At 40.7% G+C, this 144,179-nt stretch overlaps 4 protein-coding genes across 10 annotated transcripts in view; 2 read left to right on the top strand and 2 right to left on the bottom strand.

The window, feature by feature from the left end:
- The window catches only part of LOC137634433 (galactosylceramide sulfotransferase-like), a 208,745-nt gene extending 195,155 nt beyond the window's left edge, over nucleotides 1-13,590 (top strand). For all 3 annotated transcript variants that reach the window (XM_068366830.1, XM_068366829.1, XM_068366831.1), the window contains 3 exons: nucleotides 1-48; nucleotides 283-510; nucleotides 11,992-13,590. The exon at nucleotides 1-48 is cut by the window's left edge and continues 42 nt beyond it. In XM_068366830.1, the coding sequence (XP_068222931.1) occupies nucleotides 1-48; nucleotides 283-510; nucleotides 11,992-12,603 (888 nt within the window). In that variant the 3' untranslated portion in view covers nucleotides 12,604-13,590. The remainder of the gene's footprint in view (nucleotides 49-282; nucleotides 511-11,991) is intronic.
- An 8,799-nt stretch (nucleotides 13,591-22,389) lies between these two features.
- Nucleotides 22,390-52,303, bottom strand: Idi (Isopentenyl-diphosphate delta isomerase). 3 transcript variants are annotated; one of them, XM_068367043.1, is made up of 4 exons: nucleotides 52,160-52,303; nucleotides 36,464-36,561; nucleotides 28,102-28,314; nucleotides 22,390-23,655 (listed from the first exon to the last, which is right to left on the bottom strand). In XM_068367043.1, the coding sequence occupies exons 2-4, from the start codon at nucleotides 36,539-36,541 to the stop codon at nucleotides 23,188-23,190; spliced, it is 759 nt and encodes a 252-aa protein (XP_068223144.1). In that variant the 5' UTR covers nucleotides 36,542-36,561; nucleotides 52,160-52,303; the 3' UTR covers nucleotides 22,390-23,187. The 3 variants fall into 3 exon arrangements, with proteins under 3 accessions (XP_068223144.1, XP_068223146.1, XP_068223145.1); XM_068367045.1 differs by lacking the exon at nucleotides 52,160-52,303 and adding an exon at nucleotides 52,111-52,153; XM_068367044.1 differs by lacking the exon at nucleotides 52,160-52,303 and adding an exon at nucleotides 51,965-52,095.
- A 13,752-nt stretch (nucleotides 52,304-66,055) lies between these two features.
- Nucleotides 66,056-120,472, bottom strand: LOC137634567 (uncharacterized). Of its 3 annotated transcripts, none has more exons than XM_068367023.1 (13): nucleotides 120,305-120,472; nucleotides 118,898-118,987; nucleotides 115,958-116,091; nucleotides 108,229-108,442; nucleotides 106,088-106,240; nucleotides 104,434-104,624; nucleotides 92,161-93,344; nucleotides 91,754-92,031; nucleotides 89,496-89,588; nucleotides 88,493-88,647; nucleotides 72,510-72,680; nucleotides 69,793-70,018; nucleotides 66,056-66,191 (listed from the first exon to the last, which is right to left on the bottom strand). In XM_068367023.1, exons 3-13 carry the CDS (start codon nucleotides 116,050-116,052, stop codon nucleotides 66,069-66,071), a joined length of 2,883 nt encoding a protein of 960 aa, XP_068223124.1. In that variant the 5' UTR covers nucleotides 116,053-116,091; nucleotides 118,898-118,987; nucleotides 120,305-120,472; the 3' UTR covers nucleotides 66,056-66,068. The 3 variants fall into 3 exon arrangements, with proteins under 3 accessions (XP_068223124.1, XP_068223126.1, XP_068223125.1); XM_068367025.1 differs by having other exon boundaries at nucleotides 92,290-93,344; XM_068367024.1 differs by lacking the exon at nucleotides 118,898-118,987.
- A 4,374-nt stretch (nucleotides 120,473-124,846) lies between these two features.
- Nucleotides 124,847-126,306, top strand: LOC137634381 (uncharacterized). The gene is made up of 3 exons (XM_068366777.1): nucleotides 124,847-124,983; nucleotides 125,160-125,369; nucleotides 125,457-126,306. The coding sequence occupies exons 1-3, from the start codon at nucleotides 124,847-124,849 to the stop codon at nucleotides 126,304-126,306; spliced, it is 1,197 nt and encodes a 398-aa protein (XP_068222878.1).
- Nucleotides 126,307-144,179: the final 17,873 nt, after the last annotated feature.

Here is a 144,179-nt window from a genome sequence, read left to right as displayed (position 1 = left end):
GCTCTACCTGGGGGAGGGAACTATCTAGGCAATCCTGGAATGTTCAAGGTATGGATATGTTCCATCTTGCTTGCTTTCAGAAATAGTAATTTAGTGTTTCACATTTGTGTAATTTTTTCATTTCATAAATTTCAACATCACAATGTTATGTTTAACTTTAGTAATTCATGGAAACAATTTTATATATAAAAAAACCTATATCTTCAAAATTGTCTCATTTAACTCTAATGAAAATTTTACTCATGTTCTTTAATTAATGAGAATTTTATTCGTTTTCTTCAGGCTAGTATGATCCCAAGAAAACTTATGCCATTGGAGGGGAAGGTGGATATTTTTGCTGTTCACACACGCCTCAATGTCCTTCAACACAACCTGGTACTCCACAACGATACCCGATGGATAACTATTGTTAGGGATCCAGCAACCTTGTACGAGTCTCTCTTCAATTTTTTTCACATGAAGAATGCATATGGATTAGAGCTCTCTGAATATGTAACAGAACCTATGTCAGTAAGTGTTAACACAGTTCATGTTCATTTATAATTAATATATCTCACTATTTCATACTTTGGCCTAACACAGCTTTCATGTGACCTCATTTACATATCATATATACAAAATTACTGCTAACTGAGCTTCGTAATGCAAAGAACAAGATTTTAAGAAACTGTGATATACACTTTGTAGTAGGATTATTTTTTTTTTTTTTTTTGCACGAACTAAGATTTCATATAAAATTCTCTTGCCGTACGAAAAAACACAATTGCTCCTCAATGATAACTTAAGAAATATAGGGCAAAATAATGAAATGTTAATATTTTTTATTCTGTATTTAGAACTTTGCTAATTATAATTTTTAACAACCCTAGACCCCACATATCATAACATTGCTACCCAACATAGATTTTGTTTTAACAATAATTAGGCCCATTCATTAAATAGACATCCTAATCTCTGTAGTTTAATGAAGTCAAGTCTATACAGAGTGAATCAGAATTGCTTATAACTTAAAATAATGGTGGAAATGAGAGATTTACCTCTGCAAAGGAGAAGAACCTCTGGGATTTCTGGTCAAGAAGTACACTACTGAACCAAAACCATTCAAGAGAACGCTACAAAGGAAGCCTGAAATTTATTACTGTGGTAAACACATCTACTAAAGGGCTTTGAAAAAGAAGAACTTTCATGAATAAACCTGAAAATTTGTTGGATTCCAAGAGATAAACTGGTCGAATGATTGTGATCTTATATTTAGACAGGTGTCCATGATAACAACTGGCAAAGCTTCATAAACCATAACAATATTTTGAATAAAACACCTGCCACCACCAGTGTATCCTGTACCTCAGTGATAGGCAACTACTACATTTTTCCAACCATTTTGACCGTTAGAATTAAAGACAGCAACTCTTGAACAATTGTGAGAAAGTTGCTTTACTAACAACACTAAATATCTAAGGTTTAACTTGAGAATCTCTTGGTATGGAGAGACTTGCCATGGCTCTAACTCCTTAGAATGATAATTTCTCCTTAGGAAAAGCTATATCCAGGTAGCAACAGAGGTCTGAAGATTTATGTGGATAAGTGACAAAACATACCTGGAAATATATGGAGAACATGAATACAAAAATGGTTTAATTCCCAGAGAACCAAAAATTGTTCCTTATAAATGTATTTCCTCACCAAAGCTAAGGTAAACGTGGAAGTAAACTAGCAAAAACAAATAAAGTATTTTATAAATAGTGCTAAGGTCACTATACACCCATCGATAAAACTGGCTTTCACAATAAATATGTACCCTTTGAAAGGTCAGTGGGAGATGTCCTGCATCTCTAGAGAAGATCTAGGAGTAAACCTATATATCCTTCCAGAAACCGTAGTGGGGGGAAAACATGAATTTCTGTGGCTGAAGAGAGAAAATATACTTTCCATTACTCCTCAAAAGAATCGGTGGAAATCTGCAACCGTCTAGAATAGGACCAAGGGTGGAAAAGCTACATCCTCCAGAAATGGTAGCGAGGGAAAACGTGCATCTCTCCAGAAAAGGACCTGGTGGAGAAAACCTGCATTTCGTTCCTCTGGAAAATAACTGGCAGAGTTCACCTGCATTCCGTTCCTCAGGAAAATAACTGGCAGAGTTCACCTGCATTCCGTTCCTCAGGAAAATAACTGGCAGAGTTCACCTGCATTCCGTTCCTCAGGAAAATGACTGGCAGAGTTCACCTGCATTCTATTCATTCAGAAAAGAACTAGCAGAGAATACCTGCATTTCATTCCTTTGGAAAGTACCTAGTGGAGAATATATGCATTCCTCTTGAATAGGACTGGAAGAGATACATGCATTCCTATCCTTCAGAAAAGGACCATTTCTTTGTAAAATAACTGGCGGAGAACAGCTGCATTCCATTCCTCCGGAAAAACCAGTGGAGAGCAGAGCACCAGCATTCCATCCTTTATTCTTCAGGAAAAAGACTAACACCTGCAATCCAATCCTATTACATTCCTCCAAAAAAAAAGAAGACTGGTGGAGTACACTGAATCCTTCCAGAAAAAATACTGGGAGAAAACCTGCAATCCTCCAGTAAAGAATAGGTGCAGTTAACCTGCATGCCCCAAAGGACTAGAAAACCTGCATCACTCTATAAGAGAACTAGTAAAGACAGTGTGAATGCTTCGATAGCCACCGACTATCCATGACACAGGAGACGTTTGGACTGGGCACTACCCTGAAGGTGCAAAGTTACTTTACTTTCTGTATGACCCAATTGATGGTTGTAGGACCAAAAGTATGACCCAATTGATGGTTGTAGGACCAATTGATGGGTATTGGAAAAGTTCAGCCTCTTCTGATCCACAAAAAGTATTGTGTTCTTTTTCCGATAGATTTGTGGTGTTAACTGTCTACTACATTGTGATAAATTAATATGACCAGTCTCCAATTGACCTCTCCTCACCCAGCTCTTTCCTGTGTCACTGCCGCTTGGCCCAAAGTCCCGAGAGGCATCTTCCCCACTGATGGCAGCTGTAGGAGAGGGTAATGCAGACTTAAGTGACCCATTCCTGATGTGGGCAGGATGGCAGGCAAAGGGGAGAAACATGATCTATGCATTGTTTCCAGGAGGAATGACATGATAAACCTAGCCATAGAGGTTGTCAACTTAAAAGGTGCGACAGGGAATGATGTTCTTGTCATTAATACCTTGGAACGGCCAGGGCCTTAAAGGTAACAGACTGATGCATACAGGAGTCATAACTTCTCAATCGTAACATTCAATTTCTTCTGCAGGTAGAAGGCTGCAATCTCCCAACGCTATCATTCCTCATGCCCCACCTTCCTAGCAACTTGGGTAGTGACAGCATTCTTTCTATTCTTGATCCAGATGGTCCTTTGGTTTGCTGACCGTTCCTCTGAATTGGTCACAACCTTGCCGTCATGACAAAATAAAATTGGTATACTTGCTCTTTGCCACAACCCAGGATTCAACATCCAAAGATAAAGAGGAGTGAACATAAACAGTCTTCTATCAAGGAGGTTGCTTGAACTCTGGCCATGGATCAGCTCTTAAAGCACACTTGTGATAGTGTCTCTCTCCACTGTGGTTACTGCCCTCAACATGGTCACTATGTAGATAATATTCTAGTGTAGTTGCCGTTGTTGGTGCAGGAGGTAGGTTATTGCTCGATCTCTTGGGGCATAGTGAATTTTGACAACCAGAGAGATCTGGGAAATTTTCTATCCAAAAATGACACTGCAATCAATCTTCAACCTTGCAGAGTGCAGGCTTTGACCACCTTGGCCGTTTCCCCCAAGGTCACTAAAGTCGCAAGAGTTCAAGGACTTGGTCTCAGGACCCTCATCTTATGCTGAGTAGGAATTAGGTGCCGTTGAGTCGACAGTATGCTGGTGCTCATCCCCCCCCCCCCACAAGTGGGGAGATCTTTATGTGAATTTCAGGAAAATCCTCTTCCTCCTCAGAACTTGCATACCGGACCAAGCACGTGACCAGGGTGTGATACCTTAAGGACGAAGGGGTAACAGCTTGAAGATTGGACATTTGCTGACAAAGCAATCAGCGCTTTTGCATCCAAAAAGCGAGTGGGATTGTGGCCACAAAGCTATGCATGGATGCCTTTCACTGGATGGCAAGTATGTTTACCAACTGTCGTGCAGCATCACTGTGATTGTACTATTTGCCTCAAATTATCACTTCCCTCTATTTTGAATCATATGGATCTGTTGGAATGTCTCGGGGAGGGACTTGGAGAGTTGGAACTAAGTAGGTGCCAGGTGCTCTACGACTCAAACTTTGTCATCACCATAGGAATTAGCACATACCTAGTCCACAAGGTGTCCAAATACATGGAAACTGGGAGCGTAAAGGAAGAGATGGTCAATTGTAAAGGGGTGATCCAAAGCTCTACACCATTTGACCATCTTCAGGGCAGTCTTCTTAGATCCTTAAGTAGTTCTCTCCCCAACAGCAGGCAAGGACCCACCAATGGTTGTCACTTGCACTACCTCTGCAGGTGGATGAGTAGACTAGAGGTGCATTAATGGAATTCTAAAATGTCCTAGCATCAGTCAACACCTCTAGAAGCTTCTCTGTAGCAATGCTCAAAAAAAGGCCACAACTGCTTATGGTGTGCTTCCCGACGCAAGCCTCAAGCACCTCCTTCCTTCCAAATTTCTCCAAAGGACCCAACCATGGGGAATAAAAAAAGGCTCTGCAGGATGAGAGAATAAACACTTGAAGCAATGGCATAAAAGGATTTATGCTATACAAGAATTCACCTGTTATTGTCATCTTTATCATTGTTAGTACTTGAAATCACAAATTTTAGGTAATTTGTATTTTATCTAACAGTACTTACCTCGAACTACTTACTTAGGAGTATCTGGGATCTCCTCCCATCCGACCAGAGTTTTGTGTGGTTTACCCTAAACCCATTTTCTATGAGGGGTAACCTCAGGCGGAGTAATACGCGCCCTGAGGCTAACCCGGGTTAGAGAGCATGCCTGCTCAGGTCTCGACCTCCAGTAAGTTCTTGACAGCTAAGGTCTCTAAGGACACCAGGGGACACTCGGGGAAGGCAGGGTGGGTACCCGAAAGTAACTAGAGATAAAATACAAATTACCTAAAATTTGTGATTTGTTCCAACACGAAGTGCTTACCTCGAACTACTTTCTTAGGAGACTTATACTTTAGGAGGTGGGTGTGGTCCTACAAGTTCTTGAGACCGTGCTTTTGGAAAATCCAGAGACCTAGAAAGGAGGCTAGGTCGTGTTGACCCCATAGAAAATTGATCGAGAGGAAACTACACAAAAACCCATCTTAGACACTTAAGAATGTCTTCCTCTTGTTGAGGTACTCGTCTCTGGCTCAGGGCCCTCTCAGAGCCCACTTGAAGCGGAAAAAGGGAAAGAAGGTACAAGGGGGTTTAAGGAACGAACCTGTCTCTCTTGTGCTTGTTATCCACGGTTATCACTGAGGCTATGCCTTTAAACCGTTAGGAGCGCGGAAACGACGGTACCTATCGAGAACCCGTCCAGGGATCTTCTTGAATAGTCCTTCAAATAGTGAGCCGTGAAGGTAGATTGGTTGGCCCAGGTGCCTGCCTTTAGGATCTGGCCCACTGCCATATTCTTCTCGAAGGCCAATGTAGTACTCAGGCCCCTAATGTCATGCGGCTTGGGTTTCCTGCCTTACTGTAGGCCCTGATGATGACCTGCCGCAACCAGAAGGAGATGGTATTCTTCGAGACTGGCTTCTTCCCGAGGCCTGTGGAAACAAAAAGACTTTTGATCCCGGGCCGGAGTTTTGCTGTCCTTTCCAAGTGTTTCCTCACTGCCCTGACGGGGCACAGGCGCAAATCCTTCACGTCATCCGACCGGAGGATTGCCAGAATTGAGAAACCTTCAAATCTGGGGTCCCACATGGCAGGGTTCTGGGTCTTAGCTACGAAGGAAGGGACGAACTTGAACGTAACTTCTCGACAACCTTTCGAGTGAGCCACTTCGTGGGACAGACCATGAATCTCGCCTACCCGTTTAGCAGACGCTAACGCCAGCAAGAAAAGTGTCTTGAAAGTGAAATCCTTGTCCACGATATCTTTCAGGGGTTCGAGCAGAGGTTCGGATAACATTTTCAGGACCTTTGCCACGTCGCATTGTGGCACCTTCACAGCTTGCGGGGGGGGGGCATGATTGCTCAAAGCTCTTAATGAGCATTGAGTTACCCAGGTCTATGCCTTTCAGGAGAAAAACTTGGCCCAGAGCAGCGCGGACTCCCTTGATGGCTGGGATGGACATGTTGACCACGTCCCTGAGGTAAACTAGGAAGTCCGCTACTTGCGGGATGGAGGCCTTCAGTGGCCTGATGTCCTCAGCGGCGCACCATTTGGTAAAAGTGGCCCCGGGTATACAGCTGTCGATGACCGTCTCAGGTAGCCCGACATCCTCGTTGCTGTACTCGACGAATAGCCTTCCCTCCTCAGGAGGCGCTCGATAACCTCTACGCGTGAAGGCGGAGGGACCGAGGATTCTCGTGGAATCTTTGGAAGTGTGGTTGCAGGAGAAGGTCTGGCCTGTCCGGAACGGGCCGGGCCAGGCCAGCTGTTGTGCTAACTCCCTTAGGTCCACAAACCTTTCTCTCTCCGGCCACCAGGATGCTACCAAAGTCATCCACAGGTTGTCCTCCTTCTTACTCTGTTGAGGACCTGCCTAAGCATCCCGAAGGGGGGAAAAGCGTACATGTCGAGATTGTCCCAAGGATGTTGGAAGGCGTCCTCGAACGCCGCTTTTGGGTCTGGAACAGGAGAACAGAACACGGGGAGCTGCGTGTTCAGCCTTGTTGCGAAGAGGTCCATCACCGGAGAACCCCATTTCTGAATGACGGACCTGGCTACTTCCGGGTGCAAAGATCATTCGGACCCTACCACTTGCCCCATCCTGCTTAGGCCGTCGGCGAGGACATTCCTTTTCCCTGGAATGAACCTCGTTGAGATTCTTATCTGCTCCACTTTGGCCCTTTCTAGAAGTTGTAACGTGAGGACGCACAGCTCCTTCGACCTTAAGCCTCCCTGTTTCTTTATGTAAGCTACTACTGTGGCGTTGTCGCATATCAACGCCACGGTGTTTTCCCGGAGTAGGTGTACCTCCTGGCACGCTCTTTGTACTGCCCTCAGTGCTGGGTCTTCTCTAGGGCTGTCCAGTTCCCTCTTGCTGATTTCCCTATGAGATGGGCACCCCACCCCCCCTCCGATGCGTCTGTGAACAGAGGCATCTCCGGAGGGTTGGCTGCAAAGTGCATCCCTTTGAGGGTGTTCGTCCTGCAGCTCCACCATTCCAGGACCCGTTTCGTGTTCGGGAACACCGGGACCACTCTGTGGGGGGAATCTGTTTGGTTCCAGCTTTCCTTTAGGTTCCATTGGACCTCCCTGAGCATAGCCTGCCCTGGGGGACCAGTTTTTCAAATGACACAAGGTGGCCTATCAGTCTCTGCCAGTCCTTCGCTCTCCTGGGTTGGTCCGTCAGGAAGGGGCGGAGGACCTGGTCTAAGTTGTCCAGCCTGTCCGCGGAGGGGAAGGCTTTCACTAACCGGGAATCCAGAACCATTCCGAGGTAGGTCGTCCTGGTGGAGGGTATCAGTTGGAACTAATTTAGGTTGATGGTGATCCCCAGAAGGTTGCAGAACCGCAGCCACATTGCGCCTTGCTCCTTCAGTACTTCCTCTGAGGCTGAAAGTAACAACCAGTCCTTCCAGGTAACGAATCATGCGAATGCCCTGTTCGTGTGCCCAGACTGAGACCGTTGTGAAGACTTGGGAGGCAGTGGACAGCCCGAAGCAGAGGGTCTTGAACTGCAACGTTTGGTTCTCCCATTTTACCCGTAGGTACTTCCTGCTGGAGGGATGAACCGGGATTTGGAAGCATGCATCCTTGAGATCTACTGACATCATGAAGTCCCATTCTCTCAAGGACGCCAAGACTGATTTCGGAGTGTCCAATTTGAAGTCGGTCTTGCAGACAAACTTGTTGAGGGCTGAGAGGTCTATGACCAGTCTCCATCCTCCTGTCGCTTTCTCCACCAGGAACAGCCTGCTGTAGAACCCCGGACCTGGGTCCTGGACAGGTTCCATTGCCCTTTTTGCCAACATCGCTGAGACCTCTCCCTGCAAAGCTCACGGTTTCAAGGGATCCTTGGGGGCTAGCCACTCCGCCTGCTGGTCTGGCATCAGAGGTGGAGGGTCTACTAGGAAGGGCAACCTGTACCCTTCCCTCAGTACTGTCACAGTCCACGGGTCTGCTCCGTGTTCTTCCCATGCTTGCCAAGAACGTTTGAGGCATCCCTCCACCTGAGGCTTCGGCAGGAGTAGGGGGCCTCCCTCCCTATCTTCTCCTTGAGGAGCGACCTGAGCACCCTCTTCTGGACGCCGCGAACGACGGCCTATAGGCGGCTTGGGTCGAGGCTGATCCCCTACAGGAGGGCTGAGACGACTGGGACCGTGTTGTCGTCTAGTTATCTCGCATAGGCTGGTTAGGAGCGGGCCGAAGAGAGTGAGGCACATCTACGGAGGACCTTCTAACCGGGTGGGGCCTGGTCTCGAACGGTTCCTTCAGCCTCTGAACTCTCTCCATCGATTCCTCCTCTGCCTTCGGGGGAAAGTTCGCGTCGTCCCACAGGGTCAGGTTCCTCAGAGATCTGGCCTCTCTGTCCGGCATCCTCCTAGTCAGCTTGCTTAAGACGGTGTCCCTCCTACGTAGGACCCAGTTGGCGGACAGGGCTAGCGACTGGTAGGATAGGAATTTCAGGGCCTTACCTCCCAAACTGATAAATTCCTAGAGTAAGGCCTGGGTTTCCGGTACAGTCAGGTCGTAGGATGACTGCACATCCATCAATCCCACCAGGAGGAGACGTTGACTAGGTCCTTCGAGATCTCCTCCATCATGACCGCCTCCGAAGGAGAGAAGCAGATTAAAGCTGTGGACGCCCTCTCTTCCGAGGCTCCCTGTCCCTACACGGTGCTCACCGACACCCGCTCGCTGTCCCTCTGGGAGGTAGAACTTGCTCTGGGACTTCAGGCCCTAGAGCAGCTTGGAAGCGCTCTGGCTCTTGGGCGCCTCGGCGTGGTTGGCCACGATCCTGTCCACGTGGACTCTTCCCCAACTTAACGTCCGTCGCTGAAGGAAGAGCCAAGGCGAGGAGCTGCTGCACCGGGGCGTCCACTATCCTGTTGAGGCTGGAACGCCATGCATCTTCGGAGGAGGGTTCCGGCACGTCCAGCTTGTGGTGCCTTCTGATGAGGCCTATCACCCTCCGATAGCAATACCTCCGCTGCCGACACCTCTCCATGGTCATCGAGATCCTCCGACGGGCGCGCTGACACATGTGACGGGGGTACCCCGACGGAGGACCTCGCACATGGGGGAGTCCTGGACCAACGCTCTCGCGGGGGTTCACGTCGACGGACGGGCATCGCCGTCGGGACGGGGGCCTCCGTCCTGGGTCCAACATCTTTTCCGGAGGTTCTCGTATCTGCGGGCCTGCCCGTCGAGGAAAGCCGAGGGCTCCGCTCGTGACGAGCGAGGTGGCCTTTGGAGGTCAGGACTCGGCTGCCAGACCGAACGGGCGACTCTCTCCGCTGGGCGGATGGAGCCGGAACCTTCGCGGTCTTACGCCTGTCGACTGGAACCTGCCATGATGAGTCCCTCCGTCTGGTGCCACTGCTGCCGGAGGAGTATCTATCCGGGGAGCTCGTCCTCGGACGCCAACTTGAAGGGCCCGGTGCCGCAGCTAGCTCCAGCAGCCTGTCACGGTGAACCATCGCCCGCTCACTCACTGCTCTTGGGGGATCCTGGGCGCCGACTCAAGTGGCGCGACCTCGAGGGGGAGCGAGAGCGCGACAACTTCTTACGTGACTAATCCCTTCGTCTCCTGAGCTTCCTCAGCGCCTCGTCCTCCGAAGAGCAGGAAAGCTCCTCCTCTGCAGAGACCGACGACTTATAGGCCCTCTTCGAAGACCTCGGCTCCCTCGCTGGTGTAAGAGGATTCCTGCGATGCTCCGTGGAAGACGACGCCTGCAAAAACACCTCCGGGAAAACGGCAGACGGCGCTGGGTGGAAGCGAGGAGGCTCTCCCGTGGGAGACCAGGTCCCGAAGTCTTCCTCCATCCTCATCGGAGACCTGAAGGGCGTCTTAAGGGGAACCCACGCAGCGGGGTCCGACGGCGGGGAATGCTCCTTCTCGACGTCACCCTCGGCTGCTGAACCGCCTGAAAAACACGGCCAAGAGGCTGGAGAGGAATTAGTAACATTTTTCCCCCACATGGGGTCATCTGAGGAGATGTGACCTACAGGCACCAGGCCACCGTCTCCCGAAAACACTCCCGCCCCTCACTCACCTGGAATGACGCCACAACACCACTGTCTTGAAGATCAGACTCTTGGGGAAGGGCCGCGGGCCTCTTCCCTGCAACGGACTTACCTCGTCCCCTACTCTGGGTAGGGGAGGTTGGAAGAGAAGCTTGGACCGACGAGGCGCCGGCGAAGCAAGGGAGGAAGGGACGCTGGGCTTCTTAGGCGCCTTCTTCGTCGCCTTCTTTTTGGTGCCATACCGCACCCACTGCACCTCATTCCACGACTCGCACTCCGGACACGTGGCGGAAGGGGAACACACGCTGCCCCTGCACGAGGAACACAAAGAGTGTGGGTCAACTTCGGGTTTCGAGAGGAACGCTCCACACGATTTGCCGGCCGTAGGCCCACGTCAACGGCGAGGATGCTCCATGATGAAGGAGAAGCACTACGGGACAAGCGCGCACAGGGAAAGCACAAAGAGAAAGCACAATGGGACCACGTGGGTACCGTGTGGGACACAAAGGGTCGGGGACACACAAAGTCACACTGGGATTAAGGAGAGCGGCGAGATGATATCGCGACACGACCAGAGAACTTACTGGAAGTCGAGACCTGAGCAGGCATGCTCTCTGACCCGGGGTTAGCCTCAGGGCGCGTATCACTTCGCCTGAGGTTACCCCTCATAGAAAATGGGTTTAGGGTAAACTACACAAAACTCTGGTCGGATGGGAGGAGATCCCAGATACTCCTAAGAAAGTAGTTCGAGGTAAGTACTTCGTGTTGGAACAACTATAATTTATAATGGTTAAATTCCCTGCCCCCTATATCAATTTATGATTGCTTTTGATGTGTTTAATTTGAGGTTGTTATACTGACAATGTCTAATTGCTGAGAGTTTAAGTTAAAAATCTTTTAAAGGTATAATTACAGGTTACCATAAGGGGCAATGCTACAGTACAGTTTTAGAAAGGATTATCTATCTATTAACAAAGTTTAAGTGGTAATGAGAGTATGATCATTCTAAAATTACTATTAATTTCATAAACTAAAGTGCAGTAGCATTATCGTTCTTACCTTCTTTTTACTATTTCAACTTTTGTCAAATTGTGTCCACTAAAGCACATCGCACTGGCTTATGATGTTTCCTAAGAGAATCTTAAACCTTGCATGTCAGACTCTCTATCTTTAGACTCTGAAAAGATTCATACAAAACTTTATCAGGCAATTCAGTAAACATAAATGGATATAGTTTTTGAAGTGTAATAAAATGATACATTTCATAACTAAGAGAATTAAACTAATAATATTTTACTTTCATCTATCCATTTGCAATGGCTTACTCCCTAATCTGCAGAGGTTACAAATCGTTAAGGGAATTCATTTAATGAGAATCTGTATAGAGAGATGATTGCCAAAATAATTATAAAAAATTATATGCTAATAATGTTGGATATACAGTCCACAATAATATGCATCGAGGGCTTCTCATCTGATGCATTCATATTGTTGCACTGCTAACTATTATAATTTGTAAAACTGTGTCATTAAGAATGTCTAGTTTCTCACTTAATATTGCTGAAGATATATATAAATGACATGTGTGTTAATCTATAAAAATTTTTCTTTTATTTCCAGAAGTTGATGGCACTTCCAAGGTATGGAGGGAAATTTGGGAAGAACCAGATGCTCTTTGACTTTGGACATGAAGATAACATATCTGTAACAGAGTTACTAGGAGCAATTGATGAACTGGATAATCTTTTTGACTTGGTAATGATCACAGAACTTATGGATGAATCGCTGATTCTTCTAAGACATTTGTTGTGTTGGAGTTTGAATGATGTGGTAGTGTTTACAAAAAATGCAAGACGACAAGAGGTCAAACCAACTTTAGATCCCAAAACAGTACAAACACTAAGAGAACTAAATAGTGCCGATGCTTTGCTATATGACCATTTTTTAGCTCGACATCATAGGGCAGTTTTGGAATTTGGTATTAAAAGAATGGCAGATGAAGTATTAGCTTTGCGTAGTCTAAGAGATGAGTATTATGAAGACTGTGGAGCTCGTGAAGTGAAAGGGAGAGATTCTTCACTCCAGTTTAAGGAATATTCCGGGCTTGTTAGTGCATATGTTACAGCTAACAATTCAGATGAAAATTGTATAATATTGTCCTTGCCAGAGTTACAACTTATAGACACAATAAGAAATCATCAAATAGTTATGCTTCGTGACAAAACATCCTAGCACATTGTGAATCTTGAAAACTATAGTTGTTCATTCCATTATTGTAACTATGAAAATAAAAAATATGCAGCACATCATATTTGTGCTCATTCATAGTGTAAATATGTAAAGCTTTCATGATTCTTCATGCACATGGCTTCCATTATTAAATACATATCACGTTATCTATTTTTGTAATACTTTACGAATTATATAGTAATAATTATTGATGGATATGAAATAGCTTTTTTACGAAAATGAAAAACCCAAGTGCCTCTTGTTGCTATATACACACGATTGTTAAAATTTAATTATACTTGTTTTAGGTAACTTAACATGGTCTTCATTTAGTGTAAAAAACAGCATGCCTGCAATTAGTCAAGAAATTTCAATTGTAAACTATAACTATTCCATAATTTTGTTAACCAATGACAGCTGTATTCTATACATATGTATTGAAATAGTTGACAAATACATGTACTTAAAATCTATTACAAAGTACAAATAAATATGTATGATATAATATATGGAAACTTACATATATTTTAAGAAGCAACCATTTCTGCAGAATATGGGGAGAGGGGCAGGCTTTATTTTGACCAAGTAAAATAACCTATGTTACTGTTTTCCACTCCTGAGTTGTTTGACAAACTAGTGATGAAATAGATTAAACAAAGTACATTTTAATAAATGGCATCAACAAGTACTTATTCTTCAAGTTATTTGTTAAAATGTTATAACAGTACAAAGGGAGTGAAGACAAAATGTGATTTTCCTAATGAATATTTTTCAAAATATGGCAATATTTTACAATTTATAAAAATTTGGTTCGAGGGAATATTCCAACTTCACTGATATTAATTTAATGCAACCTCCCAATATCCATGACTTTAAAACCAAACTAAAATGTGTGCTAAAAGTTGTTTTATCACTACTGGCATTCAGATTGTAAAAGGTTGAAGGTAGCATCAGTCTTATAACTTGTGTAGCGTATGAAATATTGCTAATTTAGCTGTTGGATTTTTGAGACTTGTACACCAGTGTTCAGTTGTTGCAATATATTTAAAAAAAAATCCTGTCAAAATTTATTTTACCCCTAAACTTTTTTGCAATTTTAAAATTCTGCATCACAGAATTTTCTTTGAAATGTTGTACGTCTGATGAGCTTATATACAGAACTGCATATCAAAACAAACTTGTTCTTCCTTAATTAGTTTTCTCAACTTCCAATAATGAAACATCAGATAGAAAACAAGTAATGGATGGATTACAACAAAGTCGAAGGAATATAATACAATATTGGGATTACAACAAAGTCGAAGGAATATAATACAATATTGGGAATAAAATACTATAAGGAGTGGCCTTCTAAACCTAGATAGAAAGTTAGCTCACACCAAATATGGTGATTACTGAGAACCCTCCTCCCAGTACCCTAAAGTTTGAATAAACTTACAATTTTTTATTTCCATAAGTGAGGAGAGTTTGCATTCAAGGAGTAACAGATATCTGAAACCAAATTATGGCAGAACACTTATGTGTGCAAGCAAAAGTCATGAAAAACCATTAAAACATTTTAATTCATTTGTATATCTATACTCACCTGATGTTCATATTGCTTTTTCTCTGGTAGCTCCATTCAATACATTTACACCTCTAGTGAAGTAAAGAGACTATTAGAGGTTACCAATGCCAATAAACATTGCATTGGAAATGGCATACTGTCTTCTTTAATCATAAAATTGAAACAAAATGCCTATATTTAATCAGTGATGCTGCTAACATGTCTATGTTCGGTCACACACACCCCCCCCCCCCCAATTTTCAAATTTTAAGACTGATGTATGTAGAGACCATATGGTTGAAAGGCTCAAATTTCCTGCCTCAAAGATCTGCTACTGGGGAAAAAGGCTTATTCCTCTCAAATTTGTCCAATTCAGTAACTCCTCTATCACCAGAGGTTCCTGGTCCTGAAGACCCTTGAATTTTGCTAGAAGCTCCCAGCAAACAATAGGGAGAATTGACTCCATTTCCCTGACAGATGTAAAACCTCTGTCAAAGTTGTTGGGTTATTTCCAAAGAAACTCCCGGGAATAATTGCCTGTGATTGTCCCACCAATTAGGCATTTGAAGTAGGTTCATCAGTAATTCAAACTGTCTGTACCAACTACTGTCCCCATTTCGATCAAAACAATATTGAAAAACCTTCATTTTTAAGCACCTAATCGGAACTAATTTCTTCAAGGAAGCTGGGGACCCTGGAAGTCTAATACAAACTGACAGACTTTACCATTTTTAACTTTCCCAGTAATAGAGGAAAGGATTGAATCCTTTTCTGAAGAATAAAAAAGGGAACAGACTGAAAGGACAAAGGTTCTGTGGGGCTGTCCAAGCTTCGCTTCTTGCCATCAACCGTGAGAGTTTTTCAATATTTAACTTGTTCTCAATATTTTACTTGAGGCACAAGTAAGGAAAGAAAATTGGATTTTTTTTAGTTTTAGGGGTAAATGTCAAATAAAAGTTCCTAGGTAAGGAGCAACATGAACATCAGGCGAGGCTCGTAAAAATAATAGAAATTATTCACATGCAAAACAAATGTTATTAGACTGCTTTACCAGCAATCTCAATAAGACCTAAATCCCATAAATATTTATAAGCAAACTGGGATGATTCAAGATAATGTTTAGTGAATGGAGACTTTATATACCATTGAGTTGTTACCAAAACCCTTTCCAAATAAAATTTCTGTAAAAATTAAGAGCTGAAGCTACACCTCAAATAATATGAATCACCTACAAACCTTCAATTAGTCTTTGAATTAATTCTTTGAAGCTTCAGTAACGAAACTTTTACTAAGAAATGACTGCATTTTTAGAGGGGACTATTTTGAATTCTTATTCCACAAAACAAATTAGCAACAATACCTCTAATACCTGAAGTTTTGTTCCAAATTATACTGAACTATTCTTAAGGACAAAATTCTGTTTTCTGATGTAATGCTCACCTCCTTCGCCAAAGATTAAAGTTGAAAGAATTGCAGCAAACTCTTAACTCCGAAAGTAAGCTTTCCAAAACTTACCTTAAAAAGATAGTAACCTTAGCTGAAGCCAAAGCCAACAGGAAAATTGTTTTAGCTGCAAGATCTTTAATCAAAAGATTTTCCAAAGGTTCAAAATTCAAACCATTAAAATAATGTAGAACTACATCCAAATTCCTAAAAATAACCTGACTGCTGGATGTCTCTCAATACTAAAATCCTTAAATACATCCACTACAATACCCAAAACAGATTTAATCCCCAATGTTGAGTACAGAATTAAAAAAGGAAAGAAGGATTTAACAATATTATCAAAACTAGTTCTTATCACTAATACACTCCTAGATTTGCACTATTCAAATTAAACATTCCATTGGCTTAGATACAAATTATTAATAGACTTCTAGAACCTATGATAAGACACACTTGTTTCTTAGAATACAGTTGATAGCCCCCATATTATATGTACAGTGCAGTAACACCTACAGGTTTGGATGAATCACCTTCAAAATTGATTGTCTAAGGAGATTGGTTCTGTACAGTAACCTTCTCGGACATTCCGATACCAGAGGTCCTAAATCTGTGAACCATTTCATTTGTGGTAAAAATAAGGCCACTGCATCTACCTGCTGTTTGTGGAAATTCTGAACTTGTTTATCAACTGTCAAATCACAGAAAATGGCAGAAAAGCATTAATATCCATATTCAATAAGTCTTGTAATATGGTATCTACCTTCCATGGTAAGGGATCCTGAACAGTTGAACCAATCAACAATCTTTTTGGTCAAAGGTTTTACAAACATATCAACATTTGGTTGACCCACCACTTCCAAATTCTAGACGTCCTAACACATGCAGAGACCATTTGTTTATAAGAGTCAGACTTTTTCTGCTAAACTGATCTGCTGTTATATCTTTCCAGAATGAACTGAGGAAGACGGCCAATTCCTCTCAAACTTGTGCATAGCATTTCTACTATTTGGAACAGGGATTGTGACCTTGTGCCCCTTGAAGAGTACACTCTTGCAACGCTCATTTCCTCGACAGCTGAAAAAGATCTAGAGTTTCTAACCATCTTTTCTGTAAAGCATCACTATACAGAGAAAGGTTTGGCACTTTCATTCCCAAGTCATCTCCCTGGGCTAGCTACCTGCGACTGTCCCATCACTCAAAGTTGAAGTTGGTTCCTCATTGCATTGTGTCTGGATAGACTGCAAAGAAAAGTATTTCTTTGCAGTTAATTCTAGAATTTTAGAAAAACTTACTTAGCAGAGAAGGCTAGGTTCATTGAGTACAGAGGGAATGATGACACTAATTGTGGACAATGAAAAAGCCTTTGATAGTGTGCACCAGCCAATTTTGTGGAGTCTCCTGTATTATTATGGAGTTCCTCTTAAATATGTAAGTTTTATCAAGTCTGTTCATGAGCATAGCAGAGCTAAGTTCATGATAGTGAAGTCCTATCAAATGAATTTCCAGTGAACAGTAGAGTACTCCAAGGGAATGTGTTGTCACTTATGTTGTTTATCCTCCTCATAGATTTTGTAATGCTTAGAACAGTTGGGGATGGTGGAGAAGGATTAGACTGGATTGGTAACAGGAAATTAGTGGACCTAGAGTATGCTGATGACTGTCTTTATTAGCAGAACACCACAGGATTTGCAATGCTTACATACCAGAATGCATGAAATATCACATGAGGTTGGGCTCAAGATAAATAGAAGACAGAAAGGATGAGAATGGAAGATGAAATATAATTGGAAGGAAAAAGGGTAAATGAAGTGGAATCATTTAAATATTTAGGAACTATGATCTGTAATACAGGATCTTTAGAATTTGAGTTTAATGAAAGATTGAAAAAAGCAAATCGACAATGGCTAGGTTAATTAAAATTTGGAAATAAAATTACATATAAAAATCAGGCTATATAACAGTTTAGGAGATCTGTGTTATTTTATGAACATGAGTCGTGGTATGACAATGAAACAATATCCAAAAAATTTTGTAGATTTGAGAACAAAGGTTTCAGAAGAATATTAAGAGTTAAATGGTAGGACAGAATTAGAAATGTAACTATAAGAGATTACTTGAGTTCCCGATGTAGACGAGAGCATGGTGAGGGGCAGATGGAGATGGTTTGGGCATTATCTTGGCACTCCCAAGAAAGATAAGTTCACAGAAGACCCAAGGCCTACATGGCTGAGGACTATGAAGCGTGAAGTAGGAGATGATGAATGGAGAAATATTGATTTAAAAGCTCAAGATAGAGACGACTGACGAAATGTAACAGAGGCCCTTTGCGTCAATAGGCATAGAAAATGATGATGAATTCCACTTTAGGCTTTGTTTTTGCTACCGTAGTTAGTTTTTGTAATATTAGAGTTCAATATCAATAACTCCTTTTGTGGTAGCTCAGAAATTTATTTAATTCTCAGTTCAGAGTAATATTTCATGATTAATCTACCCTATTTCAAACCCTAACCTAACTCCTTTAGGGGTAAATAGTGGTTTTAATGCACTTTTCAGTAAAGTCTAGTGATACAGAGCCTTGAATTCTGCATTTACTTTCCCCTTCAACAGAAATAATATAAAGTCTCCCACAATTCTAGCCGCTATTTTAAAAAAACTAAAACTTGCAAGGCTTGAAATCGAGATGGTAGCCCGAATCCTTTCTCTCTCCTCCCGGTAATGCAAGTATGTATCTTGAATCCTCTACTTATACCTCATGTGCAGAGATGTTAGACTAGATATCTTGGTACTCCTCTCGTTAAATAAGCGCTATTTGCTTATCTTTCCCAACATTTGCCATGGTTCGACAGGTGTTTAAGTTCAGGATTTCTAATGACACTAATAACCCTTTTCTGGCCACAGAAGGAATGAATGGTTCACAGATCTCGGGCACCTGTTATTGGAGTATCAAAGAAGGTTGCCGTACAAAACCAATCTGGTTAAACCTTTCTCAAAGGTGATTCATCCGAACCCATTTGTGCTACATCTAACTGCATGGAGACAATAGTGTTCTAAGAAATAACAGATTTCTAAAACACTCATGATAGGTTCTAAGTCTACTAATTTTCCTTATTAGAGGAAATGAAATGTTTATTTTGATTGATGCAAAACTTAGTATATAGCAAGTGCCTGATACCAAGTCATGAGTCCAATTTAAGTAGTTGCTCTGTGAAGGATCTCATCCAACAGTTGACATTTAGTTTATGAGACCTCATGGAATTTGAAAGTAGTATACTGAAGTCAATTTTCAATGCTGAAAATCACTCTAACCCAAGATGAACAAATCAAGCAATTTATCTTCAGGCATGAACAAGTGATGAGAGTAAGAGGATGAAACTTGTGCACTAAATAACTATCAGTAAAAAGAAAAAATATAACTTTAAAATCCAAATCCTATTCTAACCCACAGCAAATATAGAATAAACAAATTACAAGAACATTACATACAGTACTTACTGTTTAGACTTGACAACATTCAACTGAAGAGCTCTTATCTAGTTATAGGAAAATTACCGGTACTTGTTTGAAGTTAAATTTCCTCTTGTAACAGGGATTTCTCATTACATCTTGTTAAGGTGGAAAGGCACTGTAAAAGAATTAATTCTTATGACTTATAATCATACCAATGAAGCTGTGAAAACATACAATTGGTAACAGCCTAGAGAAATTATTAATTATAAACATCACTGTAAAGAACTGTAATGTTTACCTCTCGAGTGGCAAGTAATAAAGACAAAGTTAATTTTTTAAAAATAATTATTTTTTCATTACCTCCGCATGTTAAAATCTTGAACAAATATCCAAAAATTATAACCTCTAAATCAAAAACTAGAAATAAACCCACATTAAAGCCTAAAAATCAAACATAACATTCCAGCATTTAAAGTACAGTATATATGAAAAACTACTTAAAAGTCTTTAATAAATCTAGTGTTATGTCCCTCTCTCATATGAAGCCAATAGACTTGCAACATACCAGTGTTTCCATATTACAGTAATGAATATTACTGTAAGTCATGTTCACTTGTAAAAACATTAAATAGGAAAACACAAATGCTACCAAGGCCACAATTTCAATTCTAGATTAATTCCTCATTAAAAACCATCTCACAATGCCCAAGGAGAAATATCTCATACGACTCATTTTGAAGGTCTTTAAGAAACACGTTGTTTTGATTGAGGAGATATCCAGGACACTTCACTTAAATTCATGTGCTCTTCATAGCTCATATCTACTTGAACAAATTTTGTATTAAATCTTGGCTTCAATAAAGAAACTACATTAATCTATCCCATATTATACATTATTTTCTTATGGACTAACTGAAAACTTCTCTGAGGCAACGTCCATTTTCAAGTATCTAATATGCTACAATGGCCTTCAAAGTAAGCACGGTTGCCCTATTCGATGTGCACTTTCTCACAGTACTTAGCTAAATCCCTTAGAAGACTAAACATATTAGAAATGGCAACTTATACCACTCGCTATTTGCATAAATTTTGGAGGTTATAAAAAAAGGAAGGCTCAATTACCTTCTCTAGAATTGGAAATTGTACTATCAAGGTCATTTATAAAATAGTCACATACCAATTTTTGATAATCACAGTATAGTAGTTTCATGTAAAACTAAAAATGACTCCTCTGTAAAGGGAGATTCTAAAAATACATCTTTTCTATGCTTAGTAACAAAAATATACTCACTTTCACAGAAATATTAGGCACATTACATACATACTGTACATAGAGTGGTACCTCGGTATTGTAGATGCAGATCCGCTCCAGATGGTAGGACTTACACCAAAAACAACAAATCCCAAATAAATGTTTCCCTAAAAAATAAAAGGGAAAGGAAATAATGTTCCAGAGTATAAGAAATAATAATCTATATGGGATATTCTGTACATATGAGGTTGCATAAAATAATTTAACTACTTAATACTAAATACATTATGAGATAAAAAAATGAAAGCATAAATAATGATGAATAGATAGAAACATGGAATTTAGCATCATTTTAATTTGCTGAGAAGAGTAGATAGCCTATGAGGCTGGTGGTAATGGGATTGGGCCATGTTTTTTTTTGAAAGGAGTCGCCTTTCATTGAAACTTTCAGAAAGCTAAAATTTTTAGTTTTTTTCTTTAAACCTGGCTGAGGCTCACTAGGTTTGAGTTTTACAAAATACTTTCCCATTCAAGTTTGTTTTTGCCTCCTGAGAACGTTCATGAAGTGTAACTGTCTTGTCATACTACACAACACTGTTATGGCATGTTGGACCTTTACTGGGGTAGTATTTTTCTGCAAAACTCTGAACTTCAATTCATAATGCCTAAGAGACTGCACCCACCTTCATCTGGTGTTCTTATCTTTCAAGCTGCATAAGCTCTTCAATGATTGGCTATTTTTTTAACCCATCCATATCATCATCATCGACCTCCAGGCCCATAGACCTGACAAGACAATATCCTCTACAAAAGGTACCGCTTTAAAGCCCTTCAAAGTTCGTTTTCTTCAATATTTTTGGCCACAAATTCCTCCAGGCAGAGTTTACGGTCCTATAAGAACCATCTTGCCGGGATTTGTGCGTAAGTTATGCAGTGTACAATATCACTTTAATCATTTTGAAGATTAATTCTGGGACAGAGGTCACTTCAAAGCACCTTTGTGTGGTTTTGTATAGTTTCTGAAAATTTGAAATGACCTGCTATTCCATGAGTTGAATGATTAGTCTTCATTGGGGGCAAAAACTACACATGTCAAAACTCCAACAACAGATCATCCAGCAAGCTTACGAGGTGTGCAGAAGAGCTGTCCATAAGGAGAGATTTTACAGGCTTTGTTTTCTCTTCTTAAACTTCTACACTTGGCCCAAGCAATACTAAACTACTCACTGAAGAATTGTCTTGTCACCAAATCCTTTAAATTTTACCTCCACATGTCTATCGACTGGATTTTTTCACTTAGCTTTTAAAAAAATCCTTTGGTTCTCAGTGGCAGATTGCCACAAAACAAGAGTAAGCCTGTCCTTAATTGACGGTACCAAAGTAATCCCTTCTCTTGTGTGCTAAAAGTTTTATCTAGCATTTTCTTCCAAAACAGAAGCCTCCCATCAAATATGAAAACTTGTAGGGTAACAAAATATGCAGCTTTAACAAACTGCTTTGGCAATAAATTTTTTGCAGCGTCTTTGTTTGCACTAGCTGTGTCCCCCCATACCTCGCAACGCTATGCATGCCAGTGCTATGCTTAAAATTACCAATCTAGCCATGGCTTCCTTTAATCATTAAACTAACATCTTCCCTAGTCCCTTAAATGCTTAAGATTAGTGTGCAAAATTTTTTCTTTCTTCCAAATTATAGCCTCTGAAATGTAATAGTTTTTAGTTTATCCATAGTAATGAAACATTTTCTACTTTAATGATCGGGGCCTTTGTTTGGATATAAATTTCATCATCTTTGCAATGTCAGCTAATTTAACGATACTTTTTTTATAATTGTCAAAATCGTTGTTTTCAGTAAGGAATACAGTACTGTATACCACGGCAACACCAACGAAGCATATGCTGCTCTATTCTATGATCTCTTTCCCATCTCAAATGTGATCTCAACCCTTTTCTTTTTAGGTTGGCTTTTCTCACTAACCTTCTTAGGACCCATCTTGAAAGAATCTGCGAAAAGAGATTACTGAAATGACAAAAAACATGAAAATTCACAGTTATACTGTACCAAAGGTTGTGCCACAAAACAAGGAATACAGACAGAATGAGTAGCAGCACTTTATTTCAGCTGTGAACAGAGGAAAATCGGTGACATCAATAACCATAAAATTCCATCAAGTGCTTTATATCACAAGATAAGTTTTCTTGTTATAACAAAATGTACACCAAAGTTGATGTATTCAAAATTGGTTGTACAGTATACAGAGATTCTAATTTACATTGCATTCAAGACCCCAATTACACACAGCCTCTATTCTTTTGACCTTGTTTTTCAGAAGGTATGGCAATATCTTCTTAGGACTTTACCAATTTGCGAAGTAATTGGCTGAGTTCAGTCCCTCACTTACTTGTCAAAGCAATTTTCAGACTCGTGCAATACAGTATTGCCACAATTATGTCATTTTCAGATAATGTTTTGGATGTTGGAGTGCTTTTGAATTCAAAAGTGACTTTCGTAAATCTTCAAATTATGTAAGAATCTAGACATTTAAAAAAAAGGATATTTACACAAATCTATTGGTTTCAGTTTCTTGTTTATAAAAATTAAAGACAAAGTGGATTATCTTTTCTGATAAGGGCCACATTCAATAAAAAACACTGAAAATAAAAATTCTATTTAACAAGCAATGCCAAGAGCTATCTAACAAGTACTTTTACCTTACCCTATTTAAAGAATAAATTACAAAAATGGTTATGAAAATTGGAATAAAAAAGTTATTACCATACTAATCATATCTAGTCAGGTTAAAACTGATGAAAGTACACAATACTGCATAGATAACTGTGAAAAAAGTAAATCTGTACTGTATTAAGGCATAAGGAATAGTACTCACCATGCACACTTACTTTATCATTCTATGGATATTCTTATGGTCTATAAATCTATCCAGGTTATCAAGATTCTCCCACCACAAGGGTAAAAACTTCTGGCAAATGAGATCGAACCAAGGAGTAATAGGAATACTGTTACTGTGGAGATTCGCAAGAAATTTTGAAAAATCTTCTCGTTTGATATACCTTACATCTTGAACTTCATTTTCATTTGGTTCCAAGGAAACATTTTTCATTAAAAATAAGATATAGTCCATTTCATGTTCTCCCCACATTCCGTCCGAAGGGCTGGCATAATGAATCCGAGTTAGAAAAGTAAAATCTTGGGGTAAGGCTTGTTCACGTGGAATTCCCAATTCAAATTCAAGACGCCTCTGTGCCGCTAATCTAACTCCAAGCGCCTTTTCCTCAATTATTTCGTCTGAAGTATGAAGTGGATGGGAGCAACAAGTATTTGTGTAATATCCAGGAAAGGTGATCTGAAACAAATTTAAACTTTTGAAGTAATTAAAATCCTTAAATATGTGTAACAATACCAAAATTACTCCTTCAGGGAGATTTTTTTTCATGATAAATAAACCAACTGAAAATTAGCTCCCTGTTTTATACCTGAATATATAACATTTAGTTGAAGCCAAATATTTATTTCAATATGACAATGATGTTCATATTGCTTCTCCAGAAGCTGTTTAACTGTCCTTCACCTTTAAAAGTTTCCCTATTTATTACTTTCAATAAACAACATGCACTTGGTACTGTAAAGGAAGGAGTATTCTAGCAGTAAGAGGCAAAAAATGCAAGATTCTCTGTCTCCTTTCAGTTTCATCTGACGTTAGGTATTAATCAGATCTGCTCCAGACTGTTTGCTCATTACAGCATATTAAGATTCTTCCCCTGGTTTCCTTAGCAATTACTGCATGTAGTGTGCAAGGGTACTGTTTGTGGAACTTCATTATCTACATTCCCTTGGTGTATTGTATCATGGATAATACCGGGATTGACAAATTTGTGAAAAATACGTTTCCCTCTCGGCACTTCCCAAGTATGTTGTAAAGGCCACCTACTAAGTTAACAGCACAGATGCTTAAGGAAACTTAGTTACTTTAGGGGAAAAGACAGTGAAGACTAGACTAATAGATTGTAGTGGGAATGACAATAATGGTCTCCACCTTTAAACAATTCACATTATCAACTAACTTTCAGTAGTAATCAAACTCATAAGCTCTTGCCATTGCTAGCTTTCTCTGTTAATGTCTAGAGTACCCGGCCCTTCCCAACCGAAATAAGCTTCCGAAGCGGAGTCTTAGTGTTCAGTGTATTTTTCTATTGAGGGTTCTGAAAGTTTGCTGCATATTAGAGATTCGAAAGCCTCTTACAGAACCTTATTTCTTTAATTATTTTAAACCCTTCTATGCCACAATTAGTCGTTCTATAAGAAAACTAGATAAAGATGCAGAAGACAGAGTAGGTAGTCTGGATCCTAATAACCCTCCGTTTCCTTAAGTAAGCACTCCTAAATTATATCTTCTAACACAGGTGAATGGTGTGGCATATCGTGGAATTACCTTAAACCTTCTTGGCGTGAATGAACTTTCAACTAAACTCAATCGTTTACGTATTATACTGTATTTTGACTGGTAATGAGTTCCGTTTGCTTGTAAGTTTGGCCATAACTCGCCACAAGTTAATTCAACCTGGGTTAGTATATAAAGTAAATGAAAAAAAAAGCTTTATGAATCTCTCATTCCTCCTATTCATTCTGGATAAGTCTAAATTGTTATCACTACAGTATTAAGATGAATATGTGTTAATTGGTTTTGTTTAGTCTCAAAGTCTTTGATGCCTCAGACGTTATGAACGGTATCAGGCTAGTCTGCTACATAACCAAATTGTAATACCTTGCTCCAATTGCACTCTACAATGCTGACCATCCCCTATATCATCATCTGTTACATTTAATACGTAACATTGGAATCAACCCTAATGGCATTTAAAAAGCAACTTTCTCTTAACAATCATTCTTCTGGGTTTTATTCACAGTCGCCTATTTTATTAGTTGTGATTAGAATGGCTTATTCTTTTTAATTTCTTACCCCTTCCCTCTGATTCTACAACTAAATCAGATCAATTTTGTATAGCACTTTCTTGGGCCTTGCTAACAGCACATCTTTGTAGCCTGACACTGAATATTCACTTTAACAATACCAAGCATTAATTAATTCAATGGTAATATATGCAAGTAACTAATCACTTAATAATTAAAATTTTTAAAAATGCTCAGTTCAAGATGGAGAGTTTAGAAACATTGTTGAACAAATTGAGATATCAATACAGAGGTAACCAAAAACCAAACCATCCAGGATTTCAATTACAGAGCTAGATATTGAACTTTTCATGGGTAGTGACAATAGAAGGAACAGACAAAACATAGGGTGTGGAAATATAGTAATACTGTACTCCAAAGATAATTTTGATATTACAGTATCGTCCAGTCTCCGTACAAGACTGAATTCTCCCTAAACACATTTTTACAGATTAGTAGATTTTTACAATCTCACTGGATTGGTCAATGGATTGTCCTAAAACAGGAGGCGAGAAAACCTGAGGAAATTAGACGGCTTTATTGGAAGGGCAATGAAAAAAAATATAACATGGATAAAATGGGCAAGGGAATAATTATTTCAGAAACCATAGATACCAGAACAAATCATATATCATAACTAGACCTCTTTGAAAGAAAAATTACAAGAATGTAATTCTCCTGCTAAAGGGCTTGATTAGAAAATCTGGGGGAAATTATACTCGCCCAATTGATTTAGGTATCTCCCATATTATTCTTCAGAGTCAACAACTGCTAAAATCCCAGCTATGCTCGATGGAGATTGCTATACCTATATGCTTGAAAGTATCAGTTGAACGCATTCCAAAAAATCCCTACAGCATGCAAGTCTGTCATTAAATGAGAGGTACAGTACAATACTCCAAATACTATCTTCATTGCACAAATTCTGAAGATCATGCAAATTACCAAATAATTTCCTATCAGGTCTAAAAATTATGTAATCACTCCCACTCTATAACTATTTGAAAAAACTTATAAATTGTCCGTTCTGTGTCACTATATATTTGTAACATGAACACTGAACTTAAAGGGCAAATAACAGTGCCTCCACCACTTATTAAATTCCTGGCTACATCCCTGCCCACTAAAAAGGAGGGCAAAAATAAAGGCTTTCAAGTAAATTACCTCAGGTCATCATCATTTTGTGCTGTGGAGGCTACCTGAACTACTTCATTATCAATCCTACCTTTATCTAATACTGTATGGGGCCCAACATATAAGTAATCAAAACTAGCTTCTGCACATAAAATACTGGCCCTATCATAGGGGAATGCATTTTTTCCTCTACATTTAACAGCAAAATTTTCCCAACACTGTAGTAGTCTCTAAAGCACCATCTGAAATAGTTTTATCAAACCAGTTTTATCTAAATATAGATTATTACCCGGATGATCTGCAAAACTTTTCCATCATAAGTCATAATAATACCTACTACTATATAGTGGAAAAAAAAAACTTTCAACTATACTCCCTACTCTATTTCTCATATCACATCTTCGGTCATCAAACTTGAAAAAACTATTTTCAACATTATTAACTGAATAAAATGAAATAGCTTGTTTAGGGGCTTATTTTCTACCTGGAAAATGAATCTATTTCCTATGTAGGGAAAAAAAAAAAGAAAAAATAAGAAAAAACCTTAGTGTGTGTCTCCTTTTAGAAGTGGGGGCTATGACTGATCGTCTAAGAGGCCCCCCCAGGACACAAGGTCCGGGCAACCTGTGCACGCACACGCACTTTTAGCAGCATCAGCATTTGATGTCATAATAAAATAACAATCACAGTATCAACACATACCCTAGCGATTTTACTCTAATACACTTCTACAACAAACTTTCTCGGATTTAAAGAGATATTCACTGAATTCAGCCTTCTCTTCAGCTTCTCCCACCCCTTCATGTGACACATTGTTAATAATAGTAAAAAAAGGTTGCTCGTCAGTGGGAGAAGGGATAGTTGGGTACAGACTGCCTACCCAGTCTTCCATCTCTGAAACTGGTTGTCGTATAGAGACGACTGGATTAGTGAAATGAGTGTGTTTTGCAATAGAGTGAAGTAATTGAGAGGGCAAGGATTGAGGGGAGGCTTCAGACTATAATGTGCTGCGTACCAACAGAACCCTTACTGACTTAAGGAGTTAGCCTAGAATTTGAATAAGGGTAGGTTAGGTAAGACTACTGTACTGCCTTTGCCCGATGGCTCGTGGTCTTACAAATTCCACAAACAAAGCAAAATCAGCAAAAGAAACAAAAATTATAAAGTGCATTGCTATCAATTCCTGCAAATTTGGTAATAGCCAGAGTAACATATGCTACCACACAAACAACCTGTCTAGTCTTCACTAGCTTTCACTGTGAATTAAAGGAATTTCTTTTATTACTTTGAACTTTTATATGAACTCCAACCTGAAGATAATCCTTCATGAAAGGAATTGAGGGAATTACACTCATCACAACATCCACTTGAAATCACATTACCACAGCCATACGACACCAAAAATGAGGATAATCATCCCCCAGTATTAAATCCTTTGAACAACCTTGGCAATAAGATAGAGAAGCCAGAAGATATCCCCTTAAATTGAATAATATGTTCCTATAGAATTCCTTTAAAAAAAAAATTAAAAACACGACCTGGAGCATGGGTATTATGCGTTCTTAACATATAATGCCAATACTGCATTATAGGGTAGAGAAATTACAAGAAAAGAATACTGAAAAGTTTTAGTTTAAGAGCAGACATTGACAAATCAATTTCAAGAAAAAAAATACGAACACCAGGGAAGGTTCATGGAAATAATTACCTTTGCTTCTGAACGTCTATGTACCAATAACTCCCCTGAACTGTTAAAAAGGAAGACGCTGAATGCACGATGTAATAAGCTTGATCCATTATGCATCAAATGACAATCTCGTTTAGAGGCTGCACCAATATTATTGTCATTTTCATCTACTAGGATACATGGCTCGCTAAGAAGTGCATACTGCTGGGGATCTATGTTCTCTGCTTTTATTACCTGAAAAAGGATGATAGTTTTTATGATAAAAAATACAAAGTAACTTTCAAAATATGCTAACTATTCAACTCTCAAGCATGGCTTTTCTGTATGGCCAGAGGGATTCATTAATTCTTAATAGATATACTGTACTGTACTGTACTGTTATAATATCCTTTTCAAATAAATAAAAAACTTCTACTCATTTTTGGGTATTCTTCTGTACATCTGCCATTATCTTTTCCTTTAACACAATAGCATTCTTTTATAAATAGGAAAGGATGACATTTATTCTTCAAAATAAAATACCTCATACAAAAAATGCAGGCTATTACTAAACATTGTTCATTATATCTAATTTACATCAATCACTTAAATACACAAGGATATAATTGATGTGAAAAGCATAAATAGAATAAGAAAAATTACCTACCATGACTACAAAATACAAGGGTATTGTGAGAACAGGAGGATATAGGAGCTTAAAATTTCAAAAACATGGAACAGTACCTAATAATCTTGAAGACATAAATCCATCCCACTGACAAATCATACAAAAGAGAATAAAATGCACCACATCAGCATTTAGCCAGTTGAGGTAGTTCTATGAGCAGTCCACAATAATTTTTTTTTTTTTTTCAAACTACCTTTCTGACAACAGCGATTCTAAATGGAAACAGATACAGAGGTTGCTCATGCCATCAAGTCCTAAGGTAAAACAAGGCTAATGAAAATCACAATATCAAAAGAGATAGAAGAAGAAAGACACACGAGACTCCTTTAGCAAAACAATGAGATGATTACTTCCACCCTCTGAAGTTTAATTTACCGTAGCTGGCTAACTTTAACAGAATAGTACTCTATACTTATTTGTTTCATTCTTCTGAAAATGAGCCTTTTCAGGCTCTGTATCAATGCTACTGTGTGCTTACAGCAGTTTCTATAAGCCACCTGATATGTTAAAGACAAAGATGATTTTGGCATATAACAAGAGCAGGAGAGAAATTCAAACAACTTAGATGGGGTGTTTAGGAGTGATAAGACTTGGGCCCGCAAGAGGGCCAAATAGATTGGTGAGAAAAGTCATTGATAAGGACTTGGACCACATGGCTGTTTAAGAAAAATGGTTCCAGATTTGCAAGAATGATTTTCCCATAAGGTAGATAGCCATGTAAACCAAAAACTACAAAAAAATGTGAAGGATGCTCAGAAAAGGGATTTTGACGAAGGAAGAATCTATTTCTGGGCGAGGGAAGTGCTCCTTAAAGAGAAATGCTCCTTAAAGCACAATTTCAAAGGTATAAATACCACTAAATATACCAGAGAAAAAAGTTGCATGGAATGCCAGGAATTGAGGGTATAAAAATTTCACTAAATCCACTATCCGATGTCTGTAATATGTTATTTTCATTAGTAAAATAAATTTTTGAATATACTTACCCGATAATCATGTAGCTGTCAACTCCGTTGCCCGACAGAATTCTACGGAAGGGATACGCCAGCGATCGCTATACAAGAGGGGGGTGTACTCACAAGCGCCACCTGTGGCCAGGTACTGCAGTACTTCTTGTTGACACCACTTCAATTTTTCCTCGGTCCACTGGTTCTATGGGGAGGAAGGGTGGGTCAATTAAATCATGATTATCGGGTAAGTATATTCAAAAATTTATTTTACTAATGAAAATAACATTTTTCAATATTAAACTTACCCGATAATCATGTAGCTGATTCACACCCAGGGAGGTGGGTGAAAACCAGTGTACATGTATATCAAGAAGCTAAGTATCCCGTATTTCATATTATCAGTTATTCAAAATAACAATGAAATTACAAGTACCTGGTAAGGAAGTCGACTTGAGCCATTACTCTGCCTTAAATAAGTTCGTCTTCCTTACTGAGCGCAGCGTTCCTCTTAGGAGGCTGAACAACTCTAAGGTGCTGAAGTATCAAGGGCTGCAACCCATACTAAAGGACCTCATCACAACCTTTAACCTCGGCGCTTCTCAAGAAAGAATTGACCACCCGCCAAATCAACAAGGATGTGGAAGGCTTCTTAGCCGACCGTACAACCCATAAAAAGTATTCAAGAGAAAGGTTAAAAGGTTATGGGATTATGGGAATGTAGTGGCTGAGCCCTCGCCTACTACTGCATTCGTTGCTACGAATGGTCCCAGGGTGTAGCAGTACTCGTAAAGAGACTGGACATCTTTGAGATAGAATGATGCGAACACTGACTTGCTTCTCCAATAGGTTGCATCCATAACACTCTGCAGAGAATGGCTCTGTTTGAAGGCCACTGAAGTAGCCACAGCTCCCACTTCATGTGTCCTTACCTTCAGCAAAGCAAGGTCTTCTTCCTTCAGATGAGAATGTGCTTCCCTAATCAGAAGCCTGAATAGTAAGAAACTGAGTTCTTAGAACTTGGAAAAGAAGGTTTCTTGATAGCACACCATAAGGCTTCTGATTGTCCTCGTAAAGGTTAAGACCTTTTTAGATAGTACCTAAGAGCTCTAACTGGGCAAAGTACTCTCTCCAGTTCATTCCCCACCAAGTTGGACAGGCTTGGGATCTCGAACGACTTAGGCCAAGGACGTGAAGGAAGCTCGTTTAGCAAAAACCGAGCTGCAAGGAACATGTAGCCGTTTCAGATGTGAAAACAATGATCCTGCTGAAAGGCGTGGATCTCACTTACTCTTTTAGCTGTTGTCAAGCACACGAGGAAAAGAGTTTTTAATGTGAGGTCCTAAAAAGAGGCTGATTGGAGAGGTTCAAATCTTGATGACATAAGGAACCTTAGGACCACGTCTAGATTCCAGCCTGGAGTGGACAACCGACGTTCCTTTGAGGTCTCAAAAGACCTAGGGAGGTCCTGTAGATCTTTGTTGGTGGAAAGATCCAAGCCTCTGTGGCGGAAAACCGCTGCCAACATACTTCTGTAACCCTTGATCGTAGGAGCTGAAAGGGATCTTACTTTCCTTAGATATAACAGGAAGTCAGCAATCTGGGTTACAGTGGTACTGGTTGAGGAGACTGCATTGGTCTTGTACCAGCTACGGAAGACTTCCCCTTGAGACTGATAGATTCTGAGAGTGGATGTTCTCCTTGCTTTGGCAATCGCTCTGGCTGCCTCCTTCGAAAAGCCCCTAGCTCTTGAGAGTCTTTCGAAAGTCTGAAGGCAGTCAGACGAAGAGCGTGGAGGTTTGGGTGTACCTTCTTTACGTGAGGTAGACGTAGAAGGTTCACCCCTAGAGGAAGAGTCCTGGGAATGTCGACCAGCCATTGCAGTACCTCTAAGAACCATTCTCTCGCGGGCCAGAGCGGAGCCAACCAACGTCAGCCGTGTCCCTTTGCGAGAGGAGAACTTCTGAAGTACCCTGTTGACAATCTTGAACGGCGGGAATGCATACAGGTCGAGATGGAACCAATCCAGCAGAAAAGCATCCACGTGAACTGCTGCTGGGTCTGGAATCGGAGAACAATACAACAGGAGTCTCTAGGTTATCGAGGTAGCGAACAGATCTATGGTTGGCTGACCCCACAGGGCCCAAAGTCTGCTGCAAACATTCTTGTGAAGGGTCCACTCTGTGGGGATGACCTGACCCTTCCGGCTGAGGTGATCTGCCATGACATTCATACCGCCCTGAATGAACCTCGTTACCAGCGTGAGCTTTCGATCTTTAGACCAGATGAGGAGGTCCCTTGCGATCTAGAACAACTTCACGAAAGAGTCCCTCCCTGCTTGAAGATGTAAGCCAGGGCTGTGGTGTTGTCAGAGTCCACCTCCACCACTTTGTTAAGCTGGAGGGACTTGAAGTTTATCAAGGCCAGAAGAACCGCCAACAACTCCTTGCAATTGATGTGAAGTGTCCTTTGCTCCTGATTCCATGTTCCCGAGCATTCCTGTCCGTCCAAAGTCGCACCCCAGCCCGTGTCTGATGCGTCCGAGAGGAGACGGCGGTCGGGTTTCTGAACAGCCAAAGGTAGACTTCCTTGAGAAGAAAGCTGTTCTTACACCACGCGAGAGAAGACCTCCTCTCTTCGGAAACAGGAACTGAGACCGTCTCTAGCGTCATGTCCTTTATCCAGTGAGCAGCTAGATGATACTGAAGGGAGGGAGGTGGAGTCTCCCTAACACGATGAACAGGGCCAGCGATGAAAGTGTCCCTGTTAGACTCATCCACTACCTGACTGAGCATCGGTTCCTTCTCAGCATGCTCTGGATGCATTCTAGGGCTTGGAAGATCCTTGGGGCCGACGGAAAAGCCCGAAAAGCTCGACTCTGAAGATCCATACCCAGGGAGACAATGGTCTGGGATGGGACGAGCTGAGACTCCTCAAAATTGACCAGGAGGCCCAGTTCCTTGGTCAGATCCATAGTCCATCTGAGAATCTCCAGACAGCGACGACTTGTGGGAGCTCTTAAAAGCCAGTCGTCTGATGGAGCCGGACACAAGATCATGGTACTGCTGCACAGTCTGTGAACTGTCAACCATGGGGAAGCGAGGAAGTACAGTGACAACCCGAAGCTGTCTAGACTGTCTGGGTCGTACAGACAACTCCTTATCGGGTTGCTGAGGTTGCCGCACTGCGTCACAACAAGTCACTTCTGCTGGTTGTTGAACGTCTTCCCAGTGACACACTGACTCCGTAAACAAAAAATCCTTTAACAAGGACTAAGCTTGGACTGCATGTCTTGCAACACAGCTCAAGGTCTATGGGAGCAGGTGTGGTAACAGACGGGGTTAGTGACTGAAGTGGAACCATTACCTTCCCTGGAAGCATGTTATGCTTAAATAAAAGTCCACAGGAGGCTACGCAGCTAAAGGCTCCTCTCCAAAAGACAGAGTCCTCAAGGGAATATCAGAAGGAGGGAGAAAAGCACTTTCTCATCTACAGGGACCATATCCGAGAAAAGCTAAGTTCTCTCAGTGAGGGTTTCACTGGTGCAAAAGCAGCAGACTAGAAGGCAACGTTATGAAACTGCTTGACAGTCTAGTGAGTTGGCAACAACCAAAGATGTGTGACTGAGAAGCATGCGGTAAGGTATGCAAAGCATGTTGTATGCAGAGCATGCTGTATGCAGAGCATGCTGTATGTAGAGCATGCTGTAAGGTAAGCAGAGCGTGTTGCATGGCGTGTAACATTTCTCAGAAATTCCATGACCAGTGCTAGAGTGAGTAATATCGCATTACTGTCCATTGAAAGTGCACGTGCCGAGGGATTTGATTTAGACTGTTTTGTTGATGAATTTGATAGCCGGCATGATAATCGTAGAATTAAGCTGCACTAAATGTACTATAATCTACTTCACCTCAGGAAAGGGAAACTCGCCCTGTTGGCAACACTGCATACTTCATGCATGCTTGCATGGGGTTTTAATATCAACATAATATTTACCTTACATTCATAACTCATGATTCATTTTTGTTTTGAAGATATTTTTGCCATATTTTGCGATTTTGTTAAAAATATATTGCAAGGAATACATATATATTTTTATATTAAGTAATACAAATAACCTCCATTATCATAATGTTTGTGTAGGCATACATGTATCTGATTACAAATGCAAGTTATGAAAGTAATGAGGTGTTATTATTGTCATTTGTTATTTCCAAGTTGAATGGGAAGAGGCTCAAGTTGAGGAGAAAGTGGCAGATGCATGCGTTGAGGTGGCTGACTCATAGCATGAGGTTGCTGCCTCAAGAGTTGCGCTTGCTGTAAGGGTTGCGGATGCGCAGTAGCAGGTTCCTGAGGAACGAGTTAAGGTTCCTGAGGTGTGAGCTGCGAGAGTTGAGGTAGCGGCTGCGCAGAACGCAGTTCTTGTCTCGCGAGTTGAGGTTCCTGAGGTGCTAGCCTAAGGAGTTGAGGCTCTCGCCTTGAGGAGGGTTGAGGTCGCTGCAGCGAGTGCTGAGGTGGCTGCCTCATTGATGGAAGAGGTTGTCGTACCTCAAGAGATTGTTGCCTCGCTGGTGGAACCGCAAGCGGAAGCGGAGGAAGTAAGGCATAAGATTCCTGCTCCCATTGCTGAGGTTGCCTTAAGGAAGGCGGAGGTTGCTGCACACCGCTGGTAACTGGCAACTCAGTACGCGGTAAGGTATCCTGAGGAACCTCAACATCGTACGCCTGGCAGACTGGACTGCGGTGAGGCGGAGCGATCGCAGGAGGAGGTGTAACCTTCTCAGCCTGACACTCACGCATTAAGACCGCAAGCTGTGACTGCATGGACTGCAGCAAAGTCATCTTGGGGTCGGCAGACGCTAAGGTCTGCTGAGGCAAAGCCTTAACAGAAGATGAGGTCTGTTGCGGCATCACCTTACCTCTCTTAGGAGGTGTGCAGTCACCTGATGACTGCGGAGAGTCAGAGCTAACCCAATGACTGCATCCGGGTTGTTGAACTCTAGAGGTCTGGACTTTACGTTTAAGAGGTCTTGAGACCTGAGTCCAGCGTTTTCTCCCCGAAATTTCTTCTGCAGACGAGTAAAATAAGGGCTCAATCGTCTGCGGGTGGGAGTGACGGTCTCTGTAAGACACGCCCGCAACCACCGAGGATACTTCTGTGCGCCGATCAAGGCCTGCCGAACCCTTTTGCCCTTCGACATTGCTTCTCCCCTGGGCTTGGGAGCTTGCAAGAGGTCCCGGACTGGGAGGACGACTGGCACGCACAGAAGTACCCTCACGCACAACACTGACACACTTTGCGCTAATCACTTATCACTTTTGAATTTCTGTTTGCACTTATTTCACTGAACTCGAAACTTTAAGTGGTTTGTACCTGAAACACGCAATTCTATCCTTCCTTAAAAGTTAGTAATTGCGAAAACAGAATTACAATGTAACAGAAAAATCTAATGAAAGATAAATAATTCAGTGGCTGGAAAGAGACTAAACACTAGATCAAATAAACTACGTTTAAAATCTCTCACCGCATAAAGCTTGAGAACAAGAATAAACTCTAGAAACGTTTACCTTCTTCCCCTAAAGAGACTAGGGAGAAGAGCAAAAACGATAACAACGTTACTCGCTTGAACGAAACGTTTATCCAGCTCTCTCTCCCTCCGTCTCTATCTCTCTCTTGACTTAGAACCTGAGAGAAGAGCCCAATCATATATATCGTTAAAACATATTATTGTTAAAGGAAAAAAACTGAAATATTTCCCAAATAAAAAGTTCCTTTATTAGAATTAAAACCATTAAGCTAAGAAAGAATGAACAAAACGCTAGACACGGTTACTCTTACTGCAACGTGACACCGTGAAAATACTCTCTCTATCGTAACGATAGAGCGCAAGTTGAACGTTCTGAACGTCAACAACTGCAGAGACAAAACAAAACGTTAGTTCAACTTTGAAAACAGTACGAGACTATCAAAGAAATTCTTTCAAAAACATTAAAATAGCATAATATGTTAACAGGTAAAACCGAAATGACGGGCTCAATGTTAATTAACTTCGGTACCAAGAAAAGACCGCCTACTATTAGGAAAGGTCGAATATAAACAAATATAAAAATTAATTTTAATAAGTTTATAATAAAAGGAAGTTAATCGAAGAGGCCTATAAAAGGCGGAGAGATATAAAATAAATCTATAACTTTTGTTAAGCAAAATTAAGAAAGAGAGTCTATACTCTCTTAGACACCAACACTTCCGTCTAAGGGAAGAGTCGGCCATTTAAAGGTGAAAGAGTTCATACTCTCTTCGTCACCATAATTAATCAAATTAATTCCAAAAGCTAGCTAAGCTAATAATAAAACTTCCTGAATAGCGAAAGCTGAAATCTTAGAGCAATACTTCACCAAAAACCGTGAACAAGACTCCAAAATTATAAGCGTATCCATGAACGTCTTGCCGGAAGCACGACAGAGGAAAAATTGAAGTGGTGTCAACAAGAAGTACTGCAGTACCTGGCCACAGGTGGCGCTTGTGAGTACACCCCCCTCTTGTATAGCGATCGCTGGCGTATCCCTTCCGTAGAATTCTGTCGGGCAACGGAGTTGACAGCTACATGATTATCGGGCAAGTTTAATATTGAAAATGTAATATTATGAATAATTTGTTCAAGATTTGAAAAAGGGCATACAATATTATGATAAAAATAAATTATCCTTCAATGATTTATGTAGTGGATATAAAATTTACACCATGCTATTCAATAAATAGACTACTCACTTTACTTGACCATCTTAATGACTGTTTGTGATGGGGAAATTTCTTTACAGACTGCAGTACCAACTTTGGCCAACTCATTTCAGGATTTTACTGGAATTCTGAAAACAAGAAATATACATTTGTAAAAACGAGAGAGAGAGAGAGAGAGAGAGAGAGAGAGAGAGAGAGAGAGAGAGAGAGAGAGAGAGAGAGAGAGAGAGAGAGAGAGAGAGAGAGAGAGAGAATCAACCAGCTACTGCTGTGAAATTCTTGTACACTAATATGAAATCCTATGATATTGATTTCATTTTATACTCTGCAATCACATGAAAATTTACATCTGCAGTTGGGTATATCGTGGAACAGCATCTCATGTCCTGATCAAAACATTTCCATGATTTACAAAAAAAGAAAACCATTAAAGCTGCTGCCTATTTTGAGAGCTAATATTCCAATCAATACCCAATAAAATACTACTGCACAGTCTTAAGACCGAGAAATTTGTTGAAAGAGATCCAAATCCACAAGTTTTGTTTCAGAATTACTTAAACTAAAGTACTTATGATGTTAAATTACATAAACCTCCTCAATGTAATCAGTATTATTATTATTATTATTATTATTATTACTTACTAAGCTACAACCCTAGTTGTAAAAGCAGTATGCTATAAGCCCAGGGGCACCAACAGGGAAAATAGCCCAGTGAGGAAAGGAAACAAGGAAAAATAAAATATTTTGCGAGCAGTAACAACATTAAAATAAATATTTCCTGTATAAACTACAAAAACTTTAACAAAACAAGATGAGAAATTAGATGGAATAATATGTTCGAGTGTACCCTTGAGCAAGAGAACTCTAACCCAAGACATACTCCAACATACACACAGGCAAAAAATAAAATTATAACTATGGTTGATTACAATTTTATCTGTGCCAGTTCACTTTACTTAATCACAATACAGAAAGCTCAAACACATCAATATTCTGTATGCCATAGACAGTTACTGTAATTGGTTCCATAAGACCCAACTCCGGTCTGACTTTCACCTTGTAAAGGGACCTAGCCTATACCTTCCCTGTATACGTACCAAACACCATCAAGTACAGTACTTACAGCATGCTATCAGGTGACAAGCACTTACTTCTCTTCATTATAAAAACCAGATACCTTCATTAATAACCTTCCATGTGAAGTACAGTACATCTGTACTGTGAAGTACAGTACATCTGTACTGTGAAGTACAGTACATCTGTACTGTGAAGTACAGTACATCGGTACTGTGAAGTACAGCACTAAATTTTAATTTTACAATTTAGAAACTGGCATGAGGTCAGGTAAAAGGGCAAAGCATGGATTTTACATGTCTACTGCATTGTATCGTGGATATTATGTATTACTATTTGATATTCAACGATCAGCGATGTAAAGTCGCAACTTACATTTGTGAAACACACAAACTGAGGTACTACTGTAAGGAGGCACACTACCAAAAACTGCCGATACAACATTGCAAAAGAGAATGTAACAACTTTTGGTAGCAAGTACAGTAGTATTATTACAATGTACTATACTACAAAATATATGATCCTTTACAAAATACAATACATACCTATTCAACTGCCAATTGATCTAGACACTTGATATGCCTTAACCAATGCATAACATTGACCTCAACAGACTTCATTTCCAGAAGACAAACATGTTTACAAGAACTCAGAAGTTCCTTGATAGGCCTGTCTGCCCAAGGTCTTTAACAGTAAACACATTTTTTCTGTGCATGGTAAACAAGAAAGCTCCAATGACATTCACACAGACCTAAAAATTGAATATTTCTCCCAGTTCCTGATATATGTTACTTTTTTAATCTAGTCGTCTCACAATATTAGAAACTGTGAATGGAATCTAATACAATCAAATTAGTTATCATAGCAGTTATTGAAGTTCAAGAAATGCCTACAAGTTTTTCAATTTGTAAAAAGTTTACACTTGGAGGTTTTCATCGAATATTCTACAGTATCGCCTCGATAAGAATGAGAAGCATACCAAGAGAGGATTCACAAATGAAACAAATTACCCTAGACTTCCATCTCATGATTCCCCAACCTCTACATATTGGTACACAAAATGCTTTTAAAAAATCAATCAATCCCTCTTTTATGATACTGTATAACTTACAACATCGTACTACTTCAACAACTTTCAATTAACGGAATTTCAATTATAAAAATTATTTCTATACTGTACTTCACTTAATGTTCATAGGACTTCTCTCTCAAAGCTGCTTTAATATCTACATCTACCCTAAAACTAAAAATAAATCCTGTTTGCTCTCCCTGTAATAGGCCCCTCTAGTGACGTATTGAGTACTGTATCTGGCGGTTAATTATCTGTGTGGGATCACCATAATTCCTTTCAAAATTTAAAGTCTCAAAGTTGAAACTAGACCACAAGCCTCTTGACATCACTAGTCATTCCTATTTAGATCTAATATGCACTAATGTAAATTTACCTCATGCAGTATAACCTGGCCTAAATACTCATGAAGAGAAATTGCAACATGACAAATTCGTAGATAATTTGCATTTTTCCTAACTATACAAACCTTAGCTATTTAATAGGGGTATTACTTTCGGCATAGCTGAAACGACGAGCCATTAAAATCTAACGAGGGTTTACTACCCACACCGCTAGTTAGCGGGGGTAGGGGAGGGTAGCTTGCTACCACTCACGTTCACACACCTGTGATTTAGTCACTTTCCTTGGATATAGGACTTCAAGGGGGATAGGGCTGGCGGGCAAGTTTGGTTAAATAGCTAAGGTTTGTATAGTTAGGAAAAATACAAATCATCTACGAATTTATCATTTGTTCCGTAACTGGAATACAAACCACGCTATTTAATAGGGGTGACTCACCCATTAGGAAGGGTGGACGTCCCAGCCAGTTCTGGCTTTTTGGCCTTGCCCGGGGACTCGTTATTTGAGTGTGTAAGCACCCAAGAAATAAGGAGTCCCTGCACCTCGCTAGAGCCTTGCTACGCAAGGACTGCGGCCTACGGCCTACGCAAGATGTGTGTGAAGGTATGAAGAAGTGTGACTCGTCCTAGGAAGTTGTTCTGAAGTTCTTTAGATGGAAACTTGTAGACTAGGACTTTCCCAATACTACCTCGTCAGGGTATGGGGACGTAACAGTATTAACCTTAATACTAGAAACACAAGGGAGCCTCGTTTACCTGCAGTGGTTTGAGGTCAGCTATGCAGAGAACCCAGGATGCTGCTTTCCCCAAGAGAGGGGATGATGAAGAAAAGAATAAGGGCCAGTCAAACCTTTTCATTCATGCAGACTAAAACTAGGTAACAATGCCCTCAACCTTCTACTACTTGTCCAATAAGGAGCTTGAGGTTTTAAACCAGCTGTTGTGCAGCCACCACAGGGCCGATAGAGAACGTATCGAGCCTCCTGTGGGTCACGTCTTGAAGGTAGTGGGCTGTCAACGTTGTTTGGCATTTCCACACCCCTGCTTGAAGAACCTGCTTCACTGAGAAATTTATTTTGAAGGCCAGGGACGTAGCTATGCCCCTGATATCATGTGCTCTAGGGCGACGTGACGGAGAAGGATCTGAATTCAGGGCCAGGTCAATGACCCTACGAATCCATGCAGAGACGGTGTTCTTGGTGACCCTCTTCTTAGTCCTTCCTGTGCTGACAAATAGTGCTGGCACATGAGGACAGACTGCAGCTGTTCTTTTGAGGTGTACTGTAGCCTCAAACTCCTTACTGGGCATAGTACAGTAAGAGATGGTCTGGGTCATCTGTTACAGAACGGAGACTAGAAATCCGGAAGGAGTCGAATCGAGGATCCACCACTCCAGGATTCTGAGTCTTAGCAATAAACTCTGGGAAGAAGCTGAACGTTACCTCCCCCCATCCCCTTGAATGGGCGATGTCATACTAGAGACCATGAAGTTCGCTGACTCGCTTGGCAGAGGCCAAAGCGAGCAGGAATACCGCCTTCCAGGTCAGGTGGCGATCTGATGCCTGGCGTAATGGTTCGTAGGGAGGTCTCTTAAGAGACCTGAGAACTCGAACCACGTTCCATGGGGGAGGTCTCACTTCCGATTGAGGGCAGGTAAGTTCATAACTACGTATGAGTAGGGAAAGTTCTAGCGATGAAGAAATGTCCATTCCTTTCAGCCTGAAAGCTAGACTTAAGGCTGAGCGATAGCCTTTCACTGCCGAGACTGAAAGGCGCATTTCTTCACGCAAATACACAAGGAACTCCGCTATTGTTGGAATATTGGCATCGAGTGGAGAGATACCCCTTTATTATTATTATTATTATTATTACTATCCAAGCTACAACCCTAGATGGAAAAGCAAGATGCTATAAGCCCAGGGGCTCCAACAGGAAAAAATAGCTCAGTGAGGAAAGGAAATAAGGAAATAAATAAATGAAGAGAACAAATTAACAATAAATCATTCTAAAATAAGAAACAACATCAAAACAGACATGTCATATAATAAACTATCAACAACATCAAAAACAAATATGTCATAAATAAACTATAAAAAGACTATGTCTGCCTGGTCAACAAAAAAGCATTTGCTCCAACTTTGAACTTTTGAAGTTCTACTGATTCAACCACCCGATTAGGAAGATCATTCCACAACTTGGTCACAGCTGGAATAAAACTTCTAGAGTACTGCGTAGTATTGAGCCTCGTGATGGAGAAGGCCTGGCTATTAGAATTAACTGCCTGCCTAGTATTACGAACAGGATAGAATTGTCCAGGGAGATCTGAATGTAAAGGATGGTCAGAGTTGTGAAAAATCTTATGCAACATACATAATGAACTAATTGAACGACGGTGCCAGAGATTAATATCTAGATCAGGAATAAGAAATTTAATAGACCGTAAGTTTCTGTCCAACAAATTAAGATGAGAATCAGCAGCTGAAGACCAGACAGGAGAACAATACTCAAAACAAGGTAGAATGAAAGAATTAAAACACTTCTTCAGAATAGATTGATCACCGAAAATCTTGAAAGACTTTCTCAATAAGCCTATTTTTTGTGAAATTGAAGAAGACACAGACCTTATATGTTTCTCAAAAGTAAATTTACTGTCGAGAATCACACCTAAAATTTTGAAAGAGTCATACATATTTAAAGAAACATTATCAATACTGAGATCCGGATGTTGAGGAACCACCGTCCTTGACCTACTAACAATCATACTTTGAGTTTTGTTAGGATTCAACTTCATACCCCATAATTTGCACCATGCACTAATTCTAGCTAAATCTCTATTAAGGGATTCACCAACCCTAGATCTACATTCAGGGGATGGAATTGATGCAAAGAGAGTAGCATCATCTGCATATGCAACAAGCTTGTTTTCTAGGCCAAACCACATGTCATGTGTATATAGTATGAAAAGTAATGGGCCAAGAACACTACCCTGTGGAACACCAGATATCACATTCCTATAATCACTATGGTGCCCATCAACAACAACTCTTTGAGATCTATTACTTAAAAAATCAATAATAATGCTAAGAAACGACCCACCCACTCCCAACTGTTTCAGTTTGAAAACAAGGGCCTCATGATTAACACGGTCAAAGGCAGCACTAAAATCAAGGCCAATCATACGAACTTCCCGACCACAATCAAGGGATTTCTGTACAGCATTGGAGATTGTAAGAAGGGCATCACATGCTCCAAGGCCTTTACGAAAACCAAATTGCAAACTAGGGAGTAGATGATTACCTTCAGCAAACCTATTAAGACGTTTTGCCAGAAGACGTTCAAAAACTTTAGATAATATGGGAGTTATGGAAATTGGGCGGTAATCAGTGGGACTTAAGCTACCACAAACACATTTACATAGAGGAGTAACATTACCAATTCTCCAACTAGTGCTAAAAGCTCCTCTTCTTGCTAACTTGCGCAAAATAACAGATAACTTTGGAGCTAAGAAATCCACGAAACCAACCACAGAAGACTTTCCACTTTGCCTGGTAGACTGCTGCAGAAGACTTTCGCAGGTATCCAGACATCCTGACAGTAACTTGTTGCGCAAATCCTCTCTCAGAGAGGAGATGCTGGATAGCCTCCTGGCATGAAGTCGTAGTGAACCTACGGCTTTGTGGAAGATGTTGGCATGTGGTTGTTTGAGAAAGTTGTGTCGTGGAGGAAGTCCTCTTGGTAGCTCCGTTAGGAGCTGCAGAAGGTCCGGGAATCATTCAGCGTGATGCCATAGCAGAGCTATGAAGGTCATTGAAAGATTGACCAATGTTCTGGTCTTGTTGAGTACCCTCCTCATCAGACAGAACGGGGACAAAGCCTAAACGTCAATGTCGTCCCACCGTTGTTGGAAAGCATCTTGCCAGAGAGCCTTGGGGTCTGGGACTGGGGAACAGTACAGCTGGAGCCTGAAGTTCAGGGCCGTTGCGAAAAGATCCACAGTCGGAGAACCCCACAAAGTCAGGACTTTGCTGGCTACTAGATGATCCAAAGACCACTCTGTACTCACTATCTGAGATGCTATGCTCAGACTGTCGGCGAGCACATTCCTTTGGCCTGGAATGAAGCGTGCCGATAGTGGTATCGAGTGGATTTCGGCCCATCTCGGTATCTCTACTGCTAGATGGGATAGTTGCTGCGAAAAAGTACCTCCTTGTTTATTGATGTAGGCCACTACTGTGGTGTTGTCGCTCATCACCACCACAGACTGACTTGCCAGGTACTGTTGGAACTGTTGAAGGGCCAGGAAGACGGCCTTCATCTCTAGGAGACTTATATAGAGATACTTTTCTGACTCTGACCAAAGGCCTGAGGTCGTGTGGTGCAGCACGTGGGGCCCCCACCCTTTCTTTGAAGCGTCTGAAAACAGCACCAAATCCGGGGGGAGGATGAGAAGATGCAATCCTTTTCGTAGGTTCTCGTCCGCCACCCACCACTGGAGGTCCGTCAGTTCCTCAGGTCCCACGGGGATCTGGATATCCGGGGAATCGTAACCTTGATTCCACCGGGACTTGAGTTACCTCTAGCGTTTGCGGCCTCAGCTGCTCCCTCTAGGATTCTTGCCTCCCCTGGAGAACTTTTTGCTCTTCCTATCCTTGACAAGAAAGGGCTTAGACACCACGGTCTTCACTGCTGTCGTCGATTTAGCGGTCTTGGCTGGACGGGACTGCTGTGGTGCTGGAGACTTCCTCCACCTCTCAGCGGCCTGTTCCACATCCTTAGGTTCAAACAGGATGGATCCCTTTAAAGAGGAATGTCTGAGCCTATTGATCTCGATGCTAGGGACCTTCTGATGGCATCTCTCGGCTACCGCATCCCGACGTTTCAGGATGGTGTTTGCCCACAAGTTCGAGACTTGGTGGGCCAGAAACTCGATCGTGGGAGTACTCGAGAGAAGGAAAGTCTCCATAGCTTTCCTAGTACGTTCTTTGGAAAAGTCCTCAGAACGTATCAGGATACCTAAGGTCCCTAACCAGATGTTGAGCCACGAAGTGGCTTGCATAGCACACTTCGCAACTTTCTCCTGGTTAAGGATCTCGGTTGCCGAGAATGAGACCTGTCGGTTGGAGAGTCTCTCAAGAGGGACTCCCCTGGTCAGCTCTTCCAACGAGTGGTGAAGCGGAAGAGCTAAACAAGGCTCCTTAAGGATCTCGAAGTACCTCCTCTTCTGTACGAGAGGAGGAGGAAGGAGCTTGTTGGTGGCACTGGAACGGTTGGAGGAGGACATCTCGGAGAGCTGTACAGCGATCTTGTCCCTGGTACTCTTAACCCCCCTGAGACCAGGGCAGAGCTACACTGGTTTTGGAGGGTTTCTGAGAACCGAATACACGGTCCAAGACTGTGTCCTTGCCCTCTCGAGGAGGGATCTCCGGGTCGGAAAACCCGTTGAGAGCCCTCATTAGAGTCAGAACTTGCCAAAACATTTCTGACTCTTGCTGTTCTCCTCCTGACGTAGGACTTGCAGCGAAGTCTCCTGTCCCCAAAGGCTCTTCTTGGGAAGAGTCGCGGACATTCTCCGAGTGGCTAGTTGGCTCCGTCCTAGTCCTTATAGAGGACTTTGGTAATGTCTTAGAGTCCTTAGATTCCTTCCTGGGAAGGATGTAGGACTCTAACATTGAAGAAGATGGCAAGTTCCTTCCAGTCCCCACCTGAGAAGACACCTTAGCGCGAGGAGAGGTTTCCCCCATTGGTGCGATGGGATAAAGTCTCACCTCACATGATTCCTCTAAGGACGAGAAATATTCGTCCGACAGGGAAGGAGAGATGGTCTGGGGAACAGAAGGAACCTGCCTCGAAGGCTTACGTGGAGTCAATTTAGCCCTTGGAGAAGTTCCCGCGTCTGGAACTCCTCTTTTCCTCTTCAAAGGGGTAGAAACAGCCAAGGATCTGTGACCTAATTCAGAGAAAACAGGCTTGAACGCCTGCGTAACGGCTCTAATTAGTGCACCAAACCAGGGCTGTTGGCCGACAGACTCGCTGCCAGATATCCCCTTTGAAGGGGCAGGCATTGAAGGCTCCCTGGGAGGAGTTCTCATTGGTGGGTTTGCCTGGAATGGCTTAGGGATCCTGGACCCCTCTAGATGTTTCCCTTCCGCCACGATGCGCGCTGTTATGCGCTTGCGGGGAGGGGAATGAGGCAATGGCGACCTTGCCGTGAGTATCTCAGTCGTCTCGCGCGGGGGAGCGTAGTGGCGCTCGCGCGGGGGAGCGTAGTGGCGCTCGCGCGGGGGAGCGTAGTGGCGCTCGCGCGGGGGAGCGTAGTGGCGCTCGCGCGGGGGAGCGTAGTGGCGCTCGCGCGGGGGAGCGTAGTGGCGCTCGCGCGGGGGAGCGTAGTGGCGCTCGCGCGGGGGAGCGTAGTGGCGCTCGCGCGGGGGAGCGTAGTGGCGCTCGCGCGGGGGAGCGTAGTGGCGCTCGCGCGGGGAAGCGTATCGAGAATCGCCTGCGAGAGACTGCTGATGCGCGCGCGGGAGACTGAAGGCGCACAGGAGCGTGTGCGGGAGACTGTTGGCGCGCGCGCATGGACGCGCAGGATCAGGGCGTTGGGTGCGCGGGCGAGAGTTCACGTGAGCCTGAACCAGTCGTAAGGCGTGCGTGCGCGCAGGAGAAAGACCCCTGGTGCGCGGGCACGCAGTTGAAGCCTGAGCTGTTCGTGGGCGCGCGTCAGAATGAGGGCGCACAACTGCAGGAGAGAATGGGCGAGGGCGCGCACGTATCCTCTTGGATGCGTGCAGGCGAGGGCGCGCACGTATCCTCTTGGATGCGTGCAGGCGAGGGCGCGCACGTATCCTCTTGGATGCGTGCAGGCGAGGGCGCGCACGTATCCTCTTGGATGCGTGCAGGCGATGGCGAGCGCTGGTGCGCAGGCGAGTGCCGAAGCGTGGGAGAAGTCAATCTAGTTGAATTTCCAATAGCGCCCAGATCAGAAGATCGTGGGCGCGCAGGAGAGATGACTGCTGGGCGTGGGTGCTTGCGCGCGGGAGAAGTCAACCTAGTTGACTTCCCAATAGCGCCCAAATCAGATGATCGTGGGCGCGCAGGAGAGATGACTGCTGGGCGTGGGCGCTTGCGCGCGGGAGAGCGTTGGTTAACGGCGCGCAGCTGGGCGTGGGTGTGTCTGCTCAGGCAAAGCCTGGCGTGCAGGAGAGCGTGGGCACGTATGCTCATGAGTGCAAGCATAGCGCAAAGAAGAGCTGGGCTCCTGATGGGATGTATGCGCGCCTTGGCGCACATGCCCTTGATGACCTGTATTAAGGTTAGTTGACGAGGCCTGACGAGCGTGGAAGTCAGGTTTCGCTGGCGCGTAGCGCGCATCTGCATCCAGGAAGGGCGACGGCAGGTCGACAGGTCTGTCGGGTGGAAGGTCGACGTGTCGTTTGAAAGGACTACCTTCCATCGAAGGGGATCGTGAACGATCCGTAGAAAGGTCCAGGACCAAAGCAGGAACAGTCGGTGATCGATGATGAGGCTCCTCTGCGGGGGACTGCAACGAAGATGTAGAACCATAGAGGCGCCTCCTCACCGCAGGTGAAGGAAGGCCTCTCTGGCGAAGAGGAAGGCGAGCCTTGCGATGGATGCGCCCTCTGGGGGCCATTGGATCAGCAAGCTGACCTTCTGCAGTCCTCCAAAGAGGAGTCTCTGTAAGTGAACTCCCCCGAGGGGAAGAAACACCAGCAGGAGAGACTGTTGGACTTAGTTTTTCCCTCGTTAGTTGAACAGGACCGGGAGAAACTAAGCCGTCAGCTACCGTAGGGTTTGAAGAGGCAGAGGTGATGGGTGTTACCGCATTGGATACATCTGACACCACAACGTCGACAATCGACAGAGGATCAACCTCTGTCGGAGGCGGCGTTTGCTTGACAGCGGCACCAAATCGGATGTAGTCAAGTAAGACCTCCTTGGAGGGCGAACCCTCGAGCCCCAAGGAGGACCAAAGCTGAAAAAGGGATAAGTGACCGGGGGGGGGGGGGGGGGGGGCTGCAGCTTCGCTAGGGGAAACAACACCATCTCTCGAACCCCGAGTTTGGTAAACAGTACAATGGCCTACGCTACCACTCGACAGTCTCTCGAAAGAGACCGACCGAGTGGGAGCCTGGAGGAGGTTTGGGCAACGGAAGAAGAGGACTTGGGTTTTTCTCCTTTCAAAGAAACTTTCAAAGGAGAAATATCCCGTTCGGACTTCTTCCGTCGCCGCGAAAACCTCTCCCACTGGGAGGTACACCACTCACTACACCTGTTATCGCTATCACACCGTTGGCCCCTACAAGAAGGACAAAGGGCGTGAGGATCGGTCTCGACCGCCGCCATGAATGTTCCACAGGGGCGGTCGAGAAATCCAGGGCAGGTACGCATAATAACAGAGGCCAACTTCACACACAAACTGTAAAAGGAAAAGCAAAAAAAGCATTAATGGCTGCCAATGGCGGCGAGGATGAAAGCGGACACGTCCGACTACCATCCGAGCCAAGAGCAAAGTGAGCTCAAGCACAGGTGTGTGAGAGGGGGGGAGTAGCAAGCTACCCTCCCCTAACCCCGCTAACTAGCGGTGTGGGTAGTAAACCCTCGTTAAATTTTAATGGCTCGTCATTCCAGCTACGCCGAAAGTAATACCCCTATTAAATAGCGTGATTTGTATTCCAGTTACGGAACAAAGTAAAAGTAGGCCAAGAAAACAAAGAAGGTTAGCTCTTTACAATATTTTGGTTCTATTACGAGTGAAAATGGAAACCTTGATGCAGAAGTTAGTCATAAAATTCAGTGTCCAAGGATAAATTGGATCAGGGATACATTTTGATAGGAGGATCTGTGCAAAGGTAGAAGGCAAGTTTTTTAAAAGAGTACTTAGACCAGCCATGCTCTGTGGGGCAGAGGCTTGGCCAATAAAGAAAGAACAAGAAAGAAGAATGGAAGTGGCAGAGATGAGAATACCGAGGTGGATGTATGGTCACAAAAAAAGATAAGATGCAGAATGGATTGATCAGGGAGCAGTCAAAGTATTAGAGGTTCTAAAGAAAGCGCAGGAAAGAAGACTGAAATGGTTTAGTCATGTGACGAGGAGAAAAAATGAACATGTATGTAAAAGCGTTATAAACTTAAGAGGTGGAGGAGGGGAGATGCGGAAAGCCAAAGTTCTGGAAAAAAATTGATTATTGAATGATATGAAAGAAAAGGGGTCTAAGAGAACAAGATGTACAGGACAGAGGAAGATGGAGAAGGCCGACTAGAAACAGCGACACTATACAGAAATGGAAAGGCAAAGAAAAAGAAGAACAGTATTTGTGTGGGTTCGCCACAATTCCTTTATCTTTTTAGTCCCTAAGTCGAAACTACTCCACAACCCTCTTGACATCAATAGTTATTCTTAATTAGATCTAATATGCACTAATCTAAATCTACCTCACAAAACTTGACCTAAATCATCATGTCCTTATATAACAGGAAGGGCTTTGCACCTGTAACTACCAATCTTATCCAAAGATAACAGTAAAAATTTTGTACTTTATGAAGATTAGTTTAATCTGCTCACAAAGCAATTTGTATTTTGTATAGTTTTTGCATATACATTAAGACAATTCCAACAACTTTTCTTAGAAATATTTTTCCCGCAAATAAATACTGTATTACTGTATTAAGTGATAGTGGAAACAATCATCCCTATAACCTTCCCACTACTGTACATTCTTATCACTGGCGCACCACATCTGCTGCAAGCATATGGGTAGGCATCTCTGAATCACTTGGGTAAAAATTCCTGAATAGGACAATGCCAGGAGTTTGTTTCATTACTTTAAGTGCTAACGACATGTTTCTCAGCTAATGAGTGCACTCTATTGCCTGGAGTGTTAAGGATTGCTTCCTGAAGTAAAAAAAAATAATCAAAATAATGACAGACATGGTTGACATGCACAGATAATGCATGTACAGTACTGTTTGCTCATTAGCTCAATTTAGTAAGGAAGTATTTGTAATAATAAACAATGCTACTAACGACTCCAAAGGAAATGGGATGGAAAGTAGCGTTTTCTATGCATCCGGAAGTCCTAGAAATCAAAAGCACCAGTATTTTGACAGTTTCATCACTGTTACTCAGTTTTGATTACGTAAACGTTTTTTTTACTAAGAAGACTTTTTTATGACTTAAAGTTAATCTAAATATAAACACTATATTTGAAGGTTTATCGAATGTAATTAATGATGATACCTAGCATAAAGCTATAGCTTTTCAGTTAATGGTAGTTGACCCACCATAACTACAAACCTATGGATTTCCACCAAGAATAAAAAATGTTTAAAATATAGTAAAAACCAGTCTTATTTTCCACTAATCATTTATTGCACCATAATATAAATTTACCTAATTCACCATTGTATTAATAAACGAGCTCCCTCTAAGCATATTCGCGACCGTAAAAACTAGACTTCGCTCCCACTAGACAAAAACTCCACGGGCAAATGTACCTGTAGTTGGTTGGGACAGGCGTGAACTTTTTTATTACTTATCAAATTGATTTACAGAGCCTTTGTACATCAGTGGCCAGTTCCTCCAACGTGCATACAATATGGACGCCAACCAACCTAAACTTCCCCCCAACCTAACCTATAAGCTGTGTCCTTACCTAACTTGGGGGAACTAACACCATACTTGAGACCCCCCTTACACTTCCGTATCCCTGATTTCCTTAATGGGGGAAATATAGTTCATCTTTGCAACATGATAGTCTTATGAATTACTCTCTGAAATATATCATAAAGCATGTCTTTTGATTTACTTTAACATATGATTTAGTGTTACCTCGCCAAAAGTAAAGTCAGTTTGGACTTAAGTCTTAGGGTAAGCTAAGAACACGGCGGTGGAGCCTTTGTATATCGGCGGCCAGTTCCTCCCATATAGATTAAAAATGGGGTATTATTGTACTGTATTACAGGGCAATGTAACAAAAAATGGACATCAACTAACCTAAACTTTCCCCCTTACCTAACCTACAAGCCATGTCCTTACCTACTAACCTTAAGAAGGGGGGGTGCTAACACCCCTGCAACCGCCCTTACACTGCCGTATTCAAAGTTAGCCGTAATCATAAATAGAGGTGGCCGTTATCATACATACACCCCATGATGGTCTAAGGGGGCGGTCACATGCCACCACCCTAATAGTGAAGCAAGTAATGATAAGGCTCCTAAGTTACGTTAGATGGAGAAGTTTAGGGGACTTTGTATATCAGCGGCCAGTTTCTCAAGAGTTGATTAAAAATGGACATCAACTAACCTAAACTTTCCCCCCTAACCTAACCTACAAACCATGTCCTTACCTACATAACTTTTGAGTAAAGCCTTTGACACAGTGTCTCATGATGTGCTGCTTAAAAAGCTCGAACATTATGGAATACGTGGAAATGCGTTACTCTTACTAAAATCCTACTTAACGAGTCGAAAACAATTTGTGACCCTCGATGGCCATCTCTCAGAGGTTATGGATGTCAAAATAGGTGTTCCCCAGGGATCAGTCCTAGGACCGTTATTTTTCCTCGCCTATATCAATGATCTACCTCCATCAGTAGGTAGGTTAAGCTCCATACTCTTTGCCGATGACACTACGCTTCATTTTAGACATAAAAATATCTACTCCCTCTGTGATACACTAACCAATGATTTAACTCGTGTAAAAAACTGGCTACTAGCAAATAAGTTAACCTTTAATGAAAGAAAGACATATTTCATTATCTTTTCTCTACGAAGAGTTCCTGTTAACATAAGGGTTGCTATAGGAAATCACACTCTGGATCAGAAGTCCAGTGGTAAATTTTTAGGGATAATTCTTGATAATAAACTAACTTTCTGTGAGCATGTAAATATGACAGTTAATAAAATTGCCAAAGTAATGGGTATCATATATAGATTAAAAGAGTATTTCCCCTTATATATTATAAAACAATTGTATCACTCGTTAGTATCTCCTCACCTAAATTACTGCAATACGGCGTGGGGGAGTAGTAGTAGAAATGTCTTGCAACCATTAATTGTAATTCAAAAAAGACTGGTAAGAATCATAAGCTCCAGTGATTACTTAGCTCATACATCGCCACTTTTCCGGTCTCTCTCGATATTGAAGCTGGAAGACAATTATAAGCTCTCCTTAATGAATATGATGTTCCAAACACTTATTTTGAACAAATTTCCAGATTTAAGACGAAAAATAATTCAGGAACAATCAGTTCATCCATACGGAACAAGAAATTCAAACTTAACTCTTCCTTTCATACGTATTAATAGATGCGAGCAATCGTATCTATACCAAGGTATTAAACTTTGGAATACTCTGCCCGCTTATCTAAAGGCACTGCTTAGCGTTCGGTCTTTTAAGAAATCATATACAAATCTCCTGTTATCTGGGTATTAAGCTTTATTAATAAATATTTATACTTGCCTACCTAACCACAACGCAAGTATGTTTCATTGTTTAGAATATTTGTTTATTTGTAAAACTAGTTCTTTTACTGAGTTTTTTGCTTAATATCTACAATTTTTTCAATGTATATACCATTAGCTTTCATATACCATCTTTCCTTATCATATAAATATGCATTTCCATTTGTTTTTAGGCTAAGATTCTCATTTATATGTATCTATTTGTATACATATGATTATGTATATGTATGCGTACATTTTGTATATCTATATCCATATTTACTTTATTTTTTATTTTTACTTAATTGATGATATTATCTTGTTGTATTATTGCCCGAAGAGCTCTGCTCCACATGGGCTTGGACTGAGTCTTTTTTTCTTTTTGTAAATCTTTGAATGTAAATATCTTTTGTCCAATAAACATTATTATTATTATTATTATTATAACGCAGCTCTGCGACCACCCTTACACTGCCGTATTCTAAGTTAGCCATACAGGTGGCCACTATCATACATACACCCCGAAGTTTCGATATTCCATGCACGAGGGAGGTTGTCTGTCGTTGTAGAAAGGATCCGCATTATCCTTACCTAACAGGGTCCCTAGCCTTCTTACACTACGTGGTCAATACTCATGACTACATTCACCTAATAAATACAAATGGTCACTGCGATGGCAATGGTCATCAAAGTATGACTACATTAAGACCAATAAAACACTGACATAAAATACTGACATGAGTGACAGATTTCGAAAGATGGCTAAAGCACCGACACTGTACTTACAACTCTCCTTGCCTTCACTTAACATAGTAATATCGTCAATGTATCAAACAACTGTTATGTTGACCTGGTGACTGGTCTTCGTCAACTGGAGTCAAAATGATTCACGTCGTTCGTTTTAATGTCGTTTCTCTAAAATGTTTCATATTTAGCAGACGTAAAACTCCTCATCTAAATAATCTAAATGCTGTAGTGGATAAATAAAACATAAAAGTTCTTATTTATTGTTACTTTATATGCTAGAAACGAAAATAACATTCCTAAAAAAAACTACTTAAAGAGCGATATATTGTGAAATCCCATATACTTTCGTTCATTCTAACATGAGACGGAAATAGTGATGTAAACAATAACCACATGAAGGCTTTGTTAACTTGTGGTTGAATGGTCTTTAACAGTACTTGACTGTTCTTTCCACTTATGGAAAATACACTGTGCAATTGTATTCTAAATATGAGTATCGGACATGATAAGATAACAAAATTATCTATTAATATACCAAGACTAAGTAAAGATGGTTATTGAACATCGAAAGTTTACTGATAGGATTTTGATATTGTTTCTTTATTTTAATAAAATATATGCTTGGAAATAACAGTTCCTACCTAAAGGGCAATTCCTTGTTAAATTTTTTTAGTATACCAGTTATGAATAATGCCATGGACAAAGTAAGACGTTAAAATCGACCCATTCTCTTTGTTAGCCAATATCAGAATTTAATGATTACTAATGATTTGAAAAGGCTCAATAAAATGAAATCTGTTTTAAGTATAAAAATGTGGCTACCTTACATGAGATTCTCACTGACACAATAATCGCCCTATTCTTTACAAACTTTAACATATCTTACTCAACAGGCAGTTGAAACTAAACGCCTTGTAAGACTTCGCTTCAACATAATCACATTTCGTAACATTACCTTGATTAACTTTACCTCCCACTCCCAGGTAGACCAATCTGACCAACCAACAAAAATTTCGTTTGGTTTTGAATGTTGGCCACAATGAAGTAATGGCCTGTCCTTTCTGGTAATACTGGCATGACAGTCAACTCCTTCCCAACCGCTTATCCCTAGGCTTACATTAAAGGGTCCTCTACCACCAAACCTCTTCTCTCCATATCATCCTTCACCTTATCTCGCCATGTAATTCAATCTGCCTCCCTCTTGATCTTCTTCCCCAAGCCCTCCCCAGTCCTCACTTCCGCCCCACTATCTATCCTTAAAGGCCCAAATACACTGTCAATCATGATCGTACAATATCACGTGTTATGTGTGATTGAGTGTTTGAAATACACTCAATCACAATTTACAAATGGTAAGCCTGCAGAAACACGGATATTATACAATCATGACTGAGTGTATTTAGCCCTTAACACGTGCCCACACCATCTCAGCCGTGGCACTAACATTTAGGTACTAATCTTCACTACACCTGCCAATCTTCCTATTTCATAATTTTCCAGTCTTTCAAACAGTAATACTCCCATAATCTATCCTAGCATTCCCATCTCCAGTCTCTCAAGCTTTGCTTCACCTTTTCGTCTTAAAGCCCAAGTTTCAGATCCATACATTAACACTGGTCTTATTACTGTGCTATAGATCTTTTTGACTTTTACCTTGAATGGCAATTTCCCATCACATACTACTCAAGCTACCTCCTTTCACGTTCCCAATGCTGCTTTTATCCTATTTTCAACTTCAGCCTCTCACCCTCCCTTCCGATTTATAGTAGACCTCAAGTATCTAAATTGTTCTACCTATTTTAAGACTGTTCCTCTACTATCGTGTATGACTATCCTGTCCCTACATCCCTTATTGCTGACCATGGCTTCAGTCTTATCCACACTCACCTTCAATTTCAAACCACCCATTTCCAAAGTCTCATGCCCCCTTCTCTGTAAATCTTCCTCATTTTCAACAGTTATTACCAAATCATCTGCATATAGCAACTCCCATAATTCTTCATTTCTTATCCCTTCACTTAACACATCACAAGCATGATAGTCGACGGTTCATCATAAACAATCTTATATGTTTAGTATCTACCTATATCTATTATTATTATTATTATTACTTGCTAAGCCACAACCCTATTTGGAAAAGCAGGATGCTATAAGCCCAGGGACCCCAACAGGGAAAATAGCCTAGTGAAGAGAGAAAAAAAGAAAAGAAAAATTTTAAGAACAGTAACAAACTAAATATTTCTTATATAAACTAGAAAAAACTTCAACAAAACAAGAGGAAGAGAAATTAGATAGAATATTGTGCCCAAGTGTACCCTCAAGCAAGAGTACTCTAAACAAAGATAGTGGAAGACCATGGTACAGAGGTTATGGCACTATCCGAGACTAAGGAACAATGGTTTGATTTTGGAGTGTCCTTCTAGAAGAGCTGCTTACCATAGCTGACGAATCTCTTCTACCCTTACCAAGATGAAAGTAGCCATTGAACAATTACAGTATAGTAGTTAACCCCTTGGGTGAAGAATTGTTTGGTAATCTCAGTGTTGTCAGGTGTATGAGGACAGAGGAGAATCTATAAAGAATAGGCCAGACTATTCGGTGTATGTGTAGGCAAAGGGAAATGAACCGTAACCAGAGAGAAGAATCCAAAGGAGTACTGTCTGGCCAGTCAAAGGACCCCATAACTCTCTAGTGGTAGTATCTCAACGGGTGGCTGGTGCCCTGGCCAACCTACTACCTATACAATGGCACTTCCCAATTTTTGGGGGTAGCCGACATAAAAACAACAAAGAAAAAAAAATTATTTTCTTCCCTTCTTTCCTCCAGGCCTGACTAGGGATTTAGCAGTTTGGTTGGTACTGCTAAGGTGTCACAGCCCACCCTCGACCATTATCCACCACAATAAAGTCTCATATGCTGAATTTCCTACCTCTGTGGTCACTAAGATGACCGGAGGAAACAGCAGAGCCTATTGGAACCGCCACAATCGCTAGCCTTTCATTTCTATTCCTTACACATTCTTTTACCTTTCTCACATCTATCATCCTATCACCCAGAGCTTTCTTCACTCCATCCATCCACCCAACCCTGGGCCTTTCTCTTGTACTTCTCCCATCAACTCTGGCATTCATCACCTTCTTCAGCAGATGGCTAATTTCCATTCTTTCTACATGGTTCTTAACCCTACCTAATCGAGATACACCAACCATACTCCTCACACACTTCATCTCAAACACATTTAATCCTGTCTCTCCATCACCTTCAGGCCCCCAAAACTCCAATCCATACACCACAGTAGGTATAATCACTTTCTCATACAAAATTCTCTTTGCAGTCATTCCTAATCCTTTATTCTTTACCACTCCCTTCATTTCCCCCGAACACTTTACATCCTTTATTCACTCTGATGTACATCTGCTTCCACTCCACCATCTGCAACAACAACAGACCCCAAGCACTTAAACTGATCTACTTCCTCAAGTAACTCTCCATACAGCAAGGCATTCAATCTAGCACCAACCTTCCTTCTCGTGCATCTCGTAACCTTACTCTTACCCCCATTAACTTTAAACTTCCTTCAGTAACACACCCTTCCAAACTCTGTAACTCATAGTCCCAGCTTCTCCTCCGAGTTTGCAACAGCTACAGTAACATCTGCAAACAATTGATTCAGCTCCCACATATAATCACTCTCATCTATCGGTTTCAATCCTCGACCAAGCACTTGAGGATAATAAAAAGCACATTTACTCCACGTTATACAAAACTTTATTTCTAAATATATTTTTTGTTATAAACAATCTCATGTACCGGATATATCAAGCTGTTTGAGCATCCTATATTTTCAAGTGAATATCCAAAATACCATGAACACATGTGGTACTGTATATCAGTTCTAAGGCATGCACACATTCAAGCACCAATGTTAGAAAAAAACATTTCTAAGGAGTATATAAAATTTGGAATAATATTTTAAGCATAAAACAGTATTATCAAGTAATAATTGTTGCTGTCAAATTATGAAATTAAAATTTTCATAATTACAATGAACACATTACAAAAGTACTCTATGGTATACATTTACTGTATTGCAATTTGCTAAAAAAACAGAATTGGTCCAATTTAGCATTAAGAATGTAATCCAGGCTAGATTCACAGGACAACACATTCCATCAGTTTGAACAGTGTGTCTGGTACTCAGAAGTAGGCTGTTTGATGAATAAGGCAAAATGAAAGATGAATGCTAGGATATCCAGAGTTTTTGTCATCTTCCCTCACTTGCATGCTAAATAGTTGCTTTACAAATTCATCAGTCATAATTAGCCAATTTAATATTTTGTTTAAATTGCTTCAAAAGGAAAAACATAGTTTTGTCTTTGTGGCTCAAAAACCTCTTTTTCATACTCTTCGACCTAACACTGCATATAATGTATAAGCGTTAGTCTTTATAAAATAATGATGAAATTAATGAGTATACAGCATAACATTGGCACAGGCCTAGCATAGTCTAGGTTTGAACGTCTCTCTTAATAAGGTAACTTGCCGTAATTGGTCAGAATAACCTATAGTATTGTCCTTTGGTGCACTTCACCACACAACTTACAAAACCTGTGTCCTTTAATACTATTCAATACACTGTCCAGTTAAATATTTCCTCAAATTCCTCTATAAATGTTCTTCAACTAGTTTGAACACAATCCAAAGGTATACTTCACTTCTAGAGAGCATAAAATTCAATTTACCCTTAAAAAAAAACACAATGTAAAGAACAATAATTATAGAAAAAATTATTCAATCAAAGTTATTAAGTAATGTTAACATCATTAATAGTTTATATTATAACACAAGTACTTGCAAATTTCACATCAAAGGAAATGCAGTAAGTCTTTACATTTATATTTATAAGATTATACCAAACTGCTTTAGAAATAAAAAAAAAAAAATCTGTCGTGAAGTAAATAATTGAATATGGTAAATAAATGAATGACTCCACAAGGCATCACTGCTCAAATCCTCAATACGACCAACTGATTTGATTTTCTGAAATTGGGGCTGTGAGGCCATTTAGCACCCAGGTGCAACAGGAGAAAATCCTTACAGTTGCACTTTGAAGAAGTAAAAGTCAACAGAGGTTGGACAGCAAGATGGAAACTTGACATATGATATATGAATAATCAAAATCAAGGATTGAAATAATAATATCCTGTACCCTATAAACCACTACAGAAACTCTCTATGAAGAGAGCTATACAACTGCAGAAATAATATGGTCGTCAATAAACTTTGTTTAAAATTGGCAACACAGCCTTCACGCAACTTATACTTACACCCTGGAATGGAAATTAGCAAAAAAAAAAAAAAAAAAAAAAAAAAAAAAAAAAAAAAAAAAAAAAAATCAAATTGCTATAAACAAACAACGGCAATGATAAATTTTTCAAATCAGAATAACTTGTTAACTACTCCTACAATATATTTTTAGTACCAAAATACCATTTGTGTATAAAACTTTAGATTACTATGTACAATAACAATAAAATTCTTATAGTGTTATGTTACAACACTTACTACAATAGCTGCCAAAATTAACTTTGTCTAACAATAGTTGCTAAATTTACTTTGTATAGCAATATCTGCCTAAAAAAGACAATTACTATCCCTTATTTTCACGATCCTACTTGAGAATAATAAAGACAGTATAATAACCATTTACACAGTGAGAATAATAAAGACAGTATAATAACCATTTACACAGTACTGCCTTTTGCATGCCATACAAATATTATGTTCCTTAAAAAGGACCACATAAAAAATTGAGAGAGAGAGAGAGAGAGAGAGAGAGAGAGAGAGAGAGAGAGAGAGAGAGAGAGAGAGAGAGAGAGAGAGAGAGAGAGAGAGAGAGAGAGATAAATGATTAAGTAACTGGTAAAAATGTTATTTTTATTAGTAAAATAAATTTTTGAATATACTTACCCGATAATCATGTAACTGTCAACTCCGTTGCCCGACAGAATTCTATGGAGGGATACGCCAGCTATCACAATACTAGAAGGGGGTGTATTTACCAGCGCCACCTGTGGCCAGGTACTCAAGTACTTCTTGTTGACACCTCCTCAATTATTCCTCGGTCCACTGGTTCTCTATGGGGAGGAAGGGAGGGTCGATTAAATCATGATTATCGGGTAAGTATATTCAAAAATTTATTTTACTAATAAAAATAACATTTTTCAATATTAAACTTACCCGATAATCATGTAGCTGATTCACACCCAGGGGGGTGGGTGAAAAACCAGTGTACAAGACTAAAGGATAGCTAAGTATCCCGTATTTCATATAATCAGTTATCCACAATAACAATGAAATAATAAGTACCTGGTAAGGAAGTCGACTTGAACCGTTACTCTGCCTTTAATAAGATCGTCTTCCTTACTGAGCGCAGCGTTCCTCTTGGGAGGCTGAATCAACTCAAAGGTGCTAAAGTATACAGGGCTGCAACCCATACTAAAGGACCTCATCACAACCTTTAACCTCGGCGCTTCTCAAGAAAGAATTGACCACCCGCCAAATCAACAAGGATGTGGAAGGCTTCTTAGCCGACCGTACAACCCATAAAAAGTATTCAAGAGAAAGGTTAAAAGGTTATGGGATTATGGGAATGTAGTGGCTGAGCCCTCGCCTACTACTGCATTCGTTGCTACGAATGGTCCCAGGGTGTAGCAGTACTCGTAAAGAGACTGGACATCTTTGAGATAGAATGATGCGAACACTGACTTGCTTCTCCAATAGGTTGCATCCATAACACTCTGCAGAGAATGGTTCTGTTTGAAGGCCACTGAAGTAGCCACAGCTCCCACTTCATGTGTCCTTACCTTCAGCAAAGCAAGGTCTTCTTCCTTCAGATGAGAATGTGTTTCTCTAATCAAAAGCCTGAATAGTAAGAAACTGAGTTCTTAGAACTTGGAAAAGAAGGTTTCTTGATAGCACACTATAAGGCTTCTGATTGTCCTTGTAAAGGTTAAAACCTTTTTAGATAGTACCTAAGAGCTCTAACTGGGCAAAGTACTCTCTTCAGATCATTCCCCACCAAGTTGGACAGGCTTGGGATCTCGAACGACTTAGGCCAAGGACGTGAAGGAAGCTCGTTTAGCAAAAACCGAGCTGCAAGGAACATGTAGCCGTTTCAGATGTGAAAACAATGATCCTGCTGAAGGCGTGGATCTCACTTACTCTTTTAGCTGTTGTCAAGCACACGAGGAAAAGAGTTTTTAATGTGAGGTCCTAAAAAGAGGCTGATTGGAGAGGTTCAAATCTTGATGACATAAGGAACCTTAGGACCACGTCTAGATTCCAGCCTGGAGTGGACAACCGACGTTCCTTTGAGGTCTCAAAAGACCTAGGGAGGTCCTGTAGATCTTTGTTGGTGGAAAGATCCAAGCCTCTGTGGCGGAAAACCGCTGCCAACATACTTCTGTAACCCTTGATCGTAGGAGCTGAAAGGGATCTTACTTTCCTTAGATATAACAGGAAGTCAGCAATCTGGGTTACAGTGGTACTGGTTGAGGAAACTGCATTGGTCTTGTACCAGCTACGGAAGACTTCCCCTTGAGACTGATAGATTCTGAGAGTGGATGTTCTCCTTGCTTTGGCAATCGCTCTGGCTGCCTCCTTCGAAAAGCCCCTAGCTCTTGAGAGTCTTTCGAAAGTCTGAAGGCAGTCAGACGAAGAGCGTGGAGGATTGGGTGTACCTTCTTTACGTGAGGTAGACTTAGAAGGTTCACTCCTAGAGGAAGAGTCCTGGGAATGTCGACCAGCCATTGCAGTACCTCTAAGAACCATTCTCTCGCGGACCAGAGCGGAGCCAACCAACGTCAGCCGTGTCCCTTTGTGAGAGGAGAACTTCTGAAGTACCCTGTTGACAATCTTGAACGGCGGGAATGCATACAGGTCGAGATGGAACCAATCCAGCAGAAAAGCATCCACGTGAACTGCTGCTGGGTCTGGAATCGGAGAACAATACAACAGGAGTCTCTAGGTTATCGAGGTAGTGAACAGATCTATGGTTGGCTGACCCCACAGGGCCCAAAGTCTGTTGCAAACATTCTTGAGAAGGGTCCACTCTGTGGGGATGACCTGACCCTTCCGTCTGAGGTGATCTGCCATGACATTCATACCGCCCTGAATGAACCTCGTTACCAGTTAGCTTTCGATCTTAAGACCAGATGAGTAGGTCCCTTGCGATCTAGAACAACTTCCACGAAAGAGTCCCTCCCTGCTTGAAGATGTAAGCCAGGGCTGTGGTGTTGTCAGAGTCCACCTCCACCACTTTGTTAAGCTGGAGGGACTTGAAGTTTATCAAGGCCAGAATAACCGCCAACAACTTCTTGCAAATGATGTGAAGTGTCCTTTGCTCCTGATTCCATGTTCCCGAGCATTCTTGTCCGTCCAAAGTCGCACCCCAGCCCGTGTCTGATGCGTCCGAGAGGAGACGGCGGTCGTGTTTCTGAACAGCCAAAGGTAGACTTCCTTGAGAAGAAAGCTGTTCTTACACCACGCGAGAGAAGACCTCCTCTCTTCGGAAACAGGAACTGAGACCGTCTCTAGCGTCATGTCCTTTATCCAGTGAGCAGCTAGATGATACTGAAGGGGGGGGAGGTGGAGTCTCCCTAACACGATGAACAGGGCCAGCGATGAAAGTGTCCCTGTTAGACTCATCCACTACCTGACTGAGCATCGGTTCCTTCTCAGCATGCTCTGGATGCATTCTAGGGCTTGGAAGATCCTTGGGGCCGACGGAAAAGTCCGAAAAGCTCGACTCTGAAGATCCATACCCAAGGAGACAATGGTCTGGGATGGAACAAGCTGAGACTCCTCAAAATTGACCAGGAGGCCCAGTTCCTTGGTCAGATCCATAGTCCATTTGAAAATCTCCAGACAGCGACGACTTGTGGGAGCTCTTAAAAGCCAGTCGTCTGACGGAGCCGGACACAAGATCATGATACTGCTGCACAGTCTGTGAACTGTCAATCATGGGCAAGCGAGGAAGTACAGTGACAACCCGAATCTGTCTAGACTGTCTGGGTCGTACAGACAACTCCTTATCGGGTTGCTGAGGTTGCCGCACTGCGTCACAACAAGTCACTTCTGTTGGTTGTTGAACGTCTTCCCCGTGACACATTGACTCCGTAAACAAAAAATCCTCTAACAAGGACTAAGCTTGGACTGCATGTCATGCAACACAGCTCAAGGTCTATGGGAGCAGGTGTGGTAACAGACGGGATTAGCGACTGAAGTGGAACCATTACCTTCCCTGGAAGCATGTTATGCTTAAATAAAAGTCCATAAGAGGTTATGCAGCTAAAGGCTCCCTCCAAATGACAGAGTCCTCAAGGGAATATCAGAAGGAGGGAGAAAAGAACTTTCTCATCTACAGGGACCATATCCTAGAAAAGCTAAGTTCTCTCAGTGAGGGTTCACTGGTGCAAAAGCAGCAGACTAGAAGGCAACGTTATGAAACTGCTTGACAGTCTAGTGAGTTGGCAACAACCAAAGATGTGTGACTGAGAAGCATGCGGTAAGGTATGCAGAGCATGATGTATGCAGAGTATGCTGTATGCAGAGCATGTTGTATGCAGAGCATGCTGAATGCAGAGCATGCTGTATGCAGAGCATGTTGTATGCAGAGCATGCTGAATGCAGAGCATGCTGTATGCAGAGCATGTTGTATGCAGAGCATGCTGTATGCAGAGCATGCTGTATGCAGAGCATGTAGTAAGCAGAGCCTGCTGTAAGCAGAGCCTGCTGTAAGGAAAGCAGAGCGTGTGCATGGCGTTTAACATTTCTCAGAAATTCCATGACCAGTGCTAGAGTGCTTTATGCATGCTTGCATGGGGTTTAATATCAACATAATATTTACCTTACATTCATAACTCATGATTCATATTTTTGCCATATTTTGCGATCTTGTTAAAAATATATTGCAAGGAATACAAATATATTTTTATAAGTAATACAAATAACCTCCATTATCATATGGTTTGAAAATGGAGGTAAGGTATGCTGAACAGCAGAGTCAGAACGAGCTGGAACAACAATAGTTGTGGTTTCCTCTTCAAGACTCTGTTGAGGGAACACCTGAGGCTCAGTCTGCAAAGGCTGAATAAAAGACAAGCAGAAGGAAGGCGCATGGGTGGAGGAGGCTGACTCCTAGCATGAGTGGTTGAACCCAAGGGTTGCGCTTGCTGAGCGGTTGGCGGAAGCGGAGTAGCAAGTTCCAGTTCCTGTGGTGTGAGCGGAGCGCGATGAGGAAGAGGCTGCGCAGAACAAGGTAAATGTCTCGCAAGCTGAGGCTCCTGAGGCGCAAGGCTAAGGTGTTGTGGTGCTTGCCTTGTGGAGGGTTGAGCTCGCTGCAGCGAGAGCTGAGGAGACTGACTCATGGACGGGAGAGGTTGTTGTACCTCAACCGAGTGTTGCATCACTGGTGGAGCAGCAAGTGGAGGCGGAGGAAGAGAGGTATAATCCTCCTGATCCCATTGTAAAGGTTGCCTTAAGGAAGGCGGAGGCTGAACACCACTGGGAACAGCAAACTCAGCACGTGGCTCAACATCGTACGCCTGGCAGGTGGTACTGCGATCAGGCGGAGCGAGCGTAGGCGGAGGCGCAACACTCTCAGCCCGACACTCACGCATCAAGTCCGAAAGCTGTGCTTGCATGGACTGGAGAAGAGTCCACAACATCGTACGCCTGGCAGGTGGTACTGCGATCAGGCGGAGCGAGCGTAGGCGGAGGGAGTGTAGGCGGAGGCGGAGGCGCAACACTCTCAGCCCGACACTCACGCATCAAGACCGAAAGTTGTGACTGCATGGACTGCAGTAGAGTCAACTTGGGGTCGGCAGACACTAAGGTCTGCTGAGGTAAAGCCTTAACAGCAGAGATCTGTTGCGGCAGAACCTTACTCCTCTTAGGCGGAGTGCATTCAACTGATGACTGAGGAGAGTCAGAGCTAACCCAATGACTGCATCCGGGTTGTTGAACTTTAACTTCGTACGTCTGGCATAGGTCTGGACTTTACGTTTAAGAGGTCTTGAGACCTGAGACCAGCGTTACTCTGCCTTTATTTTCTCCCCTAAATCTCTTCTGCAGACGAGCAAAATAAGGGCTCAATCGTCTGCGGGTGGGAGTGACGGTCTCGGTAAGACACGCCCACAACCACCGAGGATACTTCTGTGCGCCGATCAAGGCCTGCTGAACCCTTATGCCCTTCGACATTGCTTCTCCCCTGGGCTTGGGAGCTTGCAAGAGGTCCCGGACTGGGAGGACGACTGGCGCGCACAGAAGTACCCTCACGCACAACACTGACATACTTTGCGCTAATCACTTATCACTTTGATTTCTGTTTGCACTTATTTCACTGAACTCGAAACTTTAAGTGGTTTGTACCTGAAACACGCAATTCTATCCTTTCTCAAAAGTTAGTAATTGCGAAAACAGAATTACAATGTAACAGAAAAATCTAATGAAAGATAATTCAGTGGCTGGAAAGAGACTAAACACTAGATCACTCTAGAAACGTTTAGTTTCTTCCCCTAAAGAGACTAGGGAGAAGAGCAAAAACGATAACGACGTTACTCGTACGCCTGGCAGGCTTGAATGAAACGTTTATCCTCCTCTTTCTCCCTCCGTCTCTATCTCTCTCTCTCTCTCTCTCTCTCTTGACTTAGAACCTGAGAGAAGAGCCCAATCATATATATCGTTAAAACATATTATTGTTAAAGGAAAAAACTGAAATATTTCCCAAAATGAAAAGTTCCTTTATTAGGATCAAAACCATTAAGTTAAGAAAGAATGAACAAAACGCTAGACACGGTTACTCTTACTGCAACGTGAAACCGTGAACATTCTTTCTCTATCGTAACGATAGAGTGCAAGTTGAACGTTCTGAACGTCAACAACTGCAGAGACAAAACAAAACGTTAGTTCAACTTTGAAAACAGTACGAGACTATCAAAGAAATTCTTTCAAACTCTGTGGCGGAAATAGCATAATATGTTAACAGGTAAAACCGAAATGACGGGCTCAATGTTAATTAACTTCGGTACCAAGAAAAGACCGCCTACTATTAGGAAGGTCGAATATAAACAAATATAAAAATTAATTTTAATAAGTTTATAATAAAAGGAAGTTAATCGAAGAGGCCTATAAGAGGCGGAGAGATATAAAATAAATCTATAACTTTTGTTAAGCAAAATTAAGAAAGAGAGTCTATACTCTCTTAGACACCAACACTTCCGTCTAAGGGAAGGGTCGGCCAAGAAAGGTGAACGAGAGTTCATACTCTCTTCGTCACCATAATTAATCAAATTAATTCCAAAAGCTAACTAAGCTAATATAGAAGTTTCCAGTAAAGCGACAGCCGAAATCAAAGAGAAATACTTCACCAAAGTCGTGAAAATACTCCAAGAACATAAGCGTATCCCAGAACGTCTTGCCGGAAGCACGACAGAGGAATAATTGAGGAGGTGTCAACAAGAAGTACTTGAGTACCTGGCCACAGGTGGCGCTGGTAAATACACCCCCTTCTAGTATTGTGATAGCTGGCGTATCCCTCCATAGAATTCTGTCGGGCAACACTGACATACTTTGCGCTAATCACTTATCACTTTGATTTCTGTTTGCACTTATTTCACTGAACTCGAAACTTTAAGTGGTTTGTACCTGAAACACGCAATTCTATCCTTTCTCAAAAGTTAGTAATTGCGAAAACAGAATTACAATGTAACAGAAAAATCTAATGAAAGATAATTCAGTGGCTGGAAAGAGACTAAACACTAGATCACTCTAGAAACGTTTAGTTTCTTCCCCTAAAGAGACTAGGGAGAAGAGCAAAAACGATAACGACGTTACTCGTACGCCTGGCAGGCTTGAATGAAACGTTTATCCTCCTCTTTCTCCCTCCGTCTCTATCTCTCTCTCTCTCTCTCTCTCTCTTGACTTAGAACCTGAGAGAAGAGCCCAATCATATATATCGTTAAAACATATTATTGTTAAAGGAAAAAACTGAAATATTTCCCAAAATGAAAAGTTCCTTTATTAGGATCAAAACCATTAAGTTAAGAAAGAATGAACAAAACGCTAGACACGGTTACTCTTACTGCAACGTGAAACCGTGAACATTCTTTCTCTATCGTAACGATAGAGTGCAAGTTGAACGTTCTGAACGTCAACAACTGCAGAGACAAAACAAAACGTTAGTTCAACTTTGAAAACAGTACGAGACTATCAAAGAAATTCTTTCAAACTCTGTGGCGGAAATAGCATAATATGTTAACAGGTAAAACCGAAATGACGGGCTCAATGTTAATTAACTTCGGTACCAAGAAAAGACCGCCTACTATTAGGAAGGTCGAATATAAACAAATATAAAAATTAATTTTAATAAGTTTATAATAAAAGGAAGTTAATCGAAGAGGCCTATAAGAGGCGGAGAGATATAAAATAAATCTATAACTTTTGTTAAGCAAAATTAAGAAAGAGAGTCTATACTCTCTTAGACACCAACACTTCCGTCTAAGGGAAGGGTCGGCCAAGAAAGGTGAACGAGAGTTCATACTCTCTTCGTCACCATAATTAATCAAATTAATTCCAAAAGCTAACTAAGCTAATATAGAAGTTTCCAGTAAAGCGACAGCCGAAATCAAAGAGAAATACTTCACCAAAGTCGTGAAAATACTCCAAGAACATAAGCGTATCCCAGAACGTCTTGCCGGAAGCACGACAGAGGAATAATTGAGGAGGTGTCAACAAGAAGTACTTGAGTACCTGGCCACAGGTGGCGCTGGTAAATACACCCCCTTCTAGTATTGTGATAGCTGGCGTATCCCTCCATAGAATTCTGTCGGGCAACGGAGTTGACAGCTACATGATTATCGGGTAAGTTTAATATTGAAAAACCCTGTTACAAGTGATGTTGCCATCTCTTGATAAAACGATGTACAGCATGACAAACTTCCAGAGGTGCATCAGTCATAAGGTCATGTCCTCCCCCAGGAATCATTTCTAGAAAGGCTCTTGGAATTGTCTGAAAGAGAAAATATCTATACATAAGTTTAGATAAAAACATCATAAAGCTAAACTATCAACTAAAAGGGAATTCTTACCACCTAGGAGAAAAATTATCTAGTTTTATCTTATACATACCTTATAATTTCCATATAACAAACAGAATATGAACAGAGATAGACTGTGCATGTGCCTACGAAGCCTTATGTTCCAAATTAAGCAATTAGCTCACTTTTGTGCGATTGTGCAATTTAGATCAATAACTGCAAGTATTGGCAGAGATATAAGGATAGAACTTTGTATTGTACAATAGAAGGGATTTATCTTACAGTTCCATAGTAATATGACATAAAAGCAATAAAAGCAAGCTTTTGATACCAACAATCTGAAAAATTTATCCCAGTAGAACCCATATAAAGCTCATGGTGACCAAAATTTCAACTGAATCCAAGGCTCAGTGAAAAAGAGAATTGTAAAAGGAAGAAATTAACTGTTCTGGTGACTAAAAATCCAAACATCTGTTATTTATAAATATAAGCTACAAATGTAAAATGTTTTTTGGCATCTTTGAGTGCCTACCACCGAAACAAAATTGGCATAAAAATTATTAAGGAAGTAAAGAGAGCTGTGTACTCACTTCAACTTGCAAAATATTCAAAGTTACTAAATACAGTTTACAGCAATATGATTGATTGAATAGGAAATTCTATTCATAACAAAATACTTTTTGAAATGCCCTGAGGAGAAAAATAATCTGAACTTGTCTTACCTACAGTTCTTCAACCTACAAATCCAAGATTGAACCATTGAGGTTACAAAGAGGAGGTCTTCCTTATCCTTAGCAAGGACTCGGAAAGAAATGATGGAAAAGGGTACAGAGGTCCTGTCCTGGCAACCTGAGATTTGAGTTTTTGGTATAAAATAAAATCCTTAGGTATGCCAATGGTGTCATCTTATCTATACAGTATCTACTCCTACTTTCCTGCCTTGAACATGATAAATAAAGCCTTGGATACCCAGGATTGATATTATATCTCTTGTCACGGCGATGGGGTTCTCCTCCTTAGTTTAAGGTATCCAGTAAAGTGGATCTAAGGGTATTCTTGAATTGAGGTGCCAAATGTATTGCTACCCTTCAAGGATAGAAAGCTTGATGCTTTAGTACTTAATGAGACAAACATGAAAGGACAGTGAATGAAGAAATGGAAAAAAAGTGACTAAGTCTCAGATAGTTAAAGGGAATAGAGTTAAGGATGAGGAAACAATAGTTGATCTTTCTTTATGTCAGCTGACGGTCAAGTAAAGTTTCTGCTGCTTACGACTGGATAAGTTGGAACCGAAAAAAACAACAACTGTAAACAATGCCAGGGATTAATTCCTCAAGATAAGGTTAGTTAGTGACTGTCACAGTTTTGTAGGGGGTTCAATCATTCATAAAAATTCTCTGAAGTAATGATAACCCCTGGATTCATCTTTTGGCTGAATGAACCAAGGTGTCCAGTATGCTCTAAAAACTGATGTGACAAAATGCACTATCATAGGTCAAACAAGGTAATGAGGTCAAAAAGTCCTTTCATTGTTATATTTCTCTCCTATTGCACCTTGTTTGACAGCAACTGAGAAGCTATTTGTAAGAAATGAATTGAGGCTCATCAAGAAACCCTACTCATCTCTTTACCCTTATACTGTCCCATGTTAAAAGTCTTGGTACTAAATAAGAATACAACGCCAGAAAGATACTGACCTAATATGCCAACCTTGGCTACAACAAAGGTTACATGATAAACAGACGACAGAAAGAGATACCCATTATGATGAAGGTCCCAATGCCTAAAGGTGGCTGCTTAGCTTGTGACATGCATAATGCCTTTAAATCTTAATTTTGCAGATCTACCCTAAAATTCTATAAAAAGGAGGGCCACTCCATTAAACAGCAAAAAAAAAAAAAAAACGCTTTGCAAACAAGTATAATAAAAATCCTCCTTGGATTGCTTTCGAATGGTATACTTCTAGCTGGTGTGTTATTTTTTGTTCCTACAGCTGGGAGTGCAGTAGGCTTCACAGGAGCTACATAAATTCACAGCTGGGGTAAGTGTCATCTCTTGGTTTGCTCTGAATCATCCAGTGTGCTTAGTTAAATGGATACATTACTAACAGTGATAGAAGTCTCATCTTGTGTCCCAATGTCACAACCTTCAGATGGAACCGATCCTGTAGAAGTTCATGGTCTCATCTTTGAACAGTTCTTACAGTGGCTATGACCACAACTTGACATCCATACACCTTGATCTAGGCATGAAACTAAGGGTAAATTGTTTTCCTGCCTGGTAAAGTTGCTTTAATTCTGATTAGAAACCTTCGTACAGTTTGGGTACTCCAATGAATCTATGGTGGGCGGACGGTTTTTATTGCTGCTGGTGCCACTATGCTTGGGGGTCGTGAAATCTGTATGGCAGCACTGCTAGAACAGGCCCTTTTCACTGTCAAATCAATGTTCATAAGCATAGCTCCATTTCTGGTAACTCGCATATGCATAATGCTGATTTCTATCATGATACCAACTGCAATGCCTATTTACACTCGCTCATGATTAGTGCTTTTCAATCATGCTGATGAGGGTCCATTTGTTCAAGGATGATGCTATGGGGAGGTGTTTAACTGACTTGTAGTACAGTATATAATCGACATAAAAATTGTCATTACCTTATTCTTAATTCTATGTTTCCATAAATGTTAATGATAAGTTTTAATTTTTTTTTCTTACATCTATATGAGAGAGAGAGTAAGTTCTATGTTTCCATAAATGTTAATGATAAGTTTTAATTTTTTTTTCTTACATCTATATGAGAGAGAGAGTAAGTTCTATGTTTCCATAAATGTTAATGATAGTTTTAAAAAAATTTTCTTACATCTATATCTGAGAGAGAGAGAGAGAGAGAGAGAGAGAGAGAGAGAGAGAGAGAGAGAGAGAGAGAGAGAGAGAGAGAGAGAGAGAGAGAGAGAGAGAGAGAGAGAGAAAATGTTGAGGATATTGTTGAAATTTTAATTCACAACATTTTTACTAAATTCTATGGTTCCTATCGATTCTAGTAAATTGGCATGTGCCAAATACATTAGACTTAATTGGGTTAGGATTTTGGAATATCTGAGTGCAGGCTAAGATATTTACTACATTGGGATGAGTGGAGTTGAATCCGTAAGTGTGATTTTTTATGGGTTTACTGTATGTAATTTAAACGTAAATTTCTTTTCTTTTCAACAGATATTTCTTAGCAAACTAACAACAGATGGAAAAAATCCTTACGCAGTTACACCCACCTTCGTCTTCAAGATCCCCAAAAGATAAAAGATAGCGGATCATATTGTCATGCATGAAATATGTACCCTCAAATCAGAGAATGTGAATTAAAGGTGAAATGATTATAAAAGATTAAAACTGAATAAATCATCAGGGGATTTCAAAAAATACTGTAGCAAACAATCTTGCTTACACATAAATAAAGACAATTATTGGAGCTGCCATTTTCTTTCTTGTAAGAGGGACTAAAGTACTATATTTGGAATAATTCTACAGCACCGAAAAGAGCTAATTAGTAGTGCAACACTTTATAAGGACTCACCTTCTCCATTTCACACATTTCCACAAGGCCAACTCGATCATCTTTCATACCATGAAGTAAGAGGGTTGGCACAGTAATGCGTCGATGGAAAGCAACATCGCCCTCTGGCCAGTTCTGGCCTTTGGCAACATATTCCAGAACATACCGTGGGGTTGGAGTCACAGAATGCCCAGACAAAGTGCGTGCAGCAAAATGCTTTCCTCTAGGTGAATATAAAATGTCACGGCTGAAAATAAATTTGAAAGTAAATTAATATCATGAAGTGGAAATCTTTTAAATCTTATATTTACCATTGTAACAAACAAAAATAAAATAGTTTTGCAAGCAAAATACAGTAGTTAGTTAATTGTAAGCTAACAGATACATTTTGCAATGTATCCAACAGACTAATGTATTCTTTTAACCTGTTCACATGACATTGAATTTCTTAGAATATTGTCTACTATTTCCAGAACTTGCTGGATTTTACATAATCAATTACCATTCGTTTTCCACTTTTGGGTTGTTATTTTTCCCTTCTTCTCCCAGTAAAAAGTTCTGGAGGTGAGGAGTTGAGTTGGACCCCCTTGGTGAGGTTTTCTTCATCCAGCCACCAGGTACAATTGGCCTGTACCTCCTGTTCCACTGAAACAGGATGGCTCAGGGGTTTCCTGGATGGTGACCAGTGATCCTTCAAACACTACTGAGGAATCCCTACCAGAGCTGAGTGCGAGGAATGATGACTGCAAAAACTTTGCTCACTTCAAGCTAGAAGTACTGTTTTGAACAGAAACATTTGTGCTACCTCTCTGAGCTTGCAGATGCTATCGTTTGATGGAGACTCTCCCTGCTGCCATGTCTATCAACATGACCAGATATTTCAACCTCTTTAACAAGATCCCCAGATCGCAATAAAAGACGAAAAACCTATCTAAATCCTGTAGGAATTACCTCTCTCAAGAGGCCAGGATCAACCAATCATTCAGTTATACCTAAAGATATATCACAACAAGTGGGCCCAGGCTGCCACCATCGTGAACACTCGAGTGAACACCTGGGGAGCAGTCCACTATCCGAAACACACGGGTTGACGAATTTGCCTTCTCTAATGGAACGAAGCACCGTTCATACCATTTCCATCCTGAACCTGGTTTGCTATAGAAAACTGGCTGACGGGAGAGAAGTAAATGACCAGTCTCCAGCCCTTAGTTGACTTACCCACCAGGGAAAGTTGATTTTGGAATTTCAGAGATCCATCTCAAACAACTTTGAGTTCATTCTTCTCTCACATTCCTTTCACCTCTGTAGGCAATGCTAGGGCTTTCAGTGATGCCAAAGGATTATTTGTGAATGATATTATTACCCATCTTGAAGGACACTTGCTACCCAAGACTCTACCCCCTGTCTTTGGCAGATTTCCCAATGGCATAGCAGGTATCCCTGATTCACGGCATTAGGAAAGAGAGAATGACATCAGCATCTCCTTATACCTTCCTTCCTGAACTGACCAGGTCAGGACCTTGAAAAGGCTGTGCATGCAAAGGATCTTTCCAAGTGGAAGAAATTGCCAATGGTCCTGATCAGGGTCTAGAAAATGTTGGGGCAATCTTCTTCCTTACCAATCCCGCGTGTATGGCTGCCCATGCCCTCAAAGAGCCAGAGCCCTTGAAGGATGCTGTGCAGTGGATCATGGAGTCCTGCAAAGCAGTGTTCTATTTCTCAATGACCACCTCAAGATAAACTTGTTTTGAAAATCAGGACAGCAAAGTCCCTCCTCTTCAAAACTTTGAGTTAGTGCACTGGTTCACTGCCTGGTGTGCCTAAAATTTCATTGCCTTTCAATCACAAGTCTCCGATACTTCTCCAAAGAGTCTGTAGTTGATAACACAATGGTCTTTGTGAAGTATATCACAGAGTGCATGATGGTGTACAATGATCATTGAGGGAACTTCCACTCCACCAAACACTGGAAAACTAGCTTATGTAGATCTGAGTTCTCCCTGCTCCTGAAACCTATTCCCCAGGGGACCGAGCGATTGGCAAACTCGATATGAAGAATAAAATACTATGCAGTCTCTTTACCATTGCCAAGGGTGATGCCAGAGAAGACTTAGCTTACATTTTCCTCCTAAAAAATTAGCCTGCCAGTCTGCCACTGAATGGGAAGCCACGATCTGCATTCGGAACAAGGGGATGATTACCAATAATTATGCCCCCTGCAAGAAGTACACAGTGTGTGGAGCTACAGCAGGTTTAACCACAAATAGATTGCAGTGAGCCCTTTCCACAATATTAATGAAAATCTTGCTCCACTTCAATGATTAAGGCAAAGCCAACAGTTAACTCTTCAAACTGAAAAAAAATGAGAAGATCAAACGACCTTGAATAGAACAGAATAGTATGTCTGTGCTTGTTGTTGTAGAAGACATAAGCAAAGTCTCTGACAGGAAAGTGTGCAAGGCTACTCGCCCAAGCTAACTATCTGTTGTTAACTACCTCCTTAATAAATTCAATAGTCATTTCATCTATACTGAAAACATCCTCATATTCAAAAGGACAAAAGGTTTGTATATGCATGGGAACAAACTTAAATATTGAGATTAAATTTGTAATAAAACACATTAGCTGATTTGATGTATATGCTTGTTTCTAAAAACAGTCTTAACATCAAACTATTCCAACCTTTAATCAAATACAAGTAACAAATTTCATATAAAGACAATTTTCATTTTGCTTACCTGCAACAGCCACATGACAGAAATGGACTCAGTACTGTAGCTAGGTATGAATACATCATGGATTTGGCAGGAGGATTTGGGATGAGTGGAGTTGGTCCGCCACAACTTACCAAAACCACCAACCGAACAGATGCTGGACATCCCCTTGCTAGGGCTGCAGCTAAGGATGCCCTACCAAAGTGAAATACCGAATAAGTCATAATCCAAATACAGTGAACCCTCGCCACTTCGCGGTTCGACCATCGCGGATTCACCACTTCGCGGATTTTTTCCATAACCCATATATATACAGTAATATATATATATATATATATATATATATATATATATATATATATATATATATATATGTGTGTGTGTGTGTGTGTATATATATATATATATATATATATATATATATATATATATATATATATATATATATATATATATATATATATATATATATATTATATATATATACACACACACACACACACACACACACACATATATATATATATATATATATATATATATATATATATATATATATATATATATATACATATGTTATTTTTATTAATAAAATAAATTTTTGAATATACTTACCCGATAATCATGTAGCTGTCAACTCCGTTGCCCGACAGAATTCTATGGAGGGATACGCCAGCTATCACAATACTAGAAGGGGGTGTACTTACCAGCGCCACCTGTGGCCAGGTACTCAATCATTTGTTGTTGACACCTCCTCAATTATTCCTCGGTCCACTGGTTCTCTCTGGGGAGGAAAGGGAGGGTCGATTAAATCATGATTATCGGGTAAGTATATTCAAAAATTTATTTTATTAATAAAAATAACATTTTTCAATATTAAACTTACCCGATAATCATGTAGCTGATTCACACCCAGGGAGGTGGGTGAAAACCAGTGTACATGATTAAAGGATAGCTAAGTATCCCATATTTCATATAACAGTTATCTCAAATAACAATGAAATAATAAGTACCTGGTAAGGAAGTCGAATAGAACCGTTACTCTGCCTTTTATTTAAAGTTCGTCTTCCTTACTGAGCGCAGCGTTCCTCTTGGAGGCTGAATCAACCCAAAGGTGCCAAAGTACAAGGGGTTGCAACCCTACTAAAGGACCTCTACCAAACCTTTAACCCAGGCGCTTCTCAAGAATGAATAGACCACCCGCCAAATCCAAGGATGCGGAAGGCTTCTTAGCCTACCGTAACAACCATAAAAACAACAATAAAAGTATTCAAGAGAAAGGTTAAAAAGGTTATGGGATTAAGGGAATGTAGTGGCTGAGCCCTCACCTACTACTGCACTCGCTGCTACGAATGGTCCCAGGGTGTAGCAGTTCTCGTAAAGAGACTGGACATCTTTCAGATAAAATGATGCAAACACTGACTTGCTCCTCCAATAGGTTGCATCCATAATGCTCTGCAGAGAACGGTTTTTATTAAAGGCCAACGAAGTAGCTACAGCTCTTACTTCGTGGGTCCTTACCTTCAGCAATGCAAGGTCTTCCTCCTTTAAGTGAGAATGTGCTTCTCTGATCAGAAGCCTTATATAGTACGAAAGCCCATTCTTGGACATGGGTCTCGAGGGTTTCTTGATGGCACACCATAAGGCTTCTGACTGTCCTCGAATAGGTTTAGACCTCTTCAGATAATATTTGAGAGCTCTGACAGGGCAAAGAACTCTCTCTAGTTCGTTACCTACCATGTTGGAGAGGCTAGGTATTTCGAACGATCTAGGCCAAGGACGTGAAGGAAGCTCGTTCTTTGCTAGGAATCCAAGCTGAAAAGAACATGTAGCTGATTCGGTTGTGAAACCAATGTTCTTGCTGAAGGCATGAACCTCACTGACTCTCTTAGCTGTTGCAAGGCAAACGAGAAAAGCAGTCTTGAGGGTAAGATCCTTGAAGGAAGCTGACTGGAGAGGTTCGAACCTAGATGTCATAAGGAACCTTAAGACTACGTCTAGATTCCAGCCTGGAGTGGAAAGACGACGTTCTTTAGACGTCTCAAAAGACTTGAGAATGTCTTGAAGGTCCTTGTTGGAAGACAGGTCCAAACCCCTGTGGCGGAGAACTGAGGCCAACATGCTCCTATACCCTTTAATCGTAGGTGTTGAAAGGGATCTCTCATTCCTAAGATGAAGAAGGAAGTCAGCTATTTGGATCACAGAGGTATTGGTAGAGGATATTGAATTGGCTCTACACCAGCTTCGGAAGACCTCCCACTTAGACTGGTAGACTCTACGAGTGGAAATTCTTCTAGCTCTGGCAATCGCACTGGCTGCCTCCTTCGAAAAGCCTCTAGCTCTAGCGAATCTTTCGACAGTCTGAAGGCAGTCAGTCGAAGAGCGTGGAGGTTTGGGTGCAACCTGTCTACGTGTGGTTGACGTAGAAGGTCCACTCTTAGAGGTAGAGTCCTGGGGAAGTCGACTAGCCATTGAAGTACCTCTGTGTACCATTCTCTTGCAGGCCAAAGGGGAGCAACCAGCGTCAGCCGTGTCCCTTCGTGCGAGACGAATTTCTGCAGAACTTTGTTTATAATCTTGAACGGAGGGAATGCGTACAGGTCGAGATGGGACCAGTTCAGAAGAAAAGCATCCACATGAACCGCTGCAGGGTCTGGAACAGGGGAACAATAAAGCGGAAGTCTCTTGGTGATGGAGGTGGCAAACAGATCTATGGTAGGTTGACCCCACAAGGTCCAAAGTCTGTTGCACACACTCTTGTGGAGGGTCCATTCCGTGGGAATGACCTGATTCCTTCTGCTGAGGCGATCCGCTGAAACATTCATATCGCCCTGGATGAACCTCGTGACCAGTGTGAGGTTTAGACCTCTTGACCAAATGAGGAGGTCCCTTGCGATCTCGTAAAGGCTCCTCGAATGGGTCCCTCCTTGCTTGGAGATGTAAGCCAAGGCTGTGGTGTTGTCTGAATTCACCTCCACCACTTTGCCTAGCAGGAGGGACTTGAAGTTCAACAGGGCAAGATGAACTGCTAACAGTTCCTTGCAGTTGATGTGGAGTAATCCTTGTTCCTTGTTCCATACTCCTGAGCATTCCCGTCCGTCCAAGGTCGCACCCCAGCCCGAGTCCGATGCATCCGAGAAGAGATGAAGATGGGGGGTCTGGATGGCCAATGATAGACCCTCCTTGAGAAGGAGATTGTGCTTCCACCACCGGAGAGTGGTCTTCATCTCTTGGTTGATAGGGATAGAGACTGCTTCTAGAGTCGAGCCCTTGTCCCAATGAGCCGCAAGATGGAATTGAAGAGGGCGGAGGTGGAGTCTCCCTAGCTCGACAAACAGGGCCAGTGATGAGAGGGTCCCTGTGAGACTCATCCACTGTCTCACTGAGCAATTGCTCCTCTTCAGCATGCTCATGATGCACTCTAGGGCTTGGTTTATCCTGGGGGCCGATGGAAAAGCCCGAAAATCCCGACTCTGAATCTCCATTCCCAGGTACACAATGGATTGGGAGGGAATGAGTTGAGATTTCTCTATATTGACTAATAGACCTAGGTCTCTGATTAGATCTAAAGTCCAAGAGAGGTTCTCCAGACAACGACGACTCGTGGAGGCTCTCAACAGCCAGTCGTCTAGGTAGAGGGAGGCTCTGATGTTCGATAAGTGCAGGAATTTCGCTACATTCCTCATCAGATGAGTAAAGACCATAGGAGCTGTGCTTAGGCCAAAACACAGGGCTTGGAACTGATAGACAACCTTTCCGAAAACGAATCTCAGGAAAGGTTGGGAGTCTGGATGAATGGGAACGTGAAAGTATGCATCTTTCAAATCCAACGAGACCATCCAGTCCTCCTGTCTGACCGCTGCTAAGACCGACTTGGTCGTCTCCGTTGTGAACGTCTGCTTGGTGACATACTCGTTGAGAGAGCTGACGTCCAGCACCGGTCTCCAACCTCCTGTCTTCTTGGCCACAAGAAAGAGACGGTTGTAGAAGCCCGGGGATTGATGGTCCCGGACTATAACCACTGCCTTCTTCTGCACAAGTAGCGACACCTCCTGTTGCAATGCTAGCCTCTTGTCCTCTTCTTTGTAGTTGGGAGAGAGGTTGATGGGCGATGTGGTCAGAGGCGGTTTGAGGCAGAATGGAATCCTGTAACCGTACCTCAGCCAACTGACAGACTGTGCGTCTGCACCTCTCTTCTCCCAGGCTCGCCAGAAGATCTTGAGTCTGGCTCCTACTGTTGTCTGGAGAATCTGAGAGTCAGTTCTTTCCCTTAGATGTCCTGGGTCCTTTCCTAGACTTGCCCCTGTGAGAGTCTGGACGGGAGCTTCCTCGGCTGGGGGCTCTACCACGAAAGGGCGGTATGAACCTCGTAGCCGGGGTATCAGCCACTGGGGAGCGATAAGTCTTGGGGACAGAGGTGGTAACCTTAGACTTACGAGCCGATGAGGCTACAAGATCGTGCGTGTCCTTCTGTATCAGGGCAGCCGACAAGTCCTTAACTAGCTCCTCGGGAAAGAGGAACTTTGAGAGTGGAGCAAAAAGGAGTTGTGACCGTTGGCACGGTGTAATGCTGGCGGAGAGGAAGGTACACAGTTGTTCCCTTTTCTTCAACACCCCTGATACAAATAACGACGCTAGCTCACCCGATCCATCTCTGATGGCCTTATCCATGCAGGACATAATTAGCATGGCAGAATCTTTGTCCGCAGGAGAGGTTTTCTTGCTGAGGGCTCCCAGGCACCAGTCGAGAAAGTTGAACATTTCGAAAGCTCTGAACAACCCTTTCAGAAGATGATCCAGGTCTGAGAAGGTCCAACAAACCTTCGAGCGTCTCATCGCAGTCCTCCTAGGCGAGTCCACCAGACTTGAGAAGTCAGCCTGGGCAGAGGCAGGTACTCCCAAGCCTGGTGCTTCCCCTGTGGCATACCAAACGCAACCTTTCGAAGCGAGCTTCGTTGGAGGGAACATGAAGGAAGTCTTGCCAAGGTGTTGTTTAGACTGAAGCCACTCCCCTAAGATCCTTAAAGCCCTCTTGGAGGATCTAGCTAGGACAAGCTTAGTATAGTTGGACTTAGCTTGTTGTACGCCCAGCGAAAACTCAGATGGAGGAGAGCGGGGAATAGCAGAGACGAAGTGGTCTGGGTAAATCTCCCTGAGTAGAGCCAAGACCTTTCTAAAATCAATAGACAATGGAGAAAGCTTAGACTCCTCCACGTCTGATGAGGGATCAAGGTGTGCCTCCTCATCATCCGACACTTCATCAGCAGAGGGTAGCGAAGCGATAGGACCAGAATGCTGAACCGCAGAGTCAGAACGGGTAGGAACAATAACAGAGGTTTCCTCATCTTGAGGGAAAACCTGAGGCTCAGACTGCATAGGCTGAACAACAGACGAAGCAGAAGGCAGGCGCATGGGTGAAGGAGGTTGACTCCTAGCAAGAGTTGAACCCAAGGATTGCACAAGCTGAGCGGAGGACGGAGGCGGAGTAGTCCGTTCCTGTTCCTGTGAGATGAGTGGAGCATGAAGAGGTTGAGGCTGCGCAGAACAAGGTAAAGTTCTCGCCAGCTGAGGCTCCTGAGGCGCAAGTCCATGGTGTAGAGGAGCTTGCCTAGATGAGGGTTGAGCTCGCTGCAGCGATGGTTGAGCAGACAGACTCACGGAGGGGAGAGGTTGTTGTACCCCAACCGAGAGTTGCACCACTGGTGGAGCAGCAAGGGGAGGAGGAGGAAGAGTGGAATAACTCTCCTGATCCCAAAGCAAGGGTTGCCTTAAAGAAGGCTGAGGCTGAACAACACTGGGAACAGCAAACTCCGAAAGTGGCTCAACATCGTACGCCTGGCAGATGGTGCTGCGACCAGGCGGAGCAGGTGCAGGCTGGGCGAGCACAGGCGGAGCGAGAACAGGTGGAGGGAGTGTAGGCGGAGGAGGAGGTGCAACACTCTCAGCCCGACACTCACGCATCAAGTCCGAAAGCTGAGCTTGCATGGACTGAAGCAGGGTCCACTTGGGGTCGGCAGAAACGATAACAGACTGAGGTAAAGTCACAGTCGGGCTCTGTAAAGGCAGAACCTTACTCCTTTTGGGCGGAGTACAGTCGACCGATGACTGAGGCGAGTCGGAGCTGAGCCAATGACTACAACCTGGCTGAGCACTCGCTGACTGAACTCTCCGTTTAAGCGGTCTCGAGACCTGAGACCAACGTTTCTTCCCTGCATGTTGATCAGCGGACGAGAAGACGGGCTCAATCGTCTGCAGGTGGGAGTGACGGTCTAAGGAAGACACGCCCGCAACCACCGAGGATAATTCTGTGCGCCTAACAAGGCCTGTCGAACCCTTAAGCCCTTCGACATTGCTTCTCCCCTGGCCATGGGAGCTTGCAAGAGGTCCCGGACTGGGAGGACGACTGGCTCGCACAGAAAAATCCTCACGCACCACACTGGCACCACTAGCACTTGGCACTGCACAGACACTAGCACTCGTCACAGCACTGGCACTATTTCCACCCACTGCACTCTTGACCTTCAGTTCTTTAACCTCAGCCATCAGAGACTTATGGTCACTTACCACTGATTCTACTTTATCTCCTAAAGCCTGAATAGCACGCAAAACAGTTGACATATCAGGCGGAGGGCACACAGTAGGTTCGGGGGTAGCCACTACAGGGGTAGGAAAAGGTAGGGGATCATGAGGTGAGGAAAACATAGAAGAGTGAGAAGAACTTCTCCTAACTCTACCTCTCTCTAACTTAGATGAATATTTTAAAAGACGGACAAAATCCAATTCCGAAAGTCCGGCGCACTCCTCACATCGATTTTCTAATAGACAGGGCCTGTCCCTACAGTCAGAACAAGCGGTGTGAGGATCTACCGAGGCCTTCGGAATACGCCTATTGCAAGACCTACATCGTCTATGGGAGGGAGCTTGCGAAACGTCAGACATCTTGTTTCAAAGAGTTAGTCAAAGGGTGATTCAAAAACAAGCAAAAATTCATTAACCGTTAACCAGTATTTATATAAAAGCTATCTAGCTAATATAAAAAGGATTCCAGTATGCGACAGCCGTTAATCTAAGAGAATACTTCACCAAATATCCATGAATAAACTCGAAGACCATAAGCGTATCCCAGAACGTCTAGCCGGAAGCACGACAGAGGAATAATTGAGGAGGTGTCAACAACAAATGATTGAGTACCTGGCCACAGGTGGCGCTGGTAAGTACACCCCCTTCTAGTATTGTGATAGCTGGCGTATCCCTCCATAGAATTCTGTCGGGCAACGGAGTTGACAGCTACATGATTATCGGGTAAGTTTAATATTGAAATATATATATATATATATATATATATATATATATATATATATATATATATATATATATATATATATATATATATATATGTATGTATATATATATATATATATATATATATATATATATATATATATATATATATATATATATATATATATATATATATATATATATATACATCTAAAGTAGGAAGATGTGATGTAGTTCTAAGGGAAAAGTATGGGAAATATGTCTGGGTAATAAGCAAAGCTCTACCTCCAGTTTGTTTCTTCATTATGATCAGAGAAAAATGTAAACAAAACATTGGTTGCCATTTTTTATCGTGCTTTTTAGCATGTTTAGGAAACTCATGATATAAAATCACCTTTAATATTTGTGCCTGTTTTAGTTTAGGGTACTGTAGTACATGCATTAAGTGTTCTGTACATTAAAGGGTAGTTTGTTAACAGTATTACGTACAAGGGAAGGTTTTAAAAGTCTGAATATACATGTTGAATAAATAGGTAAATATGGTGTCACTACTTCGCGGATTTTCACCTATCGAGGCCGCGTCTGGAACCTATCTACCGCGATAAACGAGGGTTCACTGTACTGTATATAAATACATACAGCATGTTACTTATCTAAAGGGCAGGGAAACATTCACCACATAAGGAGACAGAGAGAACTTTGTTAACTATTCACACAATCAATGGAATAAAAAAAGTTATGAAATAAACTTGTTTTACTATTCAACAAAAATTATTTTCATAACTGAAAAGGAATATACAAATATTAATGCATGGTAGGGATAGCTAATTAAGATCACTATAAACCTTTGAGAGAGGTGTAATCAAAGAAAAAGAAAAAACTACAAGATAAAATTTACCCCCAATTTACATTAGATCCAACCAAACATACATTTCGTCATGTAGTGACTTAACAGATATATAATCTAAAAACAAAATTTTACACCAAATAAGATTCCTGCAAGGTAAATAAACAAAGTTCTACTAAACTGAGAAAATGTTTCCATGTAAAATTACGGTTCTTCAACATTGTCAATGAAGGCCACTAATGTTCCACTCTACCCATCATTAATGTGTTAGTAATCAATTAATATCACATTTTCTTTCCTTTTTTTCTCTTTACTTGAAATTTACAGTAAAGTCAGACTTTGCCAATCATGGGAGTAGGTTGGTGGGACCCTTCCCCCCAGGTAAATAGGGGAAAACATGGACAATAGATGCCCCTTAATGGCACTCCACTAACTCAAGACCCCTTTATTTCACATTACAACTAGTGAAAACTCATGTACTACAGCCCTAAAAGAAAATAAAGTAGCAATACTCTTAAATATAGGACCAAATACATAAAAAGGAGAGAATTCCATTACAGTACACCAAACAGAAGACAAAATGCCATTATTACCTATGCAATTGAAAATTTACTTGTATAAAGGTACCATTCCCAGCTTACTCTCATCTCTATGTTAGGCTGCATTTGGTTTTGTGTAAGTAGATGCTTTTTTGACAATTATACTGTATATAAGAACACTGAGTTATAAAAACTTAATACTGTACAGGATACTGTACTCTGTTATGTAACAAAGCAGAATAAGTTGAAACTGATCCTTTTCTAGACCCTTCTATAACACTATAATGACTTTTTATCTTCTCTATCAAGGGCCTGTTTTGCATCTAGTGTTATATAACTATGAATAAATACCCATACATATTGCTTTATAGAATGCTAGGCCCAATAGCAAATCCATGAATTGTAACGACTGATTGTACTCAAATTTTTAAAAATTCATTACTTAAATTGAAATTTTTTTTCTTCCGGTACATAAACATCTTTAGTATTGTGTATAGAACTCAATTTTGCAATCCCATTACTGTACCAAATTATACAGTCCAGTAACTGGAAAAAAACCATCTCTGACAGTAGAAAGCATATAAAAAAAATGTTATTTTTATTAATAAAATAAATTTTTGAATATACTTACCCGATAATCATGTAGCTGTCAACTCCGTTGCCCGACAGAATTCTATGGAGGGATACGCCAGCTATCACAATACTAGAAGGGGGTGTATTTACCAGCGCCACCTGTGGCCAGGTACTCAAGTACTTCTTGTTGACACCTCCTCAATTATTCCTCGGTCCACTGGTTCTCTATGGGGAGGAAGGGAGGGTCGATTAAATCATGATTATCGGGTAAGTATATTCAAAAATTTATTTTATTAATAAAAATAACATTTTTCAATATTAAACTTACCCGATAATCATGTAGCTGATTCACACCCAGGGGGGTGGGTGAAAAACCAGTGTACAAGACTAAAGGATAGCTAAGTATCCCGTATTTCATATAATCAGTTATCCACAATAACAATGAAATAATAAGTACCTGGTAAGGAAGTCGACTTGAACCGTTACTCTGCCTTTAATAAGATCGTCTTCCTTACTGAGCGCAGCGTTCCTCTTGGGAGGCTGAATCAACTCAAAGGTGCTAAAGTATACAGGGCTGCAACCCATACTAAAGGACCTCATCAAAACCTTTAACCTTGGCGCTTCTCAAGAAAGAATTGACCACCCGCCAAATCAACAAGGATGTGGAAGGCTTCTTAGCCGACCGTACAACCCATAAAAAGTATTCAAGAGAAAGGTTAATAAGTTATGGGATTATGGGAATGTAGTGGCTGAGCCCTCGCCTACTACTGCATTCGTTGCTACGAATGGACCCAGGGTGTAGCAGTACTCGTAAAGAGACTGGACATCTTTGAGATAGAATGATGCGAACACTGACTTGCTTCTCCAATAGGTTGCATCCATAACACTCTGCAGAGAACGGTTCTGTTTGAAGGCCACTGAAGTAGCCACAGCTCTCACTTCATGTGTCCTTACCTTCAGCAAAGCAAGGTCTTCTTCCTTCAGATGAGAATTTGCTTCTCTAATCAGAAGCCTGATGTAGTAAGAAACTGAGTTCTTAGACATTGGTAGAGAAGGCTCCTTGATAGCACACCATAAGGCTTCTGATTGTCCTCGTAATGGTTTTGACCTTCTTAGATAGTACTTAAGAGCTCTAACTGGGCAAAGTACTCTCTCCAGTTCGTTCCCCACCATGTTGGACAGGCTTGGGATCTCGAACGACTTAGGCCAAGGACGGGAAGGAAGCTCGTTTTTAGCCAAAAAACCGAGCTGCAAGGAACATGTAGCCGTTTCAGATGTGAAACCTATGTTCCTGCTGAAGGCGTGGATCTCACTTACTCTTTTACCTGTTGCTAAGCACACGAGGAAAAGAGTTTTAATGTGAGGTCCTTAAAAGAGGCTGATTGGAGCGGTTCAAATCCTGATGACATTAGGAACCTTAGGACCACGTCTAGATTCCAGCCTGGAGTGGACAACCGACGTTCCTTTGAGGTCTCAAAAGACCTAAGGAGGTCCTGTAGATCTTTGTTGGAGGAAAGATCCAAGCCTCTGTGGCGGAAAACCGCTGCCAACATACTTCTGTAACCCTTGATCGTAAGAGCTGATAGGGATCTTACGTTCCTTAGATGTAACAGGAAGTCAGCAATCTGGGTTACAGTGGTACTGGTTGAGGAAACTGCATTGGCCTTGCACCAGCTTCGGAAGACTTCCCATTAAGACTGATAGACTCTGAGAGTGGATGTCGTCCTTGCTCTGGCAATCGCTCTGGCTGCCTCCTTCGAAAAGCCTCTAGCTCTTGAGAGTCTTTCGATAGTCTGAAGGCAGTCAGACGAAGAGCGTGGAGGTATGGGTGAACCTTCTTTACGTGAGGTTGACGCAGAAGATCCACTCTAGGAGGAAGAGTCCTGGGAACGTCGACCAGTCATTGCAGTACCTCGGTGAACCATTCTCTCGCGGGCCAGAGGGGAGCAACCAACGTAGCCGTGTCCCTTTGTGAGAGGCGAACTTCTGAAGTACCCTGTTGACAATCTTGAACGGCGGGAATGCATACAGGTCGAGATGGGACCAATCCAGCAGAAAGGCATCCACGCGAACTGCTGCTGGGTCTGGAATCGGAGAACAATACAAGAGGAGCCTCTTGGTCATCGAGGTAGCGAATAGATCTATGGTTGGCTGACCCCACAGGGCCCAAAGTCTGCTGCAAACATTCTTGTGAAGGGTCCACTCTGTGGGGAAGACCTGACCCTTCCGGCTGAGGCGATCTGCTATGACATTCATATCGCCCTGAATGAGCCTCGTTACCAGCGTGAGCTTTCGATCTTTTGACCAAATGAGGAGGTCCCTTGCGATCTCGAACAACTTCCTCGAATGAGTCCCTCCCTGCTTGGAGATGTAAGCCAAGGCTGTGGTGTAGTCGGAGTTCACCTCCACCACCTTGTTAAGCTGGAGGGACTTGAAGTTTATCAAGGCCAGATGAACTGCCAACAACTCCTTGCAATAGATGTGAAGTGTCCTTTGCTCCTGATTCCATGTTCCCGAGCATTCCTGTCCGTCCAGTGTCGCACCCCAGCCCGTGTCCGATGCGTCCGAGAAGAGACGGTGGTCGGGGGTCTGAACAGCCAATGGTAGACCTTCCTTGAGAAGAATGCTGTTCTTCCACCACGTTAGAGTAGACCTCATCTCTTCGGAAACAGGAACTGAGCCCGTCTCTAGCGTCATGTCCTTTATCCAGTGAGCAGCTAGATGATACTGAAGGGGGCGGAGGTGGAGTCTCCCTAACTCGATGAACAGGGCCAGCGATGAAAGTGTCCCTGTTAGACTCATCCACTGCCTGACTAAGCATCGGTTCCTTCTCAGCATGCTCTGGATGCATTCTAGGGCTTGGAAGATCCTTGGGGCCGACGGAAAAGTCCGAAAAGCTCGACTCTGAAGATCCATACCCAAGGAGACAATGGTCTGGGATGGAACGAGCTGAGACTCCTCAAAATTGACCAGGAGGCCCAGTTCCTTGGTCAGATCCATAGTCCATTTGAAAATCTCCAGACAGCGACGACTTGTGGGAGCTCTTAAAAGCCAGTCGTCTGACGGAGCCGGACACAAGATCATGATACTGCTGCACAGTCTGTAAACTGTCAATCATGGGCAAGCGAGGAAGTACAGTGACAACCCGAATCTGTCTAGACTGTCTGGGTCGTACAGACAACTCCTTAACGGGTTGTTGAGGTTGCCGCACTGCGTCACAACAAGTCCCTTCTGTTGGTTGTTGAACGTCTTCCCCGTGACACATTGACTCCGTAAACAAAAAATCCTCTAACAAGGACTAAGCTTGGACTGCATGTCATGCAACACAGCTCAAGGTCTATGGGAGCAGGTGTGGTAACAGACGGGATTAGCGGCTGAAGTGGAACCAGTACCTTCCCTGTAAGCATGTTATGCTTAAATAAAAGTCCATAAGAGGTTATGCAGCTAAAGGCTCCCTCCAAATGACAGAGTCCTCAAGGGAATATCAGAAGGAGGGAGAAAAGAACTTTCTCATCTACAGGGACCTTATCCTAGAAAAGCTAAGTTCTCTGAGTGAGGGTTCACTGGTGCAAAAGCAGCAGACTAGAAGGCAACGTTATGAAACTGCTTGACAGTCTAGTGAGTTGGCAACAACCCAAGATGTGTTGAGAAGCATGCGGTAAGATATGCAGAGCATGATGTATGCAGAGTATGCTGTATGCAGAGCATGCTGTATGTAGAGCATGTTGTATGCAGAGCATGCTGAATGCAGAGCATGCTGTATGCAGAGCATGTTGTATGCAGAGCATGCTGAATGCAGAGCATGCTGTATGCTGAGCATGTAGTAAGCAGAGCCTGCTGTAAGCAGAGCCTGCTGTAAGGAAAGCAGAGCGTGTGCATGGCGTTTAACATTTCTCAGAAATTCCATGACCAGTGCTAGAGTGCTTTATGCATGCTTGCATGGGGTTTAAACCATGGTAAGAAAATGGAGGTAAGGTATGCTGAACAGCAGAGTCAGAACGAGCTGGAACAACAATAGTTGTGGTTTCCTCTTCAAGACTCCGATGAGGGAACACCTGAGGCTCAGTCTGCAAAGGCTGAATAAAAGACAAGCAGAAGGAAGGCGCATGGGTGGAGGAGGCTGACTCCTAGCATGAGTGGTTGAACCCAAGGGTGCGCTTGCTGAGCGGTTGGCGGAAGCGGAGTAGCAAGTTCCAGTTCCTGTGGTGTGAGCGGAGCGCGATGAGGAAGAGGCTGCGCAGAACAAGGTAAATGTCTCGCAAGCTGAGGCTCCTGAGGCGCAAGGCTAAGGTGTTGTGGTGCTTGCCTTGTGGAGGGTTGAGCTCGCTGCAGCGAGAGCTGAGGAGACTGACTCATGGACGGGAGAGGTTGTTGTACCTCAACCGAGTGTTGCATCACTGGTGGAGCAGCAAGTGGAGGCGGAGGAAGAGAGGTATAATCCTCCTGATCCCAATGTAAAGGTTGCCTTAAGGAAGGCGGAGGCTGAACACCACAGGGAACAGCAAACTCAGCACGTGGCTCAACATCGTACGCCTGGCAGGTGGAACTGCTGGCAGGTGGTACTGCGATCAGGCGGAGCGAATGTAGGTGGAGGGAGTGTAGGCGGAGGCGGAGGAGCAACACTCTCAGCCCGACACTCACGCATCAAGTCCGAAAGCTGTGCTTGCATGGACTGTAGTAGAGTCCACAACATCGTACGCCTGGCAGATGGTACTGCGATCCGGCGGAGCGAGTGTAGGTGGAGGGAGTGTAGGCGGAGGCGGAGGAGCAACACTCTCAGCCCGACACTCACGCATCAAGTCCGAAAGCTGTGCTTGCATGGACTGTAGTAGAGTTCACAACATCGTACGCCTGGCAGGTGGTACTGTGATCAGGCGGAGCGATCATAGGCGGGGGGGAGTGTAGGCGGAGGCGCAACACTCTCAGCCCGACACTCACGCATCAAGACCGAAAGTTGTGACTGTATGGACTGCAGTAGAGTTAACTTGGGGTCGGCAGACACTAAGTTCTGCTGAGGTAAAGCCTTAACAGCAGAGATCTGTTGTGGCAGAACCTTACTCCTCTTAGGCGGAGTGTAATCAACTGATGACTGAGGAGAGTCAGAGCTAACCCAATGACTGCATTCGGGTTGTGAACTTTAACTTCGTACGTCTGGCATAGGTCTGGACTTAACGTTTAAGAGGTCTTGAGACCTGAGACCAGCGTTACTCTGCCTTTATTTTCTCCCCTAATCTCTTCTGCAGACGAGCAAAATAAGGGCTCAATCGTCTGCGGGTGGGAGTGACGGTCTCGGTAAGACACGCCCACAACCACCGAGAATACTTCTGTGCGCCGATCAAGGCCTGCTGAACCCTTATGCCCTTCGACATTGCTTCTCCCCTGGGCTTGGGAGCTTGCAAGAGGTCCCGGACTGGGAGGACGACTGGCGCGCACAAAAGTACCCTCACGCACTAATCACTTATCACTTTGATTTCTGTTTGCACTTATTTCACTGAACTCGAAACTTTAAGTGGTTTGTACCTGAAATACGCAATTCTATCCTTTCTCAAAGTTAGTAATTGCGAAAACAGAATTACAAAGTAACAGAAAAATCTAATGAAAGATAATTCAGTGGTTGGAAAGAGACTAAACACTAGATCACTCTAGAAACGTTTAGTTTCTTCCCCTAAAGAGACTAGGGAGAAGAGCAAAAACGATAACGACGTTACTCGTACGCCTGGCAGGCTTGAATGAAACGTTTATCCTCTTTCTCCCTCCGTCTCTATCTCTCTCTCTCTCTCTCTCTCTTGACTTAGTACCTGAGAGAAGAGCCCAAACATATATATCGTTAAAACATATTATTGTTAAAGGAAAAAACTGAAAAGTTCCTTTATTAGGATCAAAACCATTAAGTAAAGAAAGAATGAACAAAACGCTAGACACGGTTACTCTTACTGCAACGTGAAACCGTGAACATTCTTTCTCTATCGTAACGATAGAGTGCAAGTTGAACGTTCTGAACGTCAACAACTGCAGAGACAAAACAAAACGTTAGTTCAACTTTGAAAACAGTACGAGACTGTCAAAGAAAATCTTTCAAACTCTGTGGCGGAAATAGCATAATATGTTAACAGGTAAAACCGAAATGACGGGCTCAAAGTTTATTAACTTCGGTAAAAGACCGCCTACTATTAGGAAGGTCGAATATAAACAAATATAAAAATTAATTTTAATGAGTTTATAATAAAAGGAAGTTAATCGAAGAGGCCTATAAGAGGCGGAGAGATATAAAATAAATCTATAACTTTCGTTAAGCAAAATTAAGAAAGAGAGTCTATACTCTCTTAGACACCAACACTTCCGTCTAAGGGAAGGGTCGGCCATTGAAAGGTGAACGAGAGTTCAAACTCTCTCGTCACCATAATTAATCAAATTAATTCCAAAAGCTAACTAAGCTAATATAGAAGTTTCCAGTAAAGCGACAGCCGAAATCAAAGAGAAATACTTCACCAAAGTCGTGAAAATACTCCAAGAACATAAGCGTATCCCAGAACGTCTTGCCGGAAGCACGACAGAGGAATAATTGAGGAGGTGTCAACAAGAAGTACTTGAGTACCTGGCCACAGGTGGCGCTGGTAAATACACCCCCTTCTAGTATTGTGATAGCTGGCGTATCCCTCCATAGAATTCTGTCGGGCAACGGAGTTGACAGCTACATGATTATCGGGTAAGTTTAATATTGAAAAATTAAGTTTCTTGAATCAAGATTAAAATGGAACTTTCCTTACCCATAACCATGACCAATCACAACACACTTTCGTCCTTGAGGTATGAAAAGGTCAAAGACAAGAGTTATGTGATCAAGCATCTGTGCAAACGTATATTGAGATGGATCCCTTGGAGCCGAGCTTAATCCATGGCCTAGCAAATCCGGAGCAACAACCTGTCAAATACACACATTAGCATTTCATTAATAAGCAGTTGAATGCCCTGTTAAAGAACCGACGCTTACTTAAAATAACATTATAAATAATTATCTCCGATCTATACAAACTTTTTAATATTATTATTATTATTATCATCATTACTTGCTAAACTAAAACCCTAGTTGAAAAAGCACGATGCTATAAGCCCACGGGCTTCAACAGGGAAAATAGCCCAGTGAGGAAAAGAAACAAGGAAAAATAAAATAGTCTAAGAACAGTAACATTAAAATAAATATTTCCTATATAAATTATGAAAACTTTTAACAAAACAAGAGGAAGTGAAATAAGAGAATATTGTGCCCAAGTGTACCCTCAAGCAAGAGAACTCTAACCCAAGACAGTGGAAGACCATGGTACAAAGGCTATGGCACTACCCATAAGATGTAGGTTTTTAAGGTAATAATGAGGCCTGTTCTTAGCAAAAAGGGAATCTATTACTAAATACAGACTGCCAAATGGTAACCAAGTACAATATCCATCAGGAAGCTTCCAAATTTTGCACAATCTTTATGATTTATTCCTCTATCAATATCTTTATTGAATTCAAAACATGAAAAAATAGTATGAAATGCTTTTCTTTCATCAACCAATTTGTCTCTCATTATAAAACGTAACAATATCTGGCTGTATTGAAGTCTATTAGCTACTTTGCTTTTGAGAGAGAGAGAGAGAGAGAGAGAGAGAGAGAGAGAGAGAGAGAGAGAGAGAGAGAGAGAGAGAGATCAGATTCAAATCTTTTCAACAATTAACAAGATCCAAAGATGAACACATTCAAGCTTTTACAAAGAAATAAAACTGGGCGTACCTCATAACCACAGCAAACAAAATACCACAGTTGCTGCCTCCACAAATCGCTGCTTCCTCCCATTCCATGTAAGAAAAGTAGTAATGGCTTTTGCTGTCAAAAGGAAAAAAAATAACTCTTACTATATGATACTAAAATTACAAAACCATACATTACCCGATTAATTAAGATATTTTTTCAAGTTGGATGGTAGCTATGGATATTCTATTTTCCTTTTGAAAAAATATGTTATTGTATTATATACAGCACTGCCATCAAATATTCTTGTGGCTAATTTAGCTGGCCTTGGGCCAATATGGGCTATTTCATTCTGATGGGGAACTACTCATAATACACACAGTATATATACAGTACTGTACTCAAAAGATGAGCAAAATATGAAAAAAATTAATTCATCAGAATTTAATAATTTACAAAGCTCTTCAAAGAACAACCTAATGCTACATGCTGTCAAGGATAGTCATGCCTATTGAAATATTTAAAGCTTCTACTTCTTATCACTATAGGCCTATTCTCAAGAGCTGCCTATATACCTTGTAATCGTTATGTAACCTGCTTGTTAATGCTGGTACTGTATCTATTATTTCCTTATAACTGCTTTTGGGATTTTTCCTTTATATTCCATTTTTTCCGTTATTTACTATAGCAATAAATCTAGGTTGTTTCAATTAGTTATGCCCTGTATATTGTACAGTACACAGTAATTTTTTAGATCTTGTGCATTATAACAAATTTACAACTCTTCAGCTACACATGACAAATTTTGAAGGACTGTAGCTTGAAATCACTTTTAAATGAATAAAAGCCTGTTTTTCACCAAATTAACAGATTTTCAATCAAATTGGAATCTACAATGTTCAACACTGTAAACTAGAAATGGAGCATTGCTCTAAACAAATTATTGAAAATTTCATTTAGATCTTATACATAGTATAATGCACAGAAAAAAAGGAGATACTCTATAATACATGCATAAAGAGACATTAAGGAATTTACAAATCTTAAGCAAAAGGAATATTGACATCCTACCAAAATGGCAGCACGTACCTCTCATAAACTCCTTAGACAAGTAAGACCTAAGTAGAGAATGTAATAAATGTGAAGACTGCATAATGTTCTAAAATGTATGTACTGTACTTTCAATTATAGAAAATTTTAAATCTAATATTCATAACTTGGATTTCATGCAAGAAAAACCAACAACAGAATAGTATTTACAATGAGGCAACTGTAGAAGAAGTAAATGGCCACGAGGAAGGGATTATATCACACACTTGTGAACCAAAGATGGCCTTTGATCGAGTATCATGAGAAAAATTAAATAATAATTATTATACTAATAATGTTACTCTAGCACAATACAAGATCTACAAGTGAATACAGTGGCAGATGCATAAGAAATTAAAGTAAATGTTGTGATAAGTGTCAATCAAGGATTAACCCAGAGGAAAAGAAAATAAGAGGACAGAAAGAAAGACACAGAAGCTAATATGCAGTACTATTGTACATTATACGAATACAGTATAACTTTAATATAAACAGTAGATTCTGAGCAAGCGGTTATAAAATATTCAAAACATGAAAGAGTTGAATAGAAAGGTATAACTAAAAGCAAGAATAAGAAAAAGTGCTTATGATGACTGAAAAGGAAAAAAAGAAAGAGTATTCAGGTGAGCAGCCACATGATGATGTCAGAAAGGTGAATGGGTGTGAATTACCTACAGTGTATACAATGTAATAAATGGTGTAACAAGATACTCAGAACTGCAAAACATGCAGTCAGGTATTTTTTATGATAAAAAAATATAATGGCAAAGGCTTCATTAGAAGCATTCAAACATTAATATTCCAGCCATTTTATCCAGTCTCTTGCTCACTTGGATATTAAAATCTCTCAGGGAAAAAGTGTGTACAAGCACTTGTATTAATAATATATCGTAAAGTCTTGAATGCTGAAAGAATGTTCTAGGAGACTCAATAATGTGCTGTAAGCAGAACATAGGAAAATGTAACCTTAGTGTCTTGGGTGGATTTTATGATCGTCGTCTACCTCTAGATGATCATGAAAACAATGAGAAAGATAATTAAAGGTCATGAGTTCCCATTCAGCTTGAGAGAAAAAAAAAATAAAGTATAATTTTCACTGAACTCTAGGCAAGTTTCTGAAAAAAATTTGACCATAGAATTAACCTTTAAACATCTAAAACTTTAATATAAAAATTCTTTCACCATTTTAATTTGCCAAAATACACACAAACCTTCACTCTGCATTCTGTGTTGTTCTGGCAGAACTCTGAATCTTCATTTGATTTAGCCTTTTGCCACCAAAATACAAGTCGGCGGGCTTCTTGCATATGATCATACGGCACTTCTTCCTCCTCTGGTTCCTCAACACCTGGAAACTGTAAGTTGGGTGCACTGTGATCTACTGCCCTTGCACGAAGAGATAAAGATGGACTAGCAGTTGCTGGTGTAGGTGGACCACTTGATGATGGCGTATCATTCATCTCAGTAGGACTCTGACAAACTTCGTGCCCTATTAAAGAATATGGCCCATTTTAACTCGTACACATTTAGTTTTCAAAATAAAATAATTTGAATATATATTCATTGTCTATTAGAAAAAGCTAGGACTATTACACAAAAGTGCCATTCCGATACTAACCTGACTGATCTAATTCTTGTGAACATGCCTGTGGAACATCTAATGATAGTGAAACTTCCTGACCCTGAGACAAATGACCAACTGATATGGCATGTACACTTGATATATGAAGCTGAAGATTATTCTTACCAATATCAACATCACTGTCCAACGAGCCCCGTCTGCTGTTAAGAGAACCACTTTCCATTTCAGACACTTTAGATTGAATAGCTTCATTCAAATCAGTGAAGTCAGAGCTTTCTTCGTGACCATCAAATCCCAGATTTATAACCCCCTCTCTACTCTCCAAGTAATAATTAGACTTATGCTCCTTGAAGCTAAGAGATGTTCCAGAAGTAGAAGCTTCACCTTCAGACATCTGGTTTGCACAAGATGCCTCGGACCTTGGTATAACATCAGGTAGGAGCACTGGGGGATTGGTTGGCACATCTAGCAAATAATAATCTTCTGGCATTGAAGGTAAAGCACAGGCTCCCTCTGACAAGAGTTTTGTTTTATCAGAGCTAGTGCTTTGAGCACACTCTTTGTCCTGGTTTACAATGACACCTCCCTTATATGTTAGGGACATTCTGGATAGCTTGAGTGCTGGGAGAGAATGGCTTTCCTGTAATGGATTTCTTGTCAAAGATGACTCGGCTGTTCCACTTTCTCCACGAAATGATCCAGTCTGGTTAAAATTCAAAAAGCTCTCTCCCAGGCCATTTTGTAGAGCCTCTATACTAGAACGAGGATGTTTGGACTCGTGCTTTAAGCTATTATTCTGTGATCCATTTTTCGAGCTTGTTCCTCCTGTGTCTCCTCTGCTGGAATCAAATCTAAGAAAATCAGGTCGGAGAGTATTAGAAGCTTGTCTGTGGATGGCCATGAGGGAGCTACTGAGAGAAAACTTAGATCTTTCGGATCTTGATCGAGGTTTTGGGCTGTTAGTATTAGACTTGGGGCTATGATTTCGACCTGCTAGCTTTGGACTACAAGGACACGATCTAGATTGTCGGGGACTGTGAGTAGGAGGGGCTAAACGTAAAGCAGCATCTGGAGAACTGCTGCCATCATTTACATTCATGCTGACACCATCCACAATGTCCTGAGTTACCACCCCTTCAGAAAATAAAGTGAAACTGGTTCTTAATTCATTATCTAATACTCTGTATGCACGTGCTAGCTGTTCATCACTTGCACTGTACCTGTAAGAAAAAATTTTTTGTATTTAAAACTTTAAAAAACAAAGCCAGTTTCTCTTTTTATTTTCAAATAATAAAAATTTTCAGAGGTCTTAGAAGGACCTATAATTCTAAGCAAATGTACATCCATTAAGCACCCTAAAACAAAATGATCTACCTTTTTGTTTCTTCCTCTAAGTGTCGCTAAGAAGAGAAACAAAAACAAATATCAGTTACAAATTATTTTCACAAAATATTTAAAGACTTTTCAATAAATCAGACACATATTTGTCATGTGCTTTATCATTCACAAGCATTGAAATTACTCCTTCTAAAACTTAATAAAGTTTTATTTTTCCTAACAATACAAATCTGTAGCTATTTATAGGGGTAATACTTTCGGCGAAGCTGAAAGACGAGCCATTAGACTTTTAGCGAAGGTTAACTACCTACCCGCTAGTTAGCGTGTGTGTAGGGGGGTAGTAACTACCCCTCTCACACACCTGGGCTGTGAACCTCACTTTGCTTGGAGGTAAGACTTCAAGAAGGACTGTTGCTGGTGGACCAATTTGTATAAATAGTTACAGGAGAGCTGTAGGTAGGCGATCGGCGAGCAGAGATCTGCGACGAAATTCAGCGAGCTCGCCATCGACAATAGGTGAGCTGAAGAATAGTAGTATGGTTCAACAATTAGCGAGTTGGTGATCGGCAAGCTGACGATTGGCGATCAGCAAGCCGGAGATCGACGATCGGCAAAAGACGAGCAGACAATAGGCGAGTTAGCGATCGGCAAACGACAAGTTGGCGATCGGCGAACAACAAGTTGGCAATTGGCCACCTGGTGATTGGTGAGAAGCCAGTGAGCAGGTCGGGACTCTGGAGATTAAATGGGCCGCAGAAAGCCACGAACAGCAGTTCGAAGGCGAGAGGTCGGAGAGGAGCATTGGACAGACAAACGCCGCAAGGTTGGAGAACGGCGAGTCCAAGGAGTCAGGTGAGACAGGCGAGGGTCAGGAACCAGTGGGTGAATGGCGAGATAGACGAGACTTGTCAGGCTGACGATATCTTGGCGGAGGCGAGAGCCGAGGAGTAGGCGAACGGCGAGGTTCTTGACGATCCTCCATAGGGGATCGTCCAGCAGATTTTGACGATGAGCCAAACAGACATCTCTTTGCCAGAGGCAAAGGCACGCGTCTGAGGTGACAAGGAGGACCACAAACTCAGTGAGGTTGCCGATGAAGCAGGAAGATCTCTGAAAGGTCTGCGGATGGATGTCTCTATGGGGGTTCTCAATCGCGAGCAAAAGAGATGACTACCTGCAGGAGAAACTTGCCTCAGACTTTGTTCCGCCCCTGACGGAAGAGTCGGCTCAGTATGGGGGGGAAGCGTAGTGTTTGGCGAAGAAACTGCAACTGCCGATGAGATGCAACCGTCAACAATTCTCCCTGCAGGCGGGAAGGTTGCTAAAGAGATGATGAAGTGGAGTTCTCCCTCAAAAGGGAGAGCAGCCCAACACCTGAGGAGGATAATGCTCCCTTGGAAGGGAAAGTAGTCTATCCCCTGGAGGTGGACCTCCGGGCAGCGCTCTTTGCTTCCCATCAACAAGCATTGTTCAAGTTGGTCTGTAGCAAGCGCTACCTGAGAAAACGTAACCGGAGCTAGTTCCTTGAAGTTAGCAAGCTGATCAGGAGCTGCCACAGGTTCAGGAAAACAGGAATGTGACGGTGCAGGGACAGCAGATTCCAAAGGAACAACTGGCACTGGTCTTCTAAGTCCGCTGACATAACCGAACGAAAAACTACGGCATTACTAACCAAGGAAAATAAAAACAAATTATGGAAGAAAAACTCCCTCGGGAGGGGCACCTAATCCGTGGGCGGCAAAGGTGTCCCCCGGGAGAACAGATATTAAGGACTGCGCACTACCTTTACTAGCCAACATCGTCGGGAAAAGGATAGCAGCAGTGTAAGAACTGTAAAAAAAAAAAAAAAAAAAATTACAATTAACTAATTCAGCTGACAAAACAAACTACTTGCGAAAACCACTCAACCATCCGGTGGCAGGAAGAAGGTTCCCCGAGGGGGAGCGGAGAAGCTAAAGGTTGTGTGTTCCTTCCTCCGGCAAAGAATGGTGATTGGCCCATTGCAGCATGAAGGTATACGGAGTAGAAAGCAAATAAAGTTAAATTACAAAGTTATTTCAACTTAGTTAATGAAGAAAACTATTCAGAAGTGCATCCCAATCCGCAAACGGGAAAGGTGTTCCCCGCACAGAGGATCTGCTGGCTGCCTACATAAAGAGTTGTGATGTCAGTGAGAAAGAGCAAGACCAAAGTCAAGCTCTGTGAAGGCTGCAAGCAGAATTCCTCTAAAGACACATAGGGGGGAGGATGACGTAAATATCCGAATGGAAGGAGTATTCACACGATGACAACTCCCCTGCGATGGCCAAGTCACTTGGAAGGCCCCAGCCTACGGGTTGTCCGTTGTTCAAGGGGGGAAGATCGTAAGCGAAGGTTCCCCATCCTTGAGAACCTGTCGCACTATGCTGTCACACAAATAGCAACATTAACTGTAAAAAAAGGCTTAACATATATAAAAACTTTTCATAGGTATATAAATGATTAAGAAAAAATAAGTCAAATAGCCAGTAAGTTGGAGAGGAAGAGACAACATCTCTCTCCCCGAGCCAAAAGTAAAGTGAGGTTCACAGCCCAGGTGCGAGAGTGAGAGGGGAATTACTACCCCTCACCAATCCCGCTAAGTGGCGGGTGGGTGGTTAACCCTCACTAAAAGTCTAATGGCTCATCTTTCAGCTTTGCCGAAAGCAATAACCTTATAAATAGTGTTGGTTTGTAATTAGTTATGGAACAAACTACAGTTAATAGTAGACTACTGTATTTGATTAGGGTAAGTTCCGGTAGTGTAAGGTGCACAAGATCACTTAAAACAGCCCACAATTGTTTGCTGTTTCTCAAAATCAATTTGCAAGATCATGTGGTGGGTCTTCATGAAGAGCACTTTTGTAAAAAAATTTATTTATCCCAGAAATATTAATATTAATTCAATCCTTTCCAGACTTTTCTGAACAAAAATCCTAATGCAAATTATATCCAAACAAAATTTATAATGTATTATGATACATCCTCTACTTTGAGTTTGGAGCAGCAAAGACTACTGTACATCAGGAGATTGAGGGTACCAGTAGCCGTAGTTAAAGACACAAAGGCTTACAGGTGCATGAGGATGCAAAACTAACCTAACTTGTAATAAAGCCCTTCTAATGATGTGATCGCATCCACATAACACCAAGAGAAATGACGTTAGAATAACTATTACTTCAATTCAACCAACAATACAGAGCAATGTCTTTTTGAGATGAGGAATACATTACAAGACTAAACTCGAGACGTTGGTCAGATAAGCAATAAGAGACCAAATAGATTGGATGAGAAGTAAGAAGGATGAAAATACAGCTGGAGGTATAAAAATGTTATTTTCATTAGTAAAATAAATTTTTGAATATACTTACCCGATAATCATGTAGCTGTCAACTCCGTTGCCCGACAGAATTCTACGGAAGGGATACGCCAGCGATCGCTATACAAGAGGGGGGTGTACTCACAAGCGCCACCTGTGGCCAGGTACTGCAGTACTTCTTGTTGACACCACCTCAATTTTTCCTCGGTCCACTGGTTCTATGGGGAGGAAGGGTGGGTCAATTAAATCATGATTATCGGGTAAGTATATTCAAAAATTTATTTTACTAATGAAAATAACATTTTTCAATATTAATCTTACCCGATAATCATGTAGCTGATTCACACCCAGGGAGGTGGGTGAAAACCAGTGTACATGTATATCAAGAAGCTAAGTATCCCGTATTTCATATTATCAGTTATTCAAAATAACAATGAAATTATAAGTACCTGGTAAGGAAGTCGACTTGAGCCATTACTCTGCCTTAAATAAGTTCGTCTTCCTTACTGAGCGCAGCGTTCCTCTTAGGAGGCTGAACAACTCTAAGGTGCTGAAGTATCAAGGGCTGCAACCCATACTAAAGGACCTCATCACAACCTTTAACCTCGGCGCTTCTCAAGAAAGAATTGACCACCCGCCAAATCAACAAGGATGTGGAAGGCTTCTTAGCCGACCGTACAACCCATAAAAAGTATTCAAGAGAAAGGTTAAAAGGTTATGGGATTATGGGAATGTAGTGGCTGAGCCCCCGCCTACTACTGCATTCGTTGCTACGAATGGTCCCAGGGTGTAGCAGTACTCGTAAAGAGACTGGACATCTTTGAGATAGAATGATGCAAACACTGACTTGCTTCTCCAATAGGTTGCATCCATAACACTCTGCAGAGAACGGTTCTGTTTGAAGGCCACTGAAGTAGCCACAGCTCTCACTTCATGTGTCCTTACCTTCAGCAAAGCAAGGTCTTCTTCCTTCAGATGAGAATGTGCTTCCCTAATCAGAAGCCTGAATAGTAAGAAACTGAGTTCTTAGACCTTGGAAAAGAAGGCTTCTTGATAGCACACCATAAGGCTTCTGATTGTCCTCCTAAAGGTTAAGACCTTTTTAGATAGTACCTAAGAGCTCTAACTGGGCAAAGTACTCTCTCCAGTTCATTCCCCACCAAGTTGGACAGGCTTGGGATCTCGAACGACTTAGGCCAAGGACGTGAAGGAAGCTCGTTTAGCAAAAACCGAGCTGCAAGGAACATGTAGCCGTTTCAGATGTGAAAACAATGATCCTGCTGAAGGCGTGGATCTCACTTACTCTTTTAGCTGTTGTCAAGCACACGAGGAAAAGAGTTTTTAATGTGAGGTCCTAAAAAGAGGCTGATTGGAGAGGTTCAAATCTTGATGACATAAGGAACCTTAGGACCACGTCTAGATTCCAGCCTGGAGTGGACAACCGACGTTCCTTTGAGGTCTCAAAAGACCTAGGGAGGTCCTGTAGATCTTTGTTGGTGGAAAGATCCAAGCCTCTGTGGCGGAAAACCGCTGCCAACATACTTCTGTAACCCTTGATCGTAGGAGCTGAAAGGGATCTTACTTTCCTTAGATATAACAGGAAGTCAGCAATCTGGGTTACAGTGGTACTGGTTGAGGAAACTGCATTGGTCTTGTACCAGCTACGGAAGACTTCCCCTTGAGACTGATAGATTCTAAGAGTGGATGTTCTCCTTGCTCTGGCAATCGCTCTGGCTGCCTCCTTCGAAAAGCCCCTAGCTCTTGAGAGTCTTTCGAAAGTCTGAAGGCAGTCAGACGAAGAGCGTGGAGGTTTGGGTGTACCTTCTTTACGTGAGGTTGACGTAGAAGGTTCACTCCTAGAGGAAGAGTCCTGGGAATGTCGACCAGCCATTGCAGTACCTCTATGAACCATTCTCTCGCGGGCCAGAGCGGAGCCAACCAACGTCAGCCGTGTCCCTTTGCGAGAGGAGAACTTCTGAAGTACCCTGTTGACAATCTTGAACGGCGGGAATGCATACAGGTCGAGATGGGACCAATCCAACAGAAAAGCATCCACGTGAACTGCTGCTGGGTCTGGAATCGGAGAACAATACAACAGGAGTCTCTAGGTTATCGAGGTAGCGAACAGATCTATGGTTGGCTGACCCCACAGGGCCCAAAGTCTGCTGCAAACATTCTTGTGAAGGGTCCACTCTGTGGGGATGACCTGACCCTTCCGGCTGAGGCGATCTGCCATGACATTCATACCGCCCTGAATGAACCTCGTTACCAGCGTGAGCTTTCGATCTTTTGACCAGATGAGGAGGTCCCTTGCGATCTAGAACAACTTCCACGAAAGAGTCCCTCCCTGCTTGGAGATGTAAGCCAGGGCTGTGGTGTTGTCAGAGTCCACCTCCACCACCTTGTTAAGCTGGAGGGACTTGAAGTTTATCAAGGCCAGAAGAACCGCCAACAACTCCTTGCAATTGATGTGAAGTGTCCTTTGCTCCTGATTCCATGTTCCCGAGCATTCCTGTCCGTCCAAAGTCGCACCCCAGCCCGTGTCTGATGCGTCCGAGAGGAGACGGCGGTCGGGTTTCTGAACAGCCAAAGGTAGACTTCCTTGAGAAGAAAGCTGTTCTTACACCACGCGAGAGAAGACCTCCTCTCTTCGGAAACAGGAACTGAGACCGTCTCTAGCGTCATGTCCTTTATCCAGTGAGCAGCTAGATGATACTGAAGGGGGCGGAGGTGGAGTCTCCCTAACACGATGAACAGGGCCAGCGATGAAAGTGTCCCTGTTAGACTCATCCACTACCTGACTGAGCATCGGTTCCTTCTCAGCATGCTCTGGATGCATTCTAGGGCTTGGAAGATCCTTGGGGCCGACGGAAAAGCCCGAAAAGCTCGACTCTGAAGATCCATACCCAGGTAGACAATGGTCTGGGATGGGACGAGCTGGGACTCCTCAAAATTGACCAGGAGGCCCAGTTCCTTGGTCAGATCCATAGTCCATCTGAGAATCTCCAGACAGCGACGACTTGTGGGAGCTCTTAAAAGCCAGTCGTCTGACGGAGCCGGACACAAGATCATGGTACTGCTGCACAGTCTGTGAACTGTCAACCATGGGGAAGCGAGGAAGTACAGTGACAACCCGAAGCTGTCTAGACTGTCTGGGTCGTACAGACAACTCCTTATCGGGTTGCTGAGGTTGCCGCACTGCGTCACAACAAGTCACTTCTGCTGGTTGTTGAACGTCTTCCCAGTGACACACTGACTCCGTAAACAAAAAATCCTCTAACAAGGACTAAGCTTGGACTGCATGTCTTGCAACACAGCTCAAGGTCTATGGGAGCAGGTGTGGTAACAGACGGGGTTAGCGACTGAAGTGGAACCATTACCTTCCCTGGAAGCATGTTATGCTTAAATAAAAGTCCATAGGAGGCTACGCAGCTAAAGGCTCCTCTCCAAATGACAGAGTCCTCAAGGGAATATCAGAAGGAGGGAGAAAAGCACTTTCTCATCTACAGGGACCATATCCGAGAAAAGCTAAGTTCTCTCAGTGAGGGTTTCACTGGTGCAAAAGCAGCAGACTAGAAGGCAACGTTATGAAACTGCTTGACAGTCTAGTGAGTTGGCAACAACCAAAGATGTGTGACTGAGAAGCATGCGGTAAGGTATGCAGAGCATGCTGTATGCAGAGCATGCTGTATGTAGAGCATGCTGTAAGGTAAGCAGAGCATGTTGCATGGCGTGTAACATTTCTCAGAAATTCCATGACCAGTGCTAGATTGAGTAATATCGCATTACTGTCCATTGAAAGTGCACGTGCCGAGGGAATTGATTTAGACTGTTTTGTTGATGAATTTGATAGCCGGCATGATAATCGTAGAATTAAGCTGCACTAAATATACGTACTATAATCTACTTCACCTCAGGAAAGGGAAACTCGCCCTGTTGGCAACACTGCATTACTTCATGCATGCTTGCATGGGGTTTTAATATCAACATAATATTTACATTAAATTCATAACTCATGATTCATTTTTGTTTTGAAGATATTTTTGCCATATTTTGCGATTTTGTTAAAAATATATTGCAAGGAATACATATATTTTTTTTTTTTTTTTTTTTTTTTTAAGTAATACGAATAACCTCCATTATCATAATGTTTGTGTAGGCATACATGTATATGTTTTACAAATGCAAGTTATGAAAGTAATGAGGTGTTATTATTGTCATTTGTTATTTCAAAGTTGAATGGGAAGAGGCTCAAGTTGAGGAGAAAGTGGCAGATGCATGCGTTGAGGTGGCTGACTCATAGCATGAGGTTCCTGCCTCAAGAGTTGCGCTTGCCTCAAGGGTTGAGGTGGCTGCGCAGAGAGAGGCTCTTGACTCACGAGTTGAGGTTCTTGAGGTGTGAGCTGCGAGAGTTGAGGTAGCGGCTGCGCAGAACGCAGTTCCTGTCTCACGAGTTGAGGTTCTTGAGGTGCTAGCCTCAAGAGTTGAGGGTCTCGCCTTGAGGAAAGTTGAGGTAGCAGCTGCGAGAGCTGAGGTGGCTGCCTCAAGGATGGTAGAGGTTGTCGTACCTCAAGAGGTTGTTGCCTCGAAGATGGTCTAACTGCAAGAAACTCTTGCCTCAAAGGAAGAGGAGGATGTAAGGCATAAGACTCCTGTTCCCATTGTTGAGGTTGCCTTAAGGAAGGTGGAGGTTGCTGCACAACGCTGGTAACTGGCAACTCCCAACGCGGTAGCTCACGCATGGAGGTAGCTTGAGGAACCTCAACTTCGTACGTCTGGCAGATTGGACTGCGGTGAGGAGGAGCGCTCGCAGGAGGAGGTGTATTAACCTTCTCTGCCTGAAACTCCTGCATCAACACCGCAAGCTGAGACTGCATTGTCTGCAGTATAGACCACTAGAGTTTAAGAAAGACAACAACAAACGGAGCTACTGTCCGTTGAGACTGAGGGTCTAAAACAGCTGGTGCGGCAACAGACGGAGCTACTGCCTGTTGCGATACCACCTTGCCTCTCTGGGAGGTGTGCAGTTGTCGTACTGCAGCAAGTCCGAACTGACCCAGGGCTAATGGCTACACCTAGGAGTTGGACTTGTGCGGAAGGGACCGACTTGCACTTAAAAGCTGCAAGATTTGGTCCATGGTTTCTGCGAGAAACCTCTTCCGCAGACGAGGAATAAAAGGGCTCTCTCGTCTTTGTGTGGGTGGGGTGATCACGTCGGCAACGTGTGTAGATACACCCGAAACCACGGAGGGAAAACGTCTGTTCGTCGATCAAGGCCTGCTGAACCCATAAGTCCTTCGACATTACTTCTCCCCTGGGCTTGGGAGCTTGTAAGAGGTCCCAGACTAGGCGAACAACTGGCACGAACAGACGAACTCTCGACCGCAACACTGTAACACTTTGCGCTAATCACTTATCACTTTTGATTATCTGTTTGCACTTATTTCACTGAACTCGAAACTTTAAGTGGTTTGTACCTGAAACACGCAATTCTATCCTTCCTTAAAAGTTAGTAATTGCGAAAACAGAATTACAATGTAACAGAAAAATCTAATGAAAGATAAATAATTCAGTGGCTGGAAAGAGACTAAACACTAGATCAAATAAACTACGTTTAAAATCTCTCACCGCATAAAGCTTGAGAACAAGAATAAAACTCTAGAAACGTTTACCTTCTTCCCCTAAAGAGACTAGGGAGAAGAGCAAAAACGATAACAACGTTACTCGCTTGAACGAAACGTTTATCCTCCTCTCTCTCCCTCCGTCTCTATCTCTCTCTCTCTCTCTCTCTCTCTCTCTCTCTTGACTTAGAACCTGAGAGAAGAGCCCAATCATATATATCGTTAAAACATATTATTGTTAAAGGAAAAAAACTGAAAGATTTCCCAAATAAAAAGTTCCTTTATTAGAATTAAAACCATTAAGCTAAGAAAGAATGAACAAAACGCTAGAAACGGTTACTCTTACTGCAACGTGACACCGTGAAAATTCTCTCTCTATCGTAACGATAGAGCGCAAGTTGAACGTTCTGAACGTCAACAACTGCAGAGACAAAACAAAACGTTAGTTCAACTTTGAAAACAGTACGAGACTATCAAAGAAATTCTTTCAAAAACATTAAAATAGCATAATATGTTAACAGGTAAAACCGAAATGACGGGCTCAATGTTAATTAACTTCGGTACCAAGAAAAGACCGCCTACTATTAGGAAAGGTCGAATATAAACAAATATAAAAATTAATTTTAATAAGTTTATAATAAAAGGAAGTTAATCGAAGAGGCCTATAAAAGGCGGAGAGATATAAAATAAATCTATAACTTTTGTTAAGCAAAATTAAGAAAGAGAGTCTATACTCTCTTAGACACCAACACTTCCGTCTAAGGGAAGGGTCGGCCATCTAAAAGTGAAAGAGAGTTCATACTCTCTTCGTCACCATAATTAATCAAATTAATTCCAAAAGCTAGCTAAGCTAATGATAAAACTTCCTGAATAGCGAAAGCTAAACTCTAGAGCAAATACATCACCAAATCGTGAGCAAAAAACTCCAGAATCAACAGCGTATCCATGTAGGTCTAGCCGGACGCACGACAGAGGAAAAATTGAGGTGGTGTCAACAAGAAGTACTGCAGTACCTGGCCACAGGTGGCGCTTGTGAGTACACCCCCCTCTTGTATAGCGATCGCTGGCGTATCCCTTCCGTAGAATTCTGACGGGCAACGGAGTTGACAGCTACATGATTATCGGGTAAGATTAATATTGAAAAATAATTGATGAACCTTTAGACTTGAAAGTGCTACACAATGCATATAGGGAGAGACTAATCAGGAGAATTGAATGTTAAGCTTCAAGTCGAGATTTACAGAATCTACGTGGCTGTCCTCATAGACCACCTGAAAAGCAATCTGGGCCCATGGATAATGCAGTTGGAGTAAAATGAAGCAAAGGTTATTGGCAGTACAAAGACACTGCCACTACGACTGAATATTGTCAATAGTTTTACTCATCTTTTGGAAAGTCAATTTTTCTAAGTGGTTGGTCCTCAAATAATAAACACAAAAGACTTACAGTATATGAATACAGTAATATCTCACAGTCATAAGACCTTAATGGTTAATCTGGAGATTTGGAGCCCCAGTCTTGTATGGGAACCTATGGCAGAAAACTTCCATGGATACTAAGAGCAAAAGCATGACATTAATTCTTTATCATATTATTTCATACGGGATCTTGAAAAAAAAGGCTCCCGATTCTGAGTTGTAGTCCCCTTACGTAAAAATGAATTCAACTGTGTTTAATTGAAAAATGAAATTCTTTCACTAGTTTCAATTAAATATTAATGAGTTTAACTAGCACAGAGAGAGAGAGAGAGAGAGAGAGAGAGAGAGAGAGAGAGAGAGAGAGAGAGAGAGAGAGAGAGAGACTGTGTTTATCTATGTAAGATATTTATGTCAGACCTTGTCCTAACTCATGGAACAATACACAAACGTATTCAATGTTAAGAAAATAATACAGTATTGAATTTCCTTAGAGCAATCATACATAAATTTCTGCAAGTGTTTCTCAAAACTAAACTACAAACACTTTGATACATGAAACTCTTCAAGAAGGTAAAAAACTAAAATTATCAATTACCTTGATAAAGCTTCTTCACTTATGGCTGGTTTCATACATTCATCATCTGAACTTACAGCCGAGGTTTCTTCAGGTTTGTGGTTTGGACTCCTGGTTTCAAATTTGATTGAAGGGACATGGGCTAAAACATTTTCTCCATCAAAACATGGGGACTCCTGGTGCTCTTCATGGAGGCCTTCAGCACCAATTATCTGCAAATCAACCATATGAAACTTATATTCTTGTTATCAATTGTAATTTAACGTTTGCAATGCAGTACTCTTCTTACAAACTTGAAGCCAAGAAGTAAAAATTTTAAACAAAAATTAAAAGTAAAAAATCTATATCTTGCCTGAGAAATTACCTTGCCAAACAAAAAGCATTCATACCCAATTGGTATTTCACTAAGATGCCTCACGGCCTTACTGTAAACCTATCTTAAGGCATTAATCATAACATAATAAAATACATAAAGGATCAATACCTGTTGTATGGATAGTTAGTAATCCTAACAATCTCATTTGTTTAATTCATTATGTAGATGGTTTGAAAAGAGTTAATTAAGAGTATTTTCTTTGGTTACTTCAATGACAGTAGGACCTATTATGGAATTGCCTTTTGCTATAAAACAGTTGAAAAACTAATCATCAGTATCATCTCCTCCTATGCCTATTGACCCAAAGGGCCTAGGTTAGATTTCACCAGTTGTCTCTATCTTGAGCTTTTAAATAAATATTTTGTCATTCATCATCTCATACTTCATGTTTCATAGTCCTCAGCCATGTAAGGTTGGGTCTTTCAACTCTTCTAGTGCCTTGTGGACCCCAGTTGAAAGTTTAGTGAACTAATCTCTCTTGGGGAGTGCGAAGAGCATGCCCAATCTATCTCCATCTGCCCCTCACCATGATCTCATCCACATATGACACTCTAGTAATCTCTCATAGTTTCATTTCTTATCCTACCCTGCTATTTAACTCCCAATATTCTTCTGAGGCCTTTGTTCTCAACATGTTGGATATTGTTTCATTGTCATACTTCGACATGTCCATACAGTAACACCGATCTCACTAAACTGATATATAGCCTGATTTTTATAAGTAATTTCAGCCAATTTGATTTCCAAATCTTATTCAACCAAGCCATTGTTTGATTTGATTTTTTCAATCTTTCATTAAACTCTAATTCGAAAGATCCTGTATTAGTGATTGTAGTTCCTAAATATTTAAATGATTCCACCTCATTATTCTTTCTCCTTCCAATTATATTTCATCCTCAATTGCCTATTCTGTTCTCATCATCTCTGTCTTTCTTCTATCTATCTTGAGCCCAACCTCAAGTGATATTCCATGTATTCCAGTGAGTAAGCTTTGCAAGTCCTGTGGTGTTCTGCTAATAAGGAGAGCATCATTAGCATACTCTAGGTCAGCTAATTTCCTATTACCATTCCAGTCTAATCCTTCTTCACCATCCCAAACTGTTCTATGCATTACAAAATCCATGAGGATAAACAACATATATCAAAATAATTCTAAAGGAAAAGTGCATTTTTAATTCACAATAAATAATACTAAGGAAAAAATTCTATGGCAGGTATATGTCAGAATAGTACTAAGATTGCCTTTTCGAGATGGGCTTATCATTATGATATTTCAATGGAAACTATAATATACTGTACCTTCTTTTGACATATGGAGCAATGGAATTTCCTTTTTGAATTTCTTAAGCTTCTTCTGGATAATCTCATAACATTATTCTGATTGGGATCAGCCGAGATAAAAGGTCCTTGCCAGTGGTTGAACCAGTAATCTTCAAGAGAAGCCAAGGAGATCTGCAAGCAAGGAAATTAATATGAAAAAGTACATAAGATCTGCAAACAAACAGCAGCACACAAAGGAAGTTACACTTCGTTAAAAGATCCAGTTTAAAATTCTGAAGACTAATGACAAAAAATCCAAATGCAAATTGTTATTAAATATTAAAATATAACCACTGAAGAACTTAAACAGCTAAGTGGGAAAAGAGTAAATAAAATGGACAAAGTGCCTATCACAAAATAGAGAAACTATAATATAAATGCATCTACTGTCGTAATACCTAGACTGCACCTTGGTAATAAAATCATTTCAATGTCTTCTACCATTCAAAGTACTATTTCTTATATAACATTCTGTCAAATAAATATAAAAAACTATTAAATGTCCTAAAGAGCTGATAACTCTTTATGTTATATCAAATGAAGTATACAATAAAACAATTTTTCCCAATGTAAGGAACTGTTAAAATTCTTGTTCCTATTTAACAAACTAAAAGATGGCTTAATCCATTTTCTAAGACTACTATAGCCTATCTTTGTAATGGGCAACTGACATGTAACATAGACTTCTGCATAATCTTGCAATATATGAAAAGTTCTCCATTTAAAAACATTACAGTACTTATGTCACTCCTTACATACGTTTAAATACAGTATACTGACAACATACCTCTTATGAACTAGATTTCATAAGCTACTATTTACATAGATACTTAGCTAACTCACTCGCCAAACATTTTAGAACAAAACTTACTCCACTCCCACCAGACTCTTTAACATCACAAATTTAATGATGGTAAAAGTGGCAACTATTATTCATTGATAGCCACATATCTATGGAGGCTACCGACTTACCGACTACACGCAAAGGTAAAGTCATGAAATAAGCAATGCTGACAACATATTACAGTAGTGCTAGCATTTACTAGTACTGTAGTTGTGATACTATTACTGCATTGGTCTAACAGCATATATTTTACCCATTACCACACTCACTAAACTCTCAGCTTTATTGCATGTCTCAGTAGTGCTTCATTATGGTAAGGTAATGGCAATAACACTACATTTCCACCTGGATTGAGCACACTATGACTATATGAACTTTCAGGGCAGTATAATGCTTACTTTTACGAGTAATTCCTTTGTTTACTTTTTTTTTCTTGTACTGTACTATCGTATGTTCAGAAATGAGTACCTTTAACTTTCTAGAATCTTAGTTCCTATAGCAACTATAGTTTCAATCATCACCTCCATTATCTATAAAAAAAGTGCTTAATTTGAAAGAGGCTAATACCCACATATGTGATGGGTATTTGAAAGACACTATCACCCATATGTGATGGGGATTTGAAAGATGCTATTACCCTCATACGTGATGGGGATTTGAAATAGGCTATTACCCACATATGTGATAGTAAGAGAGAAAAGCAAGGAGCAAGCAAACAATGGTCACAGTAGGCACCCAGGCTGGGTACCCCCAGAGATAATTAATAATCAGATAATGCGAGGAATGAATACAGTACATAATAATTTAGATAATATATTACATGCTCTCGTATGCATTAGCCCATCGATAACTTCACATGATTATAAGAAATTAACTTGAATAATTAAAGTATTGGATGGTCAAAAGAAGACCCCACATACAGGGGAACTGTTGGTCAAGAGCAGTACCCATGGGATAGGTATTGTATATGATGGCCAAATAGAGAAACACAGGAATGGATATGAAACTATACTGTATAATTAAATATTGCCCCATTATCACTATTATTAGTAGGCAAGCTACAACTCTAATTAGAAAAGTAGAGTACTACAAACCCTGGGGCTTCAACAGGAAAACAAACCACTTTTGAAAAGGAAATACAGAAGTAAGCATTCCCAGATCTGGTCAGACCTACCAATAAGATAATGTAAGTACTGTAAGATATACTGTATGCATCTATCACTACAATGAACCCGTTACCAACATACTATACCCTAAACAGAACTCTATATCACACCTCATCTTCGGAAGGAAGCCTTATGATATTTTCCTCGGGTCTTTCTTCATTAACACCTGACAGGCGAGCATTTACTGCTTCTGCAACGGCTGGATTCGCTGGGTGTAAATGTATCACCCGTAGCCGTAACTCTGGCCGACCAAGTTCAACCCATACTCTGCCATCTGAATCTTGCCCCAGATCACCTGTGGCAACACCTACAGAATTGATTTTCCTGTAGATAAAAAGAATAGAAACTGCTGTGATTACTTGTAAATTATTTCATTATTATTTTGAATCGCAGTCGCACTATTCAGAGATAAAAATTAATAAGAGAATAAAAAAAAAAATTGGGTTAAAATTTGCAACCAACTACACAATCACTAATTTCTAAAGTGGATATCCACATCCTAAGATAAAATTACTTGAATGGAAGACAATCTTAAGGGCAGGGAAATAACCATCATACAAATACATGTGAATTAAAAACACATCAAGAGATATTTAACCTCCCTAGCTACTAAATAAAATGTCTTCTACAATGCTAAAACAAATCAATCATAATACAGTAAATGATACTGCCTCTAAATTGCTTACATATTTCCCATTCAGACAACACTTTGAGGAGTGACTAAATAGGCTCAAAACATAACAAGAAATATACCTGTATTGTATAATGCTGCATCACAAAATTAATATGATAAAAAAGTAAATTTTTACAAATGACTTTAATTAATTTAATTGAACACTCCTATTTTGAATAACCACAACATTAGAAACATGTTATTTTGATTATAAAATAAATTTTTGAATATACTTACCCGGTGATTATAATAGCTGCAACTCTGTTGCTCGACAGAAAACTCTAAGGAAAAATTCGCCAGCGATCGCTAAACAGGTAGGGGGTGTACCCAACAGCGCCATCTGTCGTCCAGATACCCAGTACTCATTGTAAACAAAGAACTCAATTTTCTCCTCGCTCCACTGCGTCTCTATTGGGGAGGAAGGGAGGGTCCTTTAATTTATAATCACCGGGTAAGTATATTCAAAAATTTATTTTATAATCAAAATAACATTTTTCAATATTTAACTTAGCCGGTGATTATAATAGCTGATTCACACCCAGGGGGGTGGGTAGAGACCAGCAAAATATGTTTACATCATTATGAGCTAAGAATTTTTATTTCGTTTTAGAAGTTATCAAAATAACAAAAACAAAATATATAGGTACCTGGTAAGGAAGTCGACTTGAACAATTACTCTGCCTTTTTAAGTACGTCTTCCTTACGGAGCCTCGCGATCCTCTTAGGATGCTGAGCGACCCCTAGGATCTGAAGTATCAAGGGTTGCAACCCATACAACAGGACCTCATCAAAACCCTTGATCTAGGCGCTCTCAAGAAATGACTTTGACCACCCGCCAAATCAACCAGGATGCGAAAGGCTTCTTAGCCTTCCGGACAACCCAAAAACAACATTTCAAGAGAAAGATTAAAAGGTTATGGAATTAGGGAATTGTAGTGGTTGAGCCCTCACCCACTACTGCACTCGCTGCTACGAATGGTCCCAGAGTGTAGCAGTCCTCGTAAAGAGACTGGACATCCTTAAGATAAAAAGACGCGAACACTGACTTGCTTCTCCAATAGGTTGCGTCCATTATACTTTGCAGAGATCTATTTTGTTTAAAGGCCACGGAAGTAGCGACAGCTCTAACTTTGTGTGTCCTTACCTTCAGCAAAGCTTGGTCTTCCTCACTCAGATGGGAATGAGCTTCTCGTATTAACAGTCTGATAAAATAGGATAAAGCATTCTTTGACATAGGCAAAGATGGTTTCTTAACTGAACACCATAAAGCTTCAGACGGGCCTCGTAAAGGTTTAGTTCGTTTTAAATAGAACTTAAGAGCTCTTACAGGGCATAAGACTCTTTCTAGTTCATTTCCAACCATATTCGATAAGCTTGGAATATCGAACGATTTTGGCCAAGGTCGAGAAGGCAGCTCGTTTTTGGCTAGAAAACCAAGTTGTAGAGAACATGTAGCCGTTTCAGATGAGAATCCGATGTTCTTGCTGAAGGCATGAATCTCACTGACTCTTTTAGCTGTGGCTAAGCATACCAGGAAAAGAGTCTTTAAGGTGAGATCTTTCAGGGAGGCTGATTGTAGCGGCTCGAACCTGTCTGACATAAGGAATCTTAGTACCACGTCTAAATTCCACCCAGGTGTAACCAAACGACGCTCCTTCGTGGTCTCAAAAGACTTAAGGAGGTCCTGTAGATCTTTATTGTTGGAAAGATCTAAGCCTCTGTGACGGAAGACTGATGCCAACATGCTTCTGTAACCCTTGATAGTGGGAGCTGAAAGAGATCGTTCTTTCCTCAGATATAAGAGGAAGTCAGCTATTTGAGTTACAGAGGTACTGGTCGAGGATACGGATACTGACTTGCACCAGTTTCGGAAGATTTCCCACTTCGATTGGTAGACTCTAAGGGTGGATGTTCTCCTTGCTCTAGCAATCGCTCTGGCTGCCTCCTTCGAAAAGCCTCTAGCTCTCGAGAGTCTTTCGATAGTCTGAAGGCAGTCAGACGAAGAGCGTGGAGGCCTTGGTGTACCTTCTTTACGTGTGGCTGACGTAGAAGGTCCACCATTAGGGGAAGTGTTCTGGGAACGTCTACTAGCCATCGAAGTACCTCGGTGAACCATTCTCTCGCGGGCCAGAGGGGAGCAACTAGCGTCAACCTTGTCCCTTCGTGAGAGGTGAACTTCTGCAGTACCTTGTTGACAATCTTGAACGGAGGGAATGCATATAGATCTAGATGTGACCAATCTAGGAGAAAGGCATCTATATGAACTGCTGCTGGGTCCGGGATTGGTGAGCAAAATATTGGGAGCCTCTTGGTCATCGAGGTTGTGAAGAGACCTATGGTTGGCTGGCCCCAGGTGGCCCAAAGTCTCTTGCATACATCCTTGTGGAGGGTCCATTCTGTTGGAATTATTTGTCCCTTCCGACTGAGACAATCTGCCATGACATTCAAGTTGCCTTGGATGAACCTCGTTACTAGTGAAATGTTTAGACCTTTTGACCAGGTGAGGAGGTCCCTTGCGATCTCGTACAACGTCAGAGAGTAGGTCCCTCCTTGCTTGGAGATGTACGCCAAAGCCGTGGTGTTGTCCTAGTTCACCTCCACCACTTTGCCTTGAAGGAGAGACCTGAAGCTTTTCAAGGCCAGATGTACTGCCAGTAGCTCCATGCAGTTGATATGCATTGTCCTTTGACTCGAGTTCCATATTCCCGAGCATTCCCGACCGTCTAATGTCGCACCCCAGCCTACGTCCGATGCGTCCGAGAAGAGAACGTGGTTGGGAGTCTGAACAGCCAGGGGAAGACCCTCTCTTAGGTTGATATTGTCCTTTCACCAAGTCAGACAAGACTTTATCTTTTCGGAAACCGGGATCGAGACCGCTTCTAGCGTCTTGTCCTTTTTCCAGTGAAAAGCTAGATGGTATTGAAGAGGACGGAGGTGTAGTCTTCCTAGTGACACAAATTGTTCCACGGATGACAGCGTCCCTACCAGACTCATCCACAGCCTGACTGAGCAGCGTTCCTTCTTCAGCATCTTCTGGATGGATAGCAGGGCTTGATCTATTCTGGGGGCTGATCGTCTTGTTGTTCAGCAACGTCCTCATCAGAGGGTTCCTCATCCGAAAACTGATGAGGAAACGGAAACGGAGTGGGCAACGTCTGGCTCGCTGAGTCCGGTCGCACTGGTGGATGCGTGACGGAGCCGGACGCAATATCATGGAACTGCCGCACAGTCTGTGAACTGTCAACAACCATGGGTGCGCGAGGAAGCACAGCGTCAACCCGAGACTGTCTAGACCGTCTGGGTTGTGCAGTCAACACCCTACCGGGTTGCTGAGGTTGACGCACTGCGTCAAAACAAGTCACCTCTGCTGGTTGTTGAACGTCCTGAACGTCAACAACCACCTCCGAGCGTCGCTTAACGTCAACGTGCGGCTGGCAACCCACACTGGGTCGCATCGGTGGAGGAACCACCTCAACTGGCAGACGCGAGTAGGTTACCTCAGCGTCAACAGGGCGCACAACCGACCGGTTGGAAGGTTGTTGGCCAGAAGGTTCGGTAGCAACCTTCTCCGCATTAAAGTCCTCTATCAAGGACGCAAGCTTGGACTGCATGTCTTGCAGCAAAGCCCATTTAGGGTCTACGGGAGCAGGTGTGGCAACAGACGGGGTTAGCGACTGAGGCGGTACCGTTTACCATCCCTGAAAGCCTTGTTATGCGTGACATAATTGTACAGCAAAACTTCAAAGGCTCGAAAACAGCTGTGAAGTTGACCTGTAAACAACTTGGAGCGTCTCCTGGCTAGGCGCCAGGGAGAGTCTACGAGAATTGAGAAGTCTATCTGGGCAGAGGCATGAACTCCCAAGCCGAGAACTTCTCTCGTGTCATATCAGACTCTCGCTCTATAAACCAGTTTAAAAGAAGGGAAAGCAAAGGCTGTATCCCCCAAACTCCTCCTGGTAAAAAACCAGTCGCCTAGCCAACGTAACGCTCTCTAGGAGAGCGAGAGAGCACTAGCTTAAAAACAACGGCTTCGAAGTAGCTAGGCCTAGTGTAAGCTCTGACGTTTAGGCGAACGAGGAGCAGCAGTTACAAAAAGATCCGGACAAAGATCCTTAAAAAAAATCATCATGATTTAATTAAAGTCCATAGGAGGCTAAGCAGCTTTAGGCTCCTCTCCATCTGACAGAGTCCTCAAGGGAATATCAGTAGGAGGGAGAACAGCAACTTCCTCATCTACAGGAACCTTGTCCGATAAAAGCTGAGTCTCAAGCAAGGGAGAGACCTACCGTGGTGGCAATGCTTTACAAGCAGAGTCCACACTCACTGGTGCATTAGTAGCGGACCAGAACGAAACGTCATGTAACTGCTTGACAGTCTGTGAACTGTCAACAACTGAACTGTCAACCACAACAGGTGCGTGAGGACGCACAGCGTCCACTCGAGACTGCTTTGACTGCCTAGACTGAGCAGTCAAAACAACTCTAGAATGCGGAGGTTGACGCCCAGCGTCAAAACAAGTCAACTCCGATTGTTAGTGAACGTCTAGAACGTCAACAGGAGCATCAGCAAGTGGCCTAACGTCCAAATGCGGCTGAAAAACCACACGAGACCGCATCGAGTGTGGTTCTAAACAACCTGACTGACGTGACTAAGCTACGCCAACGTCAACAGTAAGCACAAAGGAACGTTAGGTTGGCTGAAAGCCAGGATATCGATGAGATAAACGGCTAGACTCAACGGACTAATCGGTAGAATAGTCTTCCATAAGGGAGGCAAGCATATACTGCATGTCTTGCCATACAACCCATTAAGGATCAACGGAAATGGTTGTGGTAAGAGACGAGGGTAACGTCTGTGACCGCAACACTTTGCCTACAAAAAAAAGACTCTCGGAGTCTGTGTTACGCTTTTGTTAGGCGGCGAGCAGTTATCCGATGACTGCATAGGGTCAGAGCTGTCCTAATGGTTATAACCAGGACGCTGGACCTGTCCTGAAAGGACTGACTTTCGCTTAAGGGCTTCGAAACCTTGTGACAGGTTTCTTATGCGAAAAGCCTTCGGATGACGAGGAGAAACAACGTCTCTCTCGTCTTATGGTAGGGGAGATCTTGGTAAGATACACCCGATACCATAGAGGGAAAAACGTCTGTTCGTTGGTCAAGGCCTCTCGAACCCATAAGTCGTTTGACATTACTTCTCCCCTGGGCTTGGGAGCATGTAAGAGGTCCCGGACTAGGTGAACGACAGGCACGAACAGACGAACCCTCAGACGCAACACTGTAACACTTTGCGCCTCGGACGCAACACTGTAACACTTTGCGCATATCACTTTATCACTTCGATTTTCTGTTTTGCACTTATTTCTACCTGAAACACGCAATTCTACCCTTCATTAAAAGGTAGTAATTGCGAAATCAGTCGTATAATGCAAGCTCATTAATACCAGCAAAAAACAGAAAACATATTTTAAGATAAAAAAATCAGTGGCTGGGAAAGAGACTAAACACTAGTTCATATAACTACGTTTTCAATCTCTCACCGCACATAGCCTGGGGACGAGAATAAAAACCTAAAAACGTTTTATCCTTCCTCCCCGTACAGCGACTAGGGACGCGAGTAACACGAGAACAACGTTACCCGCTTGAACGGAACGTTTTCTCTCCTCTCTCTCCCTCCGTCTCTATCTCTCTCTCTCTCTTTCTCTCTTGATTTCGCACCTAAGAGAAGAGCCCAATTATATTTCGTCAAAAAAACATGATATTTGACTAAAGGAAAAAACTGAAAGGTTTTTCAAATAAAAAGTTCCTTTAAATTAGAATTTAAAACATTTAAGCTAAGAAAGAATGAACAAAACGTCAGAATAGATTTACTCTTACTGCAAAGTGAAACCGTGATACACTCTCTCTCTATCGTAACGATAGAGCGCATGTTGAACGTCCTGAACGTCAACAACTGCGTAGCATAAAAAAACTAAACGTTAGTTCATCTTTGAAAAAAGTACGAAGACTATCAAAGAAATTCTTTCATAAAATATTACATTTAAAAAGTTTTAAATCCTTAGCTCTTTAAAAGCTAATTACGATATAAAGGGCTCAACGTTGATTAACTTCGGTTTCCAAGTTAGGACCGCCTACTCTCAGGAAAGGTCTATATAAACAAAACATTAAAATCTATTTTTATATGTTTATAATAAATGGAAAGTTAATCGAAGAGGCCTAATAAAGGCGGAGAGATATAAAATATATAGAGGAAAATCTATAACGTGATAAGATAATTACTAAAAGCCTAAACACACTTCCGTCTAAGAAAGGGTCGGCCATTTTAAAAGTGAAAGAAAGTCCATACTCTCTTTGTCACCATAATTAAATCTATCCAAAACGATTTCAAGATTTAAGATGAAGATAAAACACCTGCATAGCGAAAGCTCAAAACTAGAATAAAGTACTTCACCAATTAGTTGTGAAAAAACTCCAGTTTAGCAACAGCGAATAAGAGCGTCTTGTCGATAGCTCGACAGAGAGAAAATTGAGTTCTTTGTTTACAATGAGTTCTGGGTATCTGGACGACAGATGGCGCTGTTGGGTACACCCCCTACCTGTGTAGCGATCGCTGGCGAATTTTTCCTTAGAGTTGTCTGTCGAGCAACAGAGTTGCAGCTATTATAATCACCGGCTAAGTTAAATATTGAAAATACTAGATTTACATACTCTTAATTCCAATTATCTTTGAAACAGGCCAAACCAATGGGTGCTTCAATAACACAGGATATAGCTAACTACTGTACTATGCCTGCTCATCACATTTATTTTTTAAAACAGCTTTATATACTCTTAATTTCAACTATCTTTTGAAACAGACCAAACTCATGGATGCTTCAATAACCATGATATAGCTAACTACTGTACTATGCCTGTTCATCACATTAGTCTTTTTATAAAACTTTAATTAATTCAAGAACAGTAATTATAGCACCAGAACCTACAGTACTAGCTTTATATACTCTTAATTTCAACTATCTTTGAAACAGGCCAAACTCATGGATGCTTCAATAACACAGGATATTGCTAACTACTGTACTATGCCTGTTCATCACATTTGTCTTTTTATAAAACTTTGATTAATTCAAGAACAGTAATTGTTGGACTGAAAATTTAGTGTGACATTACCTTGGAAACTTTTCCGTGACACAATCCAGGACCATGTTCCAGTTTTCTACAACCTCATCCCTCAGACTAAGGATGAGGAGATGCAAATTGTCCATTGTGCATGAACATCAAATTCAGCCTCCACAATACATGACCTGGAATGTAAAATCAGTATGAAAAATTGATGATAATTTTCAGCAGCAAAGACAGTTTCACCTATCATAAAAAAAAAGCATTTCAAAATCAATTAAAAAAAGTCGGCCATCTACGAAAATGTTCAAAATTTAATGTTTAAATTCAAGGTCTAATTGCTTGCAATAACCAATATCATTTTAGTATTGTTTCTAATTTATAGTTGCACAGTGAATTGCGGCAACTCAACACAAATGTTTATCGAGACAATTATATGATGCAGAAATTATAACTCTTATTTGCTTGATTACACGATCAAATTCACTGCAAAGTACTCAATTTTTTTCTACTACAGTCAAATGGGATACCCCCTGGTCTATCGCTTATAGCATCTTGCTTTTCCAACTAGGGTTGTAGCTTGCATAGTCTATCTATCTATATACCAAGGCACTTCCCCCAATTTTGGGGGGTAGCCGACACCAACAATGAAACAAAACAAAAAGGGGACCTCTACTCTCTATGTTCCTTCAGCCTAATCAGGGACTCAACCGAGTTCAGCTGGTACTGCTAGGGTGCCACAGCCCAACCTCCCACATTTCCACCACAGATGAAGCTTCATAATGCTGACTCCCCTACTGCTGCTACCTCCGCGGTCATCAAAGGCACCGGAGGAAGCAGCAGGGCCTACTGGAACTGCGTCACAATCGCTCGCCATTCATTCCTATTTCTAGCACGCTCTCTTGCCTCTCTCACATCTATCCTCCTATCACCCAGAGCTTTCTTCACACCATCCATCCACCCAAACCTCGGCCTTCCTCTTGTACTTCTCCCCTCAACTCTTGCATTCATCACCTTCTTTAGCAGACAACCATTTTCCATTCTCTCAACATGGCCAAACCACCTCAACACATTCATATCCACTCTAGCCGCTAACTCATTTCTTACACCCGTTCTCTCTCTCACCACTTCGTTCCTAACCCTATCTACTCGAGATACACCAGCCATACTTCTCAGACACTTCATCTCAAACACATTCAATTTCTGTCTCTCCATCACTTTCATTCCCCATGACTCCGATCCATACATCACAGTTGGTACAATCACTTTCTCATATAGAACTCTCTTTACATTCATGCCCAACCCTCTATTTTTTACTACTCCCTTAACTGCCCCCAAAACTTTGCAACCTTCATTCACTCTCTGACGTACATCTGCTTCCACTCCACCATTTGCTGCAACAACAGACCCCAAGTACTTAAACTGATCCACCTCCTCAAGTAACTCTCCATTCAACATGACATTCAACCTTGCACCACCTTCCCTTCTCGTACATCTCATAACCTTACTCTTACCCACATTAACTCTCAACTTCCTTCTCTCACACACCCTTCCAAATTCTGTCACTAGTCGGTCAAGCTTCTCTTCTGTGTCTGCTACCAGTACAGTATCATCCGCAAACAGCAACTGATTTACCTCCCATTCATGGTCATTCTCGCCTACCAGTTTTAATCCTCGTCCAAGCACTCGAGCATTCACCTCTCTCACCACTCCATCAACATACAAGTTAAACAACCACGGCGACATCACACATCCCTGTCTCAGCCCCACTCTCACCGGAAACCAATCACTCACTTCATTTCCTATTCTAACACATGCTTTACTACCTTTGTATAAACTTTTCACTGCTTGCAACAACCTTCCACCAACTCCATATAACCTCATCACATCCCACATTGCTTCCCTATCAACTCTATCATATGCTTTCTCCAGATCCATAAACGCAACATACACCTCCTTACCTTTTGCTAAATATTTCTCGCATATCTGCCTAACTGTAAAAATCTGATTCATACAACCCCTACCTCTTCTAAAACCACCCTGTACTTCCAAGATTGCATTCTCTGTTTTATCCTTAATCCTATTAATCAGTACTCTACCATACACTTTTCCAACTACACTCAACAAACTAATACCTCTTGAATTACAACACTCATGCACATCTCCCTTACCCTTATATAGTGGTACAATACATGCATAGTAGTAATAATAATAATAATAATAATAATAATAATAATAATAATAATAATAATAATAATTATGTAATTTTGACTATTCAACAATAAAAGATTTTCAGCATAAAATTAATGTTTCAGATTTTTAAGGAAAATCATGTTAATTTGAAATCCATTTTGATTGGATAAATGGGATTTAAAAGACAATTCCTCCTCATTATCCACACAAAACGCTGAAATATGAGATCGATTGTGACAAATGTCACATCAAACTATGAACTGGAGCAGATGGATAGGAAAAGCCTATGTGTATACCATGGTACATAGTGGTAATCACTGAGCCTTTGGCCTGGAAGGCAACAACTTAACTACATTATTACCCTAGCTTAAAGTAATGTAAAAAGAACACACTGTAACTATTGAAAAAATAAGCAACATGGAAGTACATTAGTCAGTAAATACAGTATATGGTACTTTAATTTCTAGCCATAAATTTTCTCACTTATTATTGTGTGTTTTATACACTTCTGACCAGGAATATTGAGTTTGCTCACCCCCTACATATGAAAACAAAAATGGACGATCCAAGTCGGAAACCGGGGGGTTTGGATTGGAAAACACCAAAAACAAGTATTTTGCAGGGATGATAACGGTAAAAAATATACAACAGTACAACTACAGTACAAAAGTTGGAAAAATATATGGTTCATGCAAGTGGCATGAAATTGAAGTATCATATTACATATCAAATGGTTTATGCTATCCCATGGCTTGCTTAGCTCACAAATAAACCTTACTATCAAAGTGTCATAATTACCTATAATTCATATCATGTCTATGAAAGGGTCTTTCCTTCACCGTGGCTCACTTCACTCGCAAATAAACATTATTCCACTGCTTCTCAGTTCTGGAAAGTGGAAGGCTACATTATTGAGCTGCACATGCCAATCATGTGGGTCATTATTTCTGGGATATCTTTTTACTTTCAATTGCTCTAATATTCCTTTTCGCAACAGTAATACATGCCGCCAATAGCTGTGCTATGTTGGTCATTGGTAGGTAGGGGAGCAAAATACAAAGAAAAAAATCCTAAGGTTTTACTAAATATTTATAAGAAATAAATTTGTCAAATACAAGGTACAAAAGTCTGCTGCAACGCGTTTTGAGAGAGTGCCGTGTGTTTTCCCTGATCTTTAGGCTAGAAGTGGATACTTCTAATGGAGACATAGTACAGTACTATTATATTAGTCTACACAGTCATCATAAATACACATCCTTTTTTTATTGCAGCATTTCTCATATATGAATTCTCCTTTGTAAATAATTTGGATTTTACAGTTTTTGATGTGTAAATAAATGTTATAAAGTCTACACACCCTCATTGTACACTGATTATTTACATTTAGAAAATAAGAATAACATGAAATCTTAATACGAACAGAGTTGTCCAGTACCTTATTTATATTAGTGCTGCATTTCTTAAATACTTATATGTACAATGAGGGGAGCCTTTGTATATCAGCGGACAGTTCCTCCAGTATGCATAAAAAATAGACACCAATTAACCTAACCTACCCTACAGGCTGTGTCCTAATGGGGAGGGGGGAGGGCCCCTAACACCCCACTGCAACCTCCCTTATTCTTAGACAGCCGTCATCATACATATAGGTGGCTGCTATCATACATACACCCCCAATGAGGAAGCCACTTTTCTAGGTTAGGTTAAGGAGGATCATGAGGTTTCGAAGTTTACTCGAGCAAGAGCACAGGTAAATATTTACTACTTGGCCAAGCCCAAAATCATCTTCCAATTATAACTGAGAATTTTAAGATCTCAGCCAGAATTTACCTATTATAATGTAATATCACAATACATTCGTTAGAAACTTGGTAGGCCTGGTTATTCATGGCTAAGCCACCGTAGACTAATTTTATCCTAAGGTACAGTATGTAGCTAAGCCTAACTTGATTCAATGTCTCGTTTTAATTTTGGATATCAGAGATTCAAGCATCAGCATTTGCCACATTTCAGCAGCACAACAAACGGGTGTTTGTTAACCAAAACGACTAGAGGAAAACTGAGCCTAAAGAAATTAAAAGTATGATAATTGGTGAAAGTCTGAAGTAAATTACATGGATAGCCTATGCCTACTGAACGACCTCATCAACTAATGAGTTACTTTATACCTTTTAGACCTAATTACTGAGAACAACAATCACTCACTTTTCAACACGAGATGTACGATAATTCTAACATCAGTCTTTTGGAAAATCTCTTAAAGATTTCCATAACACTTCCTGAAATATGCACAGACACTTGACCTCAATCACACTGACAAAACGTAAACATAGTCTAAGTAACTTGTTTCCTTAGATGTAAGGCGATCTCTCATTGGCCAAGAATCTACTTGCACGCCTTGGATACCTCACGCTGATTGGGTGATGGAGTCCTTCGACGATATCTTCGTTTTCTATGGTGAGGATGTCAACTTTTGACGTCCTACAAATGTCACCATCGAGTAAATAGAACACAGATTCCAGTCAATTCAATAATATCATTATTTTATTAATATTATTTAGCGTCAGTTTGATAAATGAACAGGAAATCGATGGATCACACAGATAAGTACCGATAAAGCATTGAAGTCACAATATAAACACTTTGCAAATGATACATAAATATTTAGTTACATAGGCATACAGTTAAGTAGTGTGTAAATATTATTTTCACTTCATGATTAACGTCTTTGTTTAAGAAATTATTGCACATTTGCACGAGCCTGAATCACCTTGAACCAGTACAGGCAGATGTAAATGAAAGAACAAAACAAGGAAGAAAAAATAACATATGATGATGCGAGGAAATGCGATAAGTAACTGTGACCGAAACACAAAGAATGTCGCAAGGATGGAAGACATTAATATCAATTGGATAATGAATGGCGTAGTGTCTTCCCAAACCATGTAATGTTGCCTAACTAACTTACTATATAACTAAGGTCAGCTTTATATATATATATATATATATATATATATATATATATATATATATATATATATTTATATAAATATATATATATATATATATATATATATATATATATATATATATATATATATGTGTGTGTGTGTGTGTGTGTGTGTGTGTGTGTGTGTGTGTGTGTGTGTGTGTGTGTGTGTGTAAAATCAACTCCCAAAGACTATGGTTATAGTTGTCTTATTCTTTTATAAGATATACTGATGGCTTCCTCGCATCATTATAACCCAGTCGCTCTCACGACCCTCGATGTTTACACAGCATAAGGTAGTTGGTATTCATCTATAGACAATCACACCAAGCGTTGCTCAACTCCTATCATCCAAAGACTGGCGGTGTAAGGAACACGTTTCTGCCAGACACCCACAATAACTTTACATCCCGCCAATAATTTTATGTATAATGCAGTCATGAAGATTACATATCTTACTGTAGCCTATATATAATTAACAGCCATTTTCATCTTCAAAAGCAATGAATGGCATTTATTGGTTTACTAACCAACTGCATCGCTAAATGAGCCACAAAATATAGTAGAGACTATTTTAATTCTGATAGTCATGCCTTCTCCATCATGAAGTTCAATACTACACAGTATTCTAGAAGTTTTATTCCAGCTGCGACCAAGTTGTGGAATGATCTTCCCAATCAGGTAGTTGAATCGGTTTTTTATGATGAACAGGCTGACATATCTCTTTTTATAGTTATCTTTATTATTATCATTACTAGTTAAGATATAACCATAGTTGGAGAAGCAAGAAGCTATAAGCCCAAGCGCTCTAACATGGGAAAAAATAGCCAAGTGAGGAAAGGAACAACAAGAGAAGTAATAAACAATAAAAATAAAACATTTTAAGAACAGTAACATTAAATTAGATCTTCTATATATAAACTATAAAAACTTTAAAAAAAAAAACAAGATGAAGAGAAATAAGATAGAATAGCGTGCCCGAGTATATCACCAGCAAGAGAACTCTACCCCAAGACAGTGGTAGTCCATGGTACAGAGGCTATATGTAAAGGCACAATTCGAAAATATATGTTGGTAATCTACTTGAATCCAACTGGCCCCTAGTTACCACCAAAGTGACAAATTAGTGACAAATAATGAACAATTTCGTTCATAGCTTTGGCAAGCCAAGTCTGATACACTTCCTTTACAATGATCATTTTCTCTTATTAGTAATACCATCACAGTTTTAAGGGGCTTGAGACCTAGGTCGAATGCTGAAGCGAAACTAGAGAGATTCGTTTATTTTCCTGGCACGGTTTGTCTCTGAGGAATTAGAAAATGATGGCAATGAAATTCCCGAGGTTCAGCAATATAAAGAAAACGTAATTCTAAGGACGTAAGCGGTGACACCTTACAGTGCAAACCTCGTACTCTTTCGAGAGAAGGGAGCATGAGTGCCATATATGATTCCGAATTGTCACGAGAGAGAGAGAGAGAGAGAGAGAGAGAGAGAGAGAGAGAGAGAGAGAGAGAGAGAGAGAGAGAGAGAGGTGGGTGTTATCCAGCCTCGCTTAAAAAGTCCCTTCGAATTCTAAGTGGGACCCGTGTGCACGGCTCGCCTACCAAATGAGGCATCAGCCTAAACGCAAAATCTATTCTCTAATTTCTCTGGGCCTTGGCATCAATACTTAACAAAACTTGATCCTGTGTAGTTTAATTCACTCTTCTTTCCTCATAAAATATTATTAATTAGATTCTAATCCTAGATGTACTGCAACGAACAAATATACCCATTCAGTATCGAATTATTCTCACAGATTACATTGAAAATGTCGTATACATTCTTAAGTATATAGAGTCATACAACGTATTCCGCGTTATTTGTCAAGGCCAATTTTTGAAAACAAGAGTCTTCAACTTCTTGAAAGTCTTAATTAATATCTTCAGTCCTTCGGGTGTTTAGGAAGAGCTTCTTGGGGTCGCATATTAGAAAGCTCTAGAACCTACAGTAGAGGTAGGCCTATATCTACCTCGCCCTTCCGAAAACAACAGCAAATTTGCCAGCCTTGAGCGGGGTTTACACGGGCGAGCAGCTCGTCGAGCCTGGCTCGACAACCCTGTGTTTGAATTGATGTTCGAGCGTGTAAACGGGCTATTTGGTTGTCGAGCGCGCTCGTCGAGCTGCTCGATGAAAGTCAGGCTCATCTTGACTTTTGTGGGCGGAGCTACATTGTTTGACGAGCGGTGTGAACGTATGAACGGGTGTCGAGCATCGAACCTCAGTTGTTATTCAAACCTGCTAGAGGAAACCTCATCAAAGAAATGCATAATTGCTGCCATTAATGAAAGTAAGAATGAGAAGGAAGTCGTACTTGATTTCATACATGCATATCGAGCTCATCCAGCTTTATGGAAAGTTAAATCAAAAGACTATTCCAATAAAGTAGCCAGAAACAAAGGAATAGCGGACACTCAGTCTTTCATGTGGAGTTATGGCCTTCCTCATAGTTGTATCTTCATTAGTAATGAAAGGGCTGGCACGATTCAGTAGATCAATGTACGTGTCTTCATCCATACGCAAATAATTGCGCCAGTCATCAGGCTCTAATTTTAAAGCAACAAGCAAGTTGGTATATGAAAATTTCTCTCTTTTGATCTTTTTTTTTTCCTCACTGCTAAAGCAATGGCTATCAAATCGTCCTGGTCGAGAGACATGTTGACGTTGTTTTAGCACGAGGCACACTGAGGCTCGATGTACTGTCTGAAAGCTCTTCGAGCCGTTCTACAAGTAGGTTCGACAACCGGGCTCGACGAGCTGCTCGGCCGTGTAAACCCCGCTTAAATTATACTATTCACGTATTCACCTCGGTCTCTTCCTCCTTAGCTGAGTAACCCTTAGATTTTAGCTTGCGCCAACATTCTCCTTTCATGTAAGAATGAGTTATCTGAGATCAAACTGCATAACAATTATATCAACACATACCAACATTATTGTAATCAAAGATACGAGTATAATCCACAAATGGGCTACAGGAATCTGGTTATTATTCACTGTGTAAATTATTCAGTAACATCCATATTACAAAGGAAACGTAATTTTTAGGATATGCATGATCAAAGGTACTCAAATACTTGCTCCTTTGTTAACGTTTTTTAATATATTCTATTTCAATTTTTCATTACTTCTTATATTGTTTATTAATTTCCTTGTTTCCTTTCCTCACTGGGCTATTTTTCCCTATTAGAGCCCTTGGGTTTATAGCATCTTACTTTTCTAACTAGGGTTGTAGCTTGGTTAATAATAATGATAATAATTATAATATAAGGGACATTATTAAAGGCAAAATTATGTTTCAATGTGTTCAAGAGAGTCTGTGTTACCTATTTGATATAATTACTGATGCACTTCTCGATTGACGATAAATAGCTGACTTGGAAACATTTCTTCATAGGTAGGGAACGCTTTCAACTGATTTATTTGCTTTATATCATGGTCTAAATACGATTAGACCTTGCTCTATATAACGGGTAATCCGTAACGTCATTATCAAAACAATTATTATGTACATTACTTGGAGGTTAAATTTACAGTTTTTTTTTATATATAATTAATTTTTTTTTTTTTTAGAATGAAATGGTTGTTACGAGACTGGGCCCAGTTGCGATGGTTACGACTGGGCTCAGAAACTTTGGTTAAGAGACTGGGCCCAGAAACGGTGGTTACGTGACTGTGGCCCGAAACGGCGGTTACGAAGCTGGGCCCAGAAACGGTGGTTATGAAGCTGGGCCCAGAAACGGTGGTTACGAAGCTGGGCACAGAAACGGTGGTTACGAAGCTGGGCCCAGAAACGGTGGTTACGAAGCTGGGCACAGAAACGGTGGTTAAGAGACTGGGCCCAGAAACGGTGGTTACGTGACTGTGGTCCGAAACGGCAGTTACGAAGCTGGGCCCAGAAACGGTGGTTATGAAGCTGGGCCCAGAAACGGTGGTTACGAAGCTGGGCACAGAAACGGTGGTTACGAAGCTGGGCCCAGAAACGGTGGTTACGAAGCTGGGCACAGAAACGGTGGTTAAGAGACTGGGCCCAGAAACGGTGGTTACGTGACTGTGGCCCGAAACGGCGGTTACGAAGCTGGGCCCAGAAACGGTGGTTATGAAGCTGGGCCCAGAAACGGTGGTTATGAAGCTGGGCACAGAAACGGTGGTTACAAGGCTAGGCCCAGAAACGGTGATTACGAAGCTGGGCCCAGAAACGGTGGTTATGAAGCTGGGCACAGAAACGGTGGTTACGAAGCTGGGCACAGAAACGGTGGTTACAAGGCTAGGCCCAGAAACGGTGATTAGGAAGCTGGGCCTAGAAACGGTGGTTATGAAGCTGGGCCCAGAAACGGTGGTTATGAAGCTGGGCACAGAAACGGTGGTTACAAGGCTAGGCCCAGAAACGGTGATTACGAAGCTGGGCCTAGAAACGGTGGTTATGAAGCTGGGCACAGAAACGGTGGTTACGTGACTGTGGCCCGAAACGGCGGTTACGAAGCTGGGCCCAGAAACGGTGGTTATGAAGCTGGGCCCAGAAACGGTGGTTATGAAGCTGGGCACAGAAACGGTGATTACGAAGCTGGGCCTAGAAACGGTGGTTATGAAGCTGGGCACAGAAACGGTGGTTATGAAGCTGGGCACAGAAACGGTGGTTACGAAGCTGGGCCTAGAAACGGTGGTTATGAAGCTGGGCCCAGAAACGGTGGTTATGAAGCTGGGCACAGAAACGGTGATTACGAAGCTGGGCCTAGAAACGGTGGTTATGAAGCTGGGCCCAGAAACGGTGGTTATGAAGCTGGGCACAGAAACGGTGGTTATGAAGCTGGGCCCAGAAACGGTGGTTATGAAGCTGGGCACAGAAACGGTGGTTACGAAGCTGGGCCCAGAAACGGTGGTTACAAGGCTAGGCCCAGAAACGGTGGTTACGTGACTGTGGCCCGAAACGGCGGTTACGAAGCTGGGCCCAGAAACGGTGGTTATGAAGCTGGGCCCAGAAACGGTGGTTATGAAGCTGGGCACAGAAACGGTGATTACGAAGCTGGGCCTAGAAACGGTGGTTATGAAGCTGGGCACAGAAACGGTGGTTACGAAGCTGGGCCCAGAAACGGTGGTTATGAAGCTGGGCCCAGAAACGGTGGTTATGAAGCTGGGCACAGAAACGGTGGTTACGAAGCTGGGCCCAGAAACGGTGGTTAAGAAGCTGGGCCCAGAAACGGTGGTTATGAAGCTGGGCACAGAAACGGTGGTTACAAGGCTAGGCCCAGAAACGGTGATTACGAAGCTGGGCCCAGAAACGGTGGTTATGAAGCTGGGCACAGAAACGGTGGTTACAAGGCTAGGCCCAGAAACGGTGATTACGAAGCTGGGCCCAGAAACGGTGGTTATGAAGCTGGGCACAGAAACGGTGGTTATGAAGCTGGGCCCAGAAACGGTGGTTATGAGACTGGGCCCAGAAATGGTGGTTATGTGGCTGTGGCCAGAAACGGTGGTTACGAAGCTGGGCCCAGAAACGGTGGTTACGAAGCTGGGCACAGAAACGGTGGTTAAGAGACTGGGCCCAGAAACGGTGGTTACGTGACTGTGGCCCGAAACGGCGGTTACGAAGCTGGGCCCAGAAACGGTGGTTATGAAGCTGGGCCCAGAAACGGTGGTTATGAAGCTGGGCACAGAAACGGTGGTTACAAGGCTAGGCCCAGAAACGGTGATTACGAAGCTGGGCCCAGAAACGGTGGTTATGAAGCTGGGCACAGAAACGGTGGTTACGAAGCTGGGCACAGAAATGGTGGTTACAAGGCTAGGCCCAGAAACGGTGATTACGAAGCTGGGCCCAGAAACGGTGGTTATGAAGCTGGGCACAGAAACGGTGGTTATGAAGCTGGGCCCAGAAACGGTGGTTATGTGGCTGTGGCCAGAAACGGTGGTTACGAAGCTGGGCCCAGAAACGGTGGTTGCAAGGCTAGGCCCAGAAACGGTGATTACGAGACTGGGCCCAGAAATGGTGATTACAAGACTGGGTCCAGAAACGGTGGTTACAAGGTTAGGCCAAGAAACGGTGGTTACAAGGCTAGGCCCAGAAACGGTGGTAACAAGACTGGGCCCAAAAACGGTGGTTACAAGGCTAGGCCCAGAAACGGTGATTACAAGACTGGGCCCAGAAATGGTGGTTACAAGGCTAGACCCAGAAACGGTGATTATAAGACTGGGCCCAGAAACGGTGGTTACAAGGCTAGGCCCAGAAACGGTGATTACAAGACTGGGCCCAGAAATGGTGGTTATGAGACTGGGCCCAGAAATGGTGGTTATGAGAATGGGCCCAGAATCGGTAGTTACGAGACTAGACCTAGAAACAGTGGTTACAAGACTGGCCCAGAAACGGTGGTTACCAGACTAGGCCCAGAAATGGTGGTTACCAGACTGGGCCCAGAAATGGTGGTTACCAGACCAGACCAAGAAATGGTGGTCAACAGACTAGGCAAAGAATCGGTGATTACCAGACTGGGACCAGAAACGGTGGTTCCCAGACTGAGCCCAGAAACAGTAGCTACTGGTCTGGGCCCAGAAACGGTGGTTACCAGACTGGGCCCAGAAACAGTGGTTATGAGAGTAGGCTCAGATATGTTGGTTACTAGACTGGGCCCAGAAATGGTGGTTACCAGACTGGTCCCAGAAACAGTGTTTACTAGACTGGGTCCAGAAACAGTGGTTACCCAAATGGGCCCAGAAACGGTGATAACCAATCTGGGTCCAGAAATGACGGTTAACAATCTGGGTCCAGAAACGGTGGTTACCAAACTGGCCCCAGAAACAATGGTTACAAGACAGGGCCCAGAAATTATTCTTACTATTTGCTAAGTTACAACCCTAGTCAGAAAAGTAGCATGCTATAAGACCAAGGGCTACAATAAGGAAAATAGCCCAGTGAGTAAAGGAAATGAGGAAATAAATAAAATACAAGAGAAATAATTAACAATTAAAATATATTTTAAGAAACAGTAACATTAAAATAAATCTTTTAAATAAACTATAAAAAACTAAAAAAAAAACAAGAGGAAGAGAAATAAGATAGAATAGTGTTCCCGAGTGTACCCTTAATCAAGAGAACTCTACCCCAAGACAGTGGAAGATCATGGTACAGAGGTTATGCCACTACCCAAGACTATAGAACAATGGTTTGATTTTGGAGTGTCCTTTCCTAAAAGAGCTGCTTACCATATCTAAAGAGTCTTTTCTACCCTTACCAAGAGGAAAGTAGCCACTGAACAATTACATTGCAGTCGTTAATCTCTTTAGCGAAGAAGAATTGTTTGGTGATCTGTGTTATCAGGTGTATGAGCACAGAGGAGAATATTTAAAGAATAGGCCAGACTATTCGGTGTATGTGTAGGAGAAGGGAAAAAGAGTCGTAACCAGAGAGAAGGATCCAGTGCAGTACTGTCCGGCAAATTAAAGGACCCATAACTATCTCGTGGTAGTAGCTCAACAGGTGGCTGGTGCCATGGCCAACCAACTACCCTAAAATGGTGGTTACGAGACTGGGCCCAGAAACCTGGTTATGATACTAGGCCTAGAAAAGGTGGTTACGAGACTGGGCCCAGAAACAGTGGTTACAAGATTGGTCCCAGGAACGGTGGTTACCAGACTGGGGCTAAAAACTGGGGTTATATTACTGGGCCAGAAACGGTGGTTACCAAACTAGGGTCAGAAACGGTGGTTGGAAAAATGGACCCAGAAATGGTGGTTAATAACGGTAGTTACAAGACTGAGCCCTAAAACGGTGGTTACGAGACTGGGCCCAGAAAGGTGGGTATGAAAATGGGTCTAAAAAAGATGGCTACGAGACTGGGCCCAGAAAGGTGGGTATGAGACTGGGCCTAGAAAAAGTGGTTACGAGACTGGGCCCAGAAACGGTGGCTACGAGTGGGCCCAGAAATCGTGGTTATGGGCCCAGAAATCGTGGTTACGAGACTAACCGACAAACGGTTATGAGACTGACCGACAAACAGTTACGTGACTGACCGACAAACAATTACGAGACAGACGATAACGAGACTATCCGACAAATGGTTACAAGACAAATAGTTACGTGACTGACCGACAAACAGCTATGAGACAAACAGTTAAGAGACAAACGGTTATGCAGTACGTATATACTGCATAACCGTTTGTACCATTAAAGCAATGATGCTTAAAATAAGGAATATAAACGACGTGGAGAATTGTATGGAGGTAAATAGAAACTAATCAATGAATAAAACGAAGAAAAATGTTATTAAAGCAGTAAAAGTGAAAAAAAGCACAAAGTAAAGGTACCGAGAGAAACCCAGGATTGTTAGCGGAAAAAAACAGTTTTAGAGAATTCGTTACTTAATGAAGAAAAAGAAAAAAATACTCTATTGTCACTTCTATATAGCTTTCATAAATTAATATTCAAACATTAATACATTGAAATGCTTTCAAATGGCTATGGAATCATAAGAATGTATTAATCTGTATCTGTCTGTATAAGTCTAACCTATTACAAATTATTTGACGAATAGGTCACAAGGCTTATTATTATTATTATTATTATTATTATTATTATTATTATTATTATTATTATTATTACTAGCCAAGCTACAATCCTAGTTGGAAAAGCAGGATGCTATAAGCCCAAGGGCTCCAACAGGGAAAAATAGCCCAGTGAGGAAAGGAAATAAGGAAATAAATAAATGATGAGAATAGATTAACAATAAATCAATCTAAAAACAGTGACAATAAACAGATATATCCTATATAAACTATTAACAACGCCAAAAACAGATGTGTCATATGTAAACTATAAAAAGACTCATGTCAGCCTGGTCAACATAAAAACATTTGCTCCAACTTTGAACTTTTGAAGTTCTACTGATTCAACTACCCGATTAGGAAGATCATTCCACAACTTGGTGAAAGCTGGAATAAAACTTCTAGAATACTGTGTAGTATTGAGCCTCATGATGGAGAAGGCCTGGCTGAAGCTGTAATGCATGAATACCCGGAGAAAAGCAAGGATTGAATATGAAGTATGGTTCGACATACATAACGCTAAAAAAAGAGAAAAAATGAAATATTTAAGATTCCTCTTACAGTAATAAGTATCTTAGTGATTTCGAAGCTTGTAGACATTAAAAATTAAATAGAATTTTACCATGAAAACAGTAAGCATTATGGAAAACATTCGAGATAACTATACAAATACTGAAAATGAAGCCAGTCTATGAACCAAATCACAGTTGATTTAAGTAAATCTTATCTCAAAAATAACATTGAAGAATGACTATCGCGAAAATAATTTTTCTTAGCTTTAAAACAATATATATGTTATCAATATCATAATATGACTATCAATGTTATTTACTTTGCAAAAATTATGGCTCATATGATTATTTTCCACTGTTCCTAGATTAGGAGCAATGAAATGGCATTTGTGAAAATATAATAGTCTACTATAGTACATCAACCTCTCCCTTATAGAAAACGAATTTATATATTATGGGTGACTACACAATACGTTCAAAGGCTACTATTATCCTTTTTACGGACAATAAACCGGAAAAACATTAAATGTTACTTATTATGTATATTGTGATTAGGCTATAAACTAAGCGTCTAATACAGTGTGCACAATGGCATGTCAACAAGAACCGGTTATGCGACCTAAATATATAGATAAAGATCAGAAAAAAAGATACTTCACGTAAAAATTCTCATAAAGAGATGGGGTTTTATTATAGTTACGGACGGGAAAAGCTTTTCTGATTAAAAAAAATCAGATATTCTATTATAGTTATGGCAATCAGGAGTTTGTAGGGCGTGTGCAATAACTACAAATTAGTTTGAAAATATATTAGATGTAGGATAACTTCCTTATACACATAAGAAAAAAATAGAAATAGATAAATTACGAAAACAAATTGAATCTATTTCCAGACAGTTATAAGTGCACTGAAATATTTTACAATTTTGCAATGTTTTTTGGCGAAAAGCGACAAAAATCCCTTTCAAATTAAGAGACCCATGGATTCACAAGACGTAGTCGAAGGGTTCGACCTTAGGCCATGATGACGATAAATATCAGTTAAATCATGAAATCTAATATTCTTAGCGCATGCATGAAAGTAATTTTATCATACTTATTACATAATTAAGTATCTCTAATTAGAGAAAAGACAAAATCAGAAGTGGTTATCTAATATTGTGGTTAGAATTATGAACTTTGTTTTTCGAGGTGACACGAAGCTGTTCCGCGTAACCCATTATGAAAACAGTAAAGTCAGAATGTGTATAACCAATGATGGCAAAGCCCGTGCAAAGATGCAGACAGGTTAGTGCCGATAGATAAATCGCCTGACTTTTACTGATGCAAGAATGTCAACTAAGAGGGCGAAGACTGGAATGATACCACTCCTTGTGTAATTCCTGTTGAAATTAAAAGTTAGATGTTGCAATCCAATGATAATGGTGTGACAGAGTGGCGGTCCAAAGATTCAAAGGCTTAAAGGCCACTCACGAATGACAGAGGCAAGGGAGAGTGACAATGCCCTAGCTAGCAGGGCAAAGAACTAGAGACTGATCGTATTTACATATTAGCGCGCAAGCCCCTTCTCCACTTAAGCTAGGACCAGGGAGGGCCAGACAATGGCTGCTGATGACTCAACAGGTATACCTATAGGCTCCCCCAAACCCCGCCCACCCCTTCCTTAGCTCACAAGGATGGTGAGATTGAAAACACAAAAGAACCTATCACGTTTGAGCGGGATTCGAACCCCTGTCTGGCAGATGCCAGGCAGGGACGTTTCCAATAGGCCATCAAAACCCTGGATTAAAAATTTCAAATGAATGGGTAAGGGCAATGACTGTTCATTTGTAGGAAGGTAAAGGTGATGGGACCAAATGTAATTTTTAAAAGGGAATTCTATTACTAAGTTTACAAAGTTAGGTAAGCTTTGATTTTGATCGAGCAAGTAAACAAGCGACAGAAGGATTGGTAGGGGAAGAATAGAATAAGTTTCGGAAAAGACCAGAGTACGTGGATTAAGTGTTAAGAAAGAGCTATGTGAGAAGATGGGTCATAAATTAAAAAAAAAAAAAAAAAAAAAAATACGTGGCTTATATGAGCGTAGAAAAAGCTTATAACAGAAGATAGTCAAATAGTTTGAAACTCTTTCCAAGAAGAAAGAGCTGAAGTTGAAAGTTAATGTGAACAGCAGTATGAATATGAGGATAAATAGAAAGCAGATATAGCAACAAATTTTTCTATTTGAAAAGATGATTTTGGCAAATGTAATCGCGCTGGACGTATGAAAGAAAATCAACCTACAAACTAGGTAAAGCAAAAAATGTAGCAGGATGTTTGCAAAGGACTGGAAAGACTATGAGTGCAAAATGAAAATGAATGTAAAGAGTGGGTATCAAATATGAATGAATGAAAAAGGTAATATTCAGGAACTATGATTTCTAATACGGGATCTTTAGAATTTGAGTTGAATGAAAGATTGAAAAAAAAAATACATATCAAACAATAGCTAGGTTAAGTAGAATTTGGAAACTAAATTGCCTGACATTACATATAAAAATCAGGCAATATATCAGTTTAGTGAGATCGGTGTTACTGTATGGACATAAGTCGTGGTATGACAATGAAACAATATCCAACAGATTTTGTGGATTTGAGAACAAAGCCCCCAGATGAATATTGGGAGTTAAATGGCAGGACAGGATTAGAAATGAGACTATAAGAGATTACTCGAGTGCCATATGTGGACAAGATCATTATGAGATATAGATGGAGACGGTTTGGGCATGCTCTTCGCACTCACCAAATGTTCAGCTGGGCTCCACAAGGCACTAGAAGAGTTGGAAGACCAAGGCCTACATGGTTGAGGACTATGAAGCGCGAAGTAGGAGATGATGAATGGAGAAGCATTGAATTAAAAGCTCAAGATAGAGACGACTGGCGAAATCTAACCGAGGCCCTTTACGTCAATAGGCGAAGGAGGAAATGATGATGATGATATATATATATATATATATATATATATATATATATATATATATATATATACACAGTATATATATATATATATATATATATATATATATATATATATATATATATATATATATATATATATATATATATATATATATATATATTACATTGCTCTGCACTCTATCGATGTCCAAAAGCAAGTGGAAATGGGATTTGAAAATAAATAAATGCCATCCGATCCTAAGCAACAATTATGGTCCGTTGCTATAAAAGTTTACAAAAAATCCTTTCTTCAGAAAGCTTCGCTAAACTCTTATAAAGGACTTTTGCACTTCACTTAAAGCAAGAGAGCCTGTGGGTAAGATCTCTGAAAATAATCTAATCAAGAGGACAAAACGAACCATTTCATGTCTAATCTGATTTTCATGATCCTAAATTAAAACTCTTTCAGGTATTTTTTTTTCGTTACACTTAGATGGAATTTCCTCTTCATAATAATGTTACGTCATATTGTAGATCCTAATCACGAATTCCTTAAACGCAGTAGAAAAAAAAAATTGAAAATTAAACGCAGTAGAAATTGTCAAAAAAAACAAAAAATTGACAATTAAACGCAGTAGAAATTGTCAAAAAAAAAAAAATGAAAATTAAACGCAGTAGAAATTGTCAAAAAAAAAAATAAAAAAGTAGAATTTATAATTCCTTAAACGCAGTAGATATTGCACACACACACAACACACACACACACACACACATACACACACACACACACACAAAAAAAGGTGGAAATTATATTTTCAAAACGTAACCGAAAAACAACAGCTAAAAAGAATGGCATTATCATTTTATTTTCAAAACGTAAATTTTTTAGCCTTGTTGCTTGGAGAAAGAGAATTGCGATTTTTTACATTTGACTTTCCACTTTTCTTTTTTCCTACCTTTTCTTTTTTAATTTACTGACTGAAGTAAGAGAACTAGAAAAAATATACTGTCTATTCCTCCGGCGAAAATGAAAATAAATAACATACTTGTTAAATATTTATTTCAATGTTGTTACTCTTTTTGAAATATTTCATTTTTCCTTGCATCTTTTCCTCACAGGGCTATTTTCCCTGTTGGGGTCACTGGGCTTATAGCATCCTGCTTTTCCAATTTGGGTTGTAGCTTAGCAAGTAATAATAATAATGATAATAACAACAACAACAACAACAACAACAACAACAATAATAATAATAATAATAATAATAATAATAATAATAACAATAATAAACTGGCAACGCTTTAGAACAGGGAAAAATATAGATTGATCAAACTGTTTGATTCTGAAGCTCACGATCTTCACCCAAATTAAAAGACAATGGTAACCTAAACATACAAAATGGTAAGGGAAATTTAGATGGCATATTGCCAAGCAGATTTCAAGAACAATGACCAAAACAAAGCCGTAAAAACTGATGAAATGGAAAGAAAATTTGAGATAGATTAAAAATCATCGTGGCTTCTATGATATACTATAGTACATTTCTTTTAGCGAGGCATATTTGCACCGACTCGAACGGTGCCCTTTTAGCTCGGAAAAGTTTCATGATCGCTGATTGGTTAGAATTATCTTGTCCAACCAATCAGCGATCAGGAAACATTTCCGAGCTAAAAGAGCACCCGCTGCGAGTCGGTGCAAATATGCCTCGCTAAAAGAAATTTACTATAGGCGCTTTAGGCTATACCAAGGTCTATATCTGGACCGTGGGCTATACGGAAGGGTTGCGTAAAAAGACTCTATATAAACATCGCTTACCAGGTAAAAGAAACTTATAAACTTCCCTTAAACTTTTAAGTTATCTGATACTTTTTTTTGAGGGAAAATTCTAAACTTATAAATTTCACTTAAACTTCTAAGCTATTTAACGATACTTTTTTTGTAAGGAAAAACTATTTTCACGCTTAAATACCACGAGATCTAGAAGCATGTACACTTACACAAACGTACACGCATAGAGAAATAACTCCTTATAATCTATTGATGCAAAATCGAGCTGTGTTTGTTTATATATATATATATATATATATATATATATATATATATATATATATATATATATATATATATATATATACAGTATATATATATATATATATATATATATATATATATATATTTTAATTTTACAAAACTGAAGGACGTCTTAATTAATACTCATAATGAAAATTTTATCCGTAACAGAGGCATTCATTACTATGAACGCAGAGAAAAAATATCCCAAATAACTTGACCAAATTTTGGGAAAAAATCATTTACTCGTATGAACCTTAAATCGAAGAAGGCAAAACATGATTGACAACCTCTCAATTTGTACTATGAATGACATGGGATAATTAAGGAAAGCCTATATTCTTTTCTATGTTGTGTTTACAACATTAATTTACCAAACTATAACACTAGTATCTTTATAATAGAAACTAAAAATGCTAATTCATACGGAATAAAAAATAATGTATGACTAAATATCAGTATTAACGATGTCAGAGAGGCATTGTTTATATATATAATTTGAGGGGAAGGGGTAAACAATAAAATGACTATAAACATACAACTGACCTTGGGGAAGTGACAAACAACAAATAAAAAGGACTATAAACATAAAACTGACCTTGGGGAAGTGACAAAGAACCAAAAAGAGGACTATAAACATAAAACTGACCTTGGGGAAGGAACAAACAGCAAAAGGACAATAAACATACAACTGACCTTGGGAAAGGGACAAACAACAAAAGGACTATAAACATACAACTGACCTTGGGGAAGTGACAAACATCCAAATAAGGACTACAAACATACAACTGACCTTGGGGAAGGGACGCACAATAAACGGACTATAAACTTACAATAGACCATGGGGAAGCAACAAACAACAAAAGGACTGTAAACATACAACTGACCTTGGGGAAGGGGCAAAAAAACAAAAGAAAATAAACAAAACTGACCTTGGGGAAGGGACAAACAATAAAAGGATAATAAACATACAACTAACCTTGGGGAAGTAACAAAAAACAAAAGGACTGTAAACATACAACTGACCTTGGGGAAGGGGCAAACAACAAAAGAAAATAAACAAAACTGACCTTGGGGAAGGGACAAACAATAAAAGGATAATAAACATACAACTAACCTTGGGGAAGTAACAAACAACAAAAGGACTGTAAACATACAACTGACTTTGGGGAAGGGACAAACAGCAAAAGGACAATAAACATATAACTGACCTTGGGAAAGGGGCAAACAGCAAAAGGACTATAAACATACAACTGACCTTGGGGAAGTGACAAACATCCAAATAAGGACTACAAACATACAACTGACCTTGGGGAAGGGACGCACAATAAACGGACTATAAACTTACAATGGACCATGGGGAAACAACAAACAACAAAAGGACTGTAAACTTACAACTGACCTTGGGGATGGGGAAAACAATAAAAGGAAAATAAACATAAAACTGACCTTGGGGAAGGGACAAACAATAAAAGGATAATAAACATACAACTAACCTTGGGGAAGTAACAAACCACAAAAGGACTGTAAACATACAACTGACCTTGGGGAAGGGGCAAACAACAAAAGGATTGTAAACATACAGAGTACAACTGACCTTGGGGAAATGATAAACAACAAAAAGGACTGTAAACATACAACTGACTTTGCGGAAGGGACAAACAACAAAAGGACTATAAACATACGACTGATCTTCAGGGTCATATGTTAAAGTAAGACCAGAAAAGTTAAAAAAAAAAAGGGAGTGAATAGATAAACATATTATAACATCAATTTTAAACAGCAAGATTAAAAAAGTGAAACAAAAATGGCTTGGTAGCTAGTGCTCTCTTACCTGTTGCTAACAGACATGGATGAGGATACGTAACAAATTTCCTTTGGAAAAAAAACTATATATTTCATGCATTACAGATATTCAAACTTACTGATGAAGGAAAAAAGGAAACGGACAGAGGATAAAAATAAGAATTTCATGACTCGATTCAAAATAAGAAGGGGGACGTCGCGTCGGAGACTGCGACAGGGTAAACAGGATGGGGGAGCGAGGGGTGAAGAAGACGATATTGACTTGATGGAGGGGACGATGGGTACAGATTAAATGAAAGGGAGGGGTGGAGGGGGAGGAGGAGGGGTGGAGTGAGTGGGTGTGTTTCTTGGGAGGGGAGGGGTGCGTGCTGAAAAGTGGATGAAGCTGCGGCGAATGGCAAGAAGGGCTTTCTAGGAAAAGCCCCCGACGTCGGTCAGGGGAGAGAGAGAGAGAGAGAGAGAGAGAGAGAGAGAGAGAGGGGCTCTTGAAAGAAGCGATCACAGTACAAATCGTCGTAGGAAAGTCTCGTTGTTTTCAACATATCATTCCTCATTAATTTTTAAAACTTATTTTATAATGAGGATAGAAAACATCCTGAGAGAGAGAGAGAGAGAGAGAGAGAGAGAGAGAGAGAGAGAGAGAGAGAGAGAGAGAGAGAGAGTAAGAAGGATTTCAAAACCTCACTATTCCAAAATTGAACTTTCATTGTATACAATGAAATACAGTGAAATGCAATGAAGTTAAAACCTGAACAGAGCAAACAGCAAAAAAACTCTTAATCATAAGTTTTGAAATGACTCCAAAAACGCAAAAAAAATATATCATAAAACTGATAATTGAAGTAAATCTCACCTTTATCATTTGCGTCAGGGAGATGATTAGAATTAAGTAATGACCTAACATGAGGATATGGACTCAGAGTATTATTATTATTATTATTATTATTATTATTATTATTATTATTATTATTATTATCATTACTTGATAACCCTAGTTGGAAAAACAAGATGCTATAAGCCCAAGGGCTCCAACGGGGAAATAGCTCAGTAAGGAAAGGAAATAAGGAAATGAATAAACTTTAAAAGAAGTAATTAACAATTGAAATAGCATACTTGAATAAAAAATTTAAATTTCATTAACTAATTTACTACATTGATCAACTTAATTAATACTCACATACCTTTGAGAGACTATTTTCATTATAAACAATGCCCAGATGATCTCTCTCTCTCTCTCTCTCTCTCTCTCTCTCTCTCTCTCTCTCTCTCTCTCTCTCTCTCTCTCTCTCTCAAACAAAGCTTTTCTTAATCATTCTTGAAAGTAGAAGCGTCAGTGAGCGTAAACTTTGAAAATGATCATCATCATCATCATCTCCTCCTACGCCTATTGACGCAAAGGGCCTCGGTTAGATTTCGCCAATGATACATCCTAAGAATCCACACTATCTCCACATTATCTAATCCATTTAGGCTTTGGTTTTTCCTAACATTTCCAGTCTTTACCATAATCATTACCATCCTCATTATTTTTATCATTACAATTATAATTATCATAATTATTAAATCCCTAACTGTAAGCCTAGTTGGAAAAGCAAAGCGCTACCCTGTTAAGAATTTGCAGTAAAAAAAGGGTAAAAATCCTGGAATAATTGTAGCCAGGCATTTATCGTCTTAAAACGGATATATTGACGTAAAGGAGTGTTAATATAGTTACCAATCCGTAAAAGATATTAACAAAGTAGGGTAAAAATTACGGTCGCATGTATTATACTGAAATGCGGGTGAGAATAGTATATTTTTACGGATAATTTCTGATTAAAATTAATTTTTTTTTCTTTTTTTTTTTAACAGTGTACAAGCCCAAGTGCCCAAGTTCTGAATAAAAAAACGGGATAAATTAAGACAAAATAAAACTGGGGTGTGAAGAACAAACTTTTTCATTTAAGACAAATAAAGTATCGTAAATATGATATCAGGCAAACGGTGAAATAAGACTAATGCCAGTCTGCTAAACAAAATAACAGTTGTACCAAGTTTGAATTTCTAAGTTCCATCGATTCATCTACATAGTTGAAAATAAAACTTCTGGAATACTGAGTAGTATTAACATCATTAAAGAAAACATAAACATAAAATTGTTAGAATTATATGCAAATATAGTATCACATGGTGGAAAATATAATCAAGGAAGACGTGATTCAGCGAATGATCAAAATTAGAAAAAAAAATGGCAACACATTAAGCTAATTGAACGACATTGCGTCCTAGATTAATATCAAGAACAGGGACAAGGAATTTAATTGGCCACAAAACTTTCTCCAGAAATCTAAGTGTAGTGTCAGATGCTGAAAACCAAACAGATAATGAAAACATGTTCTCAGATCTGACAGGTCTCGAAAAAAAACTTGAAAGACTTTCCCTAGTATGCACATTTTTTTGTGCAACTGAAGAGGTACTGGATATGGTTTTCAAAAGTGAGTTTACAATCAACAGTGACACTTTGAATTCTATATAAATCTTAAATAGATGAAACTGTTTTCTAACCGTTTTCTTTCTAGGGAAAATAAGGTGCGAGATTATTTAGTGAACTCCTGAGTAAAAAATAAAATAAAATACACTGCTTAAATTCTTCAGCTATACATTCCAACTCGGTAAATAAAAAGAAGTTTCACATATTGTTTGTTTTTATTCTATTTTAATTTCCTTTTTGATTCCCTTTACGTTTGTGTCACACGAATGAGATTTTCAACATCTTTCGGCAAATCAAACCTATACTTTACTTAGTTCAGCAAATCTCTTTTATTCATATAAATGTGCATTCAAAATAGAAAATTTCTGTTACGACGATACTTTCTAAGCAAGATCAGGAATATTTCAATTTCTGTCACCAGAAAAATTAGTCTAATGAATCTATTAAATGAATAAGACATCAGATTATTATTATTATTATTATTATTATTATTATTATTATTATTATTATTATTGCTATCTAAACTACAACCCAAATTGGAAAGCAAGATGCTATAAGTCCAAAGGCTCTAACAGATAGAAATATAGCCCAATGAGGAAATGAAATAAGGAAATAAACAAACGATCTGAAAAATAATGAACAATTAAAATAAAATATCTTATAAACAGTAACAGAGTGAGTTTACATTATCCCAATCCAACATAAAAGAGCAAAGTTTATCCCAAGGTTAAAACCAGTATTATATACAATCTAAGATTTAACTAAAAAAGGTTACAGCATACCTTAACCACCAGTTGCAAGCGGTTATAAGTCATGATGAGGTCCGACGACAGAGCGATTGAGTCAATAAGGAATGATGATTTTTTTTTTAATAAGGAATGATTTTTTCTTAATAAGGATGATGATTTTTTTTCAATAAGAAATGATGATTTTTTTTTTCAATAAGGAATGATGATTTTTTTTTAATAAGGAATGATGATTTTTTTTTAATAAGGAATGATGATTTATTTTTTAATAAAGAATGATGATTTTTTAAATAAGGAATGATGATTTTTTTTAATAAGGAATGATGATTTTTTTAAAATAAGGAGTGATGATTTTTTTTCTTTAAATAAGGAATGATGATTTTTTTTAATAAGGAATGATGATATTTTTTTTTAATAAGGAATGATTTTTTTTTTAAATAAGGACTGATTTTTTTTGGCTATACAATAGGAAAAGGCTTTTCCGTCTGAATATCGCGACGTTTCTCTGAATTTCCAGAGAGGATGAATCTTTTGCGATAAATCTATCGACGCTTTCCGCTCTGTACAGTAGAAAAAAAGACTGTAGTAGCTTTTGTGTTCGTTTTGTTTTTCATAGTTGACAAGAAAATACGTGGATACTATTCTTTCGAAACACGAACATTTCATATTTTGTCTGATATATTCAACACGAACGAAATATCATGGTTGAGCTTACATACAAGAATTATTGAAGTGATGTCACTTTGAAAGCAAGAAATTTGGAAAATGAAAATAATTAAGCGATTACACACAAAAACAAATGTTGAAATGTTCTCAGTTTGAAAACAAGAAATTTGAAAAAAATGAAATAATTAAGTGATCCTACAGTAATATAAATAAATAGCTTAAAATATACTTATCAACCGCCACAATCACACGTCCTCAACATGTTTTAATTGCAGTTTTGGTTTAAGAAATAAAATGAAAAAAAAAAAAAAAAAAAAAAAAAAAAAAAAAAAAAAAAAAAAAGATTAAGAACGACACTACATACCATTGACTTATGCACTAAAGTTGAACAGTTATTCGATGCTAAGCATCATTATATTTTTTTTTATTTTTGTAATGTGGAAAATTTATATTTCTACGCTTAGCCTACTCATTTCAGTGTTACTTTTTCGTTTATAATACTTTTTCTGACGAAATGTGTATCAAAATCTACTTTCTTTTACTTCTTTACTAAAAAACAGATATAGTAAGACTAAGACCGATTAAAAACTCTTTCTGCATTAGCTTAATGACAAATACCCTTTAGAAACTGACGGAAATCAGGTATATGACCTCTAAGTACCACTTAATTTAAGTTTATCATAATTACCCAACACAATGATAAACCTAAACCAAAAAGAAAAAAGCAAAAAGAAATAGGCCTTATACATTTCCTGCGATCTCTTTTTATCGATATTGTGTATTTACATATTTCACACTTCACCAATTTTTTTCAAAACATTAAAAACTTTTACTTCTCCTTTACAGTCAAAATTTTATACTTCACTTTCATAAAGGAGAGTTGGCTCAACACTTCACCATCTTCTTGGAATTCACTTTACAAACATTTCACCATCTTCTTGGAATTCACTTTACAAACACTTCACCATCTTCTTGGAATTCACTTTACAAACACTTCACCATCTTCTTGGAATTCACTTTACAAACACTTCAACATCTTCTTGGAATTCACTTTACAAACACTTCAACATCTTCTTGGAATTCACTTTACAAACACTTCAACATCTTGAAATTCACTTTACAAACACTTCAACATCTTCTTGGAATTCACTTTACAAACACTTCAACATCTTGAAATTCACTTTACAAACACTTCAACATCTTCTTGGAATTCACTTTACAAACACTTCATCATCTTCTTGGAATTCACTTTACAAACACTTCAACATCTTCTTGGAATTCACTTTACAAACACATCACCATCTTCTTGGAATTCACTTTACAAACACTTCATCATCTTCTTGGAATTCACTTTACAAACACTTCATCATCTTCTTGGAATTCACTTTACAAACACTCCCAATCTCTTGCACGAATTTTGCTCCCTTTCTTCTTTCACCTATTCGGTGACTCACCTTCTTCGATTATCTTTAAATCGTCTGTTATATGCATTCAGCAATATCAACATATTTTCTATCTATTTTTTTATAGAAATCAAGAATATTTCTAGTTCTCTAAAGAATTTCTGATAGATCCCACCAGCGATACAAGTAAATTTCCTTGTGAACTGACCAATCTTGTTGAATACCTCTTGAAGGATTTAAATTTCTACATAAATGTCAAAGATAATGGACGGCAGAAAGAACTTCATTAAAAGAGAATGAGTGTCAACTGTGTTAAAAACAAACAAGAAAGATATATATACATAGAGACAAGTTAAAATCAAAGGGAAATCTTTAAGAGGCTTCTTATATGTATTTCAATTTGTCCAGAGAGATGAATTAAAATGTGAAAAAAATGGACGTGCAAATATGACACGACCAATAACAACTATTCTTTGTATATTATACTTAGGTATATTTGCCAAAGGATTCAGTGATAAGGTCGTTGGGAAAAAACAATCCTTCGATCCTGCTGAGGCGATACAGTTGCATGTACAGCATGAGCCTTAAAGCTCTAAGTAAATTATTCAAATCTATTGAATTTCACACAACTGAAAACAGCATTTTTAACCAAATCTAACCGATGAGGAATGAAAGACACGCAGAATAAAAAGAAACTACTGTACAGTTTTAAATATGAGCATGTGATCTCTAATCTTGGGTAGTGCTATAGCCTCTGTACCATGGCCTTCTAACTGTCTTGGGTTAAAGTTCTCTTGCTTGAGGGTACACTTGGGCACACTATTATATCTAATTTCTCTTCTTGTTTTGTTAAAGTTTTTATAGTTTATATAGGAAATTCTTATTTTAATGCTGTTACTGTTCTTAAAATATTTTATTTTTCCTTGTTTCCTTTCCTCACTGGGCTATTTTCCCTGTTGAGGCGCCTTGGGTTATAGCACCCTGCTTTTCCAACTAGGGTTGTAGCTTAGCAAGTAAGTAAGTAAGTAAGTAAGTAAGTAAGTAAGTAAGTAATAGTAATAATAAATAATAATAATAATAATAATAATAATAATATTAATAATAATAACAATAAGCAATAATAATAATAATAATAATAATAACAATAATAATAATAATAATAATAATAATAATAATAATAATAACAATAAATAATAATAATAATAACAATAATAATAATAATAATAATAATAATAATAATAATAATAATAATAATAATGAAGGAAAACTACAAATTTCAGGGCACCAGAAATAGAAATAAACAACAATACAAAAAGAAGCATTAATAAGAATATTCAAGTAAAAAAATCGAGGTAAAGCAGTCTATAACAGAAAATAAAAATAGCCAAGCACTGACTTTCATTACAGAAAAGAAAAATTAAATTAGGCGATGTAAATCATAAAAGCAGATTTTTTTTTATTCTTTTAATGAATTCGTTAACGAGGGAAAAGTTTGCCCTTAATGAAGTAATTCATCTCTTTCCACTCATGGAAAATGACATACAAGCAAGAAGAGATTTTAATTCTATTTTATTATATATTATAGAGAGGTGAGTGAGGAAACCAGTCGTTCTTAATTCCAAGGTTAAAAGGATGAAACAATAAAGAGAATGAAAGTAAAAGGAATCTATTGTATATAACCATATAAAAAGTAGTTAGGACCCTTAAAAAAAAAAGCCACTACCGCTGAACCAATTAAAATAGAATACTAATCTCTGATATGTTAACCTCGACTTTTTAAATGAAGAAAATATGTTTTTGGGCCGCACAAGAGAAGGGATTGTGTCTACCCTATAATCTCTATAGTCAATTCGTTTTAGTGAGGCAGATTTGCACCGACTCGCTGGGGTGTCCTTTTAGCTCGGAAACGTTTCCC

This window comes from Palaemon carinicauda, chromosome 44 (genome assembly GCF_036898095.1).
Source record: "Palaemon carinicauda isolate YSFRI2023 chromosome 44, ASM3689809v2, whole genome shotgun sequence".
NCBI lineage: Eukaryota > Metazoa > Arthropoda > Malacostraca > Decapoda > Palaemonidae > Palaemon > Palaemon carinicauda.
Note: the sequence above shows the minus strand (reverse complement) of the source record. Positions and strands in the feature narration are given on the sequence as shown.

Excerpts from the sequence above, each read along its gene's own strand:
- Idi (XM_068367043.1), bottom strand. The coding sequence starts at position 36,541 with ATGAGTTGGCCAAAGTTGGTACTGCAGTCTGTAAAGAAATTTCCCCAT. Across the intron at positions 28,315-36,463 it reads CATTAAGATGGTCAAGTAAA|GTAATAAAAGCAGAGAACAT; the intron begins GTGAGTAGTCTA and ends ATCCTTTTTCAG. Across the intron at positions 23,656-28,101 it reads ATAGACGTTCAGAAGCAAAG|ATCACCTTTCCTGGATATTA; the intron begins GTAATTATTTCC and ends AATTTGTTTCAG.
- LOC137634567 (XM_068367023.1), bottom strand. The coding sequence starts at position 116,052 with ATGGACAATTTGCATCTCCTCATCCTTAGTCTGAGGGATGAGGTTGTA. Across the intron at positions 93,345-104,433 it reads AGTGAAGAAGCTTTATCAAG|GTACAGTGCAAGTGATGAAC; the intron begins GTAATTGATAAT and ends TTTTTCTTACAG. Across the intron at positions 89,589-91,753 it reads ACACAGAATGCAGAGTGAAG|CAAAAGCCATTACTACTTTT; the intron begins GTTTGTGTGTAT and ends TCCTTTTGACAG.
- LOC137634381 (XM_068366777.1), top strand. The coding sequence starts at position 124,847 with ATGAAGCTGGGCCCAGAAACGGTGGTTACGAAGCTGGGCACAGAAACG. Across the intron at positions 124,984-125,159 it reads GGCCCAGAAACGGTGGTTAC|AAACGGTGGTTACGTGACTG; the intron begins GTGACTGTGGTC and ends GACTGGGCCCAG. Across the intron at positions 125,370-125,456 it reads AACGGTGGTTACGAAGCTGG|AAACGGTGGTTATGAAGCTG; the intron begins GCACAGAAACGG and ends AGCTGGGCCCAG.